Source organism: the organism of the source record quoted next, unplaced genomic scaffold, assembly GCF_019419815.1.
Source record: "Pyrus x bretschneideri cultivar Hongxiangsu unplaced genomic scaffold, Pyrus_bretschneideri_v1 Contig48, whole genome shotgun sequence".
Taxonomy (NCBI): Eukaryota; Viridiplantae; Streptophyta; class Magnoliopsida; order Rosales; family Rosaceae; genus Pyrus; species Pyrus x bretschneideri.
In genome coordinates this window covers 168277-286792 of record NW_025999785.1, presented here as the reverse complement: position 1 = coordinate 286792, position 118516 = coordinate 168277, and the positions used below count along the sequence as shown (strand labels likewise).

Genomic DNA, 118516 nt, shown 5'->3' with positions numbered 1-118516 from the left:
TTTGAACTCGGATGCATAGAGAAAGAACATCCGGTTTAGCTTTAACTAACATGGCTATGTTTATACGTTAATTGCAATGTTAACAACTGTGACAACCCGTTCCAAATTTTACATTTTTAATTTATTTTAAAAGCGTGAGTTTACGAAATTGCCCTAGAGGCACGGACTTTGACTTCTGTTGACCATTGACTTGAGAGATGTGGGACTTATTCTTTTAGCATATCCTCGTAGTACTCATTGGTACGAACGTATAGGCGAAAACCGTTTGCGAGTCCGAATTATAACGGTATAGTTACGGACGTTCGAAATTGGTTATTCAAGGTGAGTGTTTATTTAAATTAATGGAAGCCCAATCAGAAAGAAAGAAGAAAAGAAAAAAAAAAAAAAAAAAAAAAAAAGGGAAAAAGGCTTCCCGTGCACCCATACCCGCACCACCGCGAGGCCATATTCCAAGGCCGATTCCGGCCAACTCCGGTGGAGTTTTTCGATGCCACCACCACCATTTTGAAGCTCTCATTCCCCTCTACAAAACCCACCCAAGAACCACCTTGATTGACCACGGGATGTGGAGGTTTGAGGCCACGAAAGTTGACGAAAATCAATGGTGCTCCGGCCACCCTTCTCCATTTTCCGGCAAATCGGCAAAGCGATGGCCGATGCCACCACTTGGGCTTTGTAGCCCATCATCCCAGGAGCAAAACCCAACCAACCTTGACCCCGTTGGACCACCGTAGACGACGAATCGACGTCGGGAAGTTTTAGGCACCCGCCGGCTTCGTGGGCAAAATTGACCATTTTCCGTCCACTTTTGGACTTCGTGGCAGGGACCGATCATTCAGGACGCCTCGATGCGCGTGCTAGAGTAGTATAGCGTGGACTCCAGGTGAGTGGATCTTTTCCTTTTTATTGTGCATATTATTGAGAGTTCTATCGACAACTTTAAATTGATTAGGCATATTACTTTCATATATAATTATTGTGAATGCTTGACGTACAATGTGAACTACGAATGGCTTGATCCCTGTTTAGGGTACGTAGGCAGTCTAACGAGACGTTAGATGCAGCCATAAAATATTTGAGACAAAAGCCTTGCTTGGGAAATTGAGTAATGCGAAGGAAATTGGTAAAGACAAGTTTTAGTTTTGTGAATTAGTTAGTTAAATTAGAGTTAATTGGATTGTTATGGATAAGTATCCCTGAAAATAAGTAGTTTGGGAGTATGGCGTTATTGATTGTACACTTCACACCATATTGTTTATAATTGAAAATGCTACGACATGGTTGAGTAGTAGATTGCATCATGATATATCCATATGTATATTACTTGCTTATAATTATTGGGAATGCTTTCAAGTGCAAAGGTGAACTCAGGACACCCAGGTAAGTTCAGGTGAGTTTATGGTATTAATTGAATCGATTGAGTTATAGCATGACTACAGTTATGAGTTAGGCAACTTCGATACTGTCGTACTGGTTGCCATGTGCTGCACATGATTGATGAGATATGGATAAGTCGTACAGGTCACTATAGGTGACTCCGACTTATATGCTAGCCATGATTGATGAGATATGGATAAGTCGTACAGGTCACTATAGGTGACTCCGACTTATATGCTAGCCATGATTGATGAGATATGGATAAGTCGTACAGGTCACTATAGGTGACTCCGACTTATATGCTAGCCAGGATTGATGAGATATGGATAAGTCGTATAGGTCACTATAGGTGACTCCGACTTATATGCTAGCCATGATTGATGAGATATGGATAAGTCGTACAGGTCACTATAGGTGACTCCGACTTATATGCTAGCCAGGATTGATGAGATATGGATAAGTCGTACAGGTCACTATAGGTGACTCCGACTTATATGCTAGCCAGGATTGATGAGATATGGATAAGTCGTATAGGTCACTATAGGTGACTCCGACTTATATGCTAGCCAGGATTGATGAGATATGGATAAGTCGTATAGGTCACTATAGGTGACTCCGACTTACATGCTAGCCAAGATTGACGAGATGTGGATAAGTCGTACAGGTCACTATAGGTGACTCCGACTTATATGCTAGCCAGGATTGATGAGATATGGATAAGTCGTATAGGTCACTATAGGTGACTCCGACTTACATGCTAGCCAAGATTGACGAGATGTGGATAAGTCGTACAGGTCACTATAGGTGACTCCGACTTATATGCTAGCCAGGATTGACGAGATGTGGATAAGTCGTACAGGTCACTATAGGCGACTCCGACTTATATACTAGCCATGATTGATGAGATACAGATAAGTTGTACATGTCATTTTAGCTGACTCTGATTGATATATCATTTTGTATTGATTTAGTTCATTTGGCCTACTTATTGATGTATGGTGGAGTTGATGGCGAACCGTGGTTTTGGTCATTTCCGAGTATGGTTTGGATATATGTATATATGTTGTACTGTCTTACGGAAAACGATACGGGTTGTACATTTAGGGGCATTACTTTTAGAGAGGTAGTAACTTTGGGAAGCTTGGTTTTATTGCTTACTCACACCTTCTCTTTGGTGCCCTCCAGGTTTTAGCTGCTGAGTTTGTATCGACAAAAATCTGTGGCGAATCTTAGTATTGATGGATATTTTTGAGGGTATGATTCTTACTCACATTACTGTACCTTACTTATGCTCTGACATCGCGCGTGAAATGGGTTCGCTCCCACTTGTAGCGCACTCTGGTATTTAGACACTTTTAGTTTCAAATTTAATCACTTTTTATGCACTATCACATTTTATGGCTTCGTCACCTTCCAGGTGTCGGCCAGCACAGCTCGATTCAGGGTCCAAGTGGACTTTCTGGGTTGGGGTGTGTCAACAACAGTCACGTTTACGAAGATTGATATCATCCATGGTTTGTTGGATTCAGAGTCCGAACACAAGGAATGGTTATAACTTATACATATGAAGTTGTAGTTCAAAAGGTTATAACTTATAAGCATTTTTCTAGCACCCGAAGTCGCGTTTGGTTTCTCCTTCCACAACGTCCATAAATCTCCATTCACCATAAGAACAAGAGAGACCTTTTGCATATCTACATACAAACAGTTTACGAGCACATTGCCTTCTCCAATAGTTCCTGCAACTCCCCGCTTTTGTATGCATCTGCAAACAACATTGTTTCGTCAAGATTTCGTATTACAAACTCTAAACCAAAATACACATCTGTACTCGGCATAAATAATCCATCAATGGAAATTACATCTAAACCTAATTTCGTCATTTAACTCTCAGTTCTGTTCATTGTACTTAATTTCAGAGTAGAGATGAACCGCAAGTTTGCAGTTAAGACGCTCACATACATAATAACTTTATCACTCTGTTAGCTGCTAAATTTGGAGAAATGTAAACACTACAATAACTTCGATTAACTTACCAACAGTGATGTCACAGCCTCCGAAAAACTCTCCTTCAATGTAGAGTTGAGGAAATGTTGGCCAACTCGAATACTCCTTTAATCCCTGGCGCAGAAGTTCATTTTCTAGTATGTTTATTGTTTCGAAGGGTACATTCAAAGACCTCAATATCTGTACGCAAGTGTTAGAAAAACCACATTGTGGAAAATCCTTTGTTCCCTTCATAAATAGAACCACTTTGTGTGAAGTAACAACTTTGTCCAACGTATTCTTCAGCTCCGGAGTTAATGCTGCACACACAGGGAGGGAGGAATGGGGGATGAGAGAGTTGGTACCTTGTGAAACTTCAAGAACGTGGACACCTTACAAGAACTCCTGACACTATAATTCAATCCCGAAACTTTAAAATAACAGGTGCATAAACGATAAATCTGCTTTCCTCGACCAGTTGCTAAGGAAGGTCTCATTCGATATACAATCTAAACAAAAGTGAATCGAGCAAAAAGCGAACATAACAATCATGTACTCCACTTTGGACAAAAGTTAACAATCAAATGTTCGACAATCTAATGTTTACATTTATCCGAGCATGACACCAACCAAGATCCTTATGATAATTGTGAACAATTCGCAAACAACGTCTCCTTTTTTTTCGAGGGACTCCAAGTTGATAAATTTAGCATAAAATCCTACTGCCAATCAATTATTTTACTAGAACAACGCAACAATATTACTACTACATATGTTGACTTTAACCAAAAAATGGATTCTTGTGATCATCGACAAGCAAGAAGCATCCTAATTTTCGATATACCGATTCAATGACATCAAATTCAACACAACCTAAATCCGAAAACCTCAAAAATCACAACAAAATCTGCCTAGATTTCCCCAACATAAACAACCAACAAGCAGACATCAAAGTGCAAAATTAGAGCAATAAAAAGCAGAATAGTAGTGAGAGAAGGGTGGGTGATGTACCGGCGGAGCATCGGATAGTGAGGATCTTCTTCGAAGAGAGCTTGGGTCCGAAGGACGAGTGATTTGAAAGAGAGACGGCGGAAGGAGGGCGGGGACGCCGAGAGGCACGGTGGAGGTGGAATGAAGCGAGGGAATTGGTGGGGGCTCTGCTCGCAGCTCCAGCGAGAGGGAAAGGGGCAGATGGTGTCATGGTTTTTGAACCCAAGGTCCCAACACACCACATCTTTGGAGGACTTTGCTCTCTCTCTTCCGGCACACTGGAAAATCCCTCAAAGACGTATAGACAGTCCGGCACTCTGATGAGTTCTATTTCATGGTTGCGGAATTTAATTATTTATTTATTAGGATAAGAAAATATTCACCTGAAAAAAGGAGAAATACACGTTTATATAGAAAAGACGTTATAATTATTATTATTTTTTTTTAATGGCAACAGCTGGTGGCTTCGGCAAAAAATCAGAATGTGACGCGTGAAATATAGACTTGAAATTCGTTCTTATCCATTAGACATCTCATGATGGTTAAAAAGAAGTTGTAATTTATAAAATAATATTGTTAGTAACCTTTTTTTTTTTTTTTTTTTTGAAGAGTTTGGTTAAAATTAGATGTCAAGCTCAATACTCTTATTATATGTTATTGCTACCTGATACATCATAACCGTTATCCAAGTTGGTGCAGAAAGAAGTTGATATTTGTAAAAATGCAAAAGAAATCAAGCTTTTTTTTTTTTTTTTTTTTTTTTGAGTTGGTAAAATATTTTTCCTTGACATAACATTCAGATCACAAAAGCCCTCTCCATGCTGAAATGCGGAGAACCTTTTCGGTCCGGACGACCGGACCACGCGAAAGTTAGGCAAAGGCCACGCCACCGATCGTCTGAACTTAATAATTTCTCTTACATGTGAAAAATTCTTGAATTCGATTGCCAGATCACGTCATCTGTTCAACGCTCCTCCTAAAAGATGAACCTTTATATTTGGTCTCACCCAACCTTACATTAGTCCCACACGCGAATGAGTTTCCACCAAGAAATAGTAAAGGAAGGCCTTGTTATCTTAACAATTGTTACAAAATTCGAGAAAAAGAAAATGTTATTAAGAACTTTGTGAACAAAGTATACACATAGCTTGGACGTGTGAAGGCCATTTTCTTTCTGGAAGTTGATCAGAAAGTTAATCCAGCTTTCGTTCTGAGAAAATCTTCACTCCCAGGAAGAAAGCAACTGGAAAAAACAATTGATATAAATGATAAATGAATGACAAGAAAGACAACTATTCTTGTTGAAGATTGGTTTGTTTCGTTGAAATGTCAATCCCCATCGATAAAAGATCTTGACGAAGAGAATCTGCATTTTTGAAATGTAGACCGACGATGCCCACTTCCTTCGCGGCCTCTACGTTTCTCATCCTGTGATGAAACCATGAGCCAGCACGTTAATTATGATGTGAAGTTAATTACCTCAACGTCTCCAAGTTACGAACTTCAAAGCTTGCATAGACCAATGTGTTGAAAAATGTGTCGTAACAAACCTGTCATCTACGAAGATACAGCTTCCCGGATCAACTTCCAGATGTCTCACAACCTCCAAATAGAATTCAGGATCGGGCTTCCTCTTCCCTGAAATGCAAAAGTGAATAGGAAGTGTTGAGACATTCATGTAGACATTCTTGTGCAGCGAGCAGATGGAAGAGAATTTCACAAATAAAATGTCAAGCCGCTTAACATACCGGTTATACATGAACAAAACGTCCAAGATAAATATTTTGATATGTTTAATTTGTCCTCAATCATCTCATACCTACCCAAAAAAGAAAAAGGAATTCCTCCTGAGTAAAATGATGAAGTGCTATGCTTGATAAGAAAACAAAACTATAGAAATTTCATCTAACCAGATCGGATAGTTTGTGAAAGCATGCATCTCGTAGTTGTTATGTTTTAACACATCAAGCAATTCTTCAACACCTTCAACATAGGAGTATCCTTTCTTCATGCAATTTTTCAGGCCTGCAAAGAGAAATTACACACTTTCGCGTAAGATTCAGAAGGAAAAGCGCATAGATAAAAGCAAATTATATGAGAATCCATTCATGTCAATGTACAGACTTCAGTTCTTCAATCCCCCCAAGCAATAAAATTGACAATATTGTGAAAGTCGTTCAGAAGCAATTTGTGATGAAGCTTTCAAATATAACAAAGGACATAATAAAATATTAACAATTCCTATTGTAACTTATGACTTTGGAATCAGTACAACGTATCTACACTTTGCAAGATAAATGTAATTCAGGATGTATATTGGAAAAGACTCTGACATACGAACAAGACAATGTACCACATCGAGTCCAAAGCAGTTGTGATCAATCAACCAAAAGGAAAGAAAAAATTGCAGTCTTGGCCTGTTGCAGCAGATGCTTAATATAGTGTTCTACTCTCACCACCGGTGTTTTACGATATTATCATTTTCCCAGTCCTTTTTGAATTCGAAACAAAAGAATTAATTCTAACAGGAGGTATACTGTGGTTGCAAGTTGCAACACAGCTAAGAGGGCCCAAAAATGAGGGTTTAAAATAGGATGCCGTTTCACATTCACCACATATCTAAGAGTCAAGAAAAATACTGAAATATTGAGATTTTGATGACAAACAATTTCAGCTGCATAAAACTTTCACCGACTAGCGAATCCCACAGTACATAAATCATTGTTCTTTTCGCTATCAGTGCCAAACTTCATAAAGCAGAAAAGGGACTGTTTACACAAGATTATCAGCAGAAAACCACAGCAACATGAAAAGTAGTTTTCAAGTCAGATGAAGTACATTCTTACTAGTTCTAATAGCCAACGATCAAGTTAAAACTAATGAAAATGAATGGTTCAGTATTTGAAATACGTAAAAGACCACAGACATGGCTGGAAAATAGTAAGAAACTCCAACTAACCTTCCAAATCTATAGGCCTTCCATCCTTAAAGAATGTTCTTGCTAGCTCCATCTGGGGTGAAAATAATTTTGTGATGCAGAAGCTATAGCAAGGACAAAAGATACAGACTCTGAATGTATAATCTTCGGTTGGTTCCGTTCAAATTCAACAAAACACTATAACTTGAGTTCAAACATTTATTTTCACGAAAGCTTCTCAAAAGCACTCAAATTTCCTGTTCAAAGTTCATAACTGAACTGATATCATATATTGGTTATCGCTTAACGTCCTAGTAAACATAATTTTGCTACACCAATTCCAAGTGTACCTCATCAGTTATACCCTTTTCGAACTCAATCCATGCAGTCGGGTGCTTGCTTTCGATCAATTCTTCGAAAGACATTCTGCACATAAAATCTCAATTTCATTAGCTGGGGGCAGTGGGAATTCAAACAAAAACAGGACAGAAATTCCGGAAAAATAAAACAAGTCAAACATTCCAAGATATCCAATTTTTCAGCATCCTATAAAACCAGTAAAAGCTGATAAATTTCTCATCTTTCCTCGATTATAATACAACCCAATTGAATCAACAGCAAGAAAACACAACCAATTAAGGAAAATAGAAAAAGAAGGAGAATTTGGGGTACCTGAAGAAGGCAGGGACATCGTGGTAAAAGGGGTCACGAACAACTGTGTCCATGATGTCGAAGAGGATTATAGGAAGCTTTCGAGTATTGGTACCATGAAAGGAGGAGCGCTTGGTGGTGTTGTGGGCGTCGTGGGTTGTAAGAGCCAGTGTTGTAGCTCTGTGAAATCGAGGTGAGCTTGTCCTGCAGCCGTTGCGTCTTAGATTTAGAGGGAAAGGGATAGCGGCTACTTTCAAGAGCTGAGCCATTATTCAACTGTATCTCCCTCACCTTCTCTCAATCTTTGACCTGTTTGATTTTTATTTTTATTTTTATTTTCTATGAAAAACTCCATAGATTATTACCATTGGATCTCCACCTTATACACACATTTTCTGTAATTTATAATTTCATAATAACTCTTTTGTCCAAAAATAATAATAATAATAATTTCATAAAACTCTAATACAAGAGCTAGTATTGCCATGGGAACCCAAGCACGGAAAACAGATGCAATTCCGTACACTCAAACCATGCTTAAATGGAGTCAATCTAAAAGCCTATGTGATTCTTTTTTTATAAAATGATCTTGAGGATAAGGATTAGGTTAAGTTAGTCAGACAGTGTATCAGTTATAATTATGTGTCAAGCTTGTCATCTATAAACAAATGAACGTAAAACTTGCTGCTTGTAAGTAGAAATAATATCATTAGGATTATAAATGAGAAATTTTATATGCGACTGTTATAAATGATAAGATTGCAATTCTTATCCATTAGAGTTTAATTTAAGGGAATTTTAACAAAAAATTTCCATTACTGTTCACTTTAACGGAAAACCACATTTTTATACTAAAAAGTCAATTATGATATTATTCACCTTACCATTTATCTTGTCCTTATCGTTAAATTTCAAAGTTTTCAAATTTTTTTTTATTAATTTTCTTTTTAATTTAATCGAAACCTGTTAAATTAGATTATCATTATGTAAGAAAAATCCAATGAAGGTGAGGTAGGCAATTATATGATTTCGAATTGAATATTGATTTACCAACCACCAACTAGTTAAACGGACTGGTGGGCCATTTCTTTTGGTTTGCCATTAAAAGTCCAATCACTCAAAACATGAACTGATACTTTATGACCCACTTCAATTTAACGTCCCAGCCCAGAATCTCTGAGGCCCCCACTATTTACTCCCAAAGCCCAAAAACAGAAAGCACCTCCTCAGCCACTATAAGAACATACAGGGGGCGTTTGTTTGCCCTCACTAAGTTGGATTAGACTGGACTGGACTAGCTATTAGTCCAATACTGTGTTTGTTCCATGCTGGGACTAACATTAATAAGACTAAAGGGGACTAGCATGGACAAAACCCTTCACTAAGAGGTCTTAGCGAGACCCCCAATAACCATGGGACTAGCTAAGACTATCCTCTCTTTCTCGTCCTCGTCATGCTCAACGACCACTCCCGACAGACTCCTCGTCATCTCTGGTCACCTAGATCAATCATTAACTTTCTGACTCTCTTTCAGATCCATTTCACAACCAACTTTCATAAAAAATATACCAAATTGAAGCTGGGAGTGACAAGATTACGATTTTACTTGAATCGAGGCTAAAATGTGGTCGAATGTGGCCGGAAAATGGCCTAGAAGTCTCAGCCTGTTTGGGCTTCTTCAAATCCATGACAGATTCGAGCATTCAAAGCTAAGATCTCGGTCCAAGGATGGTGATGAATTTTTTGGCGCTGCTAACTTCATCCAATTTAATGAGGGTTGGCCGGAAAACATGTCGGGAAACCTGCAACTCGTCGGGAAAATTGAAGTCGTGAGGTTTCGTTCGAACAACGCATAGCTAGAGAGGAATGGAGGACAGAGAAATAGAGACTTGAATCAATAAGGAGTTTGACCAAAAATAAGAAAGAGACATGAATTGAGAGGTCTAAGAGGAAAAAAAGTGGGACAATGAGAGAAGAGGAAAAGAGTGAGACGGAAATGGTAGGAAAAGATAGAGAAAAATATAAGATCATAATAAAATATTAATAATTTATATATTAAATAATATAATATTAGAATTTGTTATTATCCAACTTTTTAGTCCAATACTGCACCAAACGCTTCACTAAATTAGTCCAGTTTAGTCTAGTCTAAGCCAGTCCAGCTTAATCCTTGAAGCTAATCCAGTCCGAGATAGTTCGGCGCAACAAACGCCCCCATAATGTTTGCCAAAAATACAGCAACTGCCTCCGGATTCGGTAACTGACAGTGAGGACCTTCAGGAAGTAAATGTGAACGCAGAAGACGAAGCCTACCAACGCCTCCACCACCACCAAATCGTCGGGACTGGGGAGTTTGGGAGGATGTAAACAGCTAGATAGTACATCACGGCGGCGAGGAACAAATGGCCGATCAGAACCACCGAGTTCGGGGCTCTTCCGGAGGCTCGCGGAGGGGCGTAACCATCATACAGATCATAGGGGAAGGGAACCTACGGAGGCATGAAGCCATGAGGGCAGAGAGGTCGAACCCATGACCGAGAGAGAGAGTAGATTTTACAGTGGGCGATGCAAATAGAGTTGGGCGTTGACTAGGGTAAAACGTAGTCGTGCTGTTTTCTAATTGGGCGACCCGGATCCATGGGGCCGCAGCGGTAAAATTAAAACGTTGGTTTTTTTTGGCCTAAGGGTATTTTTCGGATTCTCTTTTTGAGAATTTTAAGGATGCTCAAATTGTGTTCATTTATTATACATTGTACGGTCAATTCTCTTTAAGTACTATTAATGTTCAATTTTAAATAGAATAATTTAAAATAATTTTTGACCGCACGATGTATAATAAACGGACACAATTGAAGGATTTTCAGGATCCTCACAAAGAGGATCCGGAGAGGATCTTCATAAAGAGGATCTGGAGAGGATCCTCATTCATTTTTTGGAGTGGGATTCTCTCGTGGCAAAAACTGTGTGGAGGAATTTCTTCTAGTTATCCTTAAACTTCTGTGCTTGGTAGAGAAGAAGCAAACAAAGGTACGCTTGCTTGCTATCTTGTTCTCCGCCGCAACCCGACCTGCCACACTAGAATTGGGGAGACTTGGATCTAGGTGAGCTCCTTTCTTATTCAATAAAAAAGAAGCGTGGCAAAGGTAGTTACTTGCTCTTATGCAGCTAAACAAGAAAGTCAATGAAATCGAAACCCATTCTAACTATTCTAATCTAAAGTAAGACTTTGAAAGGAAGGTTTGAGGGGGGCATAGTCGTCGGGTAAGAAAAACTGCCTTATTTGCCAGGGTTGTAGTTTAGAACTAGTTCATATCAAAAGACCTTAAGGGTTAATAGATGACGCTTTATCACTGTGTTAGAAAGTATTGATGTTTATGCACTATGATGTGGGTTTGATCTTTACTGATCTTTTTTTCTCTTAACAACTAACAATTTAACCCAGTATAATGGATCATGAATGGAACTTGTTGAAGTAGGTGCCAATATAATGGACGTTGTACTTTGGTAGATGATACTGCATTTACACTTTCTGAAGCTCGCATTGACGGATTTTGTGCTCGAGTAGGAGAGCTGCGATAGAACTTTTGTGTACTTGTGACACTGCTACGTCTTGTTACCATTTTATTCAGGATTATAACTTACGTATTTTTATTAATATACCTAAAGTGAAACATGTCAGTCCATCTATATTATAACACGTGAAATAATAATGTCACATGATAGTTGTTGTGAATGAACAATCATCTCCGCCAACACACCAAGCTATTTACTCCATCTAAACTTTTTTTTTTTTTTTTCCCTCTGACCTTTCAACTGAGGAATTTGCTACCATACTTACATGTATTATGGTGATTGTAGTTGTTGATACACAAAATCGGGTGAACTTTGGAACAACGTAAAACGATAAGATTGTGACTTTCGTAAGGTTGCTCGAATCACTAATTATAAGTGTTCGCTACAGTAAATACATGTGATGATACAAAAATATGATTTTTGCCTAATATCACTATGATTACAAATATCACATTACATGGTATTAAAATATGATACAAATATATAGTAAGTCCATATGTAATGGAATTGAATAATTACAGCTGTGGTCGTTATGAATTGAAAATGTACTTGATTTGGTTGTTGTGTATTGAAGATGTAAATTTATTTGGTTGACATGGTTGTTGGGAATGAACACCTATGTACGTGTTCTATTGGAGTTCGTATGAGAACAGGATAAAACAGTGAGGGAAATACCCGCAAGTGGGAGAGAATTTTTAATATGTTTGAAACACGGGATGGTACGTCATATGTTATTATACAAGTGGGGGGAAGTGTGTCCCTCCACTTGTATAATAACATATGACATATGTGTCTGTATTTCGGACACACTAAAAAATCTCTTGTCAAATGGGAAGTTGACGATATTATAACTTAATTCTCTTGACAACAAGGCACGAGCCCTTACCCATTCATTCGATTATGTTTTCCATGCGTAGGGTTCCATACCCTTCTGTTTTGTTGAATTCTTAAACCTATCCATCTGTTTTTTTTGTTTTAGCAGTCACCCGTAATCATAGACGACGACCGTGACTTCTACAAGGGTTCCAGCTCAAGAGAGACGACTCATTACCGGAATACAATTTGCCGGAGCACACTCTTGGTCCATCACTCCTCGACCACCACCACGATAAGCGTCCTATCCTGGCCTTCTTCGCCGGCGGTGCTAATGGAGACATAAGTAAGTTCTGGTTTGAACATTGCAGGGACAAAGACGATGAAATCCAAGTCCATGAGTACCTTCCAAAGGGGCAAAATTACCACTAGATTATGGGACTGACCAAGTTTTGCTTGTGCCCTAGTGGCTCTGAAGCTGCTAGCCCTAGAGTGTTTGAGGCAATGTATGCAGGGTGCGTCCCTTGTCCTCATTTCGGATTTACCATTCATTGCCCTTCGCTGATGTTCTTGATTGGAGCAAAAGCAGCAATCGGTTATCAACGAATCTATTTGAAAACTTAACAATAAACCCTGCTAAGCAAAATGCAGACAGAAATTTTTCTCTCAAAATTGTAAAGAAATTTTTTGCCTATAAGATGTGTAACGTTAACGTCGATGAGTAAAATCAAATACAAGTGGATTATTTCACTTGGTACATTATTCGTTATTGCAAGAAAGTTTTACAAAAAGGTCAAAACCCAGTCTTAAACCCATTTTTACATCCTAGCCGGCACAAGTTGCATATGAAACATAAATTTCGAAAAGTACAATGTAAGAAGTATGGCGGAGAAAGGAAAAACGACGAATAACTCAACGGTGAATATCATTACCAGAAACCTCAGTCGTCCGACCAAGTGCAGGGTTTGCGGGGGCTGGTTGTTTGGTGACAGCGGCCATAATATCTGCATAACCCACCACTCCAACTACAATATCATCACTGTGATCCTCAGTCACCCACACATGAGTTGCCCTGTGAGACAACATCTGAGCCATCACTGCCGCCAATGAACTCGTAACCCTACAGGTCAAGGGTGCACTTCTGCCCCTATACATGCTTCTGCTTACTCCCATGCTTGGGCTTGCGGGATTGAACCCTATACTCCTGCTACTGAACTTCTTCGGCCTTGCTGACCCGCCACCATTAGCTTGATTATTATTGCCAGCAGCTGGATGCAAAGAGAAATTGCATTCTGACCTTGAGGACGCATTATCCTCCACTCCCATCACAAACTGTCCAGCGGAGAGATTAGCTAAAGCCCATGCTGCTGATAAGTAAACACATTTCCATAGTTTGGAGGCAGAGATCTCTCCGATGATCTTATACTCATCATCCTGTGTCTGTTCGACAACAGCAACTGCACTAGGGTCGTCAGGAAGCTTTTTAGTGGCTTCAATGGCTGCAGCCGAGGCTTCAACAAATTGGTAGTTTGGGTTAATTGCTCCAAGAGAGGAGATAGAGGAGAGCGGAAGAGGTGCTAGGGCACCTAGGCAACCAATCAGGAAACGGATGACATCTTCTCTTGAGAGACAGCAAAACTTGTCACAGGTACTGCTAGTGGAAGATGAGGAAGGCCGATTGAGATTGGCCGAAGGGTTATTGCTGCTGCCACTAGCATCCATGTTCTTGAGCCATTTGCCATTATAGATAATAGAGAAGCGTTTGCTCATGCCTTTCCATACCACACTCTTTCGAACAATAAGACGCTTTACACCATGCTTCATCATCTCCAGCGCATCTATCAACCTTGCAGAAACACAAATCCAAAATGGGAAACAATGCACATTTCATTTTTAAGTAATGATTTCTTTCGCTAATCAATGTACATCCAAAACATACTACAGAACTTCACAACTAGTAACTCATAAAGAAAATGCCATTTTGGTTGGAAACGTCAAGAAATGGATGCATATGTATCAATACCCCAGTAGAAATGATTTCTTTAAACTTCAGATTTCCAAAGAATTTCCTTGCTTTACGAATATCAGAAATTGAATCTTAACTAGTGATCAGGTTATATAAAATAACTTTTTGAAGCCATGAACCAAGCATACCACAGAGTACAAAAGAATCAATGATCAACAGATGGATGGAAGCGGTAAAAAAGAAAACAGATTTCACATCACATCGAGAACAGAATTGTGCCCGCAGCATGCAGCCATAAACATCAATATGAGCAAAAGAAGTAGAAGCACAAAGATCAACAACTAAACATATGCCATTTAGGAATCCCCCTTTACTGGTGGAATACGAAAACAAATCATAAATTTTTTACACAAAGGTCATACTGCAACGCTAACAAGTTAACCTCTCAATCGTACAATCACACACTGAATCCAACAGAAATCATCCCACAACAATTAGCCACCGAAAAAACACCAATCACCACAAAGTACTTCAAGTGCAAGATGTCAAAACCAAATCCCAGAACACAATTCGAACAATAAAACACTGTGATCAATAACCGTAGAAACAACACTTAAGATCAACAGAATTGATAGCATTACCATATCATGTAGTAAGATTGAGAAGTAGTAGCTAACCTTGTGGCAGGATCAACCTGCTTGAGCAAAGAATTATTCGGAACAACAACATCAGACACCGGAGTCTTCAAAGCCTTATCATGATCCTCAAGGCACTCACTTTTAGCAAAGAAAGCAACAATGTCGAGGGAATTAAGGATTCCCACGAACCTCTGCTGCAGCAATTCACTGTTTTCGACCATTCCCACAAGCGATTTCTTCTTCCACACCGGTATGCCGCATTCCGTTGACTCTCCGATTGCCCTTATGGCCGCCTCCATCGTCTCCGTCTCGCACAGCTCCACCATCTCCGGCTTCCCCACCGTTAGATCACCAACAACATGGTACAGAAACACCGATGCCATCCCAAATTTCTGTTCGAAAATTAAACAAAAATATTCAAAATTCCAGAGATCTCTCCATTTCTGCTCAATTAGCATAAAATATTTAAAAATCGAAATTTACCTCAACAAATACACTCAAAAACTGAGTTCTCTTGTTTTTCCGGGAAATCAAGCTTCTTTGATCGCACTTCAAATTTTCTGGGAAATCGAGTGACAAAAACCCAACAAAAAGCAATTTTCTTTGCGTTTGATTTATATATTCAAAGAAGAAAAACAGCAAAACGAAGAAAACCCAGATCGGATAAAAGGTTCCTGAGAAAGCCGAAGACAGGAAATTTTCTGGGGAAACAAACAGGAAGAACAGAAGGGTACCGGGGAAAGCCGGTGAAAGGACGAGAGTTACGAGAGGGAGTGGAGGAAGAAGAGGAAGAGGTGGAAACCGGTAATGGGTAATCTGTGAAGGGTCAGCAAAGAGAAGGAAGGAGGGAAATGAGGAGGTTTGGCCATTGATGGAGGAGGGGAAGAAGCTGAAGGTAAAGGCCCATCAAATGTGTCTCGCGAAACTCTCAGACCGAAATATTCTGGTAATTTATGAGGAGATGTGGTGGATGAGAATTGATGACTTAATCAGACACAAATTCTGAGCTTTCGGTGGATGATTAATTAGCCAAAGGGTGATTTAATTTTCGATTATTACCTTTTCTATTTACTCAAAGATTTGATCTTTTTCTTATGACAAATAAAAAAGACAAAATAAAATTAAACCAGTTAATTGATTACTTTCACTCAAGTCTCAATCTTTACCTCCTTTCATTTTTTTAATTTATACGATCAATTTTATATATGTTTCCTCTTGCATAAAGAGGCATCAGAGGATTTCAATTATTGTAGCAACGGCACTCTATTTTAAATTAATATAAATTGTAGATAGAAGGATTGAGTTGATTAGGAGGGAACCGGATCTCCTTCGAATCCAATAAAACTGAGTCTGCTGAGTAGGCGATCTGGACCGTTAAAATTTGATTCAACGGCTATAAACAGGAGGCCTCTAAAAGTTAAAATAATTGTAATTGTTGGATCAAATTTCAACAGTCCAGATCACCTGCTCAGCAGGCTCAGTATATATGGATCTAGAGGGGATCCGGTTCCGATTAGGAGAGCATATATGTTCTAATTAATGTATTTATACTCATGATTACGTTCATGTCTATTAAATTAATTTTTTTTTGTTTGAATACATCGATATTTTTACACTAAAGAGAGAGAGAGTTCGGCTAAGCTACACAATGGGCAGCTTAATTTGGTATCAAATTCACCATCCAAGTGAAGAATAATATCATTATACCGTAGTATTAAATGACAATTGAATTTTCGTTTTAGACAAAAATAAAATTGTATCCTAAATTATTTCATTATATGAAAGCAAACAAGGAATTGCCTTTGCCGGTTTAATATTATTCTTTCAACTCACTGCTTTCCAAGTTTAAACTATTTTTCCCCATCATAGAGTAATTTAGAATGTAAATACCACTTGTATTAAAAACATTAGGATCGACCTTTATTTTGTGATGGGCGCATATCAATCTCTAAACAAATATAGCAAACAAACTGATAAGACAAGATATTATTCTCAAAACAAATATAGCAAACAAACAACTTGTCTTAAGGCTAGAGAATCAAATTCTAGCTTCGATCTTCTAAGGTTCTTCTATTTCTTGTTTTTTTAGCATTTGTAGAAATATTATCATGTATGTATTATTTAATAGTTTACAATAAAATATAAGGAAAACTAATGAAAGAGACTTGAAAACTTTGAGTTTTAACGATAAGGACAAAAATAAAGGATATAGTACCAAAATTGACTTTTTAGTGTAAAAATATGATTTTTCATTAAAATAAACAGTACCAGAAACTTTTCATTAAAATTCCTTAGCAGTTTTTCATAGCTTTTTCCAACATGATATGCTCACAAATTGGCCTAACTCAAATTTCCCTTAAATTGAATTGGATTTTTTTCATTTTTTGCTCAATTGGTAACTCAGCCCAAAGCAGTATTGGATCTAGTTTACAGGTGTATACATTCGATTACCAGCCCAGACAACTGAACCCAGCTCCACTTCAAAGAAAGCAAATAAATAAATAAAGAAGCAAAGGGAAGGAAGCTTTTAATGGCTTCCTTTTTCCACATTCCATATCCCTCTTTGCTTCTTCCACACTATCATTTGCTCAATTTTCATCTGTAAGTCTCTCTCTCTCTCCGCCCCTCTGCACTAGTCACTTATTGCATTCTTGTTTTTCTAATTGTCCAAAATTTTTGCTTCTCATCCATCTTCTTCAAGATATTTTGTTTCCTGCTTTTACCCCTGTGGTAGGTCTAATTTATAGCTACTGCCACTGAGCTTTTTCTTCAGCTTGTCCAATACTTTGCTTCTAATCCATCTTGGGGAAGATGGGCTTTAGTTTCTCACCCTTGTTACTGCCTTAATTTACAGCTGCTGCTGCTGCTGCTGTTCTTCAACCCTTCTGAAAACCCTCCTCTAGTTTTTTAGCCATGGAACACAAATGGGTTTCAGGTTTTTGCCCCTGTAGTACTCTGAAATTACGCGCACTGCTATTGGTATTGTTAGTGCTTGTATGCTCAAACCTTTCTCAGTGTGTTGATCTTTACCCACAAGACAAAGACTCTGTCTTGCTGTTCAGGTCATTGGTTCAAGACCCCAGCCAGAGCTTGTCCAACTGGGTTGGGTCTAATTGTACCAACTGGACCGGAATCACCTGCGAAAACCAGACCGGCAGAGTGGTTTCGGTTAACTTGACCAGCATGAACTTGTCTGGCCAAATTCACCCCAATTTGTGCGAACTTCCATTTCTCGAACATTTGGTTTTGTCTGAAAACAACTTTACTTCCCCAGTCCCGTTGTGTTTTGGTTCTCTGCGCAGTCTCAAAACCCTTCATCTTGATCACAATAGGTTTCAGGGGACTCTGCCTGATACACTCATGAGGCTTAGGCAGCTGAAAGAACTTGTTTTGAATGGTAACGATTTGGGAGGGCTTGTTCCTTGGTGGGTAGGTAACTTCTCGTCTCTGTTGGAGAAGCTAGATATCGGGTTTAATTCGTTCCATGGGGAGATTCCTGAAAGCTTGTTGTACTCGAAATCTTTGAATTATTTAGATGTTGGGAACAATAATTTATCTGGTATTCTGAGTGACTTTCACCAATCTTTGGTCTTTCTCAATCTTGAATCAAATCAGTTTTCCGGTACTTTGCCTTGCTTCTCTGCTTGTGTTCGGTCTCTTAGAGTTTTGAATCTGGCTAACAATTCTGTTGTGGGAGGAATGCCTACATGTGTTGCTTCGCTTCAAGCTTTGAAGCATCTGAACCTGTCATTCAATCAGTTGACTTATGAGATATCTCCGAGGCTTGTGTTTTCAGAGAAGCTTCTTGTCTTGGACTTGAGTTACAATGACTTGTCTGGCCCTCTTCCGAGCAAGATTGCGGAAACAACAGACAAGTCTGGGCTTGTTCTTCTTGATCTGTCTCACAACAGTTTCTCTGGTGAAATCCCATTGAAGATTACCGAACTGAAAAGTTTGCAGGCCCTGTTTCTGTCATACAATCTTCTTGTGGGGGAGATTCCTGCGAGGATAGGAAATCTGACTTATCTCCAAGTGATTGATCTCTCGCACAACTCTCTATCAGGCTCAATTCCGTTGAACATGGTCGGATGTTTTCAGCTGCTTGCATTGATACTCAACAACAACAATCTTTCTGGTGAGATTCATCCAGAACTTGATGCATTGGATAGCTTGAAGATACTGGATATTAGCAACAACAAGATATCTGGTGAGATCCCGCTTACTTTAGCAGGCTGTAAATCTTTGGAGATTGTAGATTTCAGCTCCAACAATCTCTCCGGAACCTTGAGTGATGCAATCACCAAATGGACAAACCTCAGGTATCTGTCCCTAGCTCAGAATGAATTTAACGGAAATCTGCCCAGCTGGCTCTTTACTTTTCCGGTTATCAGAATGATGGATTTCTCAGGAAACAAATTTTCGGGCTTCATACCAGACGCTAACTTTAACATGAGCATAAATTTTAACAATGGCGAGCTTGTTAAAATGCAGAGAGAGCCATTTGGTACATCGCACAATGCGGATACAAAAGTTTTGATTGTCGTCACTGGTAGCAGCGAATTAAGCTTCAATTATGTACTATCTTCGATGGTGGGAATCGATTTCTCCAATAATGTGCTAGATGGGGAGATTCCAGGGGGACTATTTGGATTACGCGGTTTGCAATACCTAAATTTGTCACGCAATTTTCTTCGTGGTCGTGTTCCAGATCTAGAGAAGATGTGGAGTTTAAGGGCCTTAGATATATCACACAATTCTTTGTCAGGTCATATTCCCGAAAACATTTCCAGCCTTCAACACCTGACTCTTTTGGATTTGTCATATAACTGTTTCTCTGGATTGGTTACGAAGAAGCAAGGATTTTGGAGGTTTCCAGGAGCATTTGTTGGAAATCCAGATTTGTGTTTGGAGTCCTCTGATGGAGGGTGTGACCCGGCAAGCCTCCCCGTGGTGCCTGGGAAGGCGTTTGAAGGGGAAGAGGTCGAGGGGCGGATTTCTGTATGGGTTTTTTGTCTAAGTGCTTTCCTCAGTTTCTACTTCACGGGGTTGGCCCTCTTCTGCTCACCTCGAGCACGAAATTACATTCTCAAGACAAGTGCTTAGCGTAATGTGCGCGTGGATTCGGATGACAACGAGAAGCTGTAAATTTTAATTACTCTCTTGTAACGGATGAGTTTGTTCTTCCATGCTTTGCTTTGCTAACATAGAACTAGCTGTTCCTTCCTACCCAGAATGCTCATAATAGTATTGCATAAGTTGTAATGACGACGTTGTAGGCAAGAATTTGTTCAAATATATGTTTCTATTCGGGCATATTGCTCCCTTAGAGTTGAAGATTTCATTCAGAAGATAAGAAGATACGAAAAAGGTGCGCGGTATTAATCTTTCATCAGAATTACAACGATGAAATCAGCTGTGAACCTCTCCTATCATCCCCTCAACTCGTATGAGGAATGCCCAAAGAAAGTTATTAGTTATAAATAAGAACGAGCAAATATCCCGGCCAACCTTGACATCTTTTTGCCATGTCTAATTCTGAATATGGCTTTCTTAACTTAGAAGCACGCCTAGAGATTCATGGGCATATGATTTTTGTTAGCCACTGAGAATTGTTGGCATGAGCTCTAATTGACTGCAATGAAGTACGAGAAAGGAGGCAGAACCACCGTCTGACCCATTTCCCAGCATTCTCCTCAAGGACTATGTCTTGTCTAATATGCATACCAAGGACGAGTTCTAATATTTAATCGGGCCGTCCAAGTTCCCGGATGCAAACTGAAAACACCCCCGCAAAAAATGTAAGTACTTGGTCTCAGGATCATGATTCATTGCAAGACCAAAATTGTCATTACCTGTTGAACGATTGGATTTGTTGAGGTGGTGAATTCATGAGTCATTCCTTGCCAGACTATCTCGCCCTCGTAGAGAAACAACAACCTACATAATGAATTTGTATACACTTCGTTTAAAACACATGTCACACAATCAATGCAACTGTTCAATAATAACATGTCAATTTGGATGAGGCACATAACCTGTCAACAGCTCGTCTGATGGTACTATGTTGGTGAGTAACAACAACATAAGATGCGATCTGCCCAGGTTTCTCGACTGCATCCTGACCTTTTGTATGAACAGAGCGGATGAGGTCTTCTACCACAGTAGATGCAATAGGATCAAGTCCAGCTGTTGGCTCATCATATAAAAGCACCTGTTTAAGGGCATAGAAGACTGTCAGGACTCATGAGAACACAGTACACGATTGCATCTTATTCTCAGATGAATGATACTATTGATCTTGGGACTATGAAGGAATGCAATGGGAATCACGACTCAAGAGAAAGGCAACAGTTATCAAAACATTATCCAAGGAAACAAATTAAATAAAGAACATAATACAGTTATCATCTTCTCAAAATACCTCTGGCTCTATCGCTTCCTTTGTGGTATCATAAATTATGGATCGAGCCAGAGCAACTCGTTTCTTCATTCCACCAGACAGCTCCGAAGGTAACCGATCTTCAACTCCCTATACAAATAACCAAGATTGATTTAAACAAACTTAAAAGCCAAAGTCAAACTCCATTCTATTTAGTGCTGGTGGGGTTGGTTGGTGAGCAATGATATCAAAATATTACATCCCATACTAACGAGATCATTAGAAGACAGTTGATGCCAAGGGTGGGAAGATGCTCAGAAATACTTGGTGAAAAATCTTACATGTTTGTTTTTGGGTTGGGAGGGAGGGGAGGGGGTAAGTTGAGGAAGGTAGCTACTTTGCAGACTGATAAGTGATAATTGACATTTTAACCATACCTTTAACCCGACTGCAGCCAAGCTTTCAGTCACAAGCTTTGCAATTTGATCCTCGGGCATGCTCGAATTTTCGTACCTAATAAATTAACAATAAATTATACTTTGACAGTTCTATTGAAACCTAATCTATCAGTCCTCACAGTGGAAAAGAGTGCCAAAATTCAAAAGAATTTAAAGCTGACTTACAGAAGAAAACCGACATTTTCACAAACAGTCAATGAATCAAAAAGTGCAGCGCTCTGAAATACCTGTTAGGTAGCAGATAAATGCATTAAAAGACATTTTTTGTATACAAGTGAACCAGAAAGAAATAGATGACCCCTATCATAACAGTGAAGTTTACCAATCCAATCCGAAGACCAGATATCTCATCATCGCTGATCAAACCAACTCTCTTTCGACCTCGAATGTACACCTCTCCCTGCTCGTTACACAATGGACAGAATCTTTATAAGAGAACAACAACTAACTCATGAAGCTCAATAAAGTCTAAACAGAAGTTAATGCAACAAAGGGTAGAATAATATGAAAACCAGCTTAACTATCAACCTTGTCAGGAGCAAGAAGCCCTGCCATTATCTTCAGAACTGTCGATTTTCCGGTGCCAGAAGGCCCAATTATTCCAACAGCTTCGCCATGCCTAATCTATAAATGAATCCACGAATGACCAATAATATTTTTATTAGAAACAGAAATTATATTGAAAATATAGGAAAGCCAAAGCAATGAAAGGGAAGACCAGTAGCACATTCAATGTTAAAGAACAATATTATAGGAAGCAATACACGGGATAGGTAAGAAGAAAACAGTCCTAAACAACACCATTCCCATCCTTACAAAAAGAGTAGCATTCTTGTTTCTTTCATTCTAGAAATCCCATCGCAATGCTTTCCCAGCCTATCTAATTGAGAAAAAAACCCAAACTACCTTTTGTAAGCATAACAATCTACTACATAACCCACAAGCTAAATCCCATTCAGATGCCAAACAGAGAATTGACTACTCTTCTTTTCACAAAGTATGCAGTCACAGGGTAAAGAAAGCACTGAATTCTTCAACTGAAGTGAATCGTTTGTTTTCAAATGGTTTACGAAACAAAAATTCAAGCTAAAGAATTTAACTTTTGATACTCTTGACCAAGAATTATCATGGTCACAGGACAACGGCAAAGTTCAAACTGATACCTCCACAGACAATCAATGCACAATTTTTTTTAAAACAACTAGATATCAAATGAACTAGATTCACCTTGAAGCTCACACCTCTCAATATATGCTTCTCGCCAAACGATTTGTAAACGTCTCTACACTCGATCAGAACATCAGAATCACCCTCAGGCTCCCGAACTCTACTTAAATCCTCTGATTTAAATGAATCCTGAACAGAAAAACCATGTCAGCCACAGCTACCATTTTATGATCTGGATTAATTCTAGCTACTAAAACATCTAACCACGCATTTCAAGTGTCCATTGGAAATCCAACACGGTGATCAAAACACGACACAAGTTCTCCAAACTGCAGCTTATCGAAAACAATACAAAGGAAATAACAAATAACAATATAATGTAGAGGTCAATAGAAGCCAAATAAGCATACAAAATGGTTACTTTACCAAACAAAAACATGGGTTCTGAAAAGGTTGTCTAAGACTACCTCAAATTTTGTAGCAAAGGATTCTTCGCTCCGCAGGTTCGGGGAAGGCGCCATACAAGCACACAAAACGTTTCTGGGCTCTTCCTTTTGCTTGTCACTACTATACCAATTGATCGTCCTTGCAAATCGAAAGGGCCGAGAAAAACCATTGGATGTGAAGCCGCTGGATGTCGCCAGAGGAAACAACACTGAATTCGACAGAGAAACCATGCTTCAGGGTAGCAGAACGAGACTAAATTATCGGCGCCAAAAAATCAAAATTTGAAGCAATTGAGGCCGTTGGTGTTGGAAATTTGCGATTTTGGAAACGACCCAGATCAGATTATAGGACGAAGACCAGTTCTGGAAGCAACTCGGTTACAAATAGTGGAAATTTGATGAATTTGAAGGTGACCCAGATCAGTTTTTGGGCCAAAACGCCCAGAAGAGAAACCAATTGAATGCAATTGCTGGGAGTAATTGCCGAGATTGTGGAGGAGCTGTTGTGGCGGCTGCGCGGGTGGGGGTTAAAGTGGTGGACTTTTTCTGAATTAGCACCGCACGTGTATTTTGCTGGGACATTTCACTCCCTCTCACTCTCAGTCCTCCATTCTCTCCTTTTGCCTTGCTTGGATTTACAGAGAGTAAGGCTATAGGCTAATTCATATTATCATGGAAGTTTAATAAAAAATTCCCAGTGTTGTGTATTTAACGAAAAATTACATTTTTACACTAAAAAGTCAATTCTGATACTATTTATTTTAGTCTTTATTTTGTCTTCATCGTTAAAACTCAAAATTTTCAAGTCATTTTTATTAATTTTCCTTATTATTATTGGAGGACTTACATATAATAGTAGTCATGTGACATTCCGTTTAAATAAAACAATTAAAATTTAGGAAAATTAATGAAAAGTTAAAAAAAAACTTCCCTTTTAATGAAAAGTCATTTTTAAAAGTATAGTGAATAGTATTAAGAAAATGTATAAATGCGATTTTTCATTAAAAGTAAACAATACCAGAAGTATTTTATAAGTTACTTTTTTATACATATAATTTTATATAAGTTACTTTTTTATTATCAACGTTGTAAATTGTTGTGTGTCGATTATATTGGGACCGATTTATTAATGGTATTGGGACCATAATATCAACATCTAATTTAAAGTCCATTTTTGGGGTCGGGGATTGGAGATGACATGACGTTATCACATTATTTTCATATATAACAAAAGATGTCCAGATTTGACTTTATCATATTTAACATTATTTTCATATTTGACCCAAAAAAAAAAAAAAGCATTTTTCTTTCATATTCCATGAAAACAGATATTTCAAGAGTTAATGGGTGATATTTATATTTGTAAAAATGAATTAAGTCAGTTGATCAAGATAGTGTGCTCGTTGGATATGAGAAATTCCAAAAATTAGATGGCACTCATATGTAACTTAATATAGTTTAGGTATTCATTTCATTTTATATGCGATGGTTACATTTTTATTTTATTTTAGGACAATATAAATGAAAACTTATGTCTACGTATGTGAAAAAGGACTATTCAAAATTGACAACTTATTGGGCCGTGAGACAAAACCCTAAATGTAGACTTCTATTTCACATCACATTTCATTGAAACATGGGCTTAATTTGAGGAGTGAGTCCATAAAAAGGTAAGAGAAAATTAAACAATTGAGTTTTTTTCAATGCACATCAGAACACGATCCGTTAAATTTTATTAGATCAAATAAGCTAGCTAACGGTTCTTGTTATGATGTGTAACTTACATCTTCATCGGAGAAAGAATCATGGAAGCACTGGCAGTTGGATCCTTCCGAAGCCCAGAACTGTAGATTTGGGGTCAAAAACTTTTAGTCTGAGTTCATATTAATTGGGCATATAAACCCACCCAGATTAACCCAATATTATTAGGTAAAAACTCAACCATCAATAAGGATAAACCTAACCAATCTTTCCAATCTCAAATTTTATCACAAACAATTTCAGGAAGATTATATTTTTATATCATTTTGTGTAGTTTATTTAAATAGAAGCAAAAATCTACTTGTATTTATACGTCTCGTCTATATTAGATAAATAACTCACAGTATAAAAATTGCTACATCTCGTGATAAAATGAGAGCTTCTAGAGGTTTATACCCGGGGCATATAATAGGGCAACGTATCAAGATTCAGAATATATAATAACAACATTGCTGGGTGAAGAGATTAGATGCCTAATTCTCTAAGGAAAAAAAAAAGTTGTAATATGCGAATTCCATGCATCATCATCAAGACTGCCTCAGGTGTTTGTTCTGAATGCTACAACTGCAGCACCCACCACTCCTATTTTTATTTTTTCAACCAACCAAATCCTAGTCAGTCATAGACAAGAATATTAAATTAAATATAAACAGACACACACAATGTTACTATGTGTGTAAAAAAAAAGTGCATCAATTCCTTGTGCATGGTTGCAAATGCTATGATATATTCTGCTACGTATCATAAAGCACACGAAGCTTTGAGTAGAATATTACGAATGGTTTAAATTTAGTAGTGCCCAATTAAGCCATTTCATATATCTGATGGCACACATGATGACTTGTCGTATGTTAGGAACCGCACATTATTTTTTGGCATTTGTTCCTTTTGGACTAGTGTTACATTCTTGCATTGCATGCACTTCCTTCTGTCCTTAATATTTAAACGAAAATTTAAAAAGTGGGAAGGGAGAGAGGGAGCTAGAAGAAGACAAGGGGAATAAGCACGCGCAGCACAATGCTCAAGCACTAATTATTCGTCTACATTTGCTTCGCAATGTAATCTCACGATTTAAATTGTTTATTTTTAATTTTCAGTCATCATTTAAAGATTATACTTGTAAAAAAATCACTTAAATAAGAAGTTTTTAAGCTTTTAGTTACTATTGTTAACCAAACGGCTTCAAATGTAATTGAAACTTATACATAAACAATCTTTCAATAATAACCTAATTGGTTCTATTATGAGAATGGACCGACATAAATAATTAACAGAGATGAAATTTTATCATAAAAGATCTCGGTATTAGTTAAAGTAAGATTAAGACTTCACGGATATTTCAACACTTAGGTCAAAAGATTATCGGTCATTGTTTTTCACTGTCCTTCCCTTTGGTTTTGGGTTTCAGCAGCCAATGTCACCCACCCACCCACCAGTCACCATACATAAAGATAATGCATGCACTCGCTGCCTTGATCACAAAAACATGAAGCTCCATTAGTGTGCGGTGACAGACTGTTCATATCTTATATCAATATTTTATCGGTGAGGAGTGAGCATAATGTAATGGAAGTATCACCTCATCTTAAGTCTCACCCTGTTTTGTTAACAACTGCATACGCTTAGGTCAAAAGTGCGCACTTGTTTAGCATTCCAAATCGATATACTTCGACCGATTGATATCCTGTGCCTCAAATGTGATTGCAAACAACTAAAGCTAGCCCCTCTTTTTAATTTGAATACCTATAATGCAGAGACTTGAGCTCATAGTCAAAATAGTTAGAGAAGTGTGCTCAATATTTATGTTCAAATTCTCCTTTTCATGAGAAAATTATATGGGTACCTAGAGCACAAGTCACGTGGTGTGTCATTCCTCGTACTATACCAACATTTGATGGCTGGATTGATACATCCCACTTTTGTGTTATATTAATTAAAAAAAAAAAAACAAATCCAAATGTTATGATTTAAGTGAAACAGTAATGTCAAGTGACCATGTTCCAAGTAACCAAAAAAATAACCCTCTTTCCATAGTTAGTTTAGCATAAAATATTTGCTCAACTCTTAATTTTATATTAATGATGACCTTATTCCGTCCAACGTACGTACATGGAAATGCTACAAAAAAAATAATTAACAGGGAGAACCAAAAACTACGAAAATAAGATGACAAAGCAAATCACTAAGTAAGCATGCTATGACTTTGGTAATTAGTTGGTGGTTTTTAAAAGTAAATGTTTATTATGGAAGCCCTTACAATTGACAAAGACAACTTGTGCAATTCTTTTAGAAGGAAGGGGATGCTGCATTTGCGGTTGTGAAATCAAAGAAATGAATGAACAGAAACCAATGGAAAAACAACAGAAATCACAGAAGGAAGAAATTAAACCATTTGCTTAATTTCTGCGGACCAAAATTGCCTATGAATTTTTGTGGTATTGAGACATAAAGTACTCATAATATCTGTATATATACGTTCAGAGTAATTCAAGCTGAAGCTTTCCACAAAGGATATTAGAATAATATATATATATATATATATATATATGCACAAGACCGTCGACATGATAGTAGCAAGTATCCTAAACCATCCACTTAATTAGTTGCAAAAGGAAGAAACCCTACAACTCAGCCAACTAGCTCCAATGTTTGAATTCAATGCTTGCCCAAATAAAGCATATTTACATCCCATCATATTCAAAACACAGAGGAAGCAGGGAATATATATGTATAGTCGTGGGAGTTTGAATTCATACACTCACATATCAAATGTAAAGCTGGCTATAACTATACCATGCATCAATGCAGTACTTAATCAAGTGGCTTTCTTTTTTCTTTTCTGTTTTTTCTTCCAACAAACAACAGGGTCATTTATATTATATACATTTAAATACAAGAAGAAGGATTCGACCTTGAGTGTAAAAAGAGAGTTCTTGAGAGTGAATTCCACATTGAAGAAATGAGATTAATATATGTAAGTTGGGGTACCTACTCTTCATATTGTCAATTAATTTTATGGTAAAACTTAAATTTTTTTCATGAGCACATATAACAACTTAATTAAGGCCAAGCCTGCTAATCAAGTGGATTTCATTAATATGCTAAGCTAATGAAAAAAAAAATCAGAGGAATGTTTATTACTTTGATAAATACACAGAACTTATTCCATACGCTGGTCGAGGGCATAATGTGATCACTGTCGCAAAAATAGTCATCTAGTTCGATCGAATTCCCAGATAATAATCATAGTTGGCCTATATTTATTGGACTTTATGTGACATGACAAGGAGCAAATTGCAGTATATTGTCGTTAGCTGAAACAATTTGTGCACAAATCTGCTTCTGAATTCCACAAGCTAGGTAGCATGATGTAACATTAGTAAGAACATTAATCTATATCATAATTTTAAAAATCCCAATTTGCAAAGGTGGGTGGAATTATTGCTGGACCTCGTTCCTTATTCTATGTATAAAAAACCCCATTGGTGATAGCAACTTTACAATTTCAGACACACTCACACGAAACTAATGTCACTACAAGCATGAAGAATCCACCGCATGTAGAGAATCGTATACACCCACCATAACCCATTTTTCTTGATGCATTCCACATAACATAACTATTAATTAATGCTTTAGTAATTATGGATGCGTTTGAAATTTGCAAGAATTTTACCAAATTTCATTAGGATAATGCTTCCTTCGTTCTCAATAAGAAGCAAAGTTATCATTCCCCTCTAAGGTGACATTATTTTATCGTATAAATTGTCATAATCAGAATCTCGCTCATTCTCTTTATTATCATACAAAGATCATCTCTATAAAAATTCATTCAATTTAGAGACTGTTATGTTATCCATATAATTGTGTCATAAATATTTAAGCTGTTTTAATTAATTAATAGTGTATACTATACATTAAAAAACTTTCTTTGTGAACCAGAGAGTAAAATAACTATATATTATGTTCTTATTACTTTAGATAAGTCTAAGGGCAGAATAGTGATTTCAATTTAGGGTCACTTTCTTCCTCCGACCGTATTTTTTTATAGAGTAATGCTATTCACACACATTTTTTTACCTTCACACATCCTTGTTAATTTTTATCAATTGATCTTTTTCAATTCGATCCAATTGACGAAAATTGAGAGAGGTATGTAAAAGGTAAAAATGAGTGTGTAGATCGTACCATCTTTTCTATGTGTCCATCTCTCCTCAATCTTATACACTCACATGTATAACATGCGGCCTGAATCTAGTATAGTTATAATGTGTTTTCACTTGTTTTAAAATTGTAGAAAGCATGACCACAATATATATATATATATATATATATATATATATATATATCAAGGGCAATTTCCATTCGGACTCTGCTGAAATGTGTACGAATTTCTAGGTTTTCGGACTTTAGAAACCTAATTTCGTCTTTGATTTTATTAACTTCACGTTGAAGGTCTTTAACTGTGATTTCCTTCTTAGTCTTATTAAACCTTTCCAAGATTGCGCTAAGAGAGATTTTTGAAGTTGGCTGAGGTTGGCTAGTGCCAAATTCATCAGAAAAAACTAATTTCTTAAGTTTCTTAAGATAGAAAGATTTGAGTTCAGGATCATCGACTTTACTTATTAGTTCAATAAGAAGATATATATATATATATATATATATATATATATATATAAAAGAATCTTGGTCAAATTCAAGTGTCTCATTTTCTTTTCCCAATAATAAGTGATCGTTTACGGCAGCACTCTAAAATGGTGTATAATTTATTTCTCATGCGCTTAATTACATTGCATGTTACATCATCTTTGCAATAATATCGATCCCTCTCGTAAAACGAATAAAAAAGAGAGAAAGGAACAAAGTTGGCTTTCCCTGCATGCATATATATAGGAGTACAATCAAGTTCATGAACATCGTCAAGCTAATTGTACACAGTAGCACTGCATATCATTCTTCCATTATTAATTACCAGTAGTGCTCCAAGCTATATATTGTGCTAGCTAGCTTGCCCAAATATATTTTTTTTAACACACTAAGATGATAGGGTGGGAAGATGTTTACAAGGTGGTGGTGGCTATGGTTCCGCTCTACTTTGCCCTAATTTTAGGGTACGGCTCAGTGAGGTGGTGGGGCGTCTTCACTCCCGAGCAGTGTGGCGCGATTAACCGCTTCGTTTGTTTCTTTACTCTCCCACTCTTCACGTTCGAATTCACTGCACATGTTGATCCTTACAAATGGAACTACCGCTTCATTGGCGCCGACGCCATCTCTAAGGTCATAATCGTGGTGGTGCTAGTACTCTGGGGCAAGTGCAGCAGCAAAGGAAGTTATAGCTGGTCCATCACAAGCTTCTCTTTATGCACGTTAACCAATTCCCTAGTGGTTGGTGTGCCCTTGATTAGAGCCATGTATGGTTCGTCAGCCGTTGATCTTGTTGTTCAGTCATCGGTCGTGCAGGCCATCATATGGCTCACCATTCTTTTATTCGTCTTGGAATTTCGACGAACGGGGTCGATAGACATAGTTTCAAGTAGTACTAGTGTCGACACTCGAGTTCAATCAGTTGATCCACAAGGGAAAGATGTAGAAGCCATGGAGGAGATAACAATAAGTACTAGGCCTTCCTTTTGGTACTTGATGAAGGCTGTGTGGGTGAAACTTGGGATGAATCCCAACTCCTATGCAGTTTTTATTGGTATTGCTTGGGCTTTTATAGCAAACAGGTACTGATTAAATATATGCATCTATCTATATAATATGCAAGAAATTATTTATTAATTATACTTGAGTATTGATTAACTAAATATTTTACGTTTTTTAATATACTTCTCTGTAAATTAATTAATTAATTTATGGGTGCTGCAGGTGGCATATTGAGTTGCCAAGCATCATGGAAGGATCTGTTTTAATCATGTCAAAAGCTGGTACAGGAACTGCTATGTTTAGCATGGGTGAGGAATCGCTAATTAACCACAAATATATATATATATATATATATATGTTAATGAATATATCTATACGGTATCGTTTTGACTCTATATATCATGCGTGCAACGTGCAGGTATCTTCATGGCACTGCAGGAAAAATTTGTAGCCTGTGGGACGAGCCGAACAATAATTGGGATGGTTTTGAGGTTTATTGCTGGACCGGCAGCCATGGCGATTGGCTGTATTGCTGTGGGCTTGCATGGTGATGTTTTACGTGTTGCTATCATTCAGGTAGTTTACTTTCAAGTTTATATATCTCAGAGAGTTAAATAATGAATCAAGCATGCATGCCCTATAAAATTAGTGTTGTATATTTAATATAGTAGTGGTTGCATGTCTTATATCGTACGTGGAATAACATAAAGGTTGTTCCGATGAGCTGCCCAGCAAATTAAGCGGCCAATTTCTTCTCCACTAATTAACATCCTACCTAATATTCTTTTTATTTGCATAACTAATTTTGAGAAAAATGAGCTTCCGTTTTGAGAAATTATATTGGGAAATGTTAATCACATATTTTCTTTTTCTGTACACTCAATTTTAACTTTGGCTATCGAATTGAATGAATCAAACAAAAACAACAAATAAAATTAAACATACATGTATAAGAGAAGAAAAATAATGTATGATTATCATTTTCCGTAGTATGCATCTCCAAAACAGATTGGACAACAATACAAACATACTCATGCACGTATATAGTATATTAATCAAGCTTTTTTTAATGAAGCCTTTTATTTAATTTTGAAGAACTTAATTTGATGCTTTCATTTATGGTGTTAACTTTCTGTGCACAAACTACATATATACAAATTAAACAAATTCAAATTAAGTAGCAGTACCGCACTGAACGTTTATACATGCTCACTAATTTAAAATTTTAAATGAATTTTCAAATAAAATGCGCGCTTATCACCCTTCAACAAATCGCATAACTTGTATTTGTGATATTCAAAAAAAAAAAAATCTCCTTTTTGCATGATAATTTTATTTGTTAGATGATAAATGTTTTTGTTTTTCGGATCAAATGATAAATGTTTAATTAGATGACATATCATCATTTATATTCAATGTTGCAGGCAGCATTACCACAATCCATTACCTCCTTCATATTTGCCAAAGAATATGGACTCCATGCAGAAGTGCTCAGTACAGCGTACGAACCTCTTTTTATATACATCTATAAGCTCAAATTCTTGTACACTTTAAATACGAAAAAAAAATAATCAACGTACGAGAAACATCGAAATATAATTTTCGGCAACAATATTTGAAATTGAATTTTTTTTATTCTTCTAACTTTGATATATTGTGTTGCAGGGTAATATTTGGCATGTTGGTGTCCCTTCCGGTGTTGATCGCTTACTATGCAGTTCTAGAATTCGTGCATTGACAACCGTCTCTCACAGCTATATACATACATATGTTTGCAATCAATGGATCGAGGGGAAAAGGTTGCTGCCTTGCTGCTCCTCTCTCCTTAATTTGTTTTTTGTTTGATTTTTTTTTTTTTTTTTTTTTTTATGCTTTAATTTGGTTTTCTATATATCAGGGTCACTACTGGGACTAATATTAAAATTAGTCTTATAGTTGCCAAAACTTGTAATCTAGTTAACAATATCGCCCTAATCTAAAGAGGATTTAATTAGACTTCAATCCTGAAGTTTTACGATAAATTAGAATGATTTTTTATGACAGTTTTGGTACTTTCAGAGCGATAAAAAGCTCAAGTGGCAAGGTGAAAATTTATCCTCTGACAAAAATCACATGAGCAACTGGGATCTAAGAGGGAAAAATTTAAACTCAAAGTAAAGACTATTAATTCAATGGAAAACTTATCCTTTGATCATAAATTATTTCAATCATTTTTGTGCCCTTATTAAAAGCCCAAATTCAAGAATGGGCTCCTTAAACTAAACTGGATTATCCAAGCCCATCAAAATTGGGCTGGAATTATAATGTACACAAAAAATGGTATAGAAGAATAAATCTTGGCTTTTTATGATTGCAAACGAATTTATCTTCAAAATGCTCTGTTACCCATTAGAAGATTTCATGTTTATAATCAAGATCATTCATTTAATAAATCTTACTGTAAATATCGTCTTTGCAACATGAACAGTTTCAATTGTAACCACGAAAGTTCATAAATCGATAACAAAGCATCTTAAGGAGTCCTCGTCAGCCAAGTTAATTCCTATGTATAAATAAAGTGTATTACTTGACGATGACATGAAAAATAATTAAGAGTAGGTTGTTTACAAAACAAGTTGTGAGATATTTCTGTTCAGACTTCGGGTCAATGTTCATTGAGCTTGTCAAGGAATGTTATTCTTTTCTCCTTTTCTTTACTTTTTACCTTTCATTTCTTTTTCTTTTACTAGTAATAGTATATGCAATATTTTTCTTTTTCTTTTCTATTGGAAATATTATTCCCCTTACAAGTCATTAACTTGAAATTCTAACGAAAAAAAATATGTTTCTGACAAAACAAAAGGGATTAAAAGATGCCATTTTAAAAGGAAACTCATTATTTAGTATCGAGTATTGAGGTTGAAGACCTCTAATCTAACTATTTAAAATTTCACAATCCACAACAAACTGCTTGAGCTTATAATGTCATTTTATTCAATCGCCAAAAATAAATGAAAATGTGTAGGAGACGAAAAATGTGTACCAGATTGACTTCTTTATAAACTATTTATTATTGTTGTTGTTTTGAGTAGAACAATAGCGTTAGTGGGATGAATACTTAATTGTTAGGGATGAGAAAAATTGGTGAGGATCAAACATGTACTAGAGTAAATAAACATGATTATTTTTTATCCTTGTAATAAAACGTCATATGCAAATATTTAGTACTGAGCTTATAGTGACCTCTTACTCATTTTTCCATATTAGAATGGAATGACGTCAAAAGTTTGGTGTACAGTAAATGTTTTATGGTAAGGTTGCAATTCATAAGTAATTGTATATTTTATGATACATATAATATGATTAATTTATTAGTGAAATGTCAAAACTTTTCATGAGCACTTCTACGAGAAGGGCTCATATGCACTTATGCTCGAATATAAAATTTGTATTAGTAAATGTTTTAAGTGTTTGTTCATGAAAGTGTATTTACGATTCAATAATACCTTTGATTTTTTTTGTATCAAATGTAATCACAAGCCCTTCTAGTGGTCAAAATAGAGAAGAGCTTGGCATTTTAAGATTAAGATAAGTTCATCCTAAAAATATTTTGTAGCTTATTCACAAAACTTCGTTCTAATGATTGAATGTTTATATTATAAAATTCTCTGTAAAAGATCAATTAAAATTAAGATCTTTTAGTCAATCAATTATAGCAAATAGATAGACGGTTTATAATATTTTTATCAAATTCGTTCATCCATTTTTTATACAATTTGATAAACAATCTTAATTTTAATTGATTTTTTTTACTGATTTTTATATTAATGATTTATAATATGAACAATTTCGAATCTAAACATGACGTTATAGGTTATGAGGTTTTTATTTTTATGTATAACAAACGATATTATCTACATTAAAGGGGAGGGGTGAGGCTTAGCCTCAAATGAGCTAATAATAATGCGGTTCAGATTCGTCTTTGGCGATAATTGAACCTAAAACCTCTCACTTACATGTGAAGAAAAATATCATTAAACCGTAATACTAAGTGGGAGGTCACGAGGTATTGTAAGTAGCAACTTTTCCTCAATCCTTGAGGAACAAGTCTTTCTCATCAAAGTAAGGTTTCTTACTTTTCCAAAAACGAGCCCCAAATCAGGCCAACAGTAATTCTGGTTATAGTTACACCAAGACAAGAACAAAGATAGTAAGAGTAGTGCTTCCCCACTATTTATTTAATTTTATTTAAATAAATATTGCGCGTGTTATTCGGTTGCATCTTAACAAACACCCAATCTCTGTCTCTCTCTCGATAGTCAAGGCTCTTCCATTTCTTCATGCCTCAATTTGTTTGACAATTCGACGTTGTCATGATTGGTGAATGGAAATCACCCAATCCTAATCCCGATGCTGATACTTCTGCTGCTTGTTTCTTCTGGGTGCCTGTGATCAATCACTCATTCATCCATCATCCTGCTTTCCGCAACGCATTCTCTGTCCCCTGTAAAAAGTAAATACCAGAAAACAGAGCTGAGCATTCATTTTTCGTCAACGAAAACAAGAGCCAAGGACGAAAAGAAAGAACAGAAATCAGGTTGTTGCAGGATTTCTGTTTCTAGGTTGTCTCCGTTTTCATGGAAGATGAAGTCCTCCTCTGTAAGCACGCATTTAATACTCATATTATTTTGCTTTTCTTGGTCACTTTGTGATTTTGTATTTGACCAATATTGTAATTTGTTAACTGATACTGAACATTTTGATCATAGAATCAGATACTTGTATTGCTTTCTTGTTTTCTTGTGATTTTTCTGGCCATGAGATTATGTCGAATTCATCCTTCTTTGAATTCCTATACACATTTTCTGGAAGTTAGGTGTTTCTTCTTGAGCTCTTGAGACAATTCGGAATCTTTATTCTTTCGGCTCTTGCTTGTGAATATTGGGGGAGGGGATTCCGACGGGAGTCCTCGAGTTCAAGAGTACATACTCTTAACTGCTTGACCTACAAACCCTTGTAAATTTTAGTTCAATCACGATTACCCTAGCAGAAAGTAACAATTATTAGGTAATTAGGACAATGGTTTTAATTTCTATGCAGATCGCTCGGTTACAAGTATTGAATTTTTTTTTTCTTCTGAAAATGGCACACATATTTACTTCTTTATCCAGCCATCCTTGTTATTTTGACATGTTTTTGTGCACTTCTTCATTCCATTCTCTTCGCAGGCAACTTTATGTGCAGATCTGAGAAGCGGGAAATTGTGTTTTTGTAGCATTCTCCCGGCAGCTTCTCTGCTGTGTATACTGTTTCTCATAGTGAGTGCATACATATCAACAGATTACAGAGAGGTATGTGTATGCCCTTTTTTTGGTCCCGACTCCAATCTGTATTTTTGTGTTAACTCCGATATCTAGCATACAAAAGTATCACTTTTACTGACCTGAAAATAAAGTTTATATTGACATTACCGTACTACTATTTTGGGTCATGTTGCACAGAATTCATCATCGTTTTGGAGAGTCGCAAACAATTTGCAGAATCTAAAGTACAAATGCATGGTTTGTTTATCGTTCCACACAGGTCTCATACATCTTTCCTATCAGATGAGTTGTTGAGATTTATTACTTTATAGTATTTTTATTGGTTTTAGAATCAGAAAAAGCCTTATGGAAGTGAGCCACTGCCTCGAGGCATTGTTGCCAAGACTTCTGATCTGGAAATGCGGCCGTTATGGGATGCTAAAAAGGTAAGGTTTTCAGAATGATGAATGGAAGCTACTGAACTATTCAACTGATTGTGTAACATTGCATTCCTCCAAGTGACAGTGCTGCAGGTTTTTCTAAATTTCCACTCTTACACTGTTTGACCAGAAACCTTCAGTTAACTTGTTGAAGAAGAAAGATGCAAATTCTTCAACTAATTTATTTGCCATGGCTGTCGGGATACAGCAAAAGGATCTTGTCAGTAAAATGGTCAAAAAGGTATATCCTGTTAAACCATGCTCACAAAAGTAGTCCATACTAAGTACTGATAATTCTTTTGCATTGTTCATAGCTGCATAAGTAACCGCTTTTCACTCGCTAATCCATGTTGCAGTTCCTGTCAAGTGGTTTCGTTGTGATGCTCTTCCATTATGATGGCATCGTTGATGAGTGGAAGGAATTTCAATGGAGCGACCAAGTTATTCATGTATCTGCAGTCAGTCAAACCAAATGGTCTTACTCTTTATCTTTGCATGCCTAATATCAATTTCGTCAAAGCTGCAGTATTGAAATTTGTTTTTCTGGTTGATGCCTAGGTGGTTTGCAAAGCGTTTCTTGCATCCTGACATAGTTGCCGAATATAGTTACATTTTCCTCTGGGATGAGGACCTCGGAGTTGACAATTTCCATCCCCAACGGTATACACATTGTGGGGCTGGCTGCATCTCTTTTCACAAACTTATACATTATACCGACTGGTTCTTAATCCCATTTTGTCAACTTGTTGTTTAATACTACTTTTAGGTACATATCCATTGTTCAAAAGGAAGGGCTTGAGATATCACAACCTGCACTGGATTATTCCAAATCAGAGGTGCATCATCAAATTACTGTGCGTTTGAGAGGATCAGTAGCACACAGGTCTCTTATACTGTTAAATGATGAACTCCCTTGGGAAATATTGTTGAATGTTAACATTATTTTACGTTTTGCTATGTTAAAATTGCTTTAGTAAGTTGATGCTGGTTAATTTCCAGCACCCATAATTTCAAACAACTTGATATAATTCATGTTGTATCTGCAGAAGGACTTACAAGTCAAGTAACAATGGGAAAGGTTGTTATGAGAGCAGTAGAGCTCCTCCTTGCACCGGGTAAAAACTGTGGTTTCCATACGATTGTTTAAGATAATTCCATTAATATAAGTGTAGTTGCAGAAGTACACCATCCACTAATTAAAATGACAATGCGCAATGCATTTGCTGCAGGTGGATAGAAGTGATGGCTCCTGTTTTCTCTAGAGCTGCCTGGCGTTGTGTATGGTATATGATCCAGGTACGTGTGTTAACTTCCTTTGTCCGGGCCCCTGGAACTCAACTCAAATAGCTGGTTTTCTCTTCACATGAGAGTAGAGTCAACGGCGGCTTAGATTGCACTGGATTGATTATGTTAATTGCAGAATAACTTGATTCATGCATGGGGACTAGATACGCAGATTGGCTATTGTGCGCAGGCAAGTTCTCATGCTTTCTTTTCTAACAAGGAAACGATTTCCTTTGCCCCGATCTTCTACTGTTTGCAAAAAAAAACAGACCTGCATTCTTTCTGTGTTTGATTTTGAATGTATATATAATGTTGCAATAGGGAGATCGAACTAAAAAAGTTGGAGTTGTGGATGCCGAGTACATAATCCATCACGGCCGCCCTACATTGGGAGGATCCTCAGATGATCAAAATAATCAGGTGACGAAGGTTAAAATTCATAATATTGTATTGCTGCAATCGCATTCTTTACATTTTTATAATGTTTTGGTAATTGCATTGGCAGGGATCATCATCATCATCATCATCAAAATCTACAGGAAACGACCACAGAATTGATGTAAGTCTCTTGACTGCCGACGCGACAATATTGTCTTTAATATATAGTCTTCATTAGATTGATTAATCTGTTTTCTTTTGTTCTTGTTGTAATGTTGCAGGTGAGGCGGGAATCGTTCAATCAAATGAAAGTGTTCAGAAGGAAATGGGAACGAGCTGTCAGGAACGATAAATGTTGGATTGATCCCTACAAGTAGCCGCTAATTAATTAGTGCTTGAGCGCTCCTATGTATATGAATATCGTCATCCATCGTCCTTTATTTGGAGGAAACTCAGAGCTCATAAGTTGGTGTAAAATTTGGAGATCTTCATACTTAACATTACTACTGCATAAGACCTGAGAGGCAGGCCAAAAGCAAGGTTGTATTACCTTTTTTTCTTTTTACACGGTTGAAATGTATATGTGAACACAGAAATCAACTCCAGTTTTATACTTAGAGAGGCTGCTGCTGCTGTAAATCTGTAAATTCAATTTCTTTTTGTGTTGGGATGCTTCGTCAGCCGGCCACCTGTTCATTGCTGACAACTCCTCTTGATGCTGATGATCTTGCCGGCTGATAATACTGCTGCCGTCCGATTGAGCTTTCAACGTTCTTGTAAAGCTCAGCTTACACTCCGGAACAACATGTGCGCGATCGACATGGCTCGCGAGTTGGACAGTCGATTCCCTAGAGATGGCATGTGATTCATTTGAAAGTTCCTTTGGTCATGAGTTACACTACAACTAGTACCACTCACTAGTTCTGAGTCTACCGAATGCAACGAGGTGGATACGAGAGAAAATTCCGAGGTCTCACCACGTTCACTTAAATTTTGTTTCTAAAAGCGATGTATTGTAATGTTGTATTTTCATCCAAAGGAAAGACGAGCCCAAATTGAAGTGCAATGAAGCGAGCATATTGCCCTAACCAATTGGACTACCGCTCATGACCTCGGTTAGACCAGCGACCAGCAAGGTGGGGAAGTTGAGAAGAAAATAAGGGCATGCATGACGGAAGCGCCCAGCATTTGATGGTCATATGTCCTTTGGGCAGCACATGGCTTGTTGGCATGTCGCCCCATATAACTACGTCATCGCAATACTCACAAACAAAGGTCAACGAATTCCCCTTTTTTCCGCCAAAACACTCTTATCAAGACACCAAAGTCAGATCATGTGGCCCTGAACAGAGAAGGATTATCTTCCTTCTTTTTTTCCCTCTTTTTTTTCTCCTTTCATATTTGAACAATTACGATTAAGTTATGTCAATATCTAATATTAAATTTTTATAGAATGAGAAAAACAAAATAAAAAGTGTGAAAGGAAGAGGATGGAAAGAGAAAGAAAGAGAATCCTCGTCCCCAAACCCACCCCACTTACTGCTCACTGCCCGTGCCTATATAGGACTCTTGATTCAACAGACCATGTACTGTCATATATTTTAAAATTCTTGCATGAAATCGCTTATTTGGCTTGAGATATCGACTTGCAGTATCTATCATCCCCGTTGATGTAAGCTACAAACCATAAACATATAGTTTTGGTCGACTGAGAATTTGAGGCTTGCATTTCACTCAACAATCTACAAGAGGGTATAAAAAAACCAGAAATTTCCAAGCAATAAAAGTGATGCAAATAATATCCATCCAAGAATTGTAAACCACCACCATCTCAACATCATTGAAGCAAAACTTGGTGGCTATGGCTTAATTGCACCCCCCACCCCGACCCAACCCAGCTTCCAGCTACATGCATTAATATCCATCACACTAACACATCCCACCTACTGTTCAGTTAAAATATAATCTACTTAATTCTCCAATCTCCACCACCTGCATCCTGCAATATGCAATCTCCTATCTGTTTGAGGTAACTGAAAGCCATAGCTAAGCAAGGAGAACTCTCTCTCTCTCTCTCTCTCTCTCTCAGGTATCTCTATACCCAATGAAATGCTTGAAATTGCAGACAAAAGCAACAATATATAGCAGATCAAACCATTCACTTTCTCTAAACATCAAGTGGAAAACCAGTAAGCATTAAGTAAAAGCAGAAAAAGAAAACATTAGTAGCAACCAGTTTCATTGCAAAACAAGAACTGAAACTCATAACAAATTAATAAAACATCAGCACAAGACTAAAATAATAGATCATAGAAGTTGAATCTTAATCCTTGTCATAGAGCAGCTCCTGACCACTTTTGGAAAAGTAAATAAAATATCATTAAGAACCCCAAATAGCTCCATTAACAAGGACAATGTTCCCTAAAATCCTCACAATTATGCTAATCCTATCTCCAGGCACTGCTTATAGCAGGAAAAAAAAAATTGGAAAATTATCACACTAGATATAGAAATAAGCTAACCTGGAAATATACTAAATTTCATAACTTATAAACAAACAAATCAAGAACAGATATTCTTTTTTGCCATCCAGACTCCCAACAAAATCAAACATTACCCCTAATTCAACAATTTAATTATAAAATATAGAGAGGAAGAGTTAGATATGGCATCCAAAGCAATTACAGGTCTTGGGTGTGAAAGAACAGAAACCAAAAGGCCTGTTTGGAATGTTGCAATTGATGGCATAGCAACAAGGAGAAGGCAAGCAAAGACCTTTGGCACCTCCACAACAAGTACACAATGCACAAATCCGAAAGCTCCCCAACTTCCTTCTGGTCTCATTCATCACCAAAGTCTTCATCTTTTCAGCTCCAATCAGTGGCACAAGTGGCTCCACAGCTGCAGACCCATTGGCCTTAAAAGTTCAAAACAACAAATATGCACTTCAATTCACAGAAAACCCAGAAAAAATCATGACCCATTTGACAAGAAAATGTAAAGGAATCTATGAAATTGAAAGGAAAGTTGGGGCCTTTGAAGAGTAATACTCACAGGGGTTAAGCTTGCTGCTTCAGTGGGGGAGAGAGCAGTAGACAAAAAGAGCAGCAGTAGGAGGAGAGAGAAGGTGACCCCATGAGCATGAGCAGGCATCATGAATTATTTCTTGAGACGGGTGCACTACTTTGCTTTGTGCTTTGAGACTTTGAATGGCAAAAGGTAATGGGAATTTAGAAAAAAAAGAGTGTGAGATGGGAAGGGGGTCTTTGATCTTTTTTTTTTTTTTTTTTTTTTTAATAGGAGGCCTCTGATTTGTATTTGGTGGATCATAAATGTTATAGTAAAAAGGGTTTTTAGTGGGTATTTGCTTTGAGCTGGTTGATTAGGTGGAGAGCAAAATTGGGTTGGGGTCGAGGAATTTTGGAAAATCAAATGTAAAGAAAAAGACTAGAAAGGGTGTGTACTGTGAGAGTTGGGTTTGGGAGAAATTGGGAGAAAGGGGGAGGACTTTTTGCGATCTTAATGTGTAACTTGAATGTGCATGTCTCTGTCCAATACAATTATTATGGCGGTGGCCACACACACTACCATTTCCATTGGTGTGAATGTTTACATGTGGAGCAAGTTTTCATACCTCCTAAGGATGATATATTTAAGGGGACTTCAACGAAAACTTTCAGTATTGTTCATTTTAACGAAAAACCATATTTTTACATTAAAAAATCAATCCTGGTACTATTCATTTTACCCTTTATTTTGTACTTATTGTTAAAATTTAAAGTTTTCAATTCATTATCATTAGTTTTCCTTACATTTAATCGTTAAATTTGTTTCTCATGGATACCTATATGTTTAGGGATGATTTGGATGAGTATGCGCATGGGTATTTCATAAATCGAAATTTTAAGAATGGTTTTAGATATGATTATGAAGATAAGGGTACCATGGTTATAACTGTTGTTAAATTTGTCACATAAAAATATGTTTTCTAATTTATATGCATTAATATACTTAATTATTTTTTGGTCAAATTTTATTCTCCAATCATAGTTTTTGGCATTGGATGTTGATGTTTTATGGTTAGATTCTTGATTATGTAGTATTTTATTTTAATTATAGTTTTTCTTTATTGTTTGATCTCATGTGATTAAAATATTTTCTTCATTAGTTATGAGAAAATAAAATAAAATAATTGATAAAATCGAATAACACGTTAACTGATAAGAAATTTGTTACTCAGCTGAAATGATTATGGCCCTTATAGAATAACCCAGTCGTTAATGTGATGGCTAGGGATATGGATCATTTTTATGATTATGGAGATATTATGACACATTTGTCTTGGATTGAATTGTTGTCATCCCTACTTACATGCAACATGATGTTATTGCGACAATCTTTTATCAAATTATACGATAATAGATGACAAATTTAAAATACCTTGAAAAGTGTAATTATTTTACTGCGGTTCAAGTCATTCGCCTTCTTTGGACCAAGAGTATCTCATTATCCTCATTGTATAACAGTGATGGGATGACAATTTAACCCTACAAATCCGATCTTCAAAAATAATCAATCCGAACGATTAAAGATTAAATTTTAGGTATTTTACGGTTATGAATAACCATCGGTTAAATATTTAAAATCTCACTGGGCTTGGCCTGACCCAATTGATGAAGGTTGTAGCCTTTTTGTATTGGTAGATGACACCACCACGACATTATTGGTTGGATTTGTGCAAAAAAAAATGAAATTGTATTTGAGCACATCTGCTATATGCTAGTTATCCGCGAAGTAATAATAATCATATTAGAATTGTATGTTTGGGGGAAAAAAATGTAGGTATGGGACAGATGTTGTGTGACTTTTTTTTTTTGCTAAGAAGCCGTGTGACATTTGATATAACAAAACAATGAGTATCACTCGTGACTTTTAGTTGGTTTTGTAAATTCATACATAAATTATCGTTAAACATGTTCGTTTTTACCTTCATCTCACTTTGGAGTTCTGAAAATTAATGTAAGACTTTTTGTTGATATTCTCGATGGTGGAATCCAATTTAGCAATATTTTGGGCCTCACAACTTTATTTTTAGTTTTTGGCTTGAATATTTTACTGAATATACAGTTGTTGCTATATAAATCGAAAAACCGCTTTCAAATACCTTATAAAGTTTTCCTACATGCTCATGGAAAATATTTCGTGAAAACTAAAAGTTCGCATTTTTCACCAAAAATGTGGGTAACACTCACTATTTGTAACCGGTTTTGCAAATTCATACAGAAATCATTGTTGAATATATTTGTTTTCTCCTTCGCATCGAAATGAAGTTTTGAAAATTAATATAAGACTTTCCATTGATGTTCTTGAGAGTGGACAGGAACCCCATTTTGGCAATGTTTTAGGCCTTACTACTATATTTCATTTTTTTTTTAGTTTTCAATTTAAATATTATATCAAGAATACATTTTGCTCAATAAATAATAAAACAACTTCCAAATGCCTTAAAAAGTTTTCTTGATGCTCACAGACAATAATTCGTGCAAATAAAGAGTTTGCAATTTTTACAAAAAATAAAAATAAAAAAAAAACGTGTTAACACTCACTATTTGTAGTCGGTTTTGCAAATTCGTACATAAATCGTGCATTGAATCTGTTTGTTTTCACCTTCGTCTCACTATGAAATTTTGAAATTAGTGTAAGACTTTTCGTTGATATTCTTGATGGTTGAACCCATTTTGGCACTATTTTGGGCCTCACTACTATAATTTTCACTTACTTTTTTTTTCAATTTTCGGCTTAAATATTATACTGAATATACATTTTTTGATCAATAAATAAAAAAAACACTTTCAAATGCCTTATAGATTTTTCCTTGATGTTCACGAAAAATGTTGTACAAAAAAAAAATTTAAAAAAAAAATCATTTTCACAAAAAACGTGGGTGCCCATTTTGGCAATGTTTTGGAACTCACTACTATATTTTCACTTTTTTTTCAATTTTCGGCTTAAATATTATACTAAATGTACATTTATTGCTCAATAAATTGTAAAACCACTTTCAAATGACTTATAAACTTTTCCTTGATGCTCACAGAAAATATTTTGCGAAAGTAAAAAATTGCATTTTCCCCAAAAAAATGGGTTAACACCCACATTTTTCTAATCTATTTTAAGAACTTTTACCACATTCGTTATAAGCCCAAGTTAGAGTCATTCTATTAACTTTCATTATTTTTTCTATTTTCAACTTTAAAAATCAATGAAAAAATAGTTTCGGGAGATAATAAAGGATAAAATCATGCAAAGGTCTTGCAAAATTTTCGTTAATACCCATGCAAAATATTTCCTGAAACTAAAAGTTTCAATTTTTTCACAAAAATTGTAAGTTATAACCCACGTTTACCAATCAATTTTGAGAACTTTTACAAGATTCATTAAAAGACAAAATTTGAGTTACTCTAGTCGCACCACATGTTTTCTAAAATTAATTAGGACATTCCAAAGATTTTCGATGCCTACAAATCTCTTTGGGGGCTTTGCTATTAGTTTTTTTTATTTTTTCAACTATAAAAATCAATGAAAAATAGTTTCGGGAGCTAATAAGGGATAAAATCACATGCAAAAGTCTTTCAACATTTTCGTTAATACCTACTCAAAGTATTTCTTAAAACTAAAAATTTCAAAATTTTCACAAAAACTATGAGTTATAATCCACGTTTACCAATCGATTTTGAGAACTTTTACAAGATTCCTTAAAAGCCAAAATTTGAGTCACTCAATTTAGGGCATTCCAAATATTTTCAACACCTACAAGTCTCTTTGGGGGCTTCGCTATTAGTTTATATTATTTTTCTATTTTTTCAACTTTAAAAATTAATAAAAAATAGTTCTGAGATCTAATAAATGGTAGAATCACATCCAAAAGTCTTGTAACATTTTCATTGATTCCCATGCAAAATATTTCCTAAAACCAAAAAATTCAATTTTTTTCACAAAAATTATGAGTTATAACTCATGTTTTCCCATCGATTTTGAGAACTTTAGCAAGATTTAATACAACCCAAATTTTGAGTCATTCTAGTCGCATCACACGTTTAATGAATTTAATTTAGGACATTCCCAAGATTTTCACCACCTACAAATCTTTTTGGGGACCTCCTACTAGTTTATATTATTTTTTCTATTTTTCAATTTTAAAAATCAATAAAAAATAGTTTCGGGACCTAATAAACGTTAGGATCACATCCAAAGGTTATGCAACATTTTCCTTAACTCCCACGCAAAATATTTCCCTAAAGTCCTGCTCGATGGGTGCAAAAATATGTGATCTACACACGCAAAAGGAGGCAGGCTCGAGTCAACGCACGCAAAACGAGACGAACTCCGCAACGCAAAACAAGACGAATCCGAAACTCACATAAAACGAGGCGGGCTCTGTTGATCGAAAATGAGACAAGCTTCTAACGCACAAAACGAGGCATGCTCGGCACATGAAAGAACGCTGCAAGCAAAACAAGACACTCTACACACGCTAAACTAGGCAAACTCGGCGTACAAAAAATAAAATAGGCTCTGCTCACAAAAAACGAGACAGACTTTTATCACGCTAAACAAGGCCATCTCAGCGCACGAAAAAAGCAAATTACAAAACAAGGCACACTTCGAGCGAGCTAATCGGGTCGGGCTCCACTCAAAAAAAAAAAAACGAGACGGACTTTTGCGGACGTGAAACGAGGCGGGGTCGAAGCAAGGAAAACGCTCTTTTTAGTCGGTTTTCCTCCACTATATCTGTTGTTAAGTTAACCCAGTGTCGGACATTTCGGGATTTGGGACAAGACAATGTTTGCAGATGTTTATACAGTGCAATGCAGCAATGTGAAATTCACAAGGTTGAATCTGTCAGATAAATGCATCTTCAGGACAATTCTCTGTAAATTTCCAGATATCAACTTGCAGATATCCCTCAAAAGATTGTTAATGTAAATGGTTCGTTTTCAAGCCGCTTTTCACTCCTCTCTGTCAATGTTGTTATCTTCTGCACTAGGCATCTGTCTAGGCTCTGACAATGAAACTCTCCTGGGATTTGCTGATCCTGCTTCAACTAGTCCTGATGATGATAAATTTAATGAAGCCGCCCTGGACGTCGAACCCAACAAACGTCGGGCTGGGGCACCAGTCGAAGATGACGCAGACAGATTATAAGTGAAGATGCCCATAGGGTGGTCAAACTTGCAACTTGGTCCGAACTTACAGATACCGTAACGAGAATAGAAGATGCACAAAGGTTCTCCCTGTTAAAAAGTGTACCAGATTCATCGTGTAAAATATCACCAAAGTTAAGACTACTTATTGAAAGATAAACAAGCGCACACAACTATTTTCGAAACAATAGCTCAAGCTTATAACCGAACTCCAACAGTAAAAGCAACTCACCTGTCGTAAAGGAAGGCCTATTGGACTCAAAACACAGTCTGGGGCAGGAATTAACCTCTCCATAGGATGATGGAACCTACAGACTGCACCAAACTTACAATCCCCGGTTTTCATATAGAACTGGCACTCAGGCTGGCCAGGTCTCTCGGGAAATACATTTTCCCTCTGCAATGCATAGAACCCTACAGGGATGGAACCTGAACGGTATGGAGAAAAGCCCCCTTGAGATCCTGAATTTTCTGGTTCACCTTGGCGTGAAGTTCCATACACCTGACTGTTTCCCGCTGTTTGTTGCTGACTCTCTGCAGATGAAACGGAGCCAAGCTTGTAGAAGCTCTGTGTTCTTGCAAAAGAAAGAGAGAGAGAAGAAAGAAGAGAGAAGAGCGAGAAAGAAAGATTTCTTAAGTATTAAGATTTCTGTGTATTCTCATTGATTCCAAAATAATAATCCAATCACATATATATAGTCTTTAGACTATTTACATTTAGCTATTCTAAGCTACCACATAAGATAAACTAATTACATGAATGACACCTTATACCAAACTAATAACTAACAACTGTAGTTATGATATAGCATCTTCATCTTTACACCCCCTCAAGCTAAACTTGGAAGAATTAAGAATTCCAAGAGAAAGCTTGGATTGCAAATACTGAAACCGGTTTCTAGACAAGGCTTTGGTGTGAATATCTGCAATTTGATCCTGACTGCACACATACTTGACTTCAACCAGATTTGCAAGAACTAACTCACGAATATAATGATAATCAATCTCGATGTGCTTAGTGCGAGCATGAAATACAGGATTGGAAGCAAGAGATAAAGCAGAGATATTATCACACCAGAGAGTAGGTTTGTGAGAGATAGGAAAGCCAAAGTCTTTGAGCACCTTGCAAATCCAGGTAATTTCTGCAGCCGTGTGAGCCAAGGAACGATACTCTGCTTCAGTAGATGATCTTGCTACTGTTGATTGTTTCTTGGCACTCCAGCTTATTAAGTTGGTGCCCAGAAAAACACATGAACCACTGGTGGATCGTCTGTCATAAGAACAGCCAGCCCAATCGGCATCAGAATAGGCTGACAGATGCAAATCACTTTTTTTAAACAAAAGACCATGAGTGATAGTCCCTTTGAGAAACCTCAATATACGTTTGGCAGCTTGCATGTGAAGAACAGTAGGGGTATGCATAAACTGACAGATTTGGTTGACTGCAAAGGAAATGTCAGGCCGTGTCCAAGTTAAGTATTGAAGAGCACCAACAAGGGATCTATATTCAGTGGGATCAGCAAGTAAGTCCCCACTATGATCTAATTTGGTAGAGCTAAGTGGAGTGGAACAAGGCTTTGCACCAGTCATATGGGTTTTCTGCAGCAGATCAAGCAGATACTTGTTTTGGTGAAGAAGCATACCAGCTTTTGTGTGATGAACTTCTAGACCCAGAAAGTAATGCAAGGGACCTAGATCTTTAACAGGAAACAAAGTACTCAATTGAGCGATGAACTGATTGCAGATGTGAGCATCAGGACCACTGACCAGAATATCATCAACATAGACAAGCACTATAACCAGAGTTGGAGCATGAAGAACAAATAAAGATGCATCAGAGGATGACTGACTAAATCCCATAGATTGAAGGGCTTGAAATAATTTGTCAAACCAAGCTCTAGGAGCCTGTTTAAGGCCGTAGAGAGATTTTCTGAGCTTGCACACATGAGTAGGCTTGCTGGGATCTTGAAACCCAGGGGGTTGAACCATGAACACATCTTCTTTTAAGTCACCGTGCAGAAAAGCATTGCTTATGTCCAGTTGTTTGAGAGACCAATTAAATTGGACAGCAAAGGATAACAACAGTCTGATAGTAACTGGCTTTGCAACTGGACTGAAGGTTTCTGTATAGTCAAGACCTACCTTTTGGTGAAAGCCCTTAGCAACAAGGCGTGCTTTGTATCGCTCAATGGATCCATCAGGATTCTTTTTGATGCGAAAGACCCACTTGCATCCAACTACATTTTGAGAGGGTGAAGAAGGAACAAGTGTCCAAGTGCCAGTGGATAAAAGAGCATTGAATTCATGTTGCATGGCCAGTCTCCAATTGGCAAACTTAGAGGCTTGAAGGTAAGTATGAGGAATGTAATCTGTGGTGGAAGGAAGAGGATGTTTGGTAGCTGTGAACACTCGAGGTGTATGTATACCATTTTTGGATCTAGTGACCATGGGATGCAGATTAGAAGTAAAAGAAGATTGAGGGATAGGTTGGGGGACAGGTTGAAGTGCAGGTTGAGGGACAGATTGATGTACAGGGTGATTTGTAGACACAGGTGGAGAGGGAGAGACAGGTGTAGAAGGAATATTAGATGGGGAAGCAGATGGTAGTGAGGGTGAAAAAGACACAGGTGCAGGGGGTATAGATGTGGGCATGGAAAAGTGAAGATCAATTGATGAAGGTACAGAAGGAGACTGATCAACAGAGGATTGAACAGAAATGACATTTTTAAATGGAAATGTGGCCTCATCAAATGTAACATGCCTAGAGACATAAATCCGATTATGGTCCAAATCCAAACACCGATAACCTTTGTGTTGCAAACTGTAACCCAAGAAGATACATCGTTTACTTTTCCCATCAAGTTTAGAGGAAATGTAGGGCTTTAACCATGGATAACAACTACACCCAAAGACCTTAAGTTTGGAGTAATCTGGATATGTGTTAAACAGCAATTCCCATGGTGATTTAGTTTTGCCTGATATAGGCAGCCTATTGATAAGATAAACAGCAGTGGTAAAGGCTTCAACCCAATAAAGATGAGGAACACTAGATTCAACTAATAAGGTCCGAGCAGTCTCCACAAGATGTCTATGTTTCCTCTCCACACAACCATTTTGTTCTGGTGTGTGTGGACAGCTAAGTTGTTGAACAATACCGTGAGTATGAAGAAAAGCTTTAAATTGCAAACTGGTAAATTCACCCCCAGAATCTGAACGAAGTATCTTGATTTTATTACCAACAATATTCTCAACATAAGCTTTGAAGAGAACAAAAGTAGAGTACACCTCTGATTTATTCTTTAAAGGAAAACACCAACTGTACTTGCTAAAGTCATCAACAACAAGAAAGTAATACCGAAAACCATCCACTGAAGTTACAGAAGCAGGTCCCCACAGATCACAATGTAATAGTTGAAGAGACTGAGAGGTGGATGTAGTTGAAGAGCTAAATGGCAGTTTATGATTTTTCGCAATAGCACACTTGGAGCAAAAGAAGTCAACAGAGGATGTACCTTTAATAGCAAGCTTATTACTGGAGATGACTTTTCGAAAGATAGAGGAGGAAGGATGTCCCAGGCGACTGTGCCACAGTTTGACTGAACCTTGAGCACTGACAAAAGCATAAGTGCATCCAGAAGAAGGAGGAATGGAAGGACAGTTTCGCAGAGGATAAAAGCCATCTTTAACGGGGCCCTGCAAAAGCGTCCTCCCCGTAGTACGATCCTTAAGAACAGATCCATCAGAATCAAGTGTTAAGGCACAATAGTTATCTTTGAGAAATTTGTATGCAGATAACAGATTGTGTTTCATTTGAGGAACATGAAGTACATTACTCAAATGAAATTTAGCATTAGGAGAATGCAAAGAAGAAGAGCCAATATGATGGATAGAGAGACCGTTACCATCACCAACATAAACTTTGTCCTCGCCAGTGTACGGTGTTGGTGAAGATATGTTGGCAATATCATTAGTGATATGAGATGTGGCGCCAGAGTCCAGTAGCCAAGAGGGAGAAGATTTGGAGGTGTAGTGGGCACACATGGCTGCAAGTTTTGCAGGAGGAATCTTCCCAGAAATGTCAGGATTCATGCGATCGAAGCAATCGATAGCGGCATGACTATGAGAGCCACAGATTTGGCAAGAAGCATGAGAGCTGTTGAAAGAAGAACTACGAACACCTTGTGAATGACCACGATTGGAAGATGAACCTCTATAATTGCCTCTATATCCACGATTGTTGTTGTAACGACCAGAATTGGGATAGTGATTACCACGATAGTTATTGCGACCACGATTCGAGTTGAATCGAAGAGATTGTTGAGATTGAGCAGCATACGCTTGAGTCGGTGGAGTTGGAAGAAGAGGCGGTTGAGACTGAGCAGAGAACACTTGAAAGGACTCAGTAGAGGAAGAAGAGAGCTTCTTGCGACGAGACATGGAAAGCTCCTTGGTAAGAAGAAGGCCGTGTAACTCATCCAAAGACGTGGAAGAGAGGCGTAACATTACAGAATCAATAAATGATTCGAATTCATCAGGTAATCCAGCAAGAGTGGCTGCAATGAGATCTCGATCAGAAATAGGTGCACCAGCAGCAGAGAGAGAATCAGAGATTTCTTTGAGTTGTTGAAGATAATCCGCCATGGATTGAGCACCTTTTTGAATTGCTTGAAGACGAGAGCGGAGTTGATGGATGTGAGCATCAGAGACACCACCAAAACGTTGTTCCAGCTTGATCCAAAGATCACGAGCAGAAGATACACCAACAGTAAACGGAATAACATCTTCCGATAGTGTAGAATTCAACCAAATCAACAGGTTCTGATCCTTTTCATACCAGATCTCAAAGGCTGGATTAATTGTTTGATCTTGAAGAAATGGCGGTGGACATGGCTCAGTGCCGTCAACAAGACCTAGAAGTTTGTAGCGTCGGAGAATCGGTGCAAACAAAGCACGCCATGGAAGATAGTTAGATCTCTTGAGCTTGATCGGCACCATGCTGCCAATATTCTGAATTGTGAGAGAAGCATACGAATTTGACAAATTAGGGTTTGTCGAAGGATTTGGGGCAGAATTCTGAAGAGATCCAGGAGATGCAGAATCTGACGGAGACGCCATGGTAATTAGAAACAACAAATTGCAAGAAATGAACAGCAAAGATCAGAGAAACAAAGCGGAAGAATGGATCGAAATGGCCGTGAGGCAAGCGGCGAAGGATACCATGTAGAAGCTCTGTGTTCTTGCAAAAGAAAGAGAGAGAGAAGAAAGAAGAGAGAAGAGCGAGAAAGAAAGATTTCTTAAGTATTAAGATTTCTGTGTATTCTCATTGATTCCAAAATAATAATCCAATCACATATATATAGTCTTTAGACTATTTACATTTAGCTATTCTAAGCTACCACATAAGATAAACTAATTACATGAATGACACCTTATACCAAACTAATAACTAACAACTGTAGTTATGATATAGCATCTTCATCTTTAAGCTGGCCCTGCAAAAATTGCCAGCAAATAAGGGTATTGAGTCTTCTCGGGGAACCATAGCGCAAGCATACTAGTGAACTTAAACTCAAAAGCTGCTGCATTAGAGCTTTTCTGATGGAGTGCAATAAAAGAAATTGCAAGCCATTCGATTTTCGTCTTGTTTTCTTCTCATAAGAAAAATTTTCAAACTATTATTCTGCAACTTTAATCACAAATTAGATGACGCAACAAGATCAACAGTTTTAAACACACATGCATACAACTCCGATTAAATTGATTTCGAGACAAACAATAATTAGTTGCACATTATAAGGTAAAACAACTGCATCACAGCATTTCGCACAGAGAGGTACAGTTAAGCTTACACTGTATGTGTTCCATCCAGGGACTGATACCACTCCCTGAGGAACAATGAGAGGAGCGTAATTTGATGGAGCTTGCCAGCGTGGACTGGGAATAAAAGATGCTCTCGACCAATTTGTAACTCCTCCTGCATACGACTGCTGGCCAGGAGTAGTTGGAGATTGGACAGTAGGATATACAGGAGAGCCACGCACTGAAACCATCATATTAGTAGGTTGGGGATGGTGGAATTTACAAGTGCCTCCGAACTTGCATTGTCCAGTTCGTAAATAATAGGCACATTCAATCTCATTCTGCTAAAAGTAAAGAAAGAAAAGTTAGGAAATTTATCTTGCCAACTAAGATGCACAGAAAGGTCTACAAAACAATCTCCAAAGCAGATATGTATAGACATTTACAGATCTACAATATGCCTGAACGAAAACTGGGCAGCATGCATTGTTCAATTTTACAATTATTTCAAATATACAGATAGTATACAAACAACATTGTCTCCAACACATATTCAATTATACAATACAAAAGTGGAACGCTTGTCTCCAACACATTTTCCTCTAGCATATGTGCGGTTCTTAAATCATTATTTTGCGTCGCACTACTTCTAAAATTTACCACACCAACACAAATGGCGTTTGTTTTTGGTCCCTTGTCTGTCCCTATGCCACAAAAATAAACTACAAAGTAAACATTCAAGTAAAGCAAACAGAATCGAAATGTGCAAAAGAGGTGAATGGCACAATAATGAGATGAAAACAGGAAATCGAACCGGTCGAAGTGGATAGCCTAAGATATTTAAGGCAACTTTTCCAGTGATTCCCGCCTTGTCTCTAGGATGATGAAACTTGCATGTTGCTCCAAACTTGCAGGTTCCTGTCTTCAGGTAGTACTGCAGGGAAGTTTAACAAATATCATTAGTAAGTCAGACCAAAATTTACACAACCAACCTTCCACAGAAATACATGCCTGACATTCTGGTTGTCCAATTCTTTCGGGGAACTCTCCCTTCATCCTTGCAGCGGCAATAGCCTGGCAATAAACAGAATCTTGGTATATAGACATATAATTTCAATCAAAATTTAATGAAATAATTAAACATTAGACACAAAACATACTACCCTTGTGCTAAAAAGTATCAAAGCAAGAAATATATTACTAAACTGAAAAAAAAATGGAGTAAACATGGTGAAACTATACCAGCTTCCGGTTAGGTGGATGATTAAAGCGACAAGTTGCTCCAAATCTACAAAGTCCTGTTCTGATGTAATAAGAGCAATCTGGCTCCCCAGTTCGCTCGGGATAGCCCCCGGCTTCCATTGTTTCACTTGATCTCAAATTCATTTGCCACATTGCATCTGAAATAACATTTCATAAGTAAGTTCATTACATTGTATCATACAAACATATCAAAACTCAAGTGAAAGGCATATTTCCCACGTGTCCATTTCGTCTGCATTCTGTTCCTACTTGTACACCATAAGAAGACAATTAAGTAAAGAAATTGTGCCTTAAAGCTGCAATTAGATTAAATTCTTCGTCTTATTGTTCTTAGAAGCCAAATCACACAACATTGACATAGCATTCTCTGTTTAAATTGGTTTTGAAATCACGGTTCTCGCCAATCCCTCCTTTCGATCTTCATGCTATAACAAATACCGTATTTGAGTTGTCACGGGATAGCGAAAACTTTCATTATCGACAACTCCAAGTTCTCTAAATAGCAACCAAATCGCATTCAGAACACGAAAAAAATTGAAAACAAACAAGAGGCAACATACTGTAATAATTCAAGAAACGGAAAGAATCACATGAAAAATAAAAAAAATGCGAATTTAAGTCCTGGGAATCGAAATTGACGAAGCTGAATAAGATTGAAAGCATTGATCACATATGGATTGAGGAACTGAAAGGTCAAAGGGGGCAATTCGCATCGGGCGGAGGCAGCAAACGTGATTGGGAAAACAAGGAAACAATGGCGAAACAAAAGAGAAACAGAAACAGAGAAAACGACAGTTACTGACAAACAAAGACAAATGTATGTGTTATGTTATGTAAGGGAGAGGGAAAGATGACCTTGGGTCAAGGAGGGTGACAGTGAGGGAGCGTCGGTGACGGGCACGGCAGCACGAGACATGGGAATTCCGGCATCGAAGTCCATGGCTCCAGTCGCCGGCGAGAGAGAGACAGTGAGTTAAGTCGTCAGCAGCACCACCAACACCACCGGGCCGTCACTCTAGCAAACCCCACCGGAATTACCATTCATTCACTCACCCCCTCCCTCGCACCCCACAACCCACCTACCCGTCACTCTGCTAAAATCCCCCTCTCAACGATCAGACACACACTATCTCTCTCTCTCCTCTCTCCCTCCCTCCCTCTCTCTCTCTCTCTCTCTCTCTATCTAAACCAGGCCACACCCAGACCAAACAAAAAGAACAGAGAGCCAAATTAACAAGAATAACAGCTTTCTAGAGAGAGAAACTTTTACATGGAGAGAGAGAAAGTAGTTTTAAGAGAGAGATGATGAGATGGACAGAGAGAGAGAGCGGTGTGCTCTCCTCTCCACAAACGAGAAGAGGAATAAAAACCAACCATCTCTCAACCAGACAAGCTTTTTCACCCGCGCTTTGGCAATAAACGGACCAAACCCCACATCCTTTCCCGCCACCCGCGACTGCCTCAACTCCTATACTCGCTCCCTTTGCTCCACGCGTGCTCCTCCTTCCCCACTTGTCCCCCTGCTTTGAGAAATTTTTAAATGTGACGGAACACAAGCGATAGACCACGTGTTTTTATGTCGTGTTTTTGACACACAAATCACACCATTTGTATAATAACACTTGATGTACCACCTCTTGTGCCGGTTATCCTAAGAAAATCTCTCCTCTGTTTTTGCTTTTATGCCTAATGCCTCATCTAATATTTTATTCGACACGTGGTCGACTTGCGCAGCGAGTAGGTCCAGCTATCCGAGCTGCGAATGTGCGATTCCCCAAACCGGATAGCAGAAACTCGGACCGCTTCCTGTGACGGCTTTTACTATTTCCAGTTTATTTCTTTATATTTTCCACTATCTGCTCCCTTCTCCCAATTTTAATTTTTTCTTGAATTTTAATTTCTTTTAATAATAATAATCGATATCTTGCTAATTACTTCAGTTGGAAATATAATTATAATATAAGGCGTCATCGCATATATGGCATGAATTGTAGAGATATATTAATCAGAAAATGGTTGAAATTATATTGTTTTAATAAGAAGGAAAGTAGTTGCAATATTGAAAAAGTTTAAAGACTAAAAATAGTGAATATGCATACATGGTTGACGAATGAGTTTTACAATTGGCAGAATAAAGAATTATGAAACGATGGGTGCAGGGTCCCTCCCTCCTCTTTAAAATATAGCCATCAACAAAGCTAACACAATTTTACTCTGTCTAAAGAAGAATTCGGATTCTTGTTGAATCCTTTTTGTGAGAATCTAAGAGATTCGTGAATTGTGTCTGTTCATCGTACATCATGTGATCAAAAATCATTTTAAATATTTTGTTGGTTCACGATGTACGATGTACGATGAACGGACACGATTCACGAATTTCCAAGATCCTCACCAGAAGGATCTGGAGAGGATTTTGTTGGTTCTAAAAGTGCTAAAAAGAGAGAATTAGATTTCACCAATTATGAGAGAATAATTCATGAATTCAATTTAGGTTTTTTTTTCAACTCACCGTTTTTCCTTTTTAATATGATAAGTCAACCTATTTTTTAGCTTGACTGTTTACATTATTTTTCCAATTCCCTACTATGCCCATAACTTGGCCAACTTATGTCCATATTAGCGAACCTACGCACATAACATACTCGAGATGCAACAAAAGCCTCAGTGCCCCGTTTTGATGTTTTCAGCAACTAAATCTAATGAGGAAGAGTCACCATGCAGGATGCCAATGATATGGACAACCTGGAAGACGTCACTCTCAAGTTCAATCTAGTGCCAGTGTTGCTCGAAGATCAGCTGTACACTCTCCTGGCAATTAGAAACTCCATCACGTCAAGACCTGTCACATGGGATATTTTGCAAACAAAACTGGTTTCGCGGCAAAATACCACACCAGCACCCTGTTTTAGTAGAAGCATGAAAAGTTCTATCCACATTAATTTTCATCTACTACAAAGGAAAGCAAAACAAAACGAAAACAAAATAAGTGAGCGTTAAAAGAGGGAAGAATCACAATAATTAAGGTGACATTATCAAGCTTGAAAAAAGGTTTAGGTAAATGTCAGGACCGGGAAAGCTATTTTCACATCCTCGTCTAGCTCCGTCGAGCAGTTCTTTTTATTTATTTAATTTTATTTTTAAATTACCCTGACATAAAAAGATTCCACATGTATCATGTGTAACAAAATTATGAACGGAAACTTGCAATAAGGAATATAATATACTTTTTGTGCATCTATAATATGTAACCATATTTATTTTAGTTATTACAACCACCACATCTAGCTGCTTGTCCTGTAAAAAGCAACATGTCAAAAGTGACAGAGGTGCTCGTCCTCCCTCCTCAATGTTTGAGAGAAGAGGCCGTTTGAACCGGTGGAGGGGCTTCACTTCGCTTTCATGATTCAAAAGTGGCGGAAGCTCGCACGCATTATCCTCAAACCTGATTGGCGGAGCGGCTCAGCCGGCTTGGGTTGGGTTGGGTTGGGACCAGTCTTGGGCCCTCGCTGGCCTTTCCTTTATTTTTAATTGCATTCGCATCCTTTTTTTTTTCTTTTCTACTTTGAATTTTTTAAGAGGGACAATAAAAGGGAGATGATTAGAGGTGTACATGGGAGTAATAATATAATGTGCTAACGTACTTCACCATAATAAGATCTTCATATTCATATGGTGCTTTACATATTTCATTTTTGTATTATTATTTTAAGATTCGGTTCATAATAACGTATAAAGTTAATTGTCTCTGATTTGATATGTATAAAATCACAATGAATGTTGTTCACGAGCTTTCTCTTTGAAGCTCCATTTGATCATTCAAACTGAATATACAATAAACATGAACAAGTACGTACTTTATATGTAATTTTAACAAAGTCGTTTTACACAATGACATGTGGATTTCGATTATGAATTACTTCTCCGTTAATTGTCTATATGAGAATGAAAACATGAATGAGGCGCACACAATATACTTGAACTCCTAATTAGGAATTGGACTCTTGAAGGGGACCTACTTTTGAAATTTATGAGATTGTCCCATTAAACTATGGGTCTTTTTTCTCCTAAGTCTAAGCCACGAATATTGAGGCTTGAGATTGAACTTGAATCAAAGGCATCCCAATTGGACCAAAGTAGTTGAAGAATTGCGTAAAATATTTCTTTACGTTTTCGTTAATGGAGAGGAGAAATTCAAATTGTGACTTATTGCAAAATGGAAAGGTAAATTTCCATCATGTCAAAAGATATCAAAAGGTAAATTTATAAAAGTGCTCCTATTAGGCCCACTTCTCACACTTTTGACCACATATTGTGGGCTTAGCAATTAGCATTGCATGCACTTAACTGTATGTAAAATTTGTAAATATCTTTACCAAATCAATAGTGGTATTTAGCACACAAAATAATTTATATTGTTGAGACACATTCTAATTGAGATGAACTTTACTATAGTACGTGACACCAAGAATTACTCATTCAAAATTTTATATTTTTTATATCTATTCATCTGAAATGAAAAGTTAGCTAACTACATTATATACGGTAATTTGAGGTAATTGAGTCATGTAGTTTTATTTTTTTATTTTTTACATTGCATCGTGATATTTGAAATTATATCAATTTTTTGTGAACTGAAATCATATCAATTTATGCATTCAATATGTTTGACCTTGTGAGCTGTGACAAGCAATATAGATAACACCCTGCCCCCTTGACTCTTTAATCATTATGCCTCTTTGAACGTGTAATCAATTGTTATTTTGATAATGTGGTAGATGTGGAGTCCGCCATTGGGATGATGTATAAGTCATACTTGCATCACTGAGATCAAATTATGAGATTGATTCTCATTATATTGCAAAGTTTCTATTGAGGGAAGACAAAACTCTAAAAATAAGTGTGTTTTTCAGGTCATCATAGAAAAATAAAGCTCATATCTATCACCACATCAATTTAACAAAAGACCAAACATACAAACATGAAGAAAACATAAATTAATACAATTTAAAAACTTTATAATTAGAAAAAAATTGAAACTTCACGATTCATTTCAAGAATTCTAGGGAAGAAGGACAAGAATTAACAATTAAGAACGTCACGTTGTCCTTTTTTAACTTTTTGACAACATTGATATTTTTATATTAAGAGAGTTCGGGAAAGCTACATAATGAGCAACTTAATTTGGCATATTCGAACCTAAAATCTCTCATTTTCTAAGTAAAGAACTAATACTGAATCACATTTCTTTTTTTACTTTACTCTTCTGGGGTCAAACCTTTCCCCCTCTCTCTCTGAGAGTTTGAGAAGACAGTCCCCTCCACCAATTTTTAATATGTGAACCGTTAATACTCCACCTTCTGGCTGCTACTAGGGATCTTCGCTGCTTTCAGCAAAGATCTCTCTCTGTGTCTCTCGTCAGATCTCTCCAATTTCTACAGGCATACGTAGGATCTCAGCAAAGCACCAAGCAAGGATTCCGATCCACGTTCCCGATAAAATCCTCTACCCACCGCAGCTTCAGACCTTCCGATTTCTGCAGTCATGGGGTGTCGCTCGATTCCCAGAACGATTGCGTACTCCCTCCCCCTCCTATTGCTCCTTCTCCTCGCCGTTTCTGCTCAGGTAGCTCTTTCTCTCTCTCTCTTTGCGTGTGTGTATGTTTATATGATTATAATTCTGGTGATTTGTTGGGTGATTAGGAGTCCGGGCTTGAAGCTGAGAGGGGAGACTCCAGGGGATCCAAAGATCTGGGCCGTCGGAGCAAGGTTTGACAATCACCCTCTCTTTCTCATTTTACATATCTGTTTGGTTGCCGAGAAAATTGATGAGAAACGAAGACTTAAAAAATTTCCTAACCATCAGTCATCTGATGGGTCATGTTTCTCTTATCTGATTGTTTGCAAGTTACAATGTGGTACTGCAAGAACTGTTTTTAGAGTGGGGGACTTGGTAGCTTGTATAAAATTCAGTTGTATGTTCATTGAATTAGGTAGCGTTGCGTAAAGTAAGTTTATCATTTGATTTGATTTGTAGTTAATGCTGTAGAAGCTTGGATACAGATATTTGGAAGTGGGGATTTGTAGGTCTGAAATTTGAATGAAGCTAAATTGAATTTCTTTCTATCGGGCAAAATAAGATTTCAATTTGTTTATGGTTTCATGCTTTTATTGGGCTATTTGGATGGGTGTTTTGTAGCCTGTATGCATAACACTCAATTGTATATTTTAAATTGAAGATTCTGTATCTTGTTTTCTGAATTTCATTGTTAATACTATATCAATTTGTTTGTACAGATTAAATTGGGTATTCTTGAAGTTAATACTCTTGGCGTCAAGACAGAGGGTGACTCAGTTGCTATTGGTCTCCACGTGGACTCAGGTCTTGGAATTTTTGATGCCTTTATCGCAAGCTTGTCAATGATACTAGTCAGTGAGGTTCGTGGACAAACTTCCCGATCTGTTTAGTTCAATTTTACTTTCAAAGCTGTGGTCTCACCTGCTCGTTCTGTTAGTAATCATTAATCCCATAAGAACAGACTGAAATTTGAAAACTTGGAACCAAGTCAAGTGTACCAACAAATGATCGAGCTTGCATGATGGTGCTGTTTTCATTTATATGTTTTTGAAATAACAAGGAGAGCTATAGTGATTAAACTAATTTTCTTCTAATTGACAAATGCTACTAGATCGGAGATGAAACCTTTATAATAGCAGCTCTTATGGCAATGCGTCACCCCAGGTCAATTGTCCTATCTGGTGCACTTTCAGCCTTGTTTATAATGACGGTAAGTTATCTAATATTTCATTTCTATTGTGGAAATACGTATATAAACATTTTCCCTTCAACATCTCTGCTCTCTTTATGTGGTTCTAATATGCAATTTGTTTCCATGGTGTTGTAACTAAAAGCTTCATATACTGCAAAAGTGCGATTTCTTATTATTGATGTGATCAAGATTTAAGTTGTTCTGTGTGTCAATTAGGTACTTTCCACTGGACTTGGTAGGATTGTGCCAAACTTGATATCAAGGAAGCATACGAATAGTGCAGCTACAGGTAAAGCTACCCATTCTTTTTGTTACTTGACCACTAAGAAATTTTATGAGAATCAGATTTCCATATTTTTGTTTTGGCTATAGAATCTTAGATACATGGTCTTGCTTTAATGTTTGATAGCAAATCAAGTTTTGTAATTCTGTTTTCTTTGCAGTTCTGTATTTATTTTTTGGACTGAGGTTACTTTACATTGCTTGGAGATCATCAGATTCTAAATCTTCCCAGAAGAAAGAAATTGAAGAAGTAAGTTTATTATATGTTTTCACTTTTTAGCCTTTATTTGATTTGTATTTATTTATGATCTCTAGATAGATGGATGGTAAACTAGCAATGCTTGGTGCCTGTACTAGCCAGTTTATGGATCATAATAATCAACTTTAGATTGGATAAAGCAATATTTAAATTTTTTCAAGACTTGCTTTGATGCTTTTGAATGAACATGTGAATGAGGGAGGTCTTCAGAAACCTCCGAAAACAACCTCATCTGTATAGTGATAAAGATTGCAAAACAACTTTACCTCAACTGTGCAACTGATAAAGTTGGATGATGACATTGAGTTAACTGGTGTCGTATGTTTAAAATTTTCCAGGCTTATTGGTTTTCCCTTGAGTAAAACATGAAAGTACTAGGCATTTACGAGAAGTGGGGATAATCTCAGAATTCAGAGTTGTTCTGAATTGACTGCCTGCATTATTCCTGATGTCTGATCACTTTTTATATCCTTTTGTCTTCATCGCATTTATGAGCTTACAACATGAATTTTGCCCCTCTGCTAGTCCATTTTGTTATTTTTGCTCTCTAAATTTGTTTGGCACCCAATATATCCAGGTTGAAGAGAAACTTGAGTCTGGACAGGGAAAAACACCCTTCCGCCGTTTCTTTTCCAGATTTTTAACACCCATCTTCTTGGAGGTATGACTGATTTGGTTTATGTTCTCTTTACTAATCGTGGATTTAGATGGGATCTGTACTTGTTGCACATGCTTGTAGAGCTGAAACCTTTTAGCTGTTAGTTTGAAGTCTTATGATAACCTTCATTATTAAATGAATTCTGTTTGCTGTTGCAGTCATTCATTTTAACGTTTTTAGCAGAGTGGGGAGATCGCAGCCAAATAGCGACAATTGCTGTAAGAGAAAAGATTCATCCCACCCCTCCTCCACCCCCGCCGCCCCTCTTCCCTTTCTTTTCGTGGTTCATGTTATATTAAGTCGTTACTTTTTCCTCTAAGACGGAGATGAAACTCTATCTTTTAACCCTGCAGCTGGCAACCCATAAAAATGCAGTTGGAGTTGCGGTGGGTGCAACACTGGGACATACAATCTGCACGTCTGTGGCTGTGGTAGGAGGGAGTATGTTGGCATCCAAAATCTCCCAACGGACAGTCGCAACAGTTGGAGGCTTGCTCTTCCTATGCTTCTCCGTGTCGTCTTACTTCTATCCTCCTCTCTAAGTGCAAACTGTGAACCCTAGACTAACCTGATTCTCTTAAGAGCCTTAAATGCTCTACACATTTTGTTTTTCTGTTCTTGTTTTCGTGCTTTCTGCTCCTTTTTCGTTTTCTCGGATTCCTTCACAAGTAGAGAGCATATGATACCCGTTATAACAGATCATTCACTCGTTTGTAAAATGATAGCATATACTATACAGTCCTCGCATGCATGGACCCCGTTGTTGACGACACCACGAAAGCCAAAGTATGCCCAATTTCCTACAACGTTTTCAAAACATGTAAGATGAATCAAAGCGGAAAACTTTTATCCAAAAAAAGCTCACGTGAAATAGGCCAGTTGCTCAAGGCAATATGTCCGAAAGCAAAATATGAAATCAGTAACCTGCTTGAAAAGAGACTTCATTTTATTCATGATTTGGTAAATTTCCACCGCAACAAATAGCCAAAATCTTCAAGTCCATCCCAACAAAGCTGTATAATTGCTGCTCCTAAATCCCCAAAACGTACCTAATTAGTAGGTAACATGAGATGGATTTGCCTAAACACCAAATACTTAAGCTCTAATCCAATTTTTAAGCATACCCACTTTCAGAGATTCCAACGTTGTGGGTACCAATCTCGGGCAGTTGGTGATTTTCCAAATGGGTCCCTGCCTGTTACCCTTCATGCCAAATCTGTCAAGAATGGTACTTTGGACAGTTTGGAATTGAGGAACTATGTCACAAGCTTGTATGTGAAATCTAGTAACTTGGCCTATGCACACAAGTTGTTTGATGAAAGTCCTGACAGAGATGTCCGGTCGTGGACTATACTTATATCGGGGTTTGCTCGAGTTGGATCATGCAAAATGGTGTTGGAACTTTTCAAAGAGATGCAATTTGATCGTGTTTGTCCGAACCAATTTACGTTGTCAAGTGTTCTAAAGAGTTGTTCCAGTTTAAGCGATTTTCAGACTGGGAAGGGAATTCACGGATGGATTTTGAGACATGGGATTGACTTGGATTTGGTGTTAGAGAACTCGATTCTCGACGTTTATGTAAAATGTGGCGGCTTTGATTATGCAGAGAGGTTATTTGAAGCTATGGAAGAGAGAGACACTGTTACTTGGAATATAATGATGGGTGCGTATATGCATGTTGGGGATATGGAGAAGGCTCTTGATTTGTTCAGAAGATTGCCCTTCAAAGATGTTGCTAGTTGGAATACAATTTTATACGGGCTAATGCAAAACGGGTGCGAAAGATACGCATTGGAGCTGCTCTATGAGATGGTGGAAAATGGACCGCCATTTAATCGGGTCACTTTCTCCGAAGCTCTGGTTTTGGCTTCATCTTTATCTGTTTTGGAACTGGGGAGACAAATTCACGGCTGTCTTCTAAGGCTTGGTATTCCAAACGATGGATTTCTTCAAACTTCCTTAATAGATATGTATTGCAAGTGTGGTAAGATGGAGAAGGCGATGCTAGTATTCAAAACAACACATTTGAGAGCAAATTCTAAGTTTACTTGTCATGAGACGAAGACGGAGATTGTATCATGGAGTTCAATGGTTTCCGGATATGTTCATAATGGCGAGTATGAATATGCTTTGCTAACCTTTTGTTCTATGGTTCATGAAAGGATTCAGGTGGACAGATTTTCTGTGACGAGTGTTGTTTCTGCATGTGCTAACATTGGGATTTTGCTTCTCGGTCAGCACATTCATGCTCACATTGAGAAAATCGGATACAAAAGTGATGTCCACTTAGGTTCCTCGTATATTGATATGTATGCTAAATGTGGGAGCCTAAACGATGCTCGGATGATCTTTAAACAAACCGGCGATCTAAATGTTGTGTTGTGGACTTCAATGATTTCAGCTTGTGCTTTACATGGGCAAGGCAAGGAAGCTGTTCAGCTTTTTGAACTCATGATAAAAGAGGGAATTAAGCCGAATGAGGTTTCTTTCGTGGTGGTTTTAAATGCCTGCAGCCACGCCGGGCTCCTTGAAGAAGGCCTCAAGTATTTCAGCTTGATGAAAGAAGTTTATGGCATCAAGCCTGGAGCTGAACATTTCACTTGTATGGCTGATATTTATGGTAGAGCAGGTCGCTTGGATGAGATTAAAGAGTTCATTCAAGCAAATGGCATCTCTCACCTGAGTTCAGTTTGGAAGTCATTTCTATCTTCATGTCGGGTTCATAAAAATTTTGAGCTGGGAAAGTGGGTTTCCGAAAGACTACTCCAACTCGAACCATTGGACGAGGGATCTTATGTTTTATTGTCAAACATGTGTTCTGTGAATCATAGATGGGAAGAAGCCGCTGACATAAGGAGTTTGATGCAAAAGAGAGGAATCAACAAAATCGCTGGTCAGTCTTGGATTCAACTGAAAAATCAAGTCCATTCTTTCGTCATGGGCGATAGGTCCCATCCACACTCCGCACGGATATATTCATATTTGGATGAGCTGATTGGAAGACTGAAGGAAATCGGGTACTCATCAGACATGAAAATGGTGATGCAGGACGTCGAGGAAGAACAACGAGAAGTACTTCTCAGTCATCACAGCGAAAAGCTTGCAGTTGCCTATGGCATCATAAGCACAACTTCTGGGGTGCCAATTCGGATCATGAAGAACCTCAGAGTGTGCACTGATTGTCATAACTTTATCAAATATACTTGTCAGCTTTTAGATAGGGAAGTAATTATTAGAGACATTCATCGCTTCCATCATTTTAAACATGGTCTCTGCTCCTGTGGAGATTACTGGTAAGACCCTAATGTAACGTGTTGTGCAAGTCATTCTAGTCATGCTCTGGATACGTTGCCATGGGGTGGACGCAAATATTGTCCCTAACTTAATTAGTCTATCGTGTCCCGCTTGATTAGCGTTTTGCTAATCATAGTATGAACTTGAAGAATCCTCCTACCAAATGAAGCCTGATTCGATCGACCTCAGAGTTTGTTGATTAAATTGTTCATCTTAGCGGCTCAACTCAAGTGACTTATAAAGGCATGTGAAAGGGATTTTTAAATTAAGGGGAACGACATTTTGAGTCCCCTCTATCTCTAACATTTTGTAGTCGGATTTTTTTACTAACTTGGCCTCAATACCTTGGTTTTTGGAAATCCATCACCCAAACATGGCCTACAAGAAAATTGAAGTTCAATGGCGGATGAACTTAAAAAGAGGTGGTGTTTGGAAAAACTCACACTTATAGAAGTTTTAGTGACTTAGCCATCAAGTTAGGGGTTTCGATCACGGAGTAGGATTCTCTCCCCTCCTATTTCCATCCCCTTCCCTCTCCCTCCTTCGATCACCATATAAAGAGGTCTCATCGGGAGATGTGACACACTACGTACTGCAGAGTAGCCCCAAAGTGTGTGTGTGTGTGTGTGATTTTATACAGATATACGCGCTCTAACCCTAATTGTCCCCAATTAAGCCCGAAACTCATGCAGTCTCTCTCTCTCACACACACACACACACAAAAGTCATGAAAGGCCGACCGCCGGAGGGCCTTGTGGGATCAGGACCTTGGCGGGAGAAGAAACCAGCCCAGTTGCTGGAGCTCCGAGGTGAGATCCGGACTCGTACGTCATGGTATGCATGCTTTTGGTTTTTGTTTTAGGGTTTGTGAGATGCGGACTGGTAAATTGATTGTAATTTTGAATATGCAGCATTTCAGTTCCGCTATCTCAGTTGGTAATCTGCGTATGTACATTCATGTTTTGAGTTTTGAGGAAACATATTAAACAAACTGCTGTTGGTTTCGTTACTACATTTGCAAGAATTGCCGTTTAATTAATTTCATACCTGAATAATTTTTTGAGTTGATATTTAAAAATTCCCTTTTAATTTATATTCAAATATGTATGTTTTTTTTGTTGGTTTATGTATATGTAGCAGCTAGATATTTATTTCACGAAGAATCAATTAACGTATGGCAATTTTGTTAAAAATGAAGAACACTATATAAGTGGAAACTTTAACGAATAGTTTCCGGTACTGTTCATTTTAACGCAAAATCACATTTTTACATTAAAAAGTTAATCATGTTACTATTTACTTTACCCTTTATTTTGTCCTTATCGTTAAAACTCAAAGTTTCCAAACCATTTTCATTAGTTTTCCTTATATAAAAATTGATATTGAGTTGTAATTTATGTGTATATTTCGATCCACCAAACAAACAGATGAGAAGAAGGAAGAAAAAGAGAGAACAAAGAGATGAGAAGAAAGAAGAAAAATAGAAGAAAAGGCTGGTGAGGACTCTCTGTCTCAACCAAATACCTTAACTTCAAAGAAGAAGAAGAATGAGAAGCAAGAAGAAAAGGCTGTTGAAGACTCTCTGAGTCGATCCCGACTTGAAGAAGAAGAAGAAGAAGAAGAAAAGGAAAAAACAAGGGCTGTTAAAGACTCCCTGAGTCAATTGTGAGAGACATTCATTGTCTCCGTCCTTTTTTATACACGATCTCTGCTACTCTGGAGATAACTGGTAATATTAAGGCTTGATGCATGAATGATGTTGTGCAACTCATTCTAGTACCCATCGCTATAGTCATCAAGCAGTTTAATTAGCGTAAATGGGGACTGGACGATTAGCGTTTCACCACCAAACGATGCCCGCTTCAGCCTCGGAGTTTGTTGATTGCTGTTTATCTTGTAACCAGAGCCATATAACAGAACGTATGAGCTAATCGACGACTAAACAATTTCCATGATCAGCCTTCCATTTGTTTTATGCACATGGACGACTAAACGATCTCCAAATTGAATGATTTTTACAAGTATGATCTCCAGATTAAAAGAATGTACGATTTCAATTATGATATTTGGACGATAAAAATTCGTTAATATTAAGTACGGGGACTTGTCCCACATAAAAAGAACACAAGCATTATTCTTGCTTACATATTTTTACTTGACCAAAAAAATAAATAAAGGTTGGTGGCAACACAAACGTAGCTTTCTTCCCTCAACGATTCCGTATTTTCTATGCTTGCAATCATTCATATATTATACGCCCCTAAAATTGGTAAGTAATACTAATAACCCAAATTGATCTTCCGAGCCATCAACATTGTTTGAGAGAAAATTACATAAAACGGGGGCACCAAGGTGACATTGTCTCAAATCTATCACGCGTCGTAAAGTGTTTTAACTTTCTCACATGATATCCCATAAATGATTTAAGACGTTGTCATCTTAAAGTTTTCTCACATGATATCGCATGAATGATTTAAGACACTGTCCTCTTAGCGTTCTTTTTATGCAACTCCTTCTCTGATTATGCATAACAAAGATCCCTTGGTATGCACTACATGAAGCTAGAGTCCAAATTAAGAAAACGAAAGAAATAAAGAAAAGAAAAGGAGAGGAGAATAAAGAGAGGTGGAATTTGGTGGCTTATTTTATAAGAGAGGTAAGTGAAGTGGAGAACCCTACCCACTTTTGAGTATTTGAACATAAAAGCACACATTAATCTGTTTATCTCAATTAGATGTAATTGATTAGGTTAAACTTCTCAACCGAACTTAATTAATGCTAACTTGAGCTTTATCATCTCCACTCCATCTCTACCAAACATAATTGCATATGTAGCTTGACTTTTTCATACGTAAAATTATAGTGACTTGATAACAAAGCCAGAGCAACTCATGCTCTTCTACTATATCAAACCATTTTCCACTCCCAATTTTGCATTTTCCCAACCACCATTTCTCCACATTTCCATCTCTCTCTTCGTTTGCGCTGTTTGATGGGAAAATGAGAGAAAGAATGGAAAGATTCGTTCTTCTTCCTTTCGCCATCGGTTGCATTTCTGAATCGAGCGTTGCTGTTGGCGGTGTGCAGCAGCAGCGGCCCAGAAGATCAAAACCGGACACAAATCCGTCTGCAATAAGTCTCTTTCTCATGCTCTCACACACACATATATACATGCATGTATGCTGTGTTTCTCTCTCTAGTTAGTTAGCTACCTAGCTTATGTTTTCGTGTCTTTTTGATGATTTGTGAAAAGGAACTAAAGAAGCCGAAGAGGAAGAAGATGAAGAAGATAGAATATCCGGCGAAAGCATGAAGAACACGTTTAGATCCCTGGCTCTTCCAAAACCAAACATATCAACCGGTGTTCATAGGCTCTTCAAGGGTTTCAAGAACTTCTCTCAGTTATTTGGTAAGTCTCAACGAACGCATGATTCGATTATCATTTCTTGCAATATTTTATGCCTAAAAACTGATCTAAATTTCGGGGAGGGAGATTCAAACTCGGATGTATGGAAGCACATCCGCTCTAGTCAATATGGCTACGCCCACGTCAGCTCTAGTTTATCTCTGATTACTCTTGTGGTGATTTTCTTGATAGTTTACAAGGATGATATGGAAGAAGTGCTGGAAATGGATATGGAAATAGGGTGTCCTACAGATGTGAAGCATGTGACACACATAGGTTGGGACGCTTCTGCTTCCGCTGCCTCTGCAACAACTGATCCTGTTAGGGGCTGGGATAATCTCGTATCGCCTGATCTGCTCTCTGTTTCCCCTCTTTCTTGAGCTCTCTGTGCCGTCACAAGCTGAAGCTGCAGTACCACCTCTTGTTCATGGCTCTTCTTCTTAATTTGTTCAACAGAGATTGGTGGATGTGATTATATTTAAGACATTAAGGGCTCGTTTGGTGCCTAGGATTTCCAAAATAGAAATCGAATCCTCTGTCTCCCCCGCTACGTACATTTCCACTATGACTCTTGAAGGTGTAATGGATGATATACAATTATGAATTTAATACAATTATGAATTTATGGTAATTTGAAGACCACTTGCTGTGACAAAGTGATGAAACATTAAAATATATATTTAACAAACAATGTAGCATACATTACATGATGAGTGGTTACAGTTTGACAAGAAGCAGCAAATCTACTTGAAGTAGTAAGGAAGGTTTACCACATAGAGGAGGAAGTAGGCCCAAGTGACGCCCGAAATGCCTCCGAAGAAGAACCCACCGGTGAATTTAGACCACCCTTCGGCGGTTTGGAGCTGATCGGGCTCCTTCTTTCGGCCGGTCAATGTCAAAGCGGGCGCCGAGGACGGCTCTCCTTCCTTGAAGGAGGAAATTCCATAGATTGTCAAGCAAAGGGTTAGGATGACCACAAGACCAGCAGCAGCCAAAGAGCCAGCTCCTCCGGCATAGGGAGTGTTCCTCAATGGGCCTGTCTTGACAAACGGGCCTACCAGAAGGTAACCGTGGGCTAGACCCACCTCAACACCCCTGAGAAGTGGGCTGACTGCTGTCCTGTAGGCTGGAAGGTTGGACAAGTACCAGGCAATCAAAGGGCTTGATGTCACTGGAGTCTCCAAGCTTCCAATGAAAGGATCACCGTTAATGGGTTGAATCACTTGGAAATTTTGCTGCAACATTGATTCAATCATCGTACCATAAAATTAGTAACACGTTAAACTCAGGAAACTGTTATTAACACTAGTATTTGCACTAAATCATATAATAGATCATAATTAAGTATTGTAACTATTTACGAGAGTTGAACTTAAAATCTTACTACTTACAAGTGTACTACTAAACCTAATGCTAGTGACTTTATATCAAAAATCCCCCTTTAAAATGTAGAGTAACATGCCGATTTGACCCTGAACTATCACTTAACTTTCAATCTCCTCCTAAACTTTTTAATTGGAAAATTAAAGACTTAAACTAATTTTTTTGGGCAATTTGCCCCTGATTTAATTTTTCATTCATTTCATCCAAATTTCTGTTAAATGTAAGCATATGCCCAACATGAGGATAGTTCGGTCGTTTCATTCTTTAAAATAATTGAACTCTTTAGATTTATAAAATATAAACCTATGCAAATATGTGTGATTCTATAACCTTTGTGTCTGAAGATCTAACGAAGTGATGTTTTGGTCCTCAAAGTAGAGTCACGTGATGTGCACGTAATAAGAGTTAACGTTAATTTGGATGAAATCTATTAAAAACTAACTGTAGGGGGACATCGGCCAAAAATATTAGTTTAAGTCCTTAATTTTTTAATTAAAAAATACTGGAGATATCGAATGTTAAGTGATAATTCAGGAAACAAATTGGCAGTTTAGTCTAAAATGTATAAGAAGTATATTCATATTCGATATTCTCTATACAAAACGCCGCTTAAAATGACAAACGCACCATTAACGAGATATCAATATTATATCAGTACGTTTTGTTAGGGATAGTCGATGACGGTAATACTTACATAGATGAAGTGAAAATGTATGATAAGGAGAAGTAAAATTACCTTGTCAGATTGGACAGCCTTGATGGAGAAGGAAGAGAGTCTCTTGGAAGGGAAGAGCCTGAGTGGGGAGGCAGAGAGGCCCTTGGGAGAAAGCAAGGCAGGTCTGGTGGTGATTGGAGAGGTGAAGTTGGATTTAAGCTGGCTGGCCATTGGAGAAGCTGAGGCCATCACTCTGCTTTTGCACCAGTTGCAGAAGATACACAGTTGTAATCAAAGAATGGCAGGGTAGAGGAGCAGAGGAGCAGAGTGAAGTGAACAGGTCAGATATTGGGCAAAGAAGTATACTTGCGAATGTGGTGAGATGTTGTGGTTGTCAGAGACCCCTCTGATTTCATTGGATGAGGTGTCGCCAAAACCTTATCCCTTATCCATCATTTACCCTTTTATTTATAGGAAATTTAATAAAAACTTATTGGTACTGTTTACTTTAACGAAAAATCATATTTTTATTATAAAAATTTAATTCTAGTACTATTCATTTACAACACATTTTTGTCATTTTCGTTAAAACTCAAAGTTTTCAAACATTTTTCATTAGTTTTTCTTTTATTTATTTTATGTTGTTTCACATATGAATATATTACATTTTTCTTTAAGAAAACTAATGGAAAGGGTTTGAAAACTTTGGGTTTTAATGATACGAACAAGATAAAGGGTAAAGTGAATAGTATCAGGTTTGACTTTTTAATGTAAAGATGTAGTTTTTCGTTAAAATGAACAGTACCGTGGATTTTTCGTTAAAACTCCCTTCTTCTTTTGGGTTCCAAAGTGGTTGGGGTAGCATAGATTTGGTGTTTATTTTCGTTTTGGTATTGGGTTAGATTGAATGGGCTACTGGTGATACCAACTTTGGTTGGACCATGACACAACTCATTACTTCTTATCAGCTGCACTACAAAAGTTTAGAATACACCACATACATTTTTAATTTAACGGCTTGAATGTATATTCTATCCAAATTCTCAATAAAATCCACCTTCTTTGGCCCAATACTATCAAATGCAAATGAGAAATATTGTTACACTACTAGCACAATATCAATAATAATATCGGACGAATCTTCAAACCAAATGCAATAATAAGATACAAATTGACGTTCCATGTATGAAATGAGTTTCGAGAAGTTTCCCAAACAATTCAGCCTATTTTGACCGTTGATCATCCACCATTTTCTTTCAAAATTAGAAGCTAACTAGATAAAGTGTTTAATTATAGTGAAATGCGAAGGTACTACTCAACCAACTTGCAAGCAAGAGAGATGAAAGTTGCAAATTGCAACCTATATACATACGTTCTCAAGTCACGTTTGCATGGATAGAATGAAGGGAACTTTAACGAAAAGTTCTCGATACTGTTTACTTTAACGAAAAATCATATTTTTACACTAAAAAATCAATCATGGTTTCTGGATCATTTGAAGTTTAGAAAATATATTTGAGAAGATCTTTTGATGACTATATAATGTTTTGTACGGATCTTTTCATAATGTTTCCACACATAACTTTACAAGTTGCATCAAAAGCACTGACAAGTTCTCTCGATATCACTTATCAGATTGTTTTAGCATATGTCAATATCCATTAACATGTATAGAACATGATTTGATCAACGACAACAAATCACCAAGTGTTTGATGAAATATCTTAGTAAATAAACAAAAATATTCTTTACGTGTTTGACACTTTATTCTATTTAAAAAAACTTCGAATCTGAAATCCCTTCTGAATGATACTGTCATTATAAAAAAGAGACGTAAAAAGGTGGTGAAGAAATCCATTGAACCTCAGGGAAAAAGACACAAAATTTCCTCTTTATTTTGACGCTTATGCAAATGGCCTCTTATCGACAGAATATTTTCCATTTTGACTCACCTGCTCGATGGCGCAGACCATGTGTTGTTCAATCTATATGTCAATTTTTGGAAAATGGATCAAATAATTGACTCAGTCCAACCTCATTCCAACTCGCCAATGGGCAGCCTTATTCCTTTTTACTACCATCAATCTTATATTTTTCTAAAGTTTTTCCTTTCCAACAATATAATATTCTAAATTACTTTAATTTATCAAGAGGAGAGTTCAAAATTAATTACAGTGAAGTATGCATGTTGTCTCGATCAATTGATCGAATTGAGGCCATCTCCAACAGAAGGGTTCAGAGGGTCAAAAATAGCTCGAAAACCATCTCCAACCGAATGATAGGCCAGAGGGCTCGTGGGCCCCACAAAATCTGAAATGGCCAAAGGGCCAACCGACTAGCCAGCCCCATGCTAGGTTGGATTTCGAATTTCCAACGGCTAATTGCTAACGTCAGCTAGCCGTTATAATTTTTATTTATTTTTTATTTTATTATTATTATTTTTTACAGAAATGTTTAACTAAAGGTTTTGGGCCAAAGTGTTTAAAAAGAATATTTAATTATAGGCCCACAAAGTATGTTTAACTAAAGGTTTGGGTGTTCTTTTTATAAGTTTTGGAGGCTGCTCAAATTCCTCCCACTGCCGAAGTGGGACTCCCACCCACTTCCTTTGGGTTTTTTTTTTTACCTACTTCCTCTCCCACAGTCTATGTGGGACTCTTCCACCGCCAATGTGGAACACACCCACCCACTTTCTTTCTTTTTTTTTTTTTGTTAATACTCTAAATAAAACCTCTCACATTTGACTTGAAATATATAAGTTGTATTTTTTAAATTTTAGTTGTAGTTATTAAATTTAAGTTGTATTTTTTAAATTTAAGTTGCTGTAGTTTTTAAATTTAAATAATAAATTATGTTTGGCCCTTTGGCCCTCGGTTGGAGATAGTAAGAAATATGACCTTGTACTATTCATTAAAATATTAATTTATTGGAGAACATGAGGGTTACAACGAGACATTTGCCAGCTTTAGGTTGGAGATGGTCTTATAAATTATAATTATGTGGTCGCTGGCTAATTAGAAAAATGAAGGTACTTGGTGGGTATGGTTTAATTTGTTTTGCCAAACAACAAATTTTCTCAAACCCCTGAGAAATCTAAAACTTAATGAGCGGTCGGTTTTGAATTACACACCAAAGGAAACTTCATATCTCAAACTAAAACCCTCCCAAATTATGGGTTTACTAAATATAAACAAACAAAAAAGCCCAAAAACTAAAAAAATAGCAAGAGGAAGTTACGTGTTCTAAAGCAAGACTGATGTCACATTTTTTTCTTACACATTCCTGTTAATTTCTGACAAACTGATTAAATAAATCCGCAAAAGTTAACTAACAATAATTAATAAAGATTTGCAAAAATAACAACAAAAATTTGCGAAAATCAATTCCCACCTTAAATTATTATTTTCTTATATAAAAAATAAAGGTAAAATAGATTATAAAAGGTGCCAAAAAATGAGAGGACAAGCCCACAAAAACCTCGGACTCGTTGAAGAAAGTTGCAATCCAAATCCATTTCCCAAAACCAAATCCAAATCAAAATCCAATCGCTTTCACATGAAATCCTGAAACCTCAATGGCGTCGTTTCCTCCTTCCCCTCCCTCCAAAACCATGACCTCCTCCTCCGCCTCCTCCGCCTCTTGTATTTCGTAACAGGAAACGCCTGCCCTCTGCATTCTGTGTTGTTCTCTGCGCGTACGTCGGAAGAGGGATGAAGAACGACGAGTACGACGACGTTTTGGAACCGCCCATCAATTTCTCGATGGTGGAGGATGGCATTTTCAGATCCGGCTTCCCGCAGCCGTCCAATTTTCCTTTCCTCAAATCGCTTAATCTCCGGTCAATCATGTAAAGTCTCTATCTTCTATACGCATTTTATTCGTATGCATGTATCTATCGCTCCATGTGTGTGTGTTTGAAGGTCGCATTGTGATTTGTATGGTGTTTGGTTGCTGAGAAAACTGAAGGATAATTGAATTACGTGAGAAAGAAAGGAAACTATTGGAAAAGAAATATCTTTTAATATTTGTTTCTGAGTTTTTAGCGTAAACTAACTGTTTTTGCATTGAAAAAGAATCTGAGTTACGTTTGTGATTCGTTTGAAGATTTTTTGTTTACTTACTGAGACCGTTTGATTGCTAAGAAAATGGAGGGAAAGAAAAGCAAGAAACTAGTTGAGAGTTGTCTGAGTTGTTTCTAGAGAGAAATCAGTTTATTTGCTTTATTGAGAATGTAGCGTTTATTGTGATTAATTCCGGCTTTTGGTGCAGATATTTGTGTCCCGAACCGTACCCAGAGGAGAATTTGGAGTTTCTTCGGTCTCAAAATATTCGGCTACTCCAGTTTGGAATTGAGGGAAAGACGGTAATACTCTCTCTCCCTCTCGGTGATTGCTTGCCGAAATTGTTCAGTTTACATCTTTTTGTGAGATTCATACATGCTATTTGTTTGCTCTTGATATATGCTAATGCGAGCACATACATCAGTAAATGCTAGAAGCGTTATTACGATTATTATGTTTTAATTGAATGGGGAACGACATGCTTGGATGACATTTGATGGAATATGGGCTATGTTATATAATGTGTTGTGCTGATAGGTTTATGAACATGTCTGTATGCAGGAGCCTTCTGTATCTATTCTTAAGGATACCATCTTAGAGGCTCTGAAAATCCTTATTGGTACTGGACTAATATGACAGTTCTGCCTTCTTTTTTATATTTAGCTTTGTATTTAAATTCTTTGCACTTTATAAGTTCTAACCGTAAGTATTTCGTGTTTCTAGATGGGAGAAATCATCCAGTTTTGATCCACTGCAAGCGTGGAAAGGTAAGTTTTTGAAGTTCTATTTAATTTTCAGCCATTAATATAATTTGTTTCACTGCTACATAGTGGCTTATGATACAGTAGTTGTTTCTTCATAGCTCATTAGCCTCATTTTAGCATTCATTTCATTGTTCACCAAATCAAAAGGAGTTTTCAGGGAACTGAATTTAGTATGTTTGATTTGAGCTTGGATGTAAGCATTTCATTCTTGTCGTTGATCATTGTTAATATTAGGAGAGTTTCTAACTCTTTTTTTCAGTTTCGAGGATGAGGAGGATCCAACGAGCTTACCTTATTATTAGATAAAGGGGAAAGAGTAGGGGGATAATCTATAAGGTCTGGTTCTCTAAAATTAGGATAGTCTCTGTCATTTCCCAAAACGGGTTGGCTTTGCTCAGGTTCCTACCGTTTAACATGCAAAGCTTCAGAAACTGAATGTCATACTTCAACTATTTAATGAACCTAAGAGTTATTGGTCTAGCGGTCAAGTCCTTGGTTTGCTCCCAAGTGGTCTAGGGTTCGACTCTCTCCCACGGTACCCACCTAGCAAATGCTAGAGTTTCTCGCCCCCCAAATGTTGTGGGGTCAGGCAGGGGGCCTAGTGATTAGTCAGGTCAAAGACCTGAATACACTGGTTTAACAAAAAATTTAAAAAATAAAAAGTATTTGATGTATTTGTTCTCAGCGAGAGATCTTTTCTATAAGAATTTATCTTTTGTTGTCGTATAGTTTATCGGTGTTTCTAGGTTTATCTTTTGAATGGGCGGAAAACACTAACCTTCTCTATAATACTACAACCTCATATAACAACAGATAATATATTTGGAGTAGCATCACAATAGGGCCTCCTTGAATTTCAAACTGATACACTGATATGCACTTTCTCTTGTTAATGACTGGAACTCTTAGGATTATGACGATTTTTGGATTATGGCAGTTCTTTCTCACCTTGTGTTTGCAATTTTGTTGTTACAGCATCGGACAGGTTGTCTTGTTGGTTGCCTACGAAAATTTCAGAATTGGTGTTTGTCTTCTGTGTTTGAGGAGTACCAGTGTTTTGCCGGCGTGAAATCTAGACCAACAGATTTAAGATTTATCGAAGGATTTGACATAATGCTGCTGAAGCAGTGCCTGTACAGCATTATCTACCAGTATCAAGGTTACGGTTCAAACAAGAGAAGGTTGTTATACAGAGAAGAGAATTTACAGAAGCCCCAAACCATGAAAGTTTAACAACACAGCTTTTGGAATTGGAGTCGGAGGGCCCTTATTTCTTTTTCTCCGGCGTTGCTACTAGTCTCACTTAGACATACATCAGTTTGTCACTGTGGCGTATAATATGAGTCCACGGTGTTATCCTCGTTAGCTTCTTCTGGTAAAAAATCGATTTGAAACCATTCCTCTTGGATTTGGTTTTCCAATGGCATCTCCGTTTATTAGTTTGGGATGATGTGGTGGTAATTGGTACAGACTCTACAGAAACCAATTTGTACTCTCTTAGTTTCGTAATGCTCTGTACAATAACATTACTACGGCTTGTTTGTTTATTCTTTAAGAACTTCTCTCTATTGATGAAGACTTCTCTACTTTGTGAATGTCATTTTCCAACTCTCTCTCTCTCTCTCTCGTCTGTTTGAAGGGATAAGCTGTAATATTGCAGATTTTATAATTTCAAGGGCATCCGTAAGGGTTTGGACTTATTCTCTCTACATCAATCTCCATGAATTTGAACTTTCCAACTCGTTTTACTTTGCCCTCCGAACTTTTAATTTCGTTTGAGCTCCCTAAAGTTTTGGTTTGTGCTAATATTCCATCAAATGTCAATTTGGTAACTATTTTTTGTTTATTCTACTAGGTGCGATTTGCATAACCCAACTTTTGTTGGCATATATGTTAACGAAATGCATAACTCACATTAGTAAATGATAATTGACTTGTGAGAAAACTTAAGAGAAATTGAAGCATACACGTTTTTAGAAAAGTCAGAGACTTCTAATGTACAAAACGTACAAAAATCAATGCTCAATCGTAATCGACAAAACAAACCGGTTGAGGCATTGACACAAATCAAAAGTTTAACGGCTTGTTTGAGAAGTGTTTAAAATGATTGTAAGAACTTTTAGAGAAAATATTTCAGAAACCAATCTTTAGTAAAACTGCTATTTATTCTTAATAAACATTTGAAATGCTTCTTGCAGAATGCGCTTCAAGTGCTTTTAAAACTAAAAAATATTTTCTCTAAAAACACTTTTAATTATTTAGAAACATTTTCGAAACAACCCCTAAGTTCTTAGAACCAAACTCAAAACTCATAAAGGATCATCAACTTCATTGGCCAATGGCCAATGGCCTATTGCGAAATATGTCCAAACTCTATTGATCTGAATCTGGATCCTCACCGGATCCTTTTTGTGAGGATTCTAGAGATCTGTGAATCATATCCATTCATTGTACATCGTGCGATCAGAAATCATTTTAAATATTTTTATTTAAAATTAAATACAAACAGTTTCTGACAAAAACTAACCGTACGATGTATGATAAATGAACCTGATTTACGAATCTTCAAAATCCTCGCCTTAAGGATCCGGGAGGATCCTGTTGATATTGATCCAACCAACACCCATACCATAAGGACCAATGAAATACGACCACGTCACCCGAGCTCGCATACGTCTGAGTACACCAAACAGATAAACCCTATATATAAAGGGCCACAAACATCGTCTCTCATCCTCATAAGTTTAAGGTCCTCTCCGTCCGAGTGGCCAACTGTTAGAGTTAGGGTTTTCATCTCCGCCGTCCGATTAAATCGCCTAACATGACAGGCAAAGCCAAGCCCAAGAAGCACACGGCCAAGGAGATCGCCGCCAAGATCGATGCTGCCACGACGAACCGCGGCGGCGGGAAGGCCGGTATAGCTGACCGGACCGGACAAGAGAAGGGAGGACACGCGAAGATGGAGTGCCCGCACTGCAAGATCACGGCGCCGGACGTAAAGTCGATCAAGATTCACCACGAGGCTCGTCATCCGAAGATCCCGTTCGAGGAGGAGAAAGTTGTAAACCGCCACGCCAGCACCAGCACCCAGCCGGAGCCGGTCAAGGACGCTAACAAGCCACGCCCCGGCGTCCGTGGAAGCCTGAAGAAGTGAAGTTTCCGGTCAAAATCGAATCAAATCTACCAAAGGAAGGGGCTTTCTGGTGCTTTGGGGGTAAAATTACTAGATTGGGGTCGGACTCGGAGTGGTGCTTGTTATGGTGGGGAAGTGGGTTTATGGGTATTTTGGGTACTTTAATTTTGGAATATTATGATGGGATGTATATTAGTCTCTGTTTCTTGCTTCTATTCCAAAGATGATGATCAAATCAATGTTTGAGAATTGATTCCATGTGCTTTCTAAATCAGTTTCTTTCTTGATGTTTTGATAATTATTATTACTTAATAGCATACTTATATTAATGGTGGCTTAAAACAAGAGATTGTGATTTAATTTACTGATTATCGTGTTGCTGTGTTGAAATGATTCAAACACTGTTAACTAAAAACCCATTCTTCCAGTTTCAGACGCATATATTCATCCGTATCAACGAATCTCTTTGTTTCCGGCGTCGGAAAACCGAAGTCTTCTTGATTCCGGTGGCGGAAATCGGAATGCTGCTATGTGGGGATGCATAGAATCTGTGAAATATGCAATTTGGAACATCTGGAAACTTAAAATTCTATGCTATCCATGTGATATAAATTGTTGCTCCAAAGACTTCCAGCTTCAAAAGAAAACTGTTATCATCACCTCTAGGGTTTCAAGGTATTGCAATCAAGCACAGTACAGAGAGAGAGAGAGAGAGAGAGAGAGAGAGAGTAATACTAAAGATGTATTAATATTCATGTTGATAAAGTTGATGAAGAAACCAGTAAACCTTTTTGTATGAATTTTTTGTATGGGAATTTTATACCATGTTCTATGGAAAACAAGAATAAACTGTCACAATGAAAATCTGCAAGAAAATAGAACCTTTATCACTAGTTCGAGGCGAGCGGGAAACCAAAATCTGCCTCAGCTGATGACTGCTTTAGAAGCAAAAGAACAAAAACAAACTATGATGGATAACCTCCCATGACCCTGTGATAGAATAGCGATGACGACGACGACAATGATGCACTTGACTGATCCATTATTGGTAAGCGGGCATCATAGAGGTTATCATCCTTGTGCTCTTGTTTAGGCTTTAGGAATCTTACATCATTCTCCTGCAGCTGCTGTCCTGAAAAATAAGGCTGTAGGGGGCAAACTGATTTTCCATTGTTGATATCATAGCCGGCAAGAGGGAGGTTCCCGGATGGCTGAAGGTTCATAGGCAGTGAAATTGGGAAGTCTGGCACAATAGAACCAGCCTGATGGGCAACATTGTGTCTGAACGAGGCATACGGCATGGTATTTTGCAGAGGAGGATATTTCATTTGGTAAAGGGAGGAAGCTCCAAATTTCATGTCATTATTGAAATTCCCAAGAAAATTAGGTCTCATGTATGCGTCATGAAATTCCGTTTTTCTATCAAAATGAGGTGCAAGATCTTGCATTTGTGTCTCAGGCCTCGGAACATTGGTATTTCTGGGTAATGCCAAAGCTGGCTGAGCATTGGCAGTAGATGGAAGTCCATTACTGCTACTTGAATTCATGTGATTGCTGTTTCTCGCTGCAGGCACTTCGTGGTTGTGTTTTCCCTCGTACGTTGTAATTACGAATTTCAGATCATGGGAGGCCCTTTCCACATGCTTCCTAACTGGACATCCTGCACTTGTGCATTTGTAATAGCTCCTATAGGATGAAGAATGGTACAAAGATTAACTGGATACATAGAAAACTTTAAGCAAACCAAATTGTGAAATTATGGATTATGAGAAAATATCTTATTTGAAGAAATAAATTACAAGAAGGAAATGTCATCCCCTGTTACTATATGTTATAATGAACTCTTCTATGCTCATAACTCGGCAGAAATCCATACTAACCAGTTCAATGAAATGAGAGAGCGAATGAGAGAAGAGCATACCTAGGGTTTGGATTTCCTTTGACCACTTTTTGCCCATACTTCCGCCAGCGATAGCCATCATCAAGTATGTCGATTTCGCTCTCAATTTGGACAACTACTCTTGGTTCACGGACAGCCCTGGATGCTAAATTTGTTTCAATCATGCAGCTCTCCTTCTTCCTGGAAGGGAAACCAATGGAGAATATTATAACCTTGTTCAGTCATGGCATCCTGGAAAAAGAAACCTTCGAGATAAACAGAAAATCACTTGCCTTCTTTTTGAATCAGATTCTTCATCATCTGCATCATCTCCAAGTGATATGATTCCTTGGGTGGCCCGATCTTCATCATCATGACTAGCAAGTGTGGATGAAAGCTCTGGAGTTTCAGCTGATTCAAAGATACTCATGGACTTCCCTTGAGTAGTTGAAAATGGATCAGAAAGCTCGGTAACAACAGATGCTGAGGATGTCCTTTCCAGACCATCAGTCCTCCCGTCATAGCCAACTTTCATATCCTTACAAGACTGACTATTTGTCCAAACTGGCCCACCTTCACCTTTGACAGCGGCCCTACTACCTTCACCCATCTCTGACATCTCATCACATGAAAATGATGGTCCAAGCGATGCCCCAGTTCGACGGTTAGGCTGCGGTTTTGCATGATTATGAGGAGCTCCCTTGTAGATGATCTCTGTTATTTGCCCATCATAGGATCGTTCCACCTTTTTCTTGACCTGACAATTTGGGTGCGTGCATTTATAATAACTCCTTGGATATTCACTACCTTTTACCTGTTTCTGCCCATACTTCCTCCAATTGTATCCATCTTCTGAAGTCCTTACCATTCCTGCAGATGGGTATGACCCTTTTTGCTCTCCTTCCGAAAAGTGATGGGACCCAAGATCCTCCCCATGAATCGATTCTTTGGGAAGAGAGTTTTGATCACTAGCTGCACTGGAATGAGACATTTGCAAATCTGCGCCGTTGGCAATCATAATCACACTGTTTAAGTTTCTAACATCAGAGGACGGATCCACAGAATAGTTCGTTGCATTAGCTTCTTCTGGAAACCCCATCGGGAATTGAAACTCCATTGGTGGTTGCTCCAAAACAAGAGCTTGGTAGTCAACAGTAGACCCCTGAGGAAAAATGCAATGGGAAGATACCAAACTCATTCAAACACAACCTCGCAAAAAATTATAAAATAATTTATTGGTAAGTTCAGACAGGAAACTACACCCTTGGAAAACTTATCAAAATCACTCCCCCTTGGACATTTTAGTTTAAACAGGAAACATTAGCATTAACATTATGATTGCAACTTATCAAAATGTGCACTGGAAATATTAACATTTTGGTTTAAACAAGTACCGTTGGACATCATGATTTGAACATTATGATTCCAATGACTAACTATAAAGTTACAACTAGACACTTCATTTACATCGGTTTCCAAATAATGCTTCAACTGTCGTAAACTACAAGGAGATACTGTTTCAAGGTTCTTTAGTATTTAAAATATCAATCTGTTGGGCTGCCACATTTGGAGAAAGTAATTAGACCAGAAAAAAGAAAGTTTAAAAACCTCTTTCCAAATTTAATTTGAGACTACTGAATTCTAAAACATATTAAGTCGAGACCTTTACCGGATTTTGGAAACTAGAATAGGCCGGCCTGTAACCATCATCTTCATGAGTTCCTGATTTCAGCAGCAAGCTGTTATCATTGGGAGGATGCAATGGAAAAGTTCCGGTGGTGGGAGATGGAAGCGCCTAGAAGAATACAACAATCGAAGATCATAGACAACATCACAAAGAAAGAAAAAAAGCTTTGGACCATGCAACTCTCTCAACATCCATAGTATTCATATGCCTTCTAGCTTTTGGTGATTGTATTTTAAACCAAACAATACCAAAGCAGAGACTTTTATACAAAAGGTGCAGAATAACAAATTCAGATGTTATACTTCTCTATCTAAACAATCCAAATTATAAATGAACAAAATTAAGTTAATCACTTCTTCTATTAATGAGTAGCACCCAAATACTAATACAAGTAAAAACTGTTATTCTGTTTGACATTTACTTTCTCCCTAGTACCAAATTGCTTGCAACCAGATGCAGATAAACTACTGAAGTTCAGAAACTCAAAAGTTCACCAAAAAAAAAAAAACCATACAAAGTTATACATTTCCTTGATCACACTGCAGAATTCTAGACCGCTCCGTGGTATCCTATACTCCGAGGTTTTTCGAAACGAACAAAGCCCAGAAAGAATATACAGTCTTAATGCATTTACCTCCAAAAGAAGAAAAACCCAAAATTTACAACAAAAAAAAAAAAAGAAGGAAAACCATCAAAATTAACACAAAAAAAAAAAAAAAAAAAAAAGAAGAACCTGAGAATTGGGGAGCATCATGGGGGAGTCGAGCAGAGCCGTGGGGCTGATACCAGCCGGAATAGTAAGGCACGGGGACCTCGCCGGTGGAGAATGCAGAGGACTGGTTGTCCTAAAACGCGCCGTATTGATCCTCTCCGCATTGAATCCACACTTGGCTGCCCTCCTCTCTGCTATGCTAATGCTGCTCCCTGCTCCACCACCACCACCGCCTCCTCTTCCTTTGGCTTTGCTCTCCGCAACCGCGTCGTCTTCTTGCTCTATTTTTCTTAAAAATCTCATCTTTTTGTTTTAACACTATAAATTTTGTGTCTGTGTGTTGGGATTTTCCTGCTAGAGTGACAAGGCTGTGACTCTGCCTCTCTCTCCAACAGCAAGAATTTTGTAAAAACCCTAACTTTGGTTTTTGGTTTCAGCTCCTCCTCCCTGAATGGTTGCGGAGCTGAAACCTCTTCCTTCTTATTGTATCCAAACGAATAGTAAATAAATAAAAAAGGGGTTTGATTTAAATTCCGGAAAAAATGAACAGGCTTTTTATTTTTCAAGTTTCTATGTCTATAAATTTATGGTACAAAATTTATGTTTTCCAAGAAGAAGAACAACCGTATTGGATTTAGAGAGAGAGAGAGAGAGAGAGAGGAAGAAGAAGAAGGGGAGAGAGAGAGAGAGAGAGAGAGCTGGGTTTATAGTCCTACGCTGCTGGGTACAAATATACAAAATGTATTTTTGTTGCAGAAAAACGGAAAAGCAAAGAAATATTTGGTTTGTGCCCGAGAACGGTGAAGTGACAGTCACTCTTAACCAAGAAAGTTGGGAAGTGTGGGACCCACCGAATTAAAATTAAAGAGGAAATTAAGGGGTGCTGAGGTGGAGGAAGTCGTGAACTCTAACGAGCAAAGATGAAAGCTTTTTTCGGAAACGACACCTCTCTTCTTCTTATCAGAAACCATGAACTCAAACAAACTCCACACAAAAATCCAATACGTGTTCATTCTTTACAATGTTTTCCACGTAAATCTAGATAAAGTTTGTTTCCTTTCTTCCTTTTCATTTCAATTTTCTCTTTAAGTTTCTACTATTTATTTTGTTATTATTTTCTAATTTCTTTAGTCTCGTACTTTTAATGTGGTCATAAATTAAATGACAAATGATTATAAATTTCTCAATTTTAGATGACAAAGAAAACATTTTCATCAAACTGTATTCAAGTTTTAACCTTATCTAATTTATTGCTCGTGTTTCGTAAGCATGATGCTGCAATACTTACCATGTATTATTTGCTTAATTCTCTTACCAAATATAGTAAATACGTTTTACTTGGCACATATTTTTGGTATTAGTTTCTTAATGAGTAATTGGTGTAGTTTTATTTCGATAATGTAATAGGTTTGTGTAGGGAGTTGGAGACTTAAGCGTGGGATTTGGTTTGCTAATGGCTAGCCGCAAATCTTGAGAAGCAGGTTTGCTTTTTGTTTGTATAATCCAAATCAATATGCGGTTAGAAGTCCCACGTGGCTGAGTCTCCTAATTTACGAGCACATGATAAATAGAATCTCTGCCACTTTATGTTTTTGGCATACTATTTTATAATGTTGACACAAAAATTAACGTTAAATTGTTGAATGGCAGGTATTCATATTTTTGGCACACTGTTTTATAATATTAACACAAAAATTAACGTTAAATTATTGAATGACAGAGCATTACCTTGAGAGAGTAGCATTTCTTGTGTGTGCGATTGTTGTAGCATTTCACTTAATATTCGTGCTAACTATGATTTCATGTCTCTTACGTAGAAACAGCATTTGGTTTTGGTTTGAATTCAAAAGTCGATGAAATGAGTTAATGATTCCAACTAGGATTTACTTTAATGGATTCATCATAATTAGCATGTTATCCATTACCCAACGGCACTTAATACTATTTACTTCCTAACCATGCATGCCATATGTAGCCCAAACTCGTGTGTAATAATTCCTCCTCCTATATGAACGTTAACTCATGAATTTTATTATAGCTTTCAACACAAGTTTTTACTTTATACAAATGAATGATACTCCACACCATATTAATCTTTAGACTTGTTTGGAACCGTTTTTAAAATGACTGAAGATACTTTTGGTGAATGTTTTTTAATCTAATCTTTCTTAGTAAAAATTCAAGTGGATTCTGAAAAAACACTTGAAGTGCTTCCTGCAAAAAAACACATATCTTATGTTTTTTTTTTCTTTCCAAAAAGCACGTGAAGTGATTTTGAAACCCAAAATCAATTCACCAAAAAACTTTCAGTTATTTTAAAAACACTTCCAAACGAGTACTAAGTTATGGGGAGGAGATTCAAACTTAAATGCATATAGAGAGAAGCACATTGTTATAGCGAACTTGACTAAACAAGTACAGTATTTTTATGTAATTAAACCAAAAATTTTACTCGATACAGCTACTACTTTGCTAAGAGATTGTGTTCAGGTTTACATTTACGCAACCTATTAAGCTAACGAGTTTATGTTCACCAACAATTCCTACAAGAACAAGCACCATCCTTGAATGGTGGAACCTATGAGCATCTCTCATTACAATTTCCCTTCCAGTAACCTTGGAGCTAAACTTGGAAGCTGTATGACAATCCCCACAAACTCTCAGATTCTTCTTAATTCTGATAACCCTTTCCGGCCCTAAATTCAACGGTCCGAAAACTACTGCAAGCTTCTTACTAAGCGCATACATGGAGTTCCGCTGCTGACATGGGTATGTGCAGTTTGACAACAGACCGAACAGATGTCAACTCCTCAAACAGCAACATTCCACGTCGCATCTTTTCCTTTCATGCAAATTACACACCTGGAAGTCTGCCTCTCGCTATGTTTAGCTTTATCTAGCGTTCTCTCTCTCTCTGATTCGGAGACTCAGAGATATGGATGCTACTTACCCCGCATCAACAATCACCCACCCGCCGCCGCCTCCACCACCAGAGACACCAACATTTGATGAAGATGATGAGTATGGACTACCAAAACGAACAGATTGGCTCTCAAAGCTTGTGTCTTTACAAGCAGATTTGATTTACAACTGCTTTTCCACTCTCTCCACCTCCATTTTCTCCCTCCTGTCTGCCGCCTCCGAGTCTTACCACCAAGCTAGGGGATCACGAGCCACATCTGGAGATGACGAGAGCGAGGATGTTCAAGACCTGCTAAGAATATGGCAGCGAAGCAGAAGCAAAAGAAAGGCAATCTACTTGCAACCTGGAGATATGAATTTGCCAGAAGCTGTTGGCTCTTCTGGAGCCTCAACAATTAGCATTACAAGAGACGATGCAAGTGTTGCTGCTACCGAAGATGTTGGGGACTCGGAATCGGTCTGTTTATAAGGTGACGTAAATTATGCAAAATTATGTACCTGTTGCCTTCTGTTAATATATATGACTAAATTTACTGATCAAAAGATAATCATTATTGATAAACCAACTAAAACATAGTTACGAGTTCGATATCACGCGATTTTGCTTAATACAGTAGAAATTTGGAAAATGAGGCAAAGACACAACAGCTTAGCAATTGAAACAAAGAAGGACACACATTTCGTGCAACAGCGTGTTGTATACAGCGGTTGCAGGAAACAAGCTTTCCTTCCAAATGGTGTGCTTAAGGTTTAGACAGATAACTCGGTACGAGAAATCAAAATTCCATCGGTGTCTGCATAAAGCCATTCTCCGTCACAGATCCTTATCCCGGCAATGCTTATTGGTACCTGTTTCTCTCCGATCCCTTTCTTGTTGGCTTTCATGGGATGGGACGCCAGAGCTCTCACGCCAATGTCGCAACCGTTAATCTCGTCGACATCTCTTATGCAGCCATTGACCACTATACCTGCCCAGCCGTTATTCTGAGCTTGAACCACAGGGTTGCCTCCCAATATTGCACACCGCTTGCTTCCACCTCCGTCCACAACAAGAACTCTTCCATTGCCCTTCTCCTCGAGAAAGGAACGGACAAGGACATTGTCTTCAAATACCTTTAAGGTAACTATTTGTCCAGAGAAGACCGGTCGCCGGCCATATATCTGGAATATTGGCTCAAGCACCCGAAGATCACCACTCCCAATCAACTGAGAGTGAGCATCGCAAACTTCAGCAGTTGTAACCAAGGCCATTTGTTCCCAGCACCTTCATGGAAAGACAAGGATCAATGTGTTAGAACGAGAACAGGCAACTTATCGAAGGTTTTTCACCGGAAAATGTTATAGCATAGCACATGGAGGATGCCATGAGAGGTTTGATGGGAGAAGACGAAATTATAAGAATCCCGCAAATACTAATTGTTACAGAAGTATGCTTTATATGAAACAATAAGTGGTTGCAATGCAAAGACTGCAATGTTAGAGTCTTGCACACACTAGGATTAACAGAAGCATCAGTAGTACAATCGGCGCTTGAAATGGAGTTGTTCAAATTAAAATCAAGAGACCGATAGTTTAAAAAGCCGATTAATAGTTCAAGTCATAATCTAATTCATCTTCGGAAAATTTTCTTCAACAAAGAGTGTCAAAAAACATAAATTTTGTAGAGTTGAAGAGAAACACTGCAGATTTGCCTTCAAAATGAGAAAATGCAACAGCTCAAGAATTTTCGTTGGCAACAAACATCGATTCCCAGCAACAGCAACAAAGGGAAAATATACACAACAAATACAGGGGAACGCGGAGATCGCAGTGAAAGAAGACCGAATTGATAAAACAGCAACTAAGCTAACATTCGTTTTCCCCCAGCCGAGACATGGTTTTCGAAATCCGGAAACAATTGAAACCGGCATCATTTTATAGAAGGCAGAGAAGATATTGTAAATCGTACATGTTTGGATTCACTCAAATTACAGAAAAATGCACACAAGATATTCAAATCTCAATCTCCTATAAAAAGTTAAAACTAATTACGAATTCATATACAAAATTTCATAAGTTAAGACCAAGCACGCATTCTGAACGCGGAAAAAAGCCAAACCTCATCCACACAGACACACGCAACGATTGGATCTTTATGTTGTTCGCATCACTATACAGATTCAGAACTAACAAGATTAATCAGAAAGCTTAACTCCATTAATTATTGATTAAATTATTAATCACACGAGCTGGTTTTGATCTAATTTTCATAAAATCCAAGAAATACACCCAACGATCCAAATCAATACAGAAAAACAAAAAAAGTTGATTAATTTTCATATTGGGTCGGCCTGTATGCCAGAGAAATGCAAGAAATTGAAATTTGACAACAATTTGATCAACCAGACAAGCGAATCAGAGAAATCAAGAGAAACGAGGAGATGAAATCGGGCGGCTAATAATAAAAGCTGTTACCTCGAAGGATGGAGCAGGACACGAGAACAGAGCTGAGTAGTTCAGTTGTGAGTATGGGAAGGGAAGGAAGGAAAAGGAAGAAGCTTTGAGGGAGAGAGAGAATCTGTGTTAGACTGTAAAGCGCGTGCAGATAGTCTTCATCCTAAGAATTATGCTGTTGCTGTCTCTTTTCAAAGTTGTTAAATCAGGAGATACAATAAGTGGAGCATAGCATACATGACTTTTAGATGTGAAAAAAGATTGTGATCCACGATCGATGCGCCTGTAGAACACTACATATAAGCGATATTTTGACAATTTTATTTTTTAATTATATAATGATATTTAGTGTTCTGCTCGGCGTTTGAGTTAGACATGGTAATTTCTTACACGATTTGTTAACACGACATGTAAACGACATGAAAATAACGGGTTTCGGATCAACACGATAACTAATTGGGTCATTATTGGGTCACACGATAATAACCCGTTAATAACAGGTCCTTAACAGGTTTACACGAGAGTGACACGCAGGTAACCTGTTTTGACACGATAAGAAAAAAGTTATTTTGATGATTTTAATTTTTTAAACTACTAAAAAAACTTACTATAAAATACAATAGATATAATGAATATGTATATATTGTTTATTAATTATTATTCTATATAAATTTTAAATTTTAAGTTTTATTTATTTATGTATTTTTATAGTATATTATAGGCAAAGATTGAGATTAAAAATCATAAAACACATTAAAAATAAAAATATCAAGTAATTTAAAAATACCAACACACATTAAAAAAAATTATAATAATTAATTTACATGTGCGAAAAATATAAAAAAATATGCAAACGCTCGTAGTTGCATCCTTTTTGCTTTGAGAATGGGTATATGATCATTTGAATGTTTAAAACCATACAAATCTCATGAATAGTATTTTTAAGGGAGTTCAAAATAAACAAAATTCATAATCATTAATGTACAAGTCTAAAAGATGTGAAAGCATAATAAACGTTCATAATTGCATCTTCAACGCTTAGATGATGGTTACATAGTTATTTAGAATTTTAAAACCCTCCAAATCTCATGAACAATGTTTTTTATTTGAGTGCAAAATTAATAATAATTATTGTAGAAATGTGAAAAATGTAATCACTCGTAATGAAAAGTTTTATAACTTTCATGAAATGGTCAACTCTGAAATTTAGTATGTATATACTAATTTAGTATTATATTTTACATTTTTTGGGTCAAATTATGTTTTTCATTTTCATTTTTATTGATTTAAAATATATTTTTCTTAACAGGTAATGGGTCGGGTCGTATTACCTGATAATATTAATGGGTTGATTTCGGGTCGGGTCATATTACCCGTTTACTTTAACGGGTATTACACGACACGACCCGTTAAGCTATCGGGTATGATACAAAAACGACACGAACACGAGAAACACGACACGAATGCCAGGTTTAGTTTGAGCCCAATTAAAATGTCGCTTCATGTTCACTCATGCATAATTATATTTTCTATTTGCTTTGCCAACTATGCATTAATTCATTAGTGGTATTAATAATTATACGAAGCACTCCATCAAGGATTCAAGGTTATGACATAGAAATGATCATTTTGTCACGGATTTGTCACAACACGAGAAATAAATAGAAAGATTGAAATTATATGGTGGACGACTTTTTTTTCTTTTTTTCTTTTTTTTTTTGTCAAAGGAGATTTTTATTACAAAAAACACACTTTGCAGCATAAGCCCAACACACACCTTAATTACAACAAAAAAAGGCCTAAAACAAAAGTGAAACAGAAAAAAGGCCCAACAACAGTAAGGCCCAGAAACCAAAGAGCTTCCTCCAGAAGCTTGCACAGCCATCTCCACCCTTTGAAACAGGTTCGTCGGTCGATTCCCAACCTCCGTCTAGTATCGCCTCCATATATACCACCTCCAACTCCGAACTTGCTACCAGAGCACAGCCATAAACAAGGGATAATCGACAACCAAGTGAACGAAGTCGACTATCAGTATGAAGTTCGTGGATACCCACGAACGACACTACCAGAACCGACAGACAACAAAGAGAAAATGGTGGTGTTTGTAACACCCGAGTCGGTGTAAACATCGGAACTCTACACACAATCTCCCCAAGAAACATGGCTGAAGATCGGATCAAAGAAGAGCAGGGAAGAGTTTTACCTTCAGGAGTAGAGGAAATGGAGAGGCCAGAGTGATAATTGGGAAGAGATAGTAGTAAAGACAGGGAAAGAAGAAGGAAAAGAAAAAAGAAAAGACACAGCCACCGATCCTAGCCGAAGCTAAGGTCGGTGCCGCCAAAAATTCCTAAGTTCGAAAGACTCACAGGCAATGAGAAATAGTATTAGTTAGAGAGAAAGAACTCTCATCTTGAAGGGAATATTTATATTTTAACAATTTTAGCATTGTAAATTTTTTTTAAACAGTTAAAATTCATTAGAAGTGTGATTTTAGTGTTTTCTACAAAATACATTCATACAATTAGTGAAATTTAACATAAAAAAGTCTCTGGTGTAAGCTTCAACAAAGAAGTATCTCATGAGATGATTTGATTCATCAGAGCAAGAAGGAAAAAAAAGTGTCGGGGGGGCGTTAACAAAAAAAAATGAATAAAAAAGGGGCGGGGTGAGGTGAGGACAACAAGTAACCGCAAGACACCTGGGCAAAACCCCTAGAGAGGGACAACCAACAGGAGTCGGCAGCACCACCTTCGAACCTCTCGAGGGCTTTTTTAACCCACGCGGGAATATATACAGCGCGAGGCGTCGTTTCCCTTTTAAGCCGCACGGGGGAAACACCGGTTAAAGACCCCTGACTGGTATACCCGAATAATCGGGGCACGGTTTAGGGTTGCGGTACACGCGTACATCCCAGCCCGGCACCCCAAGGTACCCAATTTGGCCCTTCGTTGGTCGATATAAGCAGGGGTAAATTTCTTGCATTAGTCGATGTGGGATAAGAGATTCCTCGAGACGAGATGTGAACTACATTGTTATACAGAAACGGATATATGATGATGGCACCAATTTTTATTGGACGTCACAATAACGGTATTCAAACCAATGCATTGTCATATGAGAAAGGTTAAACCATAAGTTAGTGCGTTGTTGATTTGAGGATAACGTCGTTATGGAATTTTAAGTAAGCTCGTCTCTTCATAGGATTAGATAGCAAATTCTTGGCCCGCTGGGCCAAACATGGAGAAAAGAAATTTGTAAACCTGTTTAATGCTGAAAGAGGCGAAAAGTTTCTTATTGATTCATCAGTTCTACATTACAAAAGTACGGCATTTAACAAACTTGTTTCGATCAACAAACAACTGAAAGTAACAAGAAGAAAAAGTCTGCTTATGGGAACGCCTTATGAGTCCAAATTGGAACAGGGAAAAGAAAACACTAATTATAATAAAACCACAATCAAAGTTTCCCAGAAGACTCGGTTTAAGTCAACCTGTGGATGGTTTTCATGTCAGCAGCTTCCTTGATGGTGTTTTTCTCAACATGGTCCCACCACTTGAACAAGAAGTTGTCCACGACGAGTCTGAACCAAGGCGACAGCTTCAGACCCTCCTCCCCGGCATCTGCCTTTCTCAACAGCTCCTTCAGCTGCTCCTGGTTTACGTACTTGATATCAGCTACCTCATCAGGGTTCGGATGCACATTAACATCTCGGACAGTGAAGAGAAGGTAATCAACTGCAAATACAACAAAACACACACAGGGTGAACAAAAAATTCTCGAACAAGACAATTTGTTCGACCATCATGACCAGTCTGACAAATGCATCTCGGACAGTGAAGAGAAGGTAATCAACTGCAAAGAACGTTAATCGTAAAAAATGTAGAGTAACCCAAGTTGGAATATTACGTTCATGTTCTCCCCACTTGCCATCAGAAGGTGCCTTGTACAGCATGCGACCCAACGGGATAAACTGATCAACTGGCACATCTTCAGCAGGAATACCGAGTTCATCCAACAGCTTCCTTTGAGCAGCATTTCTTACCCCTGGAAACAAAATGGAGGCAAAAAAAAAAAAAAATTAGAGCAAGTCACAGTAGGTCAAGTAAAATTGACTCTCAAGAGGCATGATAAATAGAAAAATATACCGAGAGAGTTATCATCGATAAGCTCAGATTCACGGTATAGTGGATGACTGCAACAGGTGTTTGTCCACACAAGTGGGAATGTTACCTTGGTTGCAGAACGTTGCTGGACAGAAAGACAGACATAAATGAGTATGAAAAACACTATTATTTAACAACGCTTCTAAAGAAAAACTGTCCAGAAAGATCAAATGAATGATCATTGCCGCCAATTGCAAAGACAATCATTCCCTCTTGATATTCTTTTATTATTACTCGAGATTCTCAGGATGCACCCTGCTACTATGGAACATCTTATGAATGACCACTCTCAACTGAACGCTGCCAGCACTGTAAATTTCAATTAGCGTGATCCAAGAAAGATACCTGAAGAAGCAACTCATGCTTTGAGTTAAACAAAAAGACACTGAAAGCTCTGTGAAGCAAATTTTCAGATTCGATCTTTTCCATCAAGTGACCTGCAGTTCACAGAATGCACTAAAACTTCAGAAACTAACAGTTGTACAAGAAAGAACACAAGAGTTGTATCGACACGCATGATCGCACATTATTACCAAGTACATTCAAGCTCCAAGAAATATAATCCTTTACTATGGATTTTCTTTGCAATGAAGTAAGATAGGAGACAAAAATTCTTCCCTCAGAATTCCTATCCTACTCAAATATCCAAAATTACTAGATGTTCTAGAGCGGTTTATCAAGTATTACATCATAGGCCATGGCATGAAGTCATAAAACTTCAAGTCCTAAACTACCAAAACAGAATATTAATTTCTAAATATAAAAAAAAATTATCACACTGAAATCTCGCAATGGGAAGGTTAATGCAAGCAAAAGTACTTACAATTGTACTTGGTGTCGTGACCAACAACACGATCATTCTCATCCACCAGAATACATCTGCAGAAATTTTAATAAAACAGATAGTCAGCTCCAGGGAATGACTAACGCCTGAATATACATTGGACTGAATACCAAAGGTTAAAATCGGAAAAGGGAAGGGGCAGCACTAATTGAACGGATGGCATTGCCACCTCATGCTCAGCCGGGGGAGTTGCCTTCTTACTCTGGTAACAATTTTCGTATAATAAAACGGGAACATTTATCATCCACCATTTCACGGGTAAATGACTAACACCCAAAATTCATGTCAGTCAGACTAAGAAAATACATTTGAAAAAAGATATTACCTTTCTACATTAAAAGTATTGACGCTGCAATTTAAGTAAGCACAAATTTGATAAAGACCTGTTATGCACATTACATTTCGCCATGAACAACGTTTCCAAAATACGAAAATACATGGCGGATAGTTATGACTAGTAGAATTAAAGCCAATCTAGAATGGAATGTTGGAATGCTAACTTAGCATGTTTAGCTAATAATATTCCAATCAAATCTCAACCTCCCTATCTCCGTTCCGACGCGAAATGAATTGAAATCACAGGTAATTGGTATTCTCATATCAAAATGTTTTTAGCAAGGGGAAGACACTAAAGGGGAAAGCTTTTAAAAATCGATCTCAGTCCCGGTTCAATTGTTTCTTAACCAATTCGGGATTTCGTATCAGATGTATGTAGCCTCATTTAAATTGAACACAAGCTCGAGTCGAGCTCAAGTATCATAGCTCGGCTTATATATACATCTTTGTCCATCCACTTATAATTTCCTCTTGACTATGTTATCCTCTGTTTGGTTAATCAGAAACTGGAGTAATTGTAAAGAAAGTTAACGGTTACTTTGGACAAATTATTCGTTCATTCATCTGTTTCCATTTTCTGAGCAACCAAACAGACCACAACAGAACAATCAACAGAATATAAATTTGAATAAAAAGAGCTGCAATTTAGGAAACAAAATAGAAAAAGCCCATGACTTTCATTTTATTTACTGTTCCGGTATTTCCTGAGCAGAAAAAACAGAGCAAATTACAAACAGATCAACCAAGACAACCAAACAAAAGAAAGAAAACGGTAAAAGCGCGAATAGGAGCATAAGTCAGGGGCAAAGTGGGGGGAAGGGACTTACTCGTCTTCGAACATGAGGCGGCGCTGGACGGCGTCCATGCCAGCGTCAGGAGCGTCGCCCATGGTGGAACTGTGAAAAGACAGAGATAGCCGGGCGGAGAGAGAGGGGAAGGCGGAGGGCTTGGAGAAGAGATAGGTTGGAGTGGCAGGGGATGAGAAGAGAGGAGGATGAGATTTGGGAAGGAAGGAGAGAGTTTGGGGAAGGCGAGTAGTGGAGAGGCTCATTGGAATGGAGCAGTGAATATATAGAACCAAGTCAGTCTCCGCTGTAATCTAATTTTGGTACACGTTTTATATCAAATTTAATTGTGCAAATCATTGCCCTTTACCGACCATTATTATTCGATCCACACATGGTAGGAAGAGATTTGGTAATAAAAATTTCTAATTAAACTTTTATTTTATCAACAACAAATAAATCCTTATGCTAGATTCTCAATTAAAATTAATAAGATTCATGACTCCAATAAATATTTGGTTCTTGTTATCACTTTGTGCATTTTTGTTATAGAATATGAGATTTAAAAGCGATTAGTGTGAGTCTTTTTGTTGTAAATTTGAAATATCTACCGAAGTAACAATTGTAATAGTCCAACAATTTTGAGCAGGAAACAAACATGATATACACTTACAACGCCAAAAAGATATGGAAATTTTGATTAATATGAAAAACGTGCTAAACTAATAAAGTCAAAAGTATGCTATTGCTAATTTGCCGTGTAAGTTGTTGGTTTATGTGATATGATGGAGTTGGCCAAGATTGACCAGCCAATTAAGGCAGCCAACCAGTCATTGACAGATGCACTTCTTCATCATCAAACTATTATTTCTTGTTTAGCTCTCCTATATTCGTCTGTACCATACTACTTAACTTAAAACAATATATATATATATGGCTTATTATATTATCATCTTACAAATTGTTGGATAAATCTCATATATTTAATACACCTTACATTTGCTTTTTCAATTAAAAATTATCTTAATACACCCCATATACTTCTCCATAATACCCTCACACCCTCACATTCTTAATATACATCTTACATTTTCTACATGCACCTTGTATTTTCTATACACCCCACATTGCTCAAATCTTATAAAGCTTTTAATTTGGACAAAAAATGTCGACTGGAATTTTGACAAGGTGTCGCCTGGGATTTAAAGCATATGTGGGTTGTTTTCAATTCCACCATTAAAACTCATGTCGTTTGTTTTTAATGTTTGGTGGTAATTTTAGTGTTTAATTCTTCATGTAATCCCTATGATCCATAAAAGATGAATACAAACATAAAAGCTTGAATAACACATCAAAAGTAAGATTAAATAATTATCGATGTCGTCAAAACCACTAAAACAATAAAAAATATGAAGCCTTACCTCATGTGAAGCTTCCAAAACATTGATTTCATGTTTCATTCGTCAAAAATAAATTTTCTCAATCAACATGTTTGTAGTTTCATTGGTTAGGGTTTTATTCAACAATGGAGGGTCGGAGAGATTTTGATAGTTGATAACTAATACGTTAAAAGTGATTTGGGGTGTATATAGAATTTTTATTTTTTTTAACCTAATAAGGTCAAAATTGTTATTGCATAGTAGGGTAAATCAGTCATTTAATATTAAATTTTAATATGTGGTGCATTAACATTTTGTGGGGTGCTAATATAAAAAGCCTATATATATATATATATAATATAATAAGTTACCAAAGCCAAATTAATAGCAAACAAAAGAAACATAAATTAATTACAAATAACGAATTTGAACTATATTATTGATAGCTCATTGTGAAGCTTGGCTTACCCTCTTCATAATATTATTTGTTCAAAAAATAAAAAATTAACAAATAAAATAAGGTGGTGGGTGAGACTGACGAGGGCATGGTTATGTGGGCTCATCGTGTTGTTCACATTTCGTTTCACACAAAATGGAGAATCTTGAAGGATTGATCCATAGGATAGTGCTTCTTATGTCAAGTTTAATGTGTTTTATAGTATAACTCTCAAACTAAGAAAGGGTATGTACATTCAAACACTAAAATAGACAAGAATCTATATTTTCGTAAATCTATCACACAAATACCACGATCCCAACACCAACACACAATTTTTTTTCTAGAGATTCTTCGATTGATTTAGTTTCTTATATTTTGGTGCATTCCCGTAAGTTTATTATATATTAGGCCATTTTAAGGAATGACTTATTTAACATCGAATTTGAACGAACCAAACTGTTTATTTTGTAAGTTTTGATTTATAGATCATCTATGCAAAATTAAATTCAATCCGAAATCATTTGCCTATTTAATTGTCACGATGAAATTTCAGTGTTTCTTAAAACCAAGGTTCTAAAAAACGCTACGCGCTAGTCAGACGACGGGCTGGCGCCTAGCGCCTAGGCGGCTAGGTGGGGTCTAGGCAGATTTAGGTAAATTTCTTGTATATCTTGTAAATAAGTGCATATTGACACTTACAAAAAATTAAACTTGTATGAAATTCATGGATAAGATAATCAAAAATAATAAAATGCAAAAAGAGTATCCAACAAGTCCAAAATTTAAAAACACATTAAGCATATATGTCATAGAACCATAGTGAGGAGTATTGTAGGATGACACATGTACAACAAGTGCTCAATTTTAAACCACACACAATTCAAAATAGGAGGAAAATAAGGAAATATAGTAATGTAGATAGGATTATTTAAAAAAAAAAAAAAAAAAAAAAAAAAAAAAAAAACCTCCTAGCCTCCTAGCTGCCTAGGGCCGCCTTGCCCGCCTAGCGCCTAGCCTGCTTAGGGCCGCCTCACCCACCTAGGCGCCGCCTAGCACGCCCATATGTTTAAAACATCACATATATTGTTTCTTATATTTTGCATATATGCAGCATATGGGCGTGCTATATACATACAAAAATTAGGGGTTGGATTTTAGTTTGTTGAAGGGCCCTAAGGCCATCTCCAATCGAATGAGGCCCAAAGGGCTCCCTTTAGCCTTATTAGCTATACAAGAAATTATATTTTAATGAACAGTGCTAGACCATATTTTATACAATCTCCAACCGAGGAGGCCAAACATAGCCATTTGACAAAAAACATCTCCAACCGACGGGGCCAAAGGATCATAGACCAAACATAATTTATTATTTGAATTAAATTAATATGATTAATTAAATTAAACTATCATATTAAAATAAGGTTTTCGGACATATTTTGAGTGTCACGTGTTGCCAAATGAATAAGCCTCCATCTTTCTTATTTTTATATAATCTCAATAATTTTTTGGATAGGATTTCGAATGACACGTGTCGCTAACGTGAGTATTTCTCCAGATTTCTTATCTTTATGTAATTTCAATAAATTTTTCGGATATGATTTCGAGTAACACGTGTCGCTAAAGTAAGTAACTCTCCAGATTTCTTGTCTTTATGTAATCTTAATAATTTTTCGGATAGGATTTCGAGTGTCATGTGTCAAGATGTAATTGGTTGTGCAAATTTTATATAGAATTCTTATCTATGTGGTATTTTTTATCTTCAGCTTTCAATGTTGTAGGTATTTATAGGAAAAAAAAAAGTTAGAATTTTTAAAAAAATAAAATACGTCCAACAAAAAAAAAACTGAAATTTCAACGGTAACCTGACGACAGCATGACACTAGGCTGTTGGCATTCAAATGGGGGTAAGCTGGAGGGCTGACAAAATATTAAGCTTGACATTCTGGCGTTGGAGGGCTAGAAATGGTTAACTTGCTAGCCTGATTTGGGGGTTTGGACCCGGTGGGGCCCATAAACCCTTTGGCCTAGCCCTCGGTTAGAGACGATTTTCGTGTCATTCCAAGCTATTTTAAGCCCTATGATCCTTTGGACAGGATGGTTGGAGATGACCTAAGTATGGTGTAATGCAAGAAGTCAAATGAGCCAACCTGCTGTGGCTTAGTCAACTTTGTCATCCCGGCCTATGTCAAATGCACCAAATTTGTTTGCATTTTCATTTGGACATTACAAATTACAACGCTGTTTTGTGGGGGGAAATGTTGAGAACCAACAAAATCAAGAATATATAAAGTTAGTCTAACAGATGTGATTCTTCAACTTGTTTTCTTTTTATTTCAAATATAAAAAAACAACATTAAAATACAATAAATCTCAATATTTTTCTTTACGAAAAAAATCAAGTTGTCATTGAGTGGTACGATGTCAAAACTCCTAAGAAAATATAAATTGTATATGTTGGTTTCATAGTCATTTGCAAGGAGAAAATCTCCCCAAAACAACGAACTTTAGCTTCTTTTTATAGGTGTCACATCATATTTATGAACCTAAATGTAAGCAAGACTCAATAGTATTTGGATTGAGATTCACTTTGGATTTTTATATTTGGAGCCCATTGATCGAGAGATTTGGACCATTTAATTTCAATTAAATGTCCCTTTTTAGCTCATCCCATTGGATCACTTTACAAAACTCAAAAACTTGAATGACACGAACATCTTTTTTTTTTTCTTAAATGATCCGGATCTCTCGATCTACGAGCTCTAGACATAAAGACCCAGGATGAATCTTGTTTTGTATCTGTTAGGTACAATGACCAAAAAATATCATTAAATTAATAATTTTAATTTCTATAAGGGAATTATATTGGTACTGCAAAATTTTTATTATAAACTTCTCACAAATGTATTATTTATTCAAAATTTAGATTACAGAATGAAAATTTTAAAATGTTAATAACAATTCCCTTCGTGTTATTGTCGGTTAATAATTTACGGGTCAAAATGTGTAACAGATCCATGAGGACGCGAAGAGGGCCTATTGGCTCCCAGTTTAAGGGTCCTTAGGCTTTCCCTAACCCAAAACACGAGAGTTGGGCCCTGCAATTTGTCTCCACAAAAACCCCGACTCAAATATAAAACCCGACCCTGCAGACCAAACCTCACGGGTCGAGCATTCGGCAAAGTTCATCACTCGAAGAGATTCCGAGAGATCACAACACACACTCACCAAATGCAGGAAACAAAGCAGAAATAGAGTAATATGCGAAGAGAGTTGAGTCCCGGCTTGAAGATCCTCTGGGTCTGGACGCTTGGAACCGCCGCCGGTACTCTCTCTCTCTCTCTCTCTCTCTACAATCTCACATTTTTACATAATTGGGTGTGTTTTTGTTGTTGTTGCAGTACTTGTTACCAGTGTGGTGAGGACAAGGATGAGGGACTTGGAAACTCTTACCAACACCGAGCATCAGCCGCAGCCGCAGCAACACGACACGGAGACAATGATGGCGGACAGTTCGACTCTGTCCAGTGAACTGATTCGAGAAGAGAAACCGTAGGTTTGCTCGACACCAATACAAGTACCCCAGTTTTGTATGTATTGTTTTTGTTAATTTCCTCGGCTTGGATTGGATGTTCATGTTTTGTGTTTGGAGAAATCGGTACGCAATGTGTTTGATGAATGTCCTCACTGGTAACTTTTTGACCCAATTTTTGAAGATTTGACTGCAGTAGTAAATTACTACTAGTACGAATAATTTGAATTTACTGATATACAAGAAGTGGGGGTTGATTTCACTGTTGTTCTGGGATGCTTTAACAAGAAATTTAGATTATTGTTGCTAATAAGAACTTACGATAAGGTGAAATGTTAAGGCTAAAGTTTGAGCTCGTACTAGAATTAGAAGAATTCGCGGTGTTTTAAGGTCCTAACGTTGAAGAAAATAAGAATCCCACCTTGGAAATTTGAGAAAACCTATCATTGTTTGTTTCTGTGTGAATTTCTTGTCGATTATATGTCTCAGTGCTGGTTGGTATTGCTGTGCTTTGAAATAAAAACTGCTTTTGCTGCGCTGTGAGAATAAGCTCATTTCTGCTGCATCACGTTTTGAGCTTTTTTTTACCAAAAACTGTGAAAATAAGCTGTTTTTCATTGTTTACCAAACACCTTTTTGAGCTCAGCTTTTTTTGACCCACTTTTTATAAAAGCACCTCAGTACTCAGTACCAAACCAGTACTAAGTCAATGAGTAAAAAGGAAATGTTTAGTGTAGCAGTCGAATGTTTGGTGCTCGGAGTTTCCATTTTGCTGTACCATCTCATGGTTAATTGTGGCTCTTAATTGAACTGTGAGTTGACTGCTGCTCACATATAGATACTTGTGTATATTCTTCACTTCTCCTTTACTTGTGCTCTAAAATGAAGTCAGGGTACTACAACATGATCATGTAGAAGAAAAAGGTTGTCTTCTCCCCGGGACCAAAGTTTTCTGTCAAATTGGTTGTTAACTTTCGGAAATCGAATTGTACAACTCAACCAAACTGTTGGGTAGATTCCAGCATAATTCTTGATTGGTTTGTGTCAATTAGAAATTAACATCGAGTATCATAATGCGGTTTCATACACTGTAGTTTTGATTCATTACCTCACATTGTTCCCTGCCCTTCTCCTCATGGCATGGTAATATAGAATGGTAATGCATGATAGTAGTAGATTTATATTTCATTTGTCACTTTGGAAATTCTGGTCATTATGCAAACGTCGCGAGGCAAAACTCAAACGGTTTTGGGTATGTGCTCATTTTGCTATCGCTTTCTTAGGATTAGGAAAGTTATATGTTGCATATGGAACCAACCGGACTGCTTCTACCTTCCAGAAAACAAGGATGGGATTAGCCTTACCCTAATAGGATAGATTAATGACTAATTAAGTGGGTGTTTAAGCTTAACCCTGTCGTGATTTTAGGAGGAAGCAACAGACTGATAGCCGCAGGTGATCCGATCGCATAGCTCGGTAACCTCATTCCTTTATAAATGCATTACCCTTCATATCGCCCCGGATTAAGGGCTTTTGTTTTCCCCCTTGCCGTCCCATTCTTCCATGTCATGTTTCACATGACGGATTTTTTCTAGTATATTTTAAGTTTTTAATTTTTTTTTTTTAACAAACCATATAATATGCACTAAGGGGTAGGGAAATGAGTTAACTCTCACAATGTGTAAATGTGGTTCGAATTTTTTTTTACGAGAATCGAACCTAAGACCTCTCTCTTGTAAGTGAAAAGGAACATCATTAAAAATGAAAAATTTTAAACTTTCAAATCCTTAGTTAAAACTACAATAATCAAATATCTATCGGTTAAAAGTTTAAGATGTAAGATATTCCGGAGCACAGCAGAACATTTGTAAGCATGATGATTTTACCAACCTTGAAAGAAAAGGTTGAATCATTGATGATGTCGAATTGTGGCAGGGTTAAAAGGATGAGAAAAAGGATAGAAAAAGATAGGGGCGGTGGTCAAAATTCAAAGGGCCTTTTGGCCTTTTGCTGTGCTCAACTGTACTGCACTGCCGTGTTTCATTTGTAAGGCAGAATCTGATGTCAGATTTCATACCACAAATGCTTTGTTTGCACAAAGAAGCTAACCTACAACTACAAGCCAATGATTTTCTCAACCAAAATTTTGATCAATTCTATTATTTTCTTTATTACAAATGGGGTTATTCCACAGTATACTCGTGTATGAGATGCACTGTTATTTGAATGGAATTAAAGTCTCATCACACTAATCCAACCAGCTGATCTAAAAGTATATTATATACGTTGATTTGTTGTAAAATTTTCATCAAAATGAAGATAAAACTAAGAGTTAAACTACTCGAACAAGAGTATTGCTTTAATTCTCTCTTCCAAAACATCACTATACTTGAAAACAGACTAGATTTACAATATTATTTACTTGTAATGTGATCGAAAGGACGTCTTTTTAACTTGGAAGGTTAAACCACACAACTAGTAGCATAGGGTCGATGAAAAAACAAAATAAAACAAAACAAAATTGCCATTTGACCTACTCAGTAATTAATAACTTACATGTCAATGAACATCCTTGTTAACTTTTTACACAGTTATATTTAATCATGATCGTTGATTTCGTTTAACTCATTTAATCCAATAATCATAAAAAAGTGCGAGATGTTAAACTAAAGATGTGAAAATTCACTTCCCTCGATGAATTGTAATAATTATGAAATACTCGTTACACAAAGCTACAATAGTCATAGTATAATGTTGAACTCTTTACAAATAATACCATTTTAATTTGTATGTGAATAGAACATGTAACGAGAAAAATAGTTTTAAAAGAACACAGTTAATTGAGAAATGAGAAATGTTAAGGGGAAAAAGATTCTTGCCAGATTCTGTGATCGTGATCGTTCATCGTATATAGTGCAATCAGTTTTCGTTAGGTATTATTTATATTTAATTTTAAATTTTAAAATGATTTCTAACCGCACGATGTATGATGAACGGTCATGATCACGGAATATTCCATGTTAAAGAGACTCTAAAAAATGAAATTCCTTTATGAATTCCTATCACTTTATACTTTTGCACAATACTTTATAATATAAGCACAAAAATTATGTTAAATTAGCCCATAAAAAATATCGACTTAAAAGAGTATATCTAGATTAACTTCTCTAGATAAATTGGTTTTTTTTAGTATTTCGATATTTTTACACTAAAGGGAAGAAAAGTTTGGTTAAGCAACACAATAGGCAGCTTAATTTGATATTAAATTCACCACTAAGATTCAAATTTAAAACTTCTCATTTTTAAGTAAAAAAGAACACCACTAAAATGGCTGATAAATTAGTTTGTACCTTGTAAGTTGTTAACCTCAAGTCGCCTTGTAGTTGAAACTACTTTGGTTTTTGTTTTTGGTTTTTGTTTTTGGTTTTTGTTTTTTGTTCATCTCTATCCCTTTAAATATTAGTGTCCAAGGACCAAACCCGCATCACCCCTCTTCCCATACCTCTTTCCCCCTCCCTCTCGCCTCTCTCTTCGAAAAAAGCTCTCGACGCTCAGAGACCTCACTGCCCTCCGATCCATCTTCGTCTTGGTTTATGAGGTACCTTCTCTCTCTTCATCTCTCTCTATCGATCTTTCCGTTCTATTTCTACTGTTTGATCTCTGCGTTTTAGGTTAAAATCTTATTGAAAAGTTTGTATGTTTTAGGTCACAGATCTGGTTATTTACCTAAAAATCGGATTTTTCGTGTTTGTTTCTTTGATTGGATTCTTTGTTTAGGTAGGAATTTCTTGGAGGGTTTTGCTCAATCTTTTTTGTTGCTCTTTCTTTGTTACATTTACTTTATTATTATGTGGGTCTTTCTGGAATTAATCCAAATTAGAGATGTATTTCTTGTATTTCTGTTTCTTTTTCGTTTTGATCCAGTTTCTTGTGGTGTGAATTTGAATTAGGATGTGAATTGTAGTGAAATTGTAAATCTTTTCCTTTTGCTTGGGTAGGGGTCAGGGAAAACTGAAACTTTTCGTGTTGGGTTTTTGAAAGGTCTTCACAATTGGTCTTCTTAATAAATTTATCTGGGTTGTGAAGGTTAGAAATTTATAGCTAAATAATCGTTAAATGTATACTAATTGAAATTTTCTGTCTTTTTGTACCTGCAGCTCGAAGGAGAGACCCACTCTCGGGTAAGTCTTCGTCATATTTTGTCTCATCAGATTTACCCTCTGTGTTCTTCGTATATGCTTTCATGTTATTCTTACGTTTCAGAATCAAGGTTTATCTAACTGATAACTATATGGTTTGTTAAAGAAGGGAACTTTTATCAATTTTAATTAGTTATAACCTATGACCTTTTGTAAAGATGGTAAAATGAGTTGTTGCATCAGCCTCTACTCAATTAAATGAAATTGATTATGCTGGCAATGTAATTACAGTGGCACGCGGATTAAGACCCGCAAACGGAATATTGCAGCGCCGCTGGACCCTGCAGCTTTTGCGGATGCAGTGGTCCAGATTTATCTGGATAATGCTGGTGATCTGGTAACATTTAGCTATGCATAAATGATCTTATCATTTGTATCTGTATGCATGTGCGTACTTATAACTTAATTATCTGTTAAAACTAACAAGTAATCTGCTCTGTGCAGGAACTTATTGCCAAGAGCATTGAATCTTCAGACCTTAACTTCTCAAGATACGGTGACACCTTTTTTGAGGCAAGCTTCGTAATACTGTAGACACTTTTTGTCTCTTTATTTTTTCTTTTGGATGCTACCTTAGATAATGTGTTGTTTGTGATGTGGTATAAAATTGACTGGAGGATTTACTGTAGGTTGTTTTCACTGGAGGCCGTACACAACCTGGAACAACAAAACCTGATGAGGGGGAGCGCCACCCTTACTCTGTATTAGAGTCTGAGCCTACGCGTGAACTCATCTTGCCATCGGTTATATACCTTCAAAAAATTTTGAGGCGGAGGCCATTTCTGATTAAGAATCTCGAAAATGTTATGCGACGATTCCTTCAATCGTTGGAGCTTTTTGAGGAAAATGAAAGGAAGAAGCTGGCTATTTTCACAGCACTTGCATTCTCTCAGAAGCTGTCAGGACTTCCACCGGAAACGGTGTTCCAGCCAATGCTCAAGGATAATCTTGTTGGCAAAGGGCTAGTTCTATCGTTCATTACTGAGTTTTTCAAGGAGTATTTGATTGATAATAGTCTTGATGATTTGATTTCCATTCTGAAGCGGGGTAAAGTGGAGGACAATCTTTTGGAATTCTTCCCATCCGCAAAGAGAACTGAAGAGAATTTCTCTGAGCATTTCACGTAAGTTTGATCTGTTACAGAATTTTATTATGGACCATCTTGTGAGATAAGACTCATTTTTGTTTTTTAAGATATAGTCGATGCTTTGATGTCCTGTAGTTTCTTTAGACAATTTGGATGACTGAGATTCTGAAGTAGCTGCAATCCCTGATTTGTTTAGCCAACTGCAATTTTTTTAGTTGCCAGATTTTGTTTTACAGTTGATTCATCTTTCTGTGTTAACTTGAACATTCATTTTGTGATATTCACACCTTGTAACCAAATGAAAAAGTTGGTTAACTGACACATAATTTGGTGCTTATTTGTACCAATTTTCAGGAAGGAGGGGCTAGTTGCCTTAGTTGAGTACAACGAGAAGAAAATTTTCGAAGTGAAGCTCAAGGAAATGAAATCTGCTTTAACAACCCAGATAACAGAGGAAACCGATATGTCTGAAGTCATTGAGACTGTGAAGCAGCGTGTTAAAGATGCCAAATTGCCCGATGTTGAAGTTGTGCGGATTCTGTGGGATGTCATTATGGACGCTGTGCAGTGGTCTGGTAAGAACCAGCAGCAGAATGCTAATGCAGCTCTTCGCCAGGTATACGTTAGTCTTATAATCGCATGATACCTAGATAATTTCTGTGTTCTGTGACCTGGAATTTCAAACAAGAAACCGTAGTTAGCCTAGCAGGAGAGGGAGATTCTCCAGCTCCACTCCTTGTTATATATATAGAGTTGAAGATAGAGTGGAAAACTACACTCTAGCTTATCTAATAGGAAACTTTGGAGTTCATCCTTTAGCTTTAAAGTTCAGGTTTGGCACACTCATAAAGGGAGCAATGTAGGAGTTTAAGTAGTTAACCATGACGAGTTAAGTTGGTAAAACTTTAAAACAAATAAAAACAGAACTAAGATTTTTTAGATCTTTTGTTCGTGTAGTTCAAAGAAAGAAATGGTTCTTATGTTCATGTAGGATAGTGAATGACTTTGTTCTACCTAGAGTAGTATAGATATAGCATTCCAATCTGTTGTGTTTAAGATTTCAACTTATTGGTTTCGTTTCTTTCATATTCCCAAGCTTGTTCTTTGTAGATCTAAGGCTGTGCTAGTTTTACGCACCATCCTCCAAATTGATTACTGTGAGATATTAGGTCACTGTAGTTTTCAGAAATCGGTTATTTAGTTGCAAACACCATAGTCCATAGTACTTGGTGCACATAAATCAATGGCTATGGTTTAACTTATATACAATACATATGCAGGTGAAAACATGGGCGGAACTGTTGAATACCTTTTGCACGAATGGGAAGCTTGAGCTGGAACTGATGTACAAGGTTCAGATGCAGTGCTATGAAGATGCTAAGCTGATGAAGCTTTTCCCTGATATTGTGAGGTCCCTCTATGACCAGGATGTGCTTGCAGAAGACACCATTGTCCATTGGTTCCGCAAAGGAACAAACCCCAAGGGCAGGTATGCTTTTTGTTTCAACTTCAAAATATCAGAGTTCGATAATCAATGCGTTTGTTTGTTGTTTACATTGGGTTTCTTGTGTTATTTGTAACTGAAATAACGAAAACGAATGTTTGCAGGCAAACTTTTGTGAAGGCCCTGGAGCCATTCGTGAAGTGGCTGGAGGAGGCAGAAGAGGAGGAATAGATGCAGCTGAAGCTGTTGCTTCTGTTCAACTGACGGACCTGTACTGCCTGCCTCTATTATCCTATCAAATCTATCTGTTCTCCGAGAGAATCAAACTCATAAATATTCTATAAAACCTAATTAAGCTTAAGCCCCTTTGGTGTGCCTGTTGAATGTTGATGATGACGATGTCGTGAGGATGCTACATTATAAATAATTTAATGCTTTTGCTTTTATTTCGTTACACGATGCCATAATAGATTTGATTCGATTTTGTTCATCACATTTTGATAATTATATGTGGTTTGATGCTTTTGGTTTTATTGCTCGCTCGCTCACTGATTCTATGGATTAATGCTGTTTGACAATTAAATGTCAGGAAAGATGATTTTCCCACATTTATTTTTTTTCGACTGCATATTTACTTTTTTCTTGTCTTGATGTATCCGGGAGAGAAGTGTGGAGATCAGAGAACGAAAAACCGATGTGATCACGTGAAGGATGTATATTTATGTACCTGCAGCAAATTGCGAGTTAAAAGACAAAAACTTAGTGTCAATTAGTACTATGGTTTAATAGGATTTATTTTCATTTGTAAGTGAGAGGTCTTAAATTCGATTTTTGCTGATAGCGAATTTGATTCACGTTATTACTAGCTTATTATGAGACCGTTTATTCCATTGTTATGATATTTCTAAATGAGCCAAATCTAATTTCCTATAAACATATCCATCATAGGCCCAATTATTTTTCTTAAAAAGGAAAATAAATATAAACAGGTCCAATTTAATTATTTTATATTTTATCAGAAAATTATTATTAGAGTTTAAATTTTTTATATTTAAAATTTCTTTTTTTTTTTTTTTTTAAGTAGCAATAACATTTCTCTTTTATCGCGGTAAAATTAAGCTTCATTTCGTTCGTTATTACTTACGGCTGCGTACAGCATGACGGTGGAAGAATGAACGGTGAGTATCGTCTATGATCTATCTATGCTTCCAATGGCGGCGTTATCTTTGCCACCAGTAGGAGTCTACTGCAGCGGCGGCGGCGCCACACCCAACAGCAGTATTAGTAACAACAATTTACTCGGCAACCACGCGCTCGATGCCGCCCACATCCAGCGCGCCGCCGAGCTGGCCGACGGATCCGCCGGATTCACCTCTCCCCACCCAAACTTTGGGTGCGTCATTGCCTCCAAATCCGGGAAAGTCGCCGGCGAGGGATTCCTCTACGCCCAGGGCACCAAGCCCGCCGAGGTCCTTGCCGTCGACGCAGCTGGCGACTTCTCACGCCGCGCCACTGCTTATCTCAATATGGAGCCCGGTGATTGCCACGGTGACCACTCTGCCGTCTCCGCCCTCGTTCAGGTTTTGCCTTTTTCTCTTCCCTTCAATTTCCAACTCCCTCTTGAGTCGTCTTCTAAGGGAAAAGAAAACAATGATTGAATATTGATTTGTTTGGATTAGGCAGGGATTGAAAGGGTGGTGATTGGGCTGAGGCATCCATTGCAGCATTTGAGAGGGAATGCCATTCGGGCTTTGAGAAGTCAAGGCTTGCAAGTTGATGTTCTTGGTGAGGACCTCAACAGTAAACTCATTGAGGTATTTGATCAATTCAATATGCTCATTTCATATCTTAGCGAAATGCTTCTTTTCGATTCCTTGGTGAGTAGTATAGGCATTAGGCAGGGATCTTCTGCCCCCAGTTGAAATAACTACTGTGTGGTTTACCAAAGCAAGACGAAAACTTTTGTGTGAAATGCGTAGCATTTGAGTTTAACATGTCATATAATTGATCCAACACCAACAGGAAGCACGAAAATCATGCCTCCTTGTCAATGCTCCGTTAATTTGTAGAGCTGCTTCTCGAGTCCCCTTCTCCGTTCTCAAGTATGCCATGACCCTTGATGGTAAGCTTTCTTTTAGGAGTAGTGTAACTTATTACAATATGCAATTCTGTAAAGAGGCCTAAAAATTTGAATTTAAACAAGTCTTCGGATAGATTAGTCATTAGTATTTGTTTGGTGCTAACAGGAAAAATTACTGCTAGCAGCGGACATGCAGCATGGATCAGCAGCAAAACGTCTAGAAATCGAGTGTTTGAACTGCGGGGTAGAAGTGATGCAGTCATTGTAGGAGGAAATACAGTGCGCAAGGACAGTAAGTATAATTTTCTCAACTTTGTGATTATTCGTGTTAATAGGAGGAAGTTCTGACTTCTTATGTTCTATGTTATTTTTGGACCAGATCCAAGACTAACTGCAAGACATGGTGGTGGACATATGCCTATGCGGATTGTAATGTCACAGACTCTTGATCTCCCAGAGGAAGCACACCTTTGGGATACCTCTGATGTATCTACTATAGTTGCAACACAAAGGGGTGCAAGAAGGCATTTCCAGAAACATCTTGCATCAAAAGGAATTGAAGTGGTGGAGTTTGACATCCTAAACCCCAAAGAAGTAATGGAATACTTCCATGATCGTGGATATCTTTCACTTTTGTGGGAGTGTGGGGGGACATTAGCTGCAGCTGCTATTTCATCCGGAGTAATACATAAGGTATGTTTTCTCCAGCTTGTATTTCTTTCTATGAACTCTTGTCAATGTTCTCCTCGTCTGCTTAAAACTGATGAGTTAGGGATGTTGTCATAGTTGTAGTTTCTTGTAGGCTGGAGGGGTACATAAGCTTAACCGCCGCTTATGTTGGAGATCCCAGATTTTTCCTTTGTTGAAACTGGATTTGTTAACAGGGATTTTGCTTCTGCCACATTCAATGCATTGCAGGTGTTCGCATTTGTTGCTCCTAAAATTATTGGTGGAAAGAATGCGCCGTCCCCTGTGGGTGAACTCGGGATGGTTGAAATGACACAAGCCTTTGACCTAGTTGATGTCTGCTATGAGCAGGTTGGTGTGGATTTTTGATACTTCTTCTAGAGATAAATTCTTTCTACTCATATCCTGACTCTGTATTCTCTTGTTCTTGTATCTATGTTCTACCGTTTGATTGGACTTTTTATTTTTCACTTCTGAACTTGAACCAACAGATTGGACCTGATATGCTTATTAGTGGATTTCTTCAACCCATACCAGATGTGACCCCTGTTATTCCATCAGTTGATGAAACATTTGAAATTGATCCAACTGTGACTCCATATGAATCAAGGATTATACTCTTTTACAAAACATGGGACCCTTACGGCGCTTTCTCAAATTTTTCGCCTCACCAAATTAAGATGCCCAATGACAGTGGTGATTATGCAACTTGGTTGAGTGTCGAGCATTACTATCAGGTATTTCCTTTTGTGTATGAATCTGGTTTCAATCTTACAAAACGTAGTCATTCTCACAGAACAATACTAACGCGTAGGCTCAAAAGTTTGTTGGGGTGGATGATCCTGTGGCACAAGATTGTGTTGAAAATATCAAGTCTGCCAGAAGTCCGGAAGAGGCAGCACGGATAGGAAGGTCAATGCAGAGGAAGCGTCCTGATTTGGTATAGTGCATTGTGCATTTGATTGGATTTTCAGTCGGTCAATTGTGTTAACACGTGATGCTAGTCATGACATGCCATGCTGTGGTCCTTTATGGTTCTTAGAATTTCTCAATAAAATAAAATAAAAAATCTTAAGTTACTAACAGCTTTTACATGAAGCTAAGATTTCTGCGTGCAGTGTTGCTGAAGATGTTGAAATGATATTGTGCCCCAATCGTAATAAGTGACATCATGTCATCATATTAACACTTTGAAAGAAGACACGGCAAATTTCTGTGTCTAGAACAGGAGGATCCTTTGTAGAGACTTAAGTTTCTTGAAGAGAATGAATGCTTGTTAAACCAGGATTATCTAACATTTCGGCATGTTGACAATTGCTTTTGGTTTATGTTGAAGTTGGTTCAAACTTTTCTTGTGTGCTATGCAGGTAAGATGTGAGTGGGAAAGTGTAAAGATTGAAGTGATGTATAGGGCACTAAAATGCAAGTTCTCGATATACCCACATTTGAATGCAATGTTGCTGTCGAGTGCTGGATGTGTTCTTGTTGAAGCATCACCGCATGATCTGTTCTGGGGAGGAGGTCGGGATGGAGAAGGGCTAAATTATCTGGGCAGGCTTTTAATGCGGTTGAGATCAGAGTTTCTTGGTGAGTCTCCTACGTCCAGTTAGAGCACGTAATGCGTAGTAATATAATTTGTAACAAATGATATATTTGTATTGATTTGATTCTCACCTGTAACATTATTGTTCCTTTTGCAGTAAGGTTGCAATTAACAGATGATATAGATATTGTGTGTGCGTGTACTGATTCTCTCTAGTTGATGAAGGTTCTATCATCATCACCCTTCCTAATTCCTTCTCCATTTGGTTTTTCAATGTCTCAAAATGTAATTTCACCATTTAAAGTTATAAATGATAATATATATGAATAAACTAGAAGAATTAAATGAACAGAAAATAAAGAGAGGCGAAGATATTTGCAGAGACATGGATTGATAAAGACGGATTTGTTTTTATTTTATTTATTATTTTTGTTTAGGATTTAGATGTCATTTTAATGCAGGGAAAATTTGTCACTAAAATTTTCATCAAAGAGTGGGTGGAGAAATAAGATTTGTGGGTGGGTTTAACATCATTATTTCTGTTTTGAAGAATACTTATCTTTTTATGCACTTTCTTTTTTCTTGGTTCAACCTTCATTTTTTTAACATATACCTTCCTTTAAATTCTTCTGTATCTATTGTTCAGTAGACGATTATATGTTACAAAACTGACTTTCATACTAAGTTTTATACTCATAAATGTACTATACAGAAGAAGAAGAAGAAAAAATTTACATACCAAAAGAAGAGTCTTGTAGTGAGAGGGTCCCACTTTAATTGTCGCATAAGCTCCTGAAATTTCAGAACCGTTCCTTAGTCTATTTAGTTATATATGATTAACAAATGGTATACATTATTGGTATACGCAATCATATAAGACTGCTTAATTATCTCTTGTAACGCAAGTAACATATGAATTATTACAATCACATGGGTAGGCAGCTAGGAGCTACCTAATGAATTCCAATGTCAAATGAAAAAGACATGGTTCTGGAATCAATTAGTATATTCATCCAAGGAAACTGTGATTATTAATTAATCAATTATCACAGAATGATGTCACTACTACTTCATTCACTCAACACTGTTCAACTTACTGGAGTAGGGTAAGGAAGGTGATAATGCAATCGACTCATGTGGTTTGATGCAGATGCTCAAGAACGAGAAGGAGCCAGATATTACGATTGGGAGTATTATATATGCAATATAAATGGAGCCCCTCGAGTTCTCCTAAGTGCCTCGATGTTGAAACAGAGAGGCTTATTCAGTGGGTTTGTTCGCGCGCCGGGATGGAGTTTACTTTTTCTTGAATTTTTATTTGATATTCTTTTTGAGATTGTAAACATATTTATTCGTCTTTGATGTAATAAAATTTTATCGTCTGATTAAAAAAAGGCCTTAATTGAACCTCAGCAAATGAAGGATATCTTCCGTCCCTTATTTGTCCTCAATTATGAAACCAATTAGTTTAGTGTAATGGCGGTTTCGTTAGAAGCGCACGTTACAGTGCTGGGTGCTCCGTACATGGCATCTGCAATTAGCCCAAGTACAGTGACATCCCAAAAAGTGTAGGTAAGTCCTTAACCTTTCCGATATTTATGGCCAAAATCTTTGTGGAATAAGACTATTTTCTTTCTGGATCTGTACTTGGATATTGATAATAAATTTTATAGGACAGATGTAATATCCAAAACCAACGATGTTGTCTTGGCTTAATCACATAAGTTAATCATATACATTTAGGTGTTGAGTTTTATACAAAAAGACTTCAATGATATTAGAAGTGGATGCACGATATATATATATATATATATTATAGTCAATTAATATTACGGTATGATGTTATTCCTTTTCACTTGTAAGTGAAATGTCTTAAATTTGAATCTCGTGAATGTTGAATTCAATACCAAATTAGATTGCTCATTGTGTAACTTGACTGATCCTCCTCTCAATGTAAAATATATCGTTGTACTCAAAATAATATATATAATAAAATGAAGGGAGGATGAGGTACTCGTAAATTCATACAGCTATCATGGGTATATTATACAGCCAACAGGGATAGGCTCAAGGTATCTTCCACCCCCCCCAACCATTCATTAATGATGGGTATATTATACAGCCAACAGGGATACCACCCCGTCCCCCACCACCCCCTCCACCCCACCCCCCCCCCTCCTCCTCCTCCTCCTCCTCCTCCTCCTCCTCCCTCCTTCACATAAAGCTAGTTGATATATTAGATATTTTGAAATATTTTGTGGTTGTCTTTATTAAATTAAATTAGCAGATGGATGGAGGACGTAGATGAATTATATAGTTCATAGATCACACAACTTTTTTTCTATTTAGCCATTGAATTGAATAAGTTAAACATAATTAAGATCATATACTTTGTGTTGTCTTTATCAAATTAAATTATCAGATAGATAGATAATGTAAATGGATCATAGTTCATAGATTGATGGAACCCCCCAATTGAAATTTATTTTTAAGGAAGTGATCTTCGCACATATTTGTTAGTTTTTCACACCCTTTTTTTTTTCTTTCTGCCATTGAATTGGATAAGTTAAACAAAATGAAAGGTTATGATTAAATATGAGTGTGTAAAAGGCTAAAATTTTTTGATAGATTAGATATTTTGATATATTTTGTGAAGTTTTTATCAAATTAAATTATCGGATACACAGAAGACACAGATTGGTCATAGTTTCATAGATGATTGGATACACTAATATTCTCCCCTCCCCGAAAAACGTTGAAATTATTTTTAAAGTGATTTACACACACATGTATTACTTTTTCACACTTTTTCTTTTTCTTTCTAGCCATTGAATTGAATAAGTAAAACAAATGACACGGTCATGATTAAACATGAGTGTGCAAAAGACTAATAAAGTTGATAAATTGGATATTTTGATATACTTTATGTTGTGTTTATTAAATTAAATTATCGGATGGATAGAGGACGTATATGGATCATAGTTCATAGATGATGGGGATACACTAATATATTCCCTCCCCGTTGAAATTTATTTATAAGGAAGTGATTTCACACACATTTATTAGTTTCTCACACATCGTTTTTTCCTTTATAGTTAGTTAATTGAATAAGTTAAACAAATTCAACGCTTAGGATTAAACATGAGTGTGTAAAAGACTAAAAAAGTTGATAAATTGAATATTTTGATACACTTTGTGCTATCTTTATCAAATTAAATTATCAGATGGACATAGGACGAAGATGGACCATAGTTCATAGATGATGGGATACAATAATATATTCCCCCTCCCCAGGGTCATGATTAAATATGAGTGTGTAAAAGGTTAAAAAAATTTGATGGATTATGTCACATCCTAGACCGGCTCCGTCGTAGCACGATATTGTCCGCTTTAGGCTTACCATTCCCTCATGGATTTGTTTCTGAGAACTCAGACGAAAACTTCCCAGTGGGTCATCCATCCTAGGATTGCTCTTGCCCAAACTCGCTTAACTTCAAAGTTCCGATGAAATCCGAAGCCAATGAGTTCCCAAAAGGCCTCGTGCTATAGGGAGGTGGGCATGTATATATAAGGCACATTACCCCCTCTCCATTGGTCGATGTGGGATTTCATAGATTAGATATTTTGATATACTTTGTGTTGTCTTTATCAAATTAATTTATCGATGCACATAGGACGTAGATGGATCATAGTTCATAGATGATCGGATACACTAATATCATATTTTTTTTTCTTTCTAGCCATTGAATTGAATAAGTTAAACAAATGCAACGGTCATGATTAAACATGAGTGTTGACATACCCCGATCCAAAATTCGGGGCGTGCTAGCCGTCACGTGAGGGTGACGTAGCCAAGTGCGCAATGTGGAAGTAAAATGGTGAAAATACGAGAAAAATAAAGTCAACAAAATAATTTACAATAAAAAATCAGTGAGTGCTAGTGACAAACACGGAAGGAAAAAGGCAAAGCAGAAGTTCAAGTATCCTAGGTGCAGTCCAGAAAAACAAACACTACACAAGTGATAACTAGAAAATCCTACATGGAGGGTGCTCTGTCAGAAATACCTCGATGCCTTTTTCGTCGCCCACGTCCTCACTACCTAAAACCTGGAGGGGCGCAAAATAGAAAACGTGAGTGGGCAAAAACAAAGCTTTTCAAAATCATTTCATTCTCAAAAGTTATAACCTCTCTTTGTAATACATGTATACTTTCGAGAAAATACCATACGTACTCGTATATCAAATCATGCTAAAAACGATAAAGCTCAGATATGCCATGCCAGAATATGCCGCGTCAGAATATCCAAACAAATAGTATAAGCATCAAGCAGGTGAGATAAAACAAATCATAATATGCCAGTAATATTAGTACGTCAGCCGTAGTCACCTAAAGTGACCTGTACGATTGAAACTATAGCTCCTCAACCACTATCCTGCACACGAGTCGGAACCTCCTAAAGTGGTATGTACAACAGACTGGTGTATATAAATACGCTTAGTGCTACGATCACGTGAAGGCTATGCGATGTATCGCGGGTCACCTATGAGTTGGAACCACTTATAGTGGTCTGTACGACAGGCTGGCACCTGCCTTGGATCCAAGGTGTGCGTACGGTGTGGGAGGTGAACGATCACGTGAAGGCTAGGCCCTACTCTGGCAGAGCACAATCACCAAGGTGCATGAATATAAGCTATAACTCAATCTTATCAACACCATATCTATCACTAAAAACACACTCACCTGACTTACCTGAGCGTCCGCGGCACCAAAGCATAATCAACACAATCACAATTATAAAATCGATGATATTCAACATAGCATTTCAATTATAAAACCATTAAAACGTAATTTCTGGAAAGATACCAATATATATATATATATTGAAAACAAAAGCCCACTCACTGATACGTAGAAGGATCGTAAGCCCCGAGCCTCGCGTGGCTGCGCTCTCCTTCAGATAGTCCTCACCTATATGCGAAACAACTATAAAACCGTCAATTTAACTCACATAACCAACCTTAGATCATAACTTCTCACACATTGCTCAAATGGGGTGTTTAAATATACCAACAAGCTCTACTTAACCTCACGAACATCCCCATATTTTTAAAATAATTTTCTGACCTCCCACGTGTCGGCCAAGGCACGGCCAGACATGTCGGCCATGCACGGGCACGTGCTTGGCACACGTGTGGAACCCTAACGGCGTTAGGGAATATTTCGTTAAAACCCTAACAGATGTTAACGACTGTTACCTGATACCGTTAGAATATTCCGTTAATGCTGACGGAATATTCTCCTCCTTATTCGGTGAGCCTCGTCGGTCGTCGTCGTCCACCTCCGTCAGCACCGTCGTCTGCAACTCGAATTTCGCCGGTTTCTGGAAAAACTTCAAACCTTAATATCTTTTTCATTTCTCAACCAAATTCCATGAAATTTATACCAAAATGAAGCTTACAACAAGTAGAACAAAACCTTACCACTTTGGGGGACCTAAAACCAACGGAATCTCGCCGGTGAAACCTCGATAATCCGACCAACCCTGCAACTAAAACGAACTCGAGCTTTCTGATGTCCAAAACACTTCAAAATTACTCCCCAAGCTTCGTGAAGACGTCCTAAAGCTTCCTAGAACCTTAAAAACTTCTAAAAACCTCACGATCACGTGTCCATGAACAGTGCACCAAATCAGGGTTCCATGGTTTTCGGTTTTTTGAAGGTCTCACGTCCTAAAAATGGTATGGATGAGTTCCTGGGCTTGCAAGGAATCCAAAAACACCAACAATAACCACGATCCGTGCCAGAAATGGTTGAATGGAAGTTATTCGTACGATGAGGAAGAAAATGGAAGAAAGTCTGAAAGAGAAGGGAGAGAGAAAGGTCCATGAGTGTATGTGTGTGGGTGTGTGGTCTAAATGGCAGCCCCCCAACCAAAAAACAAAACAAACCAAACACCCCACAACGCTAATTAACGTCCAGGGGCAAAATTGTCCCTTCACACCTACGGTACAAATGATTCGGGACGGGCTGTCACAAGTGTGTAAAAGACTAAAAAGTTGATAAATTGGATATTTTGATATACTTTGTGTTGTCTTTATCAAATTAAATTATCGGATGGATACAGGGCATAGATGAATCATAGTTCATAGATGATGGGGATACACTAATATATTCCCTCCCCATTGGAATTTATTTTCACAAATATTTATTAGTTTTTCTCTCACCCTTTTTTTTCTTTCTAGTCATTGAATTGAATAAGTTAAACAAATTCAACGGTCAGGATTAAACATAAGTGTAAAAAACTAAAAATGTTGATAAATTGAATATTTTGATACACTTTGTGCTATCTTTATCAAATTAAATTTTTGGATGGACAGAGAACGAAGATGGACCATAGTTCATAGATGATGGGAAACCCTCTTATTCCCCCCCCCCCCCCAAAACAACCAAAAAAAAAAAGAAAAAAAAAAGTTGAAATTATTTTTAAAGAAGTGATTTACACACACACATTTATTAGTTTCCACACTTTTTTTTTTCTTTCTTTCTAACCATTGAATTGAATAAGACCATAGTTCATAGATGATGGGAAACCCTCTTATTCTTCCCCCCCCCCACAAAAAAAAAAGTTGAAATTATTTTTAAAGAAGTGATTTACACACACATTTATTAGTTTCCACACTTTTTTCTTTCTTTCTTTCTAACCATTGAATTGAATAAGTTAAACAAATGTAACGGACTAACGGTCATGATTAAACATGAGTGTGTAAAAGACTAAAAAAGTTGATAAATTGGATATTTTGATATACTTTGTGTTGTTTTTATCAAATTAAATTATCGGATGTATAGAGGATGTAGATGGATCATAGTTCATAGATGATGGAGATACACTAATATATTCCCTCCCTGTTGAAATTTAATTTTAAGGAAGTGATTTTAACACACATTTATTAGTTCCTCACACACATCCCTGTTGAAATTTTAATTTAAGGAAGTGATTTTGACACACATTTATTAGTTCCTCACATACCAAATTTTTCATTCTAGTTATTGAATTGAACAAGTCAAACAAATTCAATGATCAGGATTAGACATAAGTGTGTAAAAGACTAAAAATGTTGATAAATGAATATTTTGATACACATTATGTTGTCTTTATTAAATTAAATCATCGGATGAACAAATGATGATATGACTTGATACGAAAGATCTTTATGTCTTTCACGACTCTTTCTATGCCAAGTGAAATTTAATTCTAAGAAAGTGATTTTTAAACACATTTCTTAATTTTTCACACCTTTTTTTTAGCCAGTAAATTAGATAAGTTAAAATAATCAACAATGATAATTAAATAGAAGAGTATAAATTGCTTAAAAAATGTGTATTCGTCATTTCTGTATTTTTATTTCGTTGTTAGTCACTAGTCGTATTTTCCATTTTATTCATGTTATGATGCACGTGTTAATGAACGTCAAAGTCTTAAAATACCAAACAAATAAAAGTTGATGTGAACTCTGGGACCATTTCCACAATCATATATATTATGACTTTTTATCGTCAAACTGATTTGATTGATCTATACAGTGTCTAATAAAATACTCGAAGTTTAATACACACACGCACACACATAGATATATGAATTTGTTGTAACGTTTTTAAATTTTTAAATATCAAAAAACTATATATTTCATTGATGACTTTTAAATGCCTGGCAATGCACAATTAAGCCATAAAAAATTAATGCTAACTGGTTTCGTTGAAATATTTGTTTTGAGCTTATACATTCCGCTTGGAATATAATGTTTTGTATTTACATCTATTGAGTAAGAAGGTTCTAAATAAAAATTTAATTACAATACTTAATGTATTTTAATACAATTATTATCTTTCATGTGAATTGTAGCCACTCTCTTTAAATACAATTTGGCTATAATATTTATATTTATTTAATACAGTTACCATCTCGATTGTCATATAAAAGTTCATGTAAATACAAATTTTAAACTCGGCAATAGCTCAAATATGCTTTATACTTCATAATTAGTTGTTTTAATAAAATGTCTTTTTAAAAAAAAAAAAAAAAGATAAAAAAAAACTCAGTAATAGTTCAAATATGAAACTAAGACCATCTTTAAAGGAAATGTCAAATTTTAAACATAAAATTTAAATTTGAAGGCTGATGTGGCATTCTAATATTTTTATAAATTTTGTTCTCCACCCGATATGTCAAATTTAAACTATTATTTATTTTTTATAATTATTTTTAAAACAAAAAAATAATTAATAAT

The 118516-nt window shown here is 37.1% G+C and overlaps 18 protein-coding genes, 1 long non-coding RNA gene and 1 pseudogene across 27 annotated transcripts; 10 read left to right on the top strand and 10 right to left on the bottom strand.

Annotated features, from left to right (window-relative positions):
• Positions 1-2866: 2866 nt before the first annotated feature.
• On the bottom strand, positions 2867-4626 carry LOC103938546 (uncharacterized monothiol glutaredoxin ycf64-like). The gene is made up of 3 exons (XM_009348565.3): positions 4375-4626; positions 3414-3683; positions 2867-3142 (listed from the first exon to the last, which is right to left on the bottom strand). The coding sequence occupies exons 1-3, from the start codon at positions 4595-4597 to the stop codon at positions 3087-3089; spliced, it is 549 nt and encodes a 182-aa protein (XP_009346840.2). The 5' UTR covers positions 4598-4626; the 3' UTR covers positions 2867-3086.
• A 780-nt stretch (positions 4627-5406) lies between these two features.
• Positions 5407-8258, bottom strand: LOC103938547 (flavin mononucleotide hydrolase 1, chloroplatic). The gene is given in 7 exon segments (XM_048568570.1): positions 5407-5781; positions 5904-5991; positions 6102-6243; positions 6245-6378; positions 7313-7364; positions 7621-7696; positions 7943-8258. Coding segments are annotated over 7 exon segments (876 nt in total). The 5' UTR covers positions 8191-8258; the 3' UTR covers positions 5407-5645.
• Positions 8259-13029: 4771 nt separating this feature from the next.
• LOC103938549 (CBS domain-containing protein CBSX6) lies at positions 13030-15803 on the bottom strand. Its single transcript, XM_048568500.1, has 3 exons — positions 15395-15803; positions 14951-15303; positions 13030-14153 (listed from the first exon to the last, which is right to left on the bottom strand). The coding sequence occupies exons 2-3, from the start codon at positions 15292-15294 to the stop codon at positions 13220-13222; spliced, it is 1278 nt and encodes a 425-aa protein (XP_048424457.1). The 5' UTR covers positions 15295-15303; positions 15395-15803; the 3' UTR covers positions 13030-13219.
• A 1515-nt stretch (positions 15804-17318) lies between these two features.
• Positions 17319-20224, top strand: LOC103938551 (receptor-like protein CLAVATA2). Its single transcript, XM_009348573.2, has one exon. The coding sequence runs from the start codon at positions 17825-17827 to the stop codon at positions 20012-20014; it is 2190 nt and encodes a 729-aa protein (XP_009346848.2). The 5' UTR covers positions 17319-17824; the 3' UTR covers positions 20015-20224.
• Positions 20195-23885, bottom strand: LOC103938550 (protein TRIGALACTOSYLDIACYLGLYCEROL 3, chloroplastic). Its single transcript, XM_009348572.3, has 10 exons — positions 23383-23885; positions 22976-23104; positions 22277-22372; positions 22071-22148; positions 21914-21975; positions 21728-21803; positions 21333-21440; positions 20947-21122; positions 20764-20848; positions 20195-20686 (listed from the first exon to the last, which is right to left on the bottom strand). The coding sequence occupies exons 1-10, from the start codon at positions 23590-23592 to the stop codon at positions 20648-20650; spliced, it is 1059 nt and encodes a 352-aa protein (XP_009346847.2). The 5' UTR covers positions 23593-23885; the 3' UTR covers positions 20195-20647.
• A 6145-nt stretch (positions 23886-30030) lies between these two features.
• On the top strand, positions 30031-32769 carry LOC103938552 (auxin efflux carrier component 5). Its single transcript, XM_048568343.1, has 5 exons — positions 30031-30848; positions 30991-31076; positions 31187-31344; positions 32193-32269; positions 32434-32769. The coding sequence occupies exons 1-5, from the start codon at positions 30163-30165 to the stop codon at positions 32504-32506; spliced, it is 1080 nt and encodes a 359-aa protein (XP_048424300.1). The 5' UTR covers positions 30031-30162; the 3' UTR covers positions 32507-32769.
• Positions 32770-34967: 2198 nt separating this feature from the next.
• Positions 34968-38769, top strand: LOC125470096. 4 transcript variants are annotated; one of them, XM_048568583.1, is made up of 15 exons: positions 34969-35406; positions 35976-36098; positions 36249-36308; positions 36401-36496; positions 36621-36731; positions 36847-36965; positions 37049-37150; positions 37257-37373; positions 37537-37605; positions 37720-37786; positions 37911-37964; positions 38096-38203; positions 38280-38333; positions 38434-38537; positions 38571-38769. In XM_048568583.1, the coding sequence occupies exons 1-14, from the start codon at positions 35392-35394 to the stop codon at positions 38527-38529; spliced, it is 1191 nt and encodes a 396-aa protein (XP_048424540.1). In that variant the 5' UTR covers positions 34969-35391; the 3' UTR covers positions 38530-38537; positions 38571-38769. The 4 variants fall into 4 exon arrangements, with proteins under 4 accessions (XP_048424542.1, XP_048424540.1, XP_048424539.1 ...); XM_048568585.1 differs by having other exon boundaries at positions 34968-35406; positions 35992-36098; positions 38434-38769; XM_048568582.1 differs by having other exon boundaries at positions 34972-35406; positions 38434-38769.
• A 1901-nt stretch (positions 38770-40670) lies between these two features.
• Positions 40671-41640, bottom strand: LOC103930391. The gene is made up of 2 exons (XM_048568586.1): positions 41207-41640; positions 40671-41069 (listed from the first exon to the last, which is right to left on the bottom strand). Exons 1-2 carry the CDS (start codon positions 41306-41308, stop codon positions 40812-40814), a joined length of 360 nt encoding a protein of 119 aa, XP_048424543.1. The 5' UTR covers positions 41309-41640; the 3' UTR covers positions 40671-40811.
• A 4340-nt stretch (positions 41641-45980) lies between these two features.
• LOC125470021 (zinc finger CCCH domain-containing protein ZFN-like) lies at positions 45981-54613 on the bottom strand. 3 transcript variants are annotated; one of them, XM_048568357.1, is made up of 7 exons: positions 54274-54613; positions 53398-53555; positions 53167-53229; positions 52970-53089; positions 52206-52499; positions 46589-46924; positions 45981-46446 (listed from the first exon to the last, which is right to left on the bottom strand). In XM_048568357.1, exons 1-7 carry the CDS (start codon positions 54356-54358, stop codon positions 46162-46164), a joined length of 1341 nt encoding a protein of 446 aa, XP_048424314.1. In that variant the 5' UTR covers positions 54359-54613; the 3' UTR covers positions 45981-46161. The 3 variants fall into 3 exon arrangements, with proteins under 3 accessions (XP_048424314.1, XP_048424316.1, XP_048424315.1); XM_048568359.1 differs by having other exon boundaries at positions 46589-46917; positions 52205-52499; positions 54274-54612; XM_048568358.1 differs by having other exon boundaries at positions 52206-52496; positions 54274-54609.
• Positions 54614-58658: 4045 nt separating this feature from the next.
• On the top strand, positions 58659-64688 carry LOC125470084 (annotated as a pseudogene).
• Positions 64689-67529: 2841 nt separating this feature from the next.
• LOC125470074 (CRIB domain-containing protein RIC4-like) lies at positions 67530-68714 on the top strand. The gene is made up of 3 exons (XM_048568522.1): positions 67530-67813; positions 67931-68086; positions 68276-68714. The coding sequence occupies exons 1-3, from the start codon at positions 67678-67680 to the stop codon at positions 68461-68463; spliced, it is 480 nt and encodes a 159-aa protein (XP_048424479.1). The 5' UTR covers positions 67530-67677; the 3' UTR covers positions 68464-68714.
• Positions 68715-68740: 26 nt separating this feature from the next.
• Positions 68741-70427, bottom strand: LOC125470072 (photosystem I reaction center subunit XI, chloroplastic-like). Its single transcript, XM_048568520.1, has 2 exons — positions 70203-70427; positions 68741-69318 (listed from the first exon to the last, which is right to left on the bottom strand). The coding sequence occupies exons 1-2, from the start codon at positions 70368-70370 to the stop codon at positions 68827-68829; spliced, it is 660 nt and encodes a 219-aa protein (XP_048424477.1). The 5' UTR covers positions 70371-70427; the 3' UTR covers positions 68741-68826.
• Positions 70428-73602: 3175 nt separating this feature from the next.
• On the top strand, positions 73603-76546 carry LOC125470073 (tyrosine-protein phosphatase DSP3-like). The gene is made up of 5 exons (XM_048568521.1): positions 73603-73968; positions 74391-74484; positions 74744-74801; positions 74906-74949; positions 75922-76546. Exons 1-5 carry the CDS (start codon positions 73832-73834, stop codon positions 76177-76179), a joined length of 591 nt encoding a protein of 196 aa, XP_048424478.1. The 5' UTR covers positions 73603-73831; the 3' UTR covers positions 76180-76546.
• A 1150-nt stretch (positions 76547-77696) lies between these two features.
• Positions 77697-78337, top strand: LOC125470067 (protein METHYLENE BLUE SENSITIVITY 1-like). The gene has a single exon (XM_048568502.1). The coding sequence runs from the start codon at positions 77768-77770 to the stop codon at positions 78098-78100; it is 333 nt and encodes a 110-aa protein (XP_048424459.1). The 5' UTR covers positions 77697-77767; the 3' UTR covers positions 78101-78337.
• A 465-nt stretch (positions 78338-78802) lies between these two features.
• On the bottom strand, positions 78803-83122 carry LOC125470066 (WRKY transcription factor SUSIBA2-like). The gene is made up of 5 exons (XM_048568501.1): positions 82379-83122; positions 81628-81753; positions 80252-81120; positions 80001-80159; positions 78803-79765 (listed from the first exon to the last, which is right to left on the bottom strand). Exons 1-5 carry the CDS (start codon positions 82658-82660, stop codon positions 79045-79047), a joined length of 2157 nt encoding a protein of 718 aa, XP_048424458.1. The 5' UTR covers positions 82661-83122; the 3' UTR covers positions 78803-79044.
• Positions 83123-85813: 2691 nt separating this feature from the next.
• LOC125470103 (putative 4-hydroxy-4-methyl-2-oxoglutarate aldolase 2) lies at positions 85814-87960 on the bottom strand. The gene is made up of 2 exons (XM_048568616.1): positions 87734-87960; positions 85814-86543 (listed from the first exon to the last, which is right to left on the bottom strand). Exon 2 carries the CDS (start codon positions 86528-86530, stop codon positions 86030-86032), a length of 501 nt encoding a protein of 166 aa, XP_048424573.1. The 5' UTR covers positions 86531-86543; positions 87734-87960; the 3' UTR covers positions 85814-86029.
• A 3018-nt stretch (positions 87961-90978) lies between these two features.
• Positions 90979-94138, bottom strand: LOC125470071 (isopentenyl-diphosphate Delta-isomerase I). Its single transcript, XM_048568514.1, has 6 exons — positions 93886-94138; positions 92702-92757; positions 92224-92315; positions 91861-91963; positions 91622-91759; positions 90979-91449 (listed from the first exon to the last, which is right to left on the bottom strand). Exons 1-6 carry the CDS (start codon positions 94107-94109, stop codon positions 91196-91198), a joined length of 867 nt encoding a protein of 288 aa, XP_048424471.1. The 5' UTR covers positions 94110-94138; the 3' UTR covers positions 90979-91195.
• A 4581-nt stretch (positions 94139-98719) lies between these two features.
• Positions 98720-99337, top strand: LOC125470095. The gene is made up of 2 exons (XR_007252340.1): positions 98720-98983; positions 99060-99337. It is a non-coding gene; the product is annotated as an uncharacterized LOC125470095 (long non-coding RNA).
• A 3308-nt stretch (positions 99338-102645) lies between these two features.
• LOC103930795 (eIF5-mimic protein 1-like) lies at positions 102646-106453 on the top strand. The gene is made up of 8 exons (XM_048568276.1): positions 102646-102788; positions 103348-103371; positions 103621-103726; positions 103834-103902; positions 104019-104512; positions 104831-105092; positions 105757-105965; positions 106085-106453. Exons 1-8 carry the CDS (start codon positions 102784-102786, stop codon positions 106149-106151), a joined length of 1236 nt encoding a protein of 411 aa, XP_048424233.1. The 5' UTR covers positions 102646-102783; the 3' UTR covers positions 106152-106453.
• Positions 106454-107017: 564 nt separating this feature from the next.
• LOC125469972 (riboflavin biosynthesis protein PYRR, chloroplastic-like) lies at positions 107018-111624 on the top strand. 4 transcript variants are annotated; one of them, XM_048568273.1, is made up of 11 exons: positions 107018-107500; positions 107600-107734; positions 107943-108042; positions 108167-108292; positions 108380-108693; positions 108919-109038; positions 109179-109424; positions 109502-109627; positions 110055-110274; positions 110388-110455; positions 111381-111624. In XM_048568273.1, the coding sequence occupies exons 1-10, from the start codon at positions 107123-107125 to the stop codon at positions 110444-110446; spliced, it is 1824 nt and encodes a 607-aa protein (XP_048424230.1). In that variant the 5' UTR covers positions 107018-107122; the 3' UTR covers positions 110447-110455; positions 111381-111624. The 4 variants fall into 4 exon arrangements, with proteins under 4 accessions (XP_048424230.1, XP_048424232.1, XP_048424229.1 ...); XM_048568272.1 differs by having other exon boundaries at positions 107019-107500; positions 110388-111624; XM_048568275.1 differs by lacking the exons at positions 110388-110455; positions 111381-111624 and having other exon boundaries at positions 109502-109599; positions 110055-110191.
• The last annotated feature ends 6892 nt before the right edge of the window (positions 111625-118516 follow it).

Coding starts and splice junctions, on each gene's coding strand:
- LOC103938550 (XM_009348572.3), bottom strand. CDS start 23,592: ATGGTTTCTCTGTCGAATTCAGTGTTGTTTCCTCTGGCGACATCCAGC. Junction 22,373..22,975: donor TGAGAGGTGTGAGCTTCAAG/GTGAATCTAGTT, acceptor ATTCATTTATAG/ATTAGGCATGGCGAAGCTGT. Junction 20,687..20,763: donor CAAATCCAATCGTTCAACAG/GTAATGACAATT, acceptor GGGTGTTTTCAG/TTTGCATCCGGGAACTTGGA.
- LOC125470096 (XM_048568583.1), top strand. Junction 36,309..36,400: donor ATCTAAAGTACAAATGCATG/GTTTGTTTATCG, acceptor TATTGGTTTTAG/AATCAGAAAAAGCCTTATGG. Junction 37,965..38,095: donor AGATTGGCTATTGTGCGCAG/GCAAGTTCTCAT, acceptor ATGTTGCAATAG/GGAGATCGAACTAAAAAAGT.
- LOC125470021 (XM_048568357.1), bottom strand. CDS start 54,358: ATGGACTTCGATGCCGGAATTCCCATGTCTCGTGCTGCCGTGCCCGTC. Junction 53,230..53,397: donor ATCCACCTAACCGGAAGCTG/GTATAGTTTCAC, acceptor GTTTATTGCCAG/GCTATTGCCGCTGCAAGGAT. Junction 53,090..53,166: donor TTGGACAACCAGAATGTCAG/GCATGTATTTCT, acceptor ACTTCCCTGCAG/TACTACCTGAAGACAGGAAC.
- LOC103938552 (XM_048568343.1), top strand. CDS start 30,163: ATGATAGGGTGGGAAGATGTTTACAAGGTGGTGGTGGCTATGGTTCCG. Junction 30,849..30,990: donor TGGGCTTTTATAGCAAACAG/GTACTGATTAAA, acceptor TGGGTGCTGCAG/GTGGCATATTGAGTTGCCAA. Junction 32,270..32,433: donor GCAGAAGTGCTCAGTACAGC/GTACGAACCTCT, acceptor ATTGTGTTGCAG/GGTAATATTTGGCATGTTGG.
- LOC125469972 (XM_048568273.1), top strand. CDS start 107,123: ATGCTTCCAATGGCGGCGTTATCTTTGCCACCAGTAGGAGTCTACTGC. Junction 108,293..108,379: donor AAATACAGTGCGCAAGGACA/GTAAGTATAATT, acceptor TTTTTGGACCAG/ATCCAAGACTAACTGCAAGA. Junction 109,628..110,054: donor AGAGGAAGCGTCCTGATTTG/GTATAGTGCATT, acceptor TGTGCTATGCAG/GTAAGATGTGAGTGGGAAAG.
- LOC125470103 (XM_048568616.1), bottom strand. CDS start 86,530: ATGGCCTTGGTTACAACTGCTGAAGTTTGCGATGCTCACTCTCAGTTG.
- LOC103930795 (XM_048568276.1), top strand. Junction 103,727..103,833: donor TGGATAATGCTGGTGATCTG/GTAACATTTAGC, acceptor TGCTCTGTGCAG/GAACTTATTGCCAAGAGCAT. Junction 104,513..104,830: donor AATTTCTCTGAGCATTTCAC/GTAAGTTTGATC, acceptor ACCAATTTTCAG/GAAGGAGGGGCTAGTTGCCT.
- LOC125470073 (XM_048568521.1), top strand. CDS start 73,832: ATGAAGAACGACGAGTACGACGACGTTTTGGAACCGCCCATCAATTTC. Junction 73,969..74,390: donor CTTAATCTCCGGTCAATCAT/GTAAAGTCTCTA, acceptor CTTTTGGTGCAG/ATATTTGTGTCCCGAACCGT. Junction 74,485..74,743: donor TTGGAATTGAGGGAAAGACG/GTAATACTCTCT, acceptor GTCTGTATGCAG/GAGCCTTCTGTATCTATTCT.
- LOC125470072 (XM_048568520.1), bottom strand. CDS start 70,370: ATGGCCTCAGCTTCTCCAATGGCCAGCCAGCTTAAATCCAACTTCACC. Junction 69,319..70,202: donor AGGCTGTCCAATCTGACAAG/GTAATTTTACTT, acceptor TCAATGTTGCAG/CAAAATTTCCAAGTGATTCA.
- LOC125470071 (XM_048568514.1), bottom strand. CDS start 94,109: ATGAGCCTCTCCACTACTCGCCTTCCCCAAACTCTCTCCTTCCTTCCC. Junction 91,964..92,223: donor AGCATGAGTTGCTTCTTCAG/GTATCTTTCTTG, acceptor CTTTCTGTCCAG/CAACGTTCTGCAACCAAGGT. Junction 91,760..91,860: donor TATCGATGATAACTCTCTCG/GTATATTTTTCT, acceptor TTTTGTTTCCAG/GGGTAAGAAATGCTGCTCAA.
- LOC125470066 (XM_048568501.1), bottom strand. CDS start 82,660: ATGAGATTTTTAAGAAAAATAGAGCAAGAAGACGACGCGGTTGCGGAG. Junction 81,754..82,378: donor TGATGCTCCCCAATTCTCAG/GTTCTTCTTTTT, acceptor GTATTCTTCTAG/GCGCTTCCATCTCCCACCAC. Junction 80,160..80,251: donor GAATCTGATTCAAAAAGAAG/GCAAGTGATTTT, acceptor TTTCCCTTCCAG/GAAGAAGGAGAGCTGCATGA.
- LOC125470074 (XM_048568522.1), top strand. CDS start 67,678: ATGAGAGAAAGAATGGAAAGATTCGTTCTTCTTCCTTTCGCCATCGGT. Junction 67,814..67,930: donor CACAAATCCGTCTGCAATAA/GTCTCTTTCTCA, acceptor ATTTGTGAAAAG/GAACTAAAGAAGCCGAAGAG. Junction 68,087..68,275: donor GAACTTCTCTCAGTTATTTG/GTAAGTCTCAAC, acceptor TTTTCTTGATAG/TTTACAAGGATGATATGGAA.
- LOC103938551 (XM_009348573.2), top strand. CDS start 17,825: ATGGAACACAAATGGGTTTCAGGTTTTTGCCCCTGTAGTACTCTGAAA.
- LOC103938546 (XM_009348565.3), bottom strand. CDS start 4,597: ATGTGGTGTGTTGGGACCTTGGGTTCAAAAACCATGACACCATCTGCC. Junction 3,684..4,374: donor CACTATCCGATGCTCCGCCG/GTACATCACCCA, acceptor CTGTGTGTGCAG/CATTAACTCCGGAGCTGAAG. Junction 3,143..3,413: donor AGGCTGTGACATCACTGTTG/GTAAGTTAATCG, acceptor TGTTGTTTGCAG/ATGCATACAAAAGCGGGGAG.
- LOC103930391 (XM_048568586.1), bottom strand. CDS start 41,308: ATGATGCCTGCTCATGCTCATGGGGTCACCTTCTCTCTCCTCCTACTG. Junction 41,070..41,206: donor AAGCAGCAAGCTTAACCCCT/GTGAGTATTACT, acceptor TGAACTTTTAAG/GCCAATGGGTCTGCAGCTGT.
- LOC103938549 (XM_048568500.1), bottom strand. CDS start 15,294: ATGGCATCGGTGTTTCTGTACCATGTTGTTGGTGATCTAACGGTGGGG. Junction 14,154..14,950: donor CAGGTTGATCCTGCCACAAG/GTTAGCTACTAC, acceptor TGTTTCTGCAAG/GTTGATAGATGCGCTGGAGA.
- LOC125470067 (XM_048568502.1), top strand. CDS start 77,768: ATGACAGGCAAAGCCAAGCCCAAGAAGCACACGGCCAAGGAGATCGCC.